This window comes from Arachis hypogaea, chromosome 8, assembly GCF_003086295.3.
Source record: "Arachis hypogaea cultivar Tifrunner chromosome 8, arahy.Tifrunner.gnm2.J5K5, whole genome shotgun sequence".
Lineage (NCBI taxonomy): Eukaryota > Viridiplantae > Streptophyta > Magnoliopsida > Fabales > Fabaceae > Arachis > Arachis hypogaea.
The window spans coordinates 16,891,222-17,035,400 of NC_092043.1; the positions used below are offsets into that span (position 1 = coordinate 16,891,222).

A 144,179-nucleotide genomic window follows, 5' to 3' on the forward strand; every position below is an offset into this window, starting at 1 on the left:
AATTATTTTATAAAAAATATCTTTAATATAATTATATTGTAATTAATATTTAATGAATAATATATAATTATACTAATTTAGAAACATATCTTTATTATAATTGTATCAAATCAAAATTTAATACATTATTAAAAAATTACCTTAATAATAGATAATTTACATATTTATTTTTGTTTTACTAAAGTCTATATATAATGTTTTTCTGTGGTACATGAATCTAAATTTGAGAGTCAATTCATCATTTTATATTTAGTGTTTTTTTTACTACTTCATAGAATAAGAATGTATTTTTCGTTTTTTATTGAAGTTGATCTTTTTAAGGTACAATTTATAATTTTTTATAATATTTTTTTATATACTCATTCTATTATATTATTCTTTTGATAATTTTTTATTTGTTGTTACTCTAAGTTATTCTTATCGTCTAATGTTCCAATTCGATTGTCTTTTGCCACAATCATTTACAATGCATCACATCCATGAAATACATCATTGAGTTGTCTTCACTGATTCGGATTCCAACTACATGGATGTAAGCGTTCAAAGAAGAGGCAATAGTCTCTACTTTATCGAAGAATGTAAGCATTCAGTTTTGCTAAACTCATGACAAATTCAGATATGCAATTTCAACGATTGGTAATATATTTAAATTTTTTTAGTTTAAGCTGTTCATGATTAGAATATTTTAACATATTTTGATTTTTTTCAGAAATTACCAGCTTTCTTTTGCATGTATGCAATGCCATTGAGAGGAATAAGAGTTAGTTTGGTTTCTCGGTGTGACAATTCTATACCTTACCGCATTGCATGGATAGCGGATGATGAAACTTATCTAACAAGAGGATGGTCTGATTTTGCACGAATTCTAAATATTAAAACTTACGATGTTATTTCAGTTGGTTGTCGTTACAAGAATGATTCTATACTATACGTGACTAAGGACTAGAATATGTTCAATATTGTTTAGGTAATTTGGTTTTACTATTAGTATTTGATTAAATTATAATTATAGAATTTTAAATTATTACCTCAATTTATATATTACGATTATTTTTTGTGGATGTGCTATTTTTAAATAATTTAATAAAATGAAGTAGTGTCAGATATTATTAAGTTTATTTTTATCCTTTATTTTTTTATTTGTATTTTCATTATATTTGACAAAAAATGAACCTACATATATTAAATCGTTGACCTAAAGACAATTTATTTGCCAATAAAAATAGATTTTATTTATAATTGGAATAAAATTTATTTTCCAACAATCGGTGGATAAAATTGAAATTACACCTGTGTCATATAATTATAATTGATTAATTGGTATAAAATGAAATTATACCCGTGCCATAAGTAATAATCTAAATAATTATATCTTAACAAAATATAATTTGAAATAATTTATAAACAATTATCTTAACAAAAATAATTATTTAATAATTAATTTAAAAATCAATGCAAAAAATAATTATTAATAATAGTATTATTAACTGGGTAAATAATATAATTTCAAATTATTACTTGAAATATAAACAATATATGAAAATCTATTGAGTAAATCAATAATTTTGCACCTTAATAATTTGACAATTATTACTCAATTAACCAGTTAATTGAATTAGTAATAACAATTTTCAATTTCAAATTTTATATATTAAGTAGTTATTAAAAACTGGGTAATAACGATTTACACGGAAAAATCATTGATAAATTCAATTAACCATATAGAAGATAATATACTAACAGTTTTAGTATATTATTTATGGCAAGCGAAATTATTTTCTCAGATTTTCTATTAAAATTGAAATTAGTAATAGTTTTAAAAAAGTTTATTAATAAAATTACTAATAGTCACATTTTTATACACAAGATATATGTTTTCTATATATTATTTAAAAAATATAATGAAACATGAATAGTGAATGAGTATGTTATTTCTTCGACTAGCTAATTAATACAAAATTGAGTATCTATTTTTTATTCGATTGAGGTCATATTCTGTTTGGTGAAAGTTTTAGTCACCTTAATTAAATCCTGTTTTTGTGCCTTAACTTATACAAGTAGTAATATGTTACATATTATTTGGTATATCTAAGTAGTTATTTCTCATAGTGGAAATGAAAAAAATCATATTAAGATTTATTGCCAAATAATTAGTGGATGAATAATAGTAGATTATATTATTTTGGAAAAGTATTTTCATTATAATTATATCAAATCAATATTTAATTATGATAAAATATGTCAATTATAATTATATCATAGAATTATAATAATTACGATATTTATGTTATATATTTTAATCATTTATGTACGTAAATAATTAGAAATCAATCAAATCAAATTATCGCAATAAATAATATGTTGTATATTATTACGGAAAATAATCCGTAGATAAAATTGAAATTACACCCGTGTCATATAATTATAATTGATTAATTGGTATAAAATGAAATTATACACGTGTCATGAGTAATAATCTAAATAATTATATCTTAACAAAATATAATTTGAAATAATTTATAAACAAGTATCTTAACAAAAATAATTATTTAATAATTGATTTAAAAATCAATGCAAAAAATAATTTTTAATAATAGTATTATTAACTGAATAAATAATATAATTTTAAATTATTACTTGAAATATAAATAATATATGAAAATCAATTGAATAAATCAATGATTTTGCACCTTAATAATTTGACAATTATTACTCAATTAACCAGTTAATTGAATTAGTAATAACAATTTCCAATTTCAAATTTTGTATATTAAGTAATTATTAAAAACTGGGTAATAACGATTTATACGGAAAAATCATTGATAAATTCAATTAACCATAAAGAAGATAATATACTAACAGTTTTAGTATATTATTTATGGCAAGGAAAATTATTTCTTCAAATTAAATTTTATATAATTATAGTAAGTCTCTATAATTAAAGCAATATAAAACTACTTCATATATAGTCATAATATTATACATATTTATATATCTCTTCTTTTATCTCTTTTTTTAAAATATTGACATATAATTAATGTGGAAAATATATAATATTAAACTGTTTTGTTATGCATATATATGAATTTGTATAATAACCCGTATAATTTATACGTATGGCATAATACATATGTCACAAAAAGATTCCATAATTTTTGAAAACCACTATTTTGTTATATGAAATTGAAATTGAAATTAAATAATTTCTATTTATATAATTTTTTCTATTAGTATCAAGTATTTTCATTAAAAATTTATATCGTTTGTAATTAGTGTGTGTATATATATAAGTCGTAATAGTCAATTGTTTCAATTATTTTGACGTTAATGCTCTTGCGAATGAACTAAGTGGGTATTTAGAAAGGCTAACTAATGAGCAAAAATTTGCATACGATCAAATAATTGGTGCTGTTAGCGGTAATATGGGTGGACTTTTCTTCTTATATGGTCAAGGTGGTTGTGGAAAAATATTCTTATGGTCAACTATATCATGCTCAATTAGGTTTAAAGGAGGTATATTTTAAATGTTGTTTCGAGTGGTATTGCTGCACTTTTGTTGCCTAATGGAAAAACTGCACATTCAAGGTTTAAAATTCCTTTGGTCATAAATGAGGATTCTTTGTGTAGCATTAAACAGGGAAGTCCTCTTGCAAGGTTAATATCCAAGGCCAAATTAATCACATGGGATGAAGCTCCAATGATAAGTAAGTATTGTTACGAAACTTTAGACAAATGCCACAGAGACATCTTAAGGTGCTTATATTCGTATAATGCTCATTTGCCATTTGGAGGTAAAGTTGTTGTTCTCGGAGGAGATTTTAGACAAATTTTACTTGTGATTCTCAGAGGCTCAAGGCAAGATATAATTCAGTATTCTATTAATTCTTCATATTTGTGGCATAACTGTAAGGTTTTGAAGCTTACAAAAAATATGAGATTGTCACTAGGTGAAAACAACAACATACAAGAACTCATAAATTTTGCAGAATGGCTACTCAAAATTGGTGATGGTTTGGCTGGTGATACAACAGATGGTGAATCAATCGTTCATATACCATCTGACATTTTGATTAATAACTGTGAGACAGCTTTGGATGACCTCATTGATTTCGTGTATCCAGATATGTTATCCAATTTATCTGTTGAAAATTATTTCAAGGATAGAGCAATTCTTGCACCAACTTTGGATTGTGTCGCTGATGTCAACAACAAGATGACTGCAGGGTTACCTGGACAAGAAAGAGTCTACTTAAGTTCAGACTCTGTGTGTGCTGAAGAGGGAAATATGGAATTTGAGTTAGATGCTTTTTCGCCGGAGATTCTAAATGGAATAAATTGTTCAGGTCTACCACCACAGAAGTTGGTTATGAAGGTTGGCGCTCCTGTTATGTTGCTGCGGAATATAGACCAAACTAATGGTTTGTGCAATGGAACGAGGATGCAAGTTAGAAGAATGGGAAATCATATGATAGAATGCAAGACTTTAACTGGTAACAAAGCTGAAAGTATTGTTCTTATCCCAAGACTGAATCTAATTCCAAATAATGAAACATTGTCGGTCAGGTTTCAAAGAAGACAATTCCCAATTATCATGTCATTTGCAATGAGAATAAATAATTTCCAGAGACAAACTCTTTCAAAAGTTAGAATTTACCTTCCAAGGCCAGTTTTCACCCATGATCAATTGTATGTTGCGTTATCAAGGATAACGAGTAAAGATGGTCTGCGAGTGCTATTGCAAGATCATGGACACTTGGAAGATAACTGCACGATGAATGTGTTATATAGAGAAGTTTTTGATAGTATATAATAAAAAGGTAATAACAAAATGTCTTACTAATCTATTTATTTATTAAAATTTATTACTATCACTTAAAAAAATTTAGAAATTCTAGGAACTAATAGATGAATTCTTATTGTACATTAATAGTTTGAGAATATTAAAATTATCATTAAAATTCGTATAATTTTATTCTCTCGACAAACAATTTTATAATTACGTTAGTCATATAATTTATATACAAACATTGATACGGTATTGTTTCATGTATATATTTTGCAGGTATCAAAGAATAGCATTGAATTGTTATTCAGTAGATTTAAATTATTTACTATTTATTACAAAACTTTCTGCATTAAAATTCTCTATTAATTTATTCTTCATTTTGAGCTGATTTTGATATTTTCTTACTTCACAGTAAACCAACATATAAAACTTTGTTGGTAGATTTAAGTATTCTAGATTATTTATGGTCATATTGAGTATATATGCCTTATTTATTGAAAAAAGTAGATTAAATAACTATTTTATAGTTAATACAATTAATACTATATTAAGAAAAGAAAAACAACGCATACAAGTTATTTTTTTATTAATTAAATTATTATAATTAAAATAAAATTTAACATAACAACTTAAAATTATAATTTTAATATTATTACGTGCATAGCACGGGTGATTAAACTTATTTAATTATAAAAATAACTTATTTGAGGGGTTTCAAACTCTAAATCATAATGGATTAAATTTTAAAGAGATTTTAAATCTGCTTATAGCAATAAAATAATGTCCAAATTCTATGATATTTATTATCAATTGAATAATATAACACATCCAAATTTTTTTATGATCAAAATCTAATCAAATTAAATAATAAAATTTAAAATAATATTAAATATAACTAATTTTTATTATGTTAGACCAATTTAATTAAATTTAACTTAGAAAAAAAAAACTTCAATGTGTACCATCATTCTTATCAATTATTCAATCCTAAGGGAAACTACTCTTTATTTATTTTATTTTATGATTGGCTTTTTTTATTTTTTTTATGATAAGGGAAATGAACTGGGCTTTTTTTTTGGTCGGACAAATTTTTGGCCTTTGTTATGCTCAACCCGAAGCCGGAGTATGTATCAACTGAAAGAATCATGGGCCTTCTTTTATTTTAGGGTCTCTAGGAAAACAGATGGAAGAAATTCTCAACGTAATAAATGGTCTAACCTCACTCTTACTTACTGTTTCAAGCTCTATCTTGGGCCCCAATACAATAGAAAAAAACACATCACAAACAAGACTCAATCCAAGTCCAAAACAAATAATAATAAAAAAAAGACTCAATAGTCAGTAGTCTTTCCCCCAAGAAAAAGCTTGAAATTGGTCGTCTAATGACTAATGCCTTATTTATTACAGGATTGGATTTACATGACACCATGCCATAGGCAAAGAAATGTTAACTAATGTTGAACTGTACAATAATCAAGAATAATTGAGGATAATAATCCAGCAGATTCAATATTACTTTTCATTTTCGTCTTCCAATCTCCATCACAATCCCCTTGAAATTATCTTCTTCTCAAGTTGCCTGCAAAAAGCACAATCTAGTTACAGTCGCAAACATGGAAATTGAAATTGAAATTAAGAACAATTAGCTAGATGAACGAAATATTTGAGATATTCACAGACACTTAGCAAGTTTGAATTAATAGAAGGATACAGAACAAAGAGCACAATATTATGTGTTGGCCTCTTTCAACAACTACCAAGCCTTCCCCCCTTGCTGCACACAAAAACGACATCATGCATCTCTTCATCAATCAATCAATTAATGAATGAAACCATTATCAATAACTATCTACAGAAAATAATTTAAGGCATACCACCACCACCAACATGTTAATTTTGCAATGGGAAACTAGTTGCATGCAGAGGCCAACCCGAGACAACAAATAATACTACTACAAATAATTCTACAACCACTTATTTTTATGGATTAGAGGCAAGAAAACCCATATGATCCACAAGTTTCTGCAAGTCTTCAGACCAATCACCAGTGTTTGTTGCAGCCAAATCTTCAAGATTTTGGTGTGGGTAATCACCAATGACAACTTCATCCTCCGGATTCCCACCAACTAAATCCTCACTAAGCAAATCTTCCCATATATTCTCACTGGTAGCAGCAGCAGCAGCAGCAGTAGGCTCCTTCATTTCACTGCTTGATTCATTATCGCAAGCACTTGACAAAAGTGTCTCTATCTCACACCCAATACTCGTCAATTCCTCTTGCTCTTCAACAGCAACAGGATCCTCTTGCAGATTCTCCACACTTGCGGTAGCAGTTATTCTCCTCTTCCTGCTCATCTCAAAACCCTGTAATTCTCTGTTCTGAAGAGAAAGGTTATGAATGAAAGACTGGTTGTGGAGTGCTTTGGCCAGGAAAGTCATCATCTGAGTTTGTTTCTTCTCTGTGACTTGCAACCTTGACTCCATTGAACAAATCCGCTCCCTTGAGTTGTGCTGTTGCTGCCTCAGCTTCACGATCTCCGCCATTAACACCGTCCTATCCCTTCTCAGCCTCTCTATCTCACCTTCCAAACCAAACTCACCTAACTCAACACAACTTCCTCCTCCTCCTCCTTCTCCATGCTGGATCGTGTTCGTTGACGACTGCGTCACATTCCTCCTCCTCTTTATCGTCCTCAACAAGTGCTTCTGCCCTGCCAAGAACCCCTCGTTCGCAAATTCCCATCGATCAGGATCCACTTTCCTAAACCCCTGCATCCATTAGAGTCAGACACACAAAACAAAAGAGAGAATCGCGGAATCGAAGAGAATAGAAGCTGAGTAACACGGGATGTATTAGAATATCATAATTAGAAATAAAATTAGTAAAATATCAAAGAAAATTAAAAAAAAATTAATATAATTTATTAAGATATTATTTCATAACGAACTCTCGATCTATATGTTGATAAAAAATCTTATAATCAAAAATAAAAAATATGAATAACAAAAATAATATTTTTTTAAATAATTTTTCATTTCTTTCCTAAATTTTTGGTATCATTATAACAAAGGAAAAGGGACTTACGTAAGTGTTGAGTTGGCGAACGAAGCTGGAGAAGTTGTTGTGCTTGAAGTAACGAGGCAAGATCGTGGTGGAGAATCTGTGCGAGTCCCACACAACGAAGCTGTTGCGAGCTCTGCTCCAAGAAACAATGGAGTCGGTGGAAGGATCCTCCACCACTTCGAAGGTCTTCGTCAGAAACGGTGGTGGTCCCACATCGTGCAACCCTTCCATGGGTTGCGGTGACACGCTTGATGAAGAAGATGAACCACCTGGTCCGCTCCCACACAAAACCACAGTCTCCTCTTCCTCCTTCACTCTCATTCTTCCCGCCATTTAATTTACCTGCTTCTGTAACTGTTTCTTGATTTATTTAAAGGTTGTTAGTGGGATTCAGTTCAGTTAGTGAATTCGTTGGGGTTTCTAGTTTGGCAAATAAGCTACTTAAGGCGGTGGACGAGGTAGGAAGATTCTAGAAAGGAAAGGGAACTAGGGAAGTTGGTAGTAGTGTTTAGTTTCTTCGGAAGATTGTAACTTGTAAGAACTTTCTGCCACGTGTCACTCTCCAGTGAGCAACAGATATTTAGCCAAAAGTTCTGGAAAGTTCTCAAGTAATTCGCACCCCCATCTACTCCAAATTTAAGAGTGACGCGTGTAACCAAATTTTGACTAGTTAGCGTTTTCGCTTTCTTGAATTTGGTTTTGGAATTTGTGACTTGTCAAGAATTTGGTCCACACAAGAAGAAAAATATCTTGGATCGCTTTAAACCTTTTTCGAGGTTCATGTACGACTCAAATATTTTAAGATACAGCATACATACGACTTTAACAAATCTAATCCGCTTCACAACATCTGTCCTTATAAAAGTGGAACACACGTCTCGCATAATTTGGTGTTCAATTTGTTAGCTCAAAAGGCAAAACACATGCCCATGTCTGTCTGAGAATGCTGAACACTAGATCAACCATAAAAATAGGAATTTTATTTTGTGCAAGAAAATTCACTTATGGCTTGTGAATGACTTGGTCCAACTTCCAACCGAGTGATAGGGTACATAGCTAGACTAGCCACTAACTTGAGAAGGGCTTACTTTGTAGTAAATACCCATTCTGTTTTTTTTTTTCTTAGAAATAAGATAAAAGAGTTGGATTTCATTACACAAAAGTCCAAGTACATGAAGCTAATAACTTGGCAAGACAGCAGTGCGCAAGAATTCAACAAATTAAGGTGGATGTTGCTTGGGGCTCTGCCGAAAAAGATCCTCGTGATCCTGATATGCTATCTCATTTTCCAAAAAAAAAAAAAACGTGTACTGATGTAATGATGTTTGACTTGTTAAAGGGATGTTTGGTTTTATGAATAATGGTTTAGAGGGTTAATAGTTAAATTAGTCTCTAAAGATGGAATATTTTTTAAATTTGTTTTTAAAATATTTTTTAATTAAATTGGTCTTTTAAAAATTACGAATTAATAATATTTGTCCTTTCACAATTCTATTAATAATTTTTGTTAATAATTAATGTGGTAGAATATTAATTGATAACATACATAATATCTAATATGTCAAATTGAATGCTGGTTAAATATGCTTATGAAAATATATCAATTTAGTCATTAAGTTATTGTTGGTCGAATATTTTTTTGACCGACTGAATTGATTAAATGATTGAATCGAGGATAGGAGAATCGATGACAAGGGTTTTGATTCATTCGAAGTTGTCGAAGGATGAAGTCAACAGATTGAAAGATCGATATCGAGGGCAAACTATGTGAAAGTGGCAGTTACTTAGGTCTGCATTTGGCGGGAACAATTACCCTGTGATTGTTTAGAAATGATATTTGGCAGCGTAGGAATGATCAAACTAACCTATAAATAGACAAGGCTTGGAAGGAATAAGGGTTGGAATTCTTCTTCAAAATACATTCTTGCATTCTCATATCCCCAGCAATTTTCTGAGTTTGCTTAGAGCTTCATTTTCTTTAGAGTTTCTTCCACATTTTTACATTTCTTTTACATTTTTCCTGCAAATTTACTTTTATTTCGCAAAGTTTTCTTTCTTTTTCTCTTTTAATGTTTCTGCATTATATTTAAATTCAAATTCCTTTGATCACGTCGAAGGCGTTTTATTGCTTGTTTTAAATTTAAAGTCATTTACCTTGTTTTCTATATTCTTTTCGTTCTAGAACCTTTTTAATTTTACTTTTCATTTTAAGTTTTTTTTTCCTTGTTTGTCCAAAAACCAAAATCTTTGGTACACAATTGAAAACTAGTACTCATAAAGAGGAGTAGGTTTCGCTCACAGATAGTAGATATCAAACCAACCACGATTTGCTAAAAATTGGCATAATAAAATGCTACGCCGATGAGACAGTTTTAAAAAAAGTGTGCCAAAAGATTTTTTTGTAATGATTAGTTTATACAACTTCGAAGTGAAAGGGTTATAAATATGGCCGATGAGATTTCGAATACTAATGTTGGGTCTTCTACAAATGATAACGTTCCTATAGTAGTTGCACAAACTTCTACATAATTGATGTCACATACAGAGGATAATATTCAGAACCCAGGTAATGGGTTTGGGGATAATACGACAGTTAATAATCCTCCTGTTGGGAATAATGGTCATACCCACGCCCACAAATTTCTTCAACGCAATCGCAACTGCCAGTAACTGCAGGTTGGCCTCCTTTTGGCCTTCCTCCTGGTTATACCCCACCTATGAGTGGTTTTGTGCCTCCAATTAGGTTTGGTAGTACACCAGGAGCGGTTAATAATCAACCACCTCTATACCATCCTGAGTTTGTTCGCGATTGTCAGGTGAGATCAACATCGAATAATCTTAGTTCGATGGCTGTATTTCGACAGCATATTGATGAGAGTTATCATGATCTAGTCAATTTGTTGACCCAACAGATGACAACAATTTATGATGGATGATTATGAGACAAAATTCAAGCGTTTGGCTAGACAAGTTGAACGAATTGCTCAGATTGTCGATTATGATGAAGGTGATAATCAAAATATAGAGGTAAACCCTGAAGATGTAAGAAATAATCCTAGAGATATGAATGATAATGTGAATCTCGATGAGAATATCCCTCATATAGTTCGACGCGATTAGAACATTGATGATGTGTTGGCTATGATCCGTGTTAATCAATGAGGTGAATGTTATCAAGTAACTAGGATCGTTGAAGACGTTCTTAATAGAGTCGGTATCAATGTGAGTTTTATGAATTCGACCATATTTTATTTCTGCATTCCCTGCTGTTGTGCATATGGCAGAGGTGCCAAAGAGTGTGAAAACTCCAAAATAATAACAAAATTTGTAGAAAAAATTGGAGAATCCATTACTGAGAATATTGCTCGATACATGATCGAGTTAAATAATTTAGCAAATAATGAAAATTTAAAAATAAATTTTTTTCCTTCTTCTTTAACGAAGAATACTTTTACTTGATTTTCAAATTTAAGACCTAATTCAATTGTTACTTGGGCACAGTTGGAAGGTGCTTTTCATGCTCAATTCTATAAGGGTGAATTGAATGTAACAATTACTGATCTTGTGGCTTTGAAGCATGATGATGGTGAGTCAATTAATGACTTCATGATTCGATTTAACAATGTTCGAAGTCGATGTTATATTTTCTCTTCTTGAAAGTGAGGTAGTAAAATTAGCAACTATATGAGATTAGAATTTTATATACGTCAAAAGTTACTAAATATACACATACCTGATCTAGCTCATTTAGCTGAAAGAGTTCAACAAGTAGAATTTCTTCAGAAAAAAAGAAGTGTTTAAAAGTGAAAGAAAGTATAAAAATAAACCTTTTGCTCGAAATGAAAACGTTTCATACATTGAAATGGGCCTTCAAGTGAAGAATTCGATTTTGAATTTTCTGAAGTTGATTTGGATTAATTAAAGAAAGGACCACCTTATGTTTGTTCTTTGCTTAAGAAAATTGTAAATGTTGATAAATCCAGTGATTCAAAATATAACAGTGAAAAAAGTATAGTTTTGAAATTTTAAAATTGGAACAGATATTTGATGTGTTACCTAAAGATAAACAATTGGTTTTACCAAAAGGCAAGACATTGCTTTCGATTAAAGATTTGAAAGGAAAACCTTATTACAAATTTCATCAAGCAATTAACCATCCGATTAATAATTGTGTCCGTTTTGGAGATTTGAACCAAGACGCCATTATCGAAGGAAGGCTAAAGTTCGATGATGGCAAAAAGGAGATGAAGTTTGATGATGACAAAAAGGAAATAAAGGTCGATACTGATTCCTTCGATGTTGGAGCAAATTTTGCTGAACCTTATTTTTTAGGCATAAACATGGCTGGCGTTACATCCTAAGAGTTTGATTCAGCTTAAGGGGATTTTAAAGGAAATGTTCAACTAGTGTACCTTGGGTTAGGCAAAGGATTGTTGGAATTTCAAATGCATCGTAAATTAAAAGATTGAGATGTATCCTTATGTCCTCAATGCAATGTTGTATTTGATGTTGAAGCTGCAACTATTTTTGAAAAGGAAAGAATGAAAAAAGAATTGGCACACAAAGAGGAGTAGGTTTATCAGAGGCATTCCTCTCGACGACAGAAGGGGCAAAGTTCTCGAAATCCTTAAGAGAATTTTTTCACCTTCCCTTTCTTGGTCGCAAGCATTAGGAGTCCAATGAATTAAGAATTGCCATGAGTTTTTTGATCGAGAAGTACAATAGTATCGACAATTCCAATCACAAAGAGGTTATCAAGGATTTAATCGGGGTCATTACCCGTATCCTAGAGGAAAGGCAAGAGAAAATCAAGGAGGAAGATATTTTCACCGAATGTCATCTGAGAAACCATCAATTTCTATGGATAAGGGGCCAACACTTTCTATCCACACAAGAGTGGTTTTTCCATCTGATGGAGAAACTTGTCCTAAGGGAATACCTCCTCCAACAAAGGTTGATAAAGGAAAAGCTGTTGAAGTTGCTCCTGTCAAATCTTATGAGAAGGATGCTGACCTCGATGAAGAGTATTTTGACGAGGGTAATGAGGAAACGGTTAGCACAATCTCCATTATTCTTACAAAGTATTTGGGAGAATATGAAGAAAATCCAAATAAGGATTATAACTTAGAAGATAAGAAAGCTTTTACTTTCATCTGTGAAGGCGAAGAGTTGGGTTGCTTTAAAAGGCCCACAGAAAAGCAAATGTCACACATTTAACCACTACATATTAGCACCCTTATGAGTGGCATATGTGTCAGTGAGGTGTTGGTCGACGGGGGTGCATCGATTAGTTTGTTGCCAAAAAAGATGCTGACCAAGGTGGGGAAGCATTACGATGATTTGATTTCCACTAATATCTTGGTAACAGATTATAGTGGTGTGTTGACACCTACAAAAGGTTGGTGACTCTCCAAGTCCAGGTTAGTTCTTCATCTCGAATAACGGTTTTTGTGGTAGTTTCTTCAAAGACTAGTTATAATGCCTTATTTGGCCGTGATTGGATCCATGGTGTTGGAGATGTACCTTCAACTATGCAACAAAGCATTCGTCTTTGGACTGATGAAGGAAAATCTGAAGTGATAAAGGCAGATGCAAGTCTTTATGTTGAGCAGATGCACGTCGATTTCAAAGTTTATAATGATAATCTGAAATCTCTTAATGTCGACAAGATGCTTAATTACTACAACTGTGAAGGCTGCTTTTTAACCTCAGAGGAATTTAATGTGAAGTTTCAACACCCAAAGCTCGACTATACTCCTACAGGGTGGGCGTAATTATTTTCATGCTAGGTAGTTCGATCATGTTTTGACATGGCTAATGATCAGGATGTGTCGAACTATTTAATTTCTTTAAAGAATTATCTAAGTAGTTTTGATTCTGCAGCATGTTTTTCTTTTTCTTGTAATGATTCTTCTAATAAAGTTGAGTCAAATAGGGATTTTAATTCTACAAGTTTATTCCTAGTGTAGTTTCGATTCCCAAAGTCAAATCTGGTAGTAGTTTATATTCTGCAACATGTATTTCCATTCCTAGAACTAGTGTTATTAGCTAGTCTTGCATCGATGTATTCTAAGATTCTTGATTTGTAAGTGACTTCATTGCTAATTTGGCTGATGATATTAATAAAGTTTATTTTTCTTCATCTGAATCAATTGATCTTTTCTTTTTTTTGTTGTATTTATGATCTCGAACCTTTGGAATTTGAAAAAACTTCAAAATGATTATCAGGTTAAAAAGGGATTCAAATCCCAAAATCCACTAGAAATTAACTTGGGACTGGATGGTGATTTCAAACCTACTTATATTTGTAAAAATATTAATGAGCAATTTTGAGCAAGTCTGATTAGTCTTTGTTTGGGATTATGACTGAATACAAAGATGTTTTGTTTGGGATTATGATAAAATGCTTGGTCTTAATCGTTCTTTGATGGAACATTAATTGTCACTAAAATCGTTTTCTCGACCAGTAAAACAGGCACCTCGACATTTTACTCTTGAAATCAATCTCAAAATTAAAGAAGAGATTAAAAGATCAATTAAAGAAAAGTTTATTCGAACAGTCCTTTATATTGATTGGGTGTCAAATATTGTGCCAGTAATGAAAAGAATGGGAAATTGCGTGTTTACATTGACTTTCGAGATTTGAATAATATTATTCATAAAGATGAATATTTCATGCATGTAGCAGACATGTTAATCGATTCTACAACTGGTAACGAGCTTCTAAGTTTCATTATTCTGGTTACAATAAGATTTTTATAGCTGAGGACGATGTATTGAAAGCAGCTTTTCTATGTCCAGGTGCCTTAGGAACTTACGAGTGGGTAATGATACCTTTTGGTTTAAAGAATGATGGGGCAACATACCAACGTGCTATGAATACTATTTTTCATGAACATATTGAAAATTTATGGAAGTATATATCAATGATGTGATGGTGAAATCACGTTTGATGGATCAACATCCTGATTATTTATGCCAGGATTTTAAGACAATGCGTGTAAAAGGTTTAAGATGAATCCTTTAAAATGTGCATTTGGAATTTCTGGAAGAAACTTTTTGAAATTTGTTGGTTAAAAGAAAGGAATTTCTATCGATCAAAATAAAGCGAAAGCAATTCTGGAACTACCACCTCCGATGTAAAAGAAAGAAGTTTAATTTTTTCTAGGAAAAGTTAATTTCTTACGATGGTTTATTTCGAATTTGTCTGGCCGAACTCGTGTCTTTTCTCCTTTGGTCAAACTTAAAGATGAGTCCCAATGTGTGTGGACAAGTGAACATCAAGTAGCATTTGATTCCATCAAAGAATATTTGTCGAAGGTTCCAGTAATGGCTATAGTCTGTCCTTTTGAACCTCTGAAATTATATGTTGTAGCCTCAATAAACACAATTGGGTATATGTTGGCTGAAGATGATGAAGAAGAACATGAAAGATCAATTTATTATCTAACTCGGGTGTTGTCTGATATCGAGACAAGATATTCTCTGATTGAAAAATTGTGTCTTTCTCTTTATTATGCTTGTACAAAGTTAAAGTGCTATATGATTGCAAACACTATAAAAGTAATTACACAAACTCACTTGGTAAAATATATATTATCTTATCTAATATTAAGGGGTCAATTAGGAAAATGGATGCTTGCCTTCATAGAGTTCGATTTACAGTATGTCCCAGTCAAAACCGTAAAAGGTCAGGTCATTGCAGATTTTTTAGTTGATTGACCAAATAATCTTAATGACCAAGGAGAAAATATTGTCGATATCAATGTTAAACCTTGGAAATTATATTTTGATGGGTCGAAACATAAAGATGGTGCTGATGTTAGCATTTTGATCATATCCCTAAATGGGATTCCATCAAAAGTTTTGTTTGAATTAAAATATTCATGTTTGAATAATGTAGCTAAATATGAGATTTTAATATTGGCATTGAAAATTTTAATTAATTAGGGGGCATTGAATGTCCAGATCTTGGGGATTTTCAAATGGTTTTAAAACAATTGTCGAAAGAGTTCAAGTGTACACAAACGAAAGACTGTAAAAGTATATGGTGTCACTTTAGTATTTGAAGTTGCTTCTTTGATGGATTTTTTGACCTATATCAGTGAAAAATAAGTTTCGAGAAAAAATTTATAATATAATATTTTTGTCGAAATAAAATGAAATTTCCATTATACCTCAATTTTTTGAGTTGATGAGCTCGAAGAATGCATAGAACTTGTAACAGTGTCGTATTTGAGGAAGTAGTCAAATTGTCTGATTTATTTGAAGAGATTCCCTGTATAAGGAAATGATTTTAAAAAAATATAACAAAATAAATAATAAATATAATACACCAATAAAACAATAAATTATATAAAGAAAGGAAGATAAAAGGAGAGTTATAAGTGTTACTTTGCTTGATCAATGGTGAAGACTTGCGTGACTTTTCTTCTGGTGTTGTGAGATTTCAGACTTCCTTTTGGGAGCTTTGGAAGTTGAGACGTCGAGAGGGTTTGTTGGTAGTTTGATAAGCCTTTAGAAAATATTTTCTAATGTTCGATCATAACAGGAATAATAGTCTCCCCACTAGAAGCTTCTCTTGTACAAAGATGTTATTATACTCTTCATTCAACTCCTACTCCTTTTACCTCATATATAAACTATTAACCACTTCCAAGCGCAGCTGATAATATTGGTGGACGAAATTGTGATTGCCCTCTTTGTATTTGCATGAGATTTATTTAATGGCTCTTTGGCATATGTGATCACAACTACGTTCAACTAACCAGCAAGTGTACTGAGTCATCCAAGTAATACCTTACGTGAGTAAGGGTCGATCCCACAGAGATTGTTGGTATGAAGCAAGCTATGGTTACCTTGTAAATCTCAGTTAGGCAGATAAAATTATGGAATTTGGAAAATCAAATATGTATAAATAAAAAGAAATAAAAGGGATAGAAATACTTATGTAAATTAATAGTGGGGATTTCAGATAAGTGTATGAAGATGCTGTGCTCCTCTTGAATCTCTACTTTCCTATTACATTCATCCAATCCTTCCTACTCCTTTCCATGGCAAGCTGTATGTAGGGCATCACCGTTGTCAATGGCTACATCCCGTCCTCTCAGTGAAAACGTTCCTATGCTCTGTCACAGCACGGCTAATCATCTGTCGGTTCTCAATCAGGTTGGAATAGAATCCCTTGATTCTTTTGCGTTTGTCATCACGCGCAGCCTTCAGGAGTTTGAAGCTCGTCACAGTCATTCAATCACAGAATCCTACTCGGAATACCATAGACAAGGTTTAGACTTTCCGGATCCTCATGAATGCCGCCATCTATCTAGCTTATACCACGAAGATTCTGTTGGGGAATCTAAGAGATATGCGCCCGGCCTAAAGTAGAACGGAAGTGGTTGTCAATCATGCGCGTTCATAGGTGAGAATGATGATGAGTGTCACGGATCATCACATTCATCAAAGTTAAGTATAACGTATATCTTGGAATAAGGATAGAAGAGAATTGAATAGAAAGTAATAATAATTGTATTGAAACTTGAGGTACAGCATAGCTCCACACCCTTAATCTATGGTGTGCAGAAACTCCACTGTTGAAAATACATAAGTAAAAGGTTCAGGCATGGCCGAATGGCCAGCCCTCTCCATGATCAAGAGACCGAATGATCAAAGACTACAAAGTCAAAAGATTAAACTGTCAAAAGATGTCTAATACAATAGTAACTTATCCTATTTATACTAGACTAGCTACTAGGCTTTACATGAGTAAGTAATTGATGCATAAATCCACTTCCGGGGCCCACTTGGTGTATGCTTGGGTTGAGCTTGATCTATCCACGAGTTGAGGCTTTTCTTGGAGTTGAACTTTCAAGTTATAATATGTTTTGGGCGTTCAACTCCGGATCATGACGTTTTTCTGGCGTTTAACTCCAGACAGCAGCATGTACTTGGCGTTCAACGCCAAGTTACATCATCAATTTCCGAATAAAGTATGGATTATTATATATTGCTGGAAAGCTCTGGATGTCTACTTTCCAACGCCGTTGAGAGCGTGCCGATTGGAGTTCTGTAGCTCCAGAAAATCCATTTCGAGTGCAGGGAGGTCAGATTCCAACAGCATCAGCAGTCCTTTTGTCAGCCTTTTTCAGAGTTTTGCTCAAATCCCTCAATTTCAGTCAGAAATTACCTGAAATCACAGAAAAACACACAAACTTATAGTAAAGTCCAGAAATGTGAATTTAACATAAAAACTAATGAAAACATCCCTAAAAGTAGCTTGAACTTACTAAAAACTACCTAAAAACAATGCCAAAAAGCGTATAAATTATCCGCTCATCAAATATTTAATCTGCCGCTCTAGCTCGCCTTTCCTAATAAAAATATTTTTAAACACCTTTGAATTAAAATATAAGAAATTTTTCTGTACTTCTGATAATTTGCTATGGATTTTCCTATTGCCAGACCCCCAAAAATTACTCACAATATCTCAATATCTAGGATGAGTGGCCCAAGCTGTAAGAAAAATGGTCTATTCTCTTTAGGCTGAGGACAACCTATATAGCGCATTAAAATAGGGCAATGATCTGATTGAAGTCTATTCAGAATTTTTGCATAAGCCTTCGAAAAAAGAGATAATCAATCACTATTTATACAAACTCGATCAAACTTTTTTGTCACTTCAAGATAATTTTTTACCTTCTAATATCAAGAGAACTTCCTTCCAATCAATTTTAGGTCAAAGAGTCCACAATCCCCTAAAGCAGTAACAAACTGATCTATTCTTAGACTAGAGAAATGACAACCCTTAACTTCACGAGAGAAGATGACTTCGTTAAAATTACCAAAAATAATCCAAGAACTCTGAAAAATCACAAACTGTGATATGAGATAATTCTAGAAGAGCAATCTTTTATTAAATTAGAAACTACCATAAATCCCACTGCACCGCCAAATCACATTATTCATTTGAACCTCATCAATTATAGCACATTGATCCATATTTTGAACTACTTTACAGCAAGCACCTTGCAAAAAAGATAAAAATCAAATACCTTTCTTGTGTCCCTTTCACAATCCTAAAAGAGTGATACACAAGTTGTTCCCAAAACAATTTCAAATGTTGAAAGGAAAAATAAATTTCAACCATAATAATAAAAATTTAATTTTTTTTTAACAAATTCTTTATAAATCACCGGATCCAACTTATTTGAAACACTTCTAATATTTCAAACTATCGAATTTAAGATATCCATAAACACAAGAATAGAATAAAACAAATTTGGGAAAGGATTTTGTTATCCATAAACACAAGAATAGAATAAAACAAATTTGGGAAAGGATTTTGTTAGGTAGACAATGACTTTTGTGAACAATGTGAACTTTGTTAACATAATCATTGTTAACTGTGCATGAGTAAATCGAATCAAAATGAATAACCACCATCCAACTAAGAATCAACATAATCATCTACATACCTATTAAATTGAACATCCAATATATTCATTAATAGTGTTTAGTATTCTCATTGTCTTTCTATACTTATTATTTGAGAAAAATCCTAAATCGAGGCACCTCAATTGCCATCGTGCCTCCATTCTTGTCAACCGGTGTGTTCTGTAAAGAGGAGGGTCTCGGTTATTAGACAAAGTACTAATTTATTCCTTAAAATTTGAATTAAATTCTAATTTCATTCTTAAGGTTTGAAATATTTATCTTTATTTTAAATATTTTTTGTAAATATATTTTAGTTATCTAATTAATAATATTTTTCTAAAAATACCATTTATTCCATTATATTTTTCTTTAAATAGACAAAAAAATTATAATTTTTAATAGTCATAATGATAGTAATAATAACTTAAAAGTAAAAATAACTGAAAAATAAAAAAAGAAAAGATAGGTAATAGAGAGAAATTTTTCTTTTACAAAAAAAGTAATTTTAATTAAAACAAAAAATAAAATAAAATATTTAAAATAAAATAAATATTTTAAATATTAAAAATAAAAATTAAGGCTTAAGTAAAATGTTAGAGATTATAAAATAATACTTTAAGCCTCTGTTATTTTATGGGGAGGCACTTGTCCACTACTCTGATCCATCCTCTACCATTCTCCACGTACCGTGCGGGGATCACGTCTTATGGCTTCTCACAAAGACACTGCTATTTTATATATAACATAATACGCAGTAGGTGATTCCTTTTCGATCCATTAAGCATGTAAAGCCACATGATACAAACACTCATTAATCATATTCTAGTGTTACTTCCGCTAATTCCATGCAGGAAATTAAATAACATTCTCTTGGACAATTATTAATTGACTATAATTGCCGCCGTTAGTGTTATTTTATAAGATGGTTACTTGCATAATAAGAGTTATTAGAAAAATTCTTATGTTAAAATTGTTAATGTTGTAAGTGTGAGAAGTGTTGAAGTTAGTTCCACATTAAAAAAAGTAATTCAAGTAAGGAAGAGTGAGGAGTCTATAAGATGAAAGACCCACTAACTTATTATTTTAAAGTTTTAAATTAAATGGGATGTTTTAGGTAACTCTAAAATGAACTCAACACTTATATATTTATTTTTAAATAATTAAATATGAAATATCTAAATATTTTTTATTTATTAAAATTAATTATTATACAATTTTTTTATAATATTAAAAAATTATATTAAATAATATTTTAAACTGTAACATAAAAATATAAAATAATTAAAATTTTTATTTATATTACTTGATAAATAATTAGATTATTATATTTAAAATTTATTAATTAACTATTTTTATTAAAGATATTATTATATAATATAATTTTTTATAAAAATATTTTTAAAATATAATTTACGTATATATAGGATTATATAATCTACCTATATATATATATATATATATATATATATATATATATATATATATATATATATATATATATATATATATATATATCATGTATTATATATAATATTTTAAATAAATTATATTTTAAAAATATTTTTATGAAAATTATATTATATAATAATATCTTTAATAAAAATAGTTAGTTAATAATTTTTGAATATAATAATTTAATTATTTGTCAAGTAATATAAAATAAAATTTTAATTATTTTATATTTTTATGTTATAATTTAAAATATTATTTTAATATAATTTTTTAATATTATAAAAAAATTTTATAATGATTAATTTTAATAAATAAAAAAATATTTAGATATTTTGTATTTATATATTTTATATGTTTTATATTTAATTATTTAAGAATAAAACATTCTGTTGCCATTTAAAGTATTGTGTATTAAAGTATTGTCATTTAAAGTATTTATTTATGTACTATGATATTCTGTATTTATTAGAGCACATCAATGTTCTTCCTTTATATTAGCCTTTGATTTTAATCTAATAAAATCTAATGATCTATATAAATGTGACACATTCAATAAGCACATAAATATTAAGCTCATTTTAGACATATTCTAATGTCTTGTCTTCTTATTTTATGTTCTTTCACTTTCACTTGATTCTTTCTCGAAATCTTCTTGATTATTGAAAACTCTACATAATTGGCCCAACAAAAACTATATTAGATTATTTAATATATTTAATTAAATTATTGAATATAATATATTTGTATCTTATTGAAACGAGTGGTGACATCGACTCAATGCACGGACACATAAATTTTATTCACTAAATTAGTTTTTAACATTTTATTTTATTAAATATATCAATTTTTAAGTTAATATTCAATTTAATCTTTAAAATTTAAGGTTAGACTTAAATTTATTACTAAAATTTTAATCAAATCAAATTAAACCTCTAAATTTACAATGATAACACATTAATTCCTGAGTTTATCTTCGTTAATAATATATTGGTTTGATACATTAATTTACTGTGTGCGGAATGATGAAATAAAATGATAGTTGTATATTGACATCTAATCTTTAACAAAATGACATCGTTGGAAAAAAAAAACTATCATACAGATGAATAATTTAATGTATAAATTAATTTGTCTAATAAAGAAAAGATTTGGTAAAAAAAAAAAAACTATCATATGGTTATCAATTATCATTGGAAAATAAAAATAATATGGTTATCATATTTTAAGGTTAAAATATCTCATTATATTACTGTTGCGCAATCGCATGCATGCTCCACGCGCTCTGCTGGTCGATTAGAATTTTCACTCTTGGTATAATATTCTTTGTTCATGGTCGTTAACAAATAAATGAATAATAATGTAGCCACCTTCGCGACTGCGATTGGAATCTTTGAAAGATTTCGTATCCAAGTATATATATCAACCAAAATTCATGTCTTGCGTTATATAATATAGTCTTAAAGACCAAAGATATATATGTCCACCAATAATATGCTTCTGCTATGCTTTTAAACTGTAAAAGGTTTGAAATTGATAAAATATACAATTAGTGCTTAGTGGGCATTTTAACATTAGATTAAAAAGGAAACAACTTAAGTTCTCAAAAGAAAAGCAGTTTAATTTATTCAAGGAATAATTTAATTAGAATTGACGTACTTAAACAATATTTACTTTATAAGAATCTAAAAGGAAAGAAGTAACTAAACAGTTATATCACTTATATGTCCACGCTAAGTATTAGCTTGTATTTCAATTAAGAGTGAATGACAAATAAATTTTAAAAAATTTATATTTTGAATAGATTAATTTTTTTAAAAAAATATTAATAAATTTTTTAAAATAATAAATGTGAACACAATATTTTTAAATTAATTTTTATGCTTAGAGTAAAAATTTTTAATTTGAATTAATTTATCTATATTTATTACTGTAAAAGATTTTTTTAGTATTTTTTCAGAAATTAATCTAATATCCAAAGTATAAATTTTTAAAAATATATTTGTCACTTTACTCTTCAATTTATTACATTTAAAATAGAATAAATAATAATAACAAAAGAGAATATTATTTTCTAACCCAATTGGCATAATGCATAAGGCTACATTTGGTTCTTAGAATAGAACAAAATAAGGTATTAAGAATAAGATATAAAAGACAAAGATATAAAAATTAGTGTTCTTATATTTTGTTTGGTAATAAATTAGAATAAATTATGAAAATTTAATTTATTTTAATTTTTTTATTTGAAAATTTGAGAAAAAATATATAATAATAAAAATATAATTACGAAAAATGAAAAAGAATAACAGAAGAAAAAATAAAAAATAAATTGTGTCTTTTGTTAATATTTTTATGTCTTTTCTATTAGAAAGGACATAAAATACACTAATTTAATATTTTTGCACACAATATCTCACTATAAGAGAAATAGAAAATTGCGGTGGTTTATTTAAGAATTTGCGACAATTTTAAACCGCCGCAAAATGAAATTCCAGCGATTTTAGAAACGTCGCCTATTAGAGAGTATTATCGAGTAGATTTTACCAAATTTTGTTCTTAGTGCATCGGTTTGTCTCAGAATCTCGCTAGAGTATAGAAGGTATGGTGATGATGCGCACACCGAATGAGTGATGGTTACTCTTCTCAAGGATGCATGTTGGCGTGCTGCCTAATTTTGCTTTGTGTTCTTCACCTCTTATATCGCTTTTCCATCTCTTTCTTCTACAATACCAAAACAATATAGAATATAGAGAAGTGGTAGGAACTAACAAGTTTTGTGATTTGTAATAATTAATTAATTATTATTAATATTTTTAATGGTATGAAATTAAATTTAATAATATAAAATTATTTTTTTTTTTTATAGTTGAGTGTTGATTAGATTTTAATAAAAGATAGCCACTCATATACACAAGCCATTAACGTCTTTTTTTACCAACGATAAAGTGAATAGGCTAGTTGACCGGCATGTATTCATTGTCCATTAATTAATTAGCCCATTCTCATCTCCTTTCTTCTCACATATTATTACTGTGATCTCGCCGCCATCACCGCCTCCTACACTATCGCCCTCATCACTATTTCCTAAAAAATTATATAAATATATAATTATATCTAAATATAAAATAGAATAGACTAAAACATAAATATTGTTAATATATTAAAGATTAAAATTTCAGCTTAATTCTTATTTCATTTTTTATTCAAGGTCATCCAAATTTACATCTCATGCATACCAAATTAAAAAAAATTACATATTCCTATAAAAAAGAATATATATATATATATATATAATTAATTACAAAAATCAAATATTTTATAAATATAAACACTATCGAACCTAACTTCGTCCACAATTATATATTTTTAATTTAGACTTGGTTTTGATTAAGATTTTTATCTCTTTATTTTTTTAAAAATAAATTACATTGTATTTTAAATTTTTTCCCTAAATAACAATAACTTTATTTATTTTATTAGAAGTTGAATGGATAATAGACTAGAACATAATAAATTTAGCATATTTTTTCTTTGGTTGAATTAATTTATTTTTTACTTTCATTTTATCTATTAATCTATGATACTTAATTAGTTAATTTACTATTTTAAAACTTCTAATTACGTTTAAAAATAAATTAAAAATACTAAAGGAACAGAAGAACTCAAATTATAAGAGTCCCAGTCCATTTTCAATTTAAATTTATTGTTTGGATATTATAAAGTCCAAAATTCAAAAGTAAATAAAAAAAGAAAGAAGCCCACAAAAATTAACCGGTTTACTCAATTTCGGTTATTTTTTGGTCAAATAAAAAAAAATTAGTTTACTTAAAATCACATATTTTTTATTAACCGATTCTCCTAAAATAACTTAGCCGCGGTATTAATTAATTGATGGACAGTGGAGGCATGCCAATCAACTAGCCTATCTACTTCATTGTCCGTAAAAAAGGATGTTTATGACGTGTGTATGGAAATGGCCGCCTTAATAAAAATGTTTTTCTTTTGAACATATGACTTGTCCTGTCAAAATTGCTTAAATCTGTTGGTGTAAATATATAGATGTTTTTCTGTAAAATTAGATTGTTTAAATTTCGAATTAAATGACAGGTTAAATGTATCAGTTTGCAAACTAAACAGAAAACTCGATTATTTTTTATTTTTGTATGTATTTCTAAAAGAATTAGCATTTTTTTCTCAATATTCTTTTGATCCGATAAAAAAATCTAATCCATTACCTAAAAAATACTGTTTATTTAAGAATTTTGATAAAAAAAAATTATAAACGAGTCAATCCGTTTAACTCATTATATTAATCTTAAAAATTATAGTACATAAATAAAATGGGTTCAACCAAACTAATCGTATAATCTATGAAGCTAAATGGGACAGACTTAATTAATCGAACTAGCCCATTTGACAAATAACCACCTATGATCCTCTTCATACCTTTTTTATCGTGGAAAAAGACTTAAATGCTTTGGCTTTTTTATTTTTGGCTTTAGCTCTTTTGTGTTTTATGGACATACTTTAAGAGGATAATAAATACCATAATGTCTTCAATAAAATTTTGCACACTAATAAAAATTCTTACAATATCAAGAACATATAAAATATTCAAGGTTAACATGTACCTTAAAGATATATGATAAACTTGTTATTAATAAAAAAATTTTATTAAAAAAAATCAAATTTTCAATATATTTATTTTGTCTTCATTAAATGAAAATATTTAAAAAATTTTATTAATAATAAATTTATCATATGTCATTAGGATACATATTAGTTAAATCCAAGATTCAATAATACAAACCAAATATGAGAAGAATAAGAGAAAGAAAAAGTATAGGTAACCAACAACATGTTCATTACTGCTGTAATATGAACTAGAGATCATATTTTGCTTATCATGAGTTAGATGATTGGAGGCAACAGAATGAGGATATATACCAAGCATTGCCATGAACCAAAGAGAGAGTGATAATAAGAGCTCGGGAATTATGAAAAGAGGCAGGCAGAGGAGTTAGCCCGGGTTTTTGCAAAGCAAAATATGGATTGTTGAAATAATGGTCAAATAGAAGATAGCATTGCTGAATCATAAAAACCATGCCCACCTCTGCCTCTTCTACCACTAAGGCCATGTCTAGAAAATCTTGAAGCATTGAAAAGGGTTGAGGACGAAGTTTAGTATGGGGTAACTTGAGAAAAGGGTTGAGCTTGTATGATATTAGGCTAGTCCAAAGGTGCTTTTTCCTTAACAAATTGATCATGCATCCGATCTTGGGCTATAAGGAATGCTTCTAACTCAACAATGGTCCATGGCTATTTTTTATTAAGAACAAAGGTCCTAAAAACTTTGTAATAAGAGTTTAGATCATCAAGAATGACATTAACATATTCATCATTAGTGGTTAGGGGAGAACTAACAGCCGCAAGAAGATTAATAATTTTCTTGATTTAAAAGAGATATCCTGGAGTATTGAGCAACAAATTAAGTAAGTATCAAGTTTCTTCCAAATTTGATATGCATGATTGCATCCAACTAGTGCGATTATCCAAATCAGGTTTAATTGTCATAATCTTATTAAACCCGGTCTTCGTAAGATTGGGATTTTTTTTTGAAGCAATTTTATCTGCATGAGACATACCAAGGTGGTGTCTTAACTGAATTCAAATGATCACTAAATTTTTGGGAAAGGATGGTGGAGAGGGCAATTTATCTCTATGGTAAACAAGAACTTTCAATGAGCCGGTCAGGATTAGAAATAATACTACAAGAAAAATACTGAGTATTGTCAAATTTATCGTCAGATAAAATCAGATGGTATAAATCTCGTTGGTAAATATTTTTCGTCTAACGGCAATTATTGTTGGATTTAGCAACGGAATATAATTAGCATGAAAACGAAATATGTTAGACGTTATTGTTGGAAATTTTCGACGATAATATTGGCGTCACATTATTATTCTCCCCCACCATATTACCGGCGGATTAAATTGACGGTAATGCTGACGGAAATGTTTAATTTTTTTTTTTAATTTGACTTGGCTGTTACCATTGGAATATTCTATCGATAATTTCGATGATAGCTTTTTTGTTTTTTTTTTTTAATTATCTTTTTTCATCCATCTCTAATGTACCCTGATAATTAATAACTAAAATAGTGTTTTAAATCTGATGTGAAGTACAAAAAATATAAATTATAAATACAGAATGATAGTAACTGAAATATCTAAAACAATACTAATTATATTACATTCACAGAGCTATATGTTTACATTCACTGAAATATATATTACAAATTAAATATGCAAAGTTTCTTAAAAAAAAAATACATATCACAAAATTATGTTTACATTAATTCTACTTAGATTTATCATCTTTTTTCTCTGGTTCACCATTCTCCTCTTTCGAGATAGTTTCCTGATTATCAGTGAACTTGTCTTCCTCTTCTTCGTTGCCGTCTTCTTCTTGAAGATCATCGTCCTCTAGTGAAAGTGCGTCGGCATCTAGTCAAAGGTCAATGATGTCATCATCCATAATAGACCTAAGGGTGATTGGCTTACCGATATCAACCACCATTTTCGAAGGAGTTGGATTCTCAATCTAGTAATGTTCCTGACCCTCTATCCTATCATCAGATTCGATGCGGACTTTTGGTTTAGTATTAACCACAACTATCTAACTAGACTTGCATGAACCCGAATAAAGTAAATAGTATACTATTATGCATTTTGAGGTAGCATAAAACAATTGTAGTACCTATATTTCTTGGTTACATTAATTTTAGTGATATCATAGCATATAACTCCCTAAAGAACTCACTCATTTCTGTGAGAAATTTTCAGATGTTGGTTGGAAGTTCTCTGAACACGACATGAAGCAAGAACTCCATGAAGATGTGATAATCATGACTTTTTAACCCAACAAGCTTACCCTGTGACACGTTTGCATACCTGTCCAAGTTAGAAACGTAACCATCAGAAAACCTTAATCCTTTAATTCACATACAAATATTTTATTTCTGCTCCTTCGTAGAGCGAATACCGCTTTTAGTTTAACCCACAGCTTGTTATCAAATTCTTTTAAATTCAGATCTGGCCGCCTACAAATGTCCATCAAGTCTAATCTAATTTTGTCGTTATCATTTGATCGCTCATCGTCCATTACTGTGTAAGCTAATTAATATATATGCTTCTATCAAATAGTTTATATTTATTTAATTTATTTTAATTTTAATTTTAATTGTAAACTCACTCTTTCTAAAATAACATTAGTTAAAATTATAAATTTTATTAAATATTTATAAATTAAAAAGATAAATATAAAATCTTTTATTGATCACAACTTATTTTTTTCTTTTCATGATTATATGATATCTATTAATTATTATTTTTTCAATAAATCTTACAATATATAGTAACATTTATAATAGCTATAAACTAATTAATAAATTATTAAAATCTAAAAATAATAGTTATTTTAATATAAAAATAAAATAAAAAAATATTTATAATAAAAAATTATATAATTATTTAATTATACCAGGTCAACCAGTTGAACTAGTGACTCAACAGTTGACTAAGTAATTCAACGACTCGGTACTTTGATCGAATTAATTACCGATTCGGTTTTGATAATTATTGTCACGATTTTAGACACACTTCAATACTATTATACTAACACTTAGACTTACTCAACTTCTTGAGTTAAAATCAGGTCAGTCTAATCTTTAATAATTAGTAAGAAAACTAAGAACACAAAAAAATACAAGAGAAAAAAAAATTCTGATAGAAAAAATACTTCACTAAATAAGTGATTGTTACAAATGATTTACATACACAATACTAAACACTCATTCCCTATTTATAGCCATCCACCTCCTTAAGATAGTTAGGATTTAATCTAATCAACAGTCTAGATTTTAATATCCAAAATCTTCGTTATAGATATCTTACCTATTACAATCTTTTAAACTCTTCTAGATTATTTTATACCGCTCTTCACACCTCTATATATCTCCGTACTCTTCTTCTAGAATGTACTTATACGATCTTTTATAATTTTCTAGAATATTTTAGGATTTTTCAGGACCTTCTGAAATTTTCTAGAAAATTTTAAAACTATCCAAAGTATTCTCAAACAGTCTAGAATACTAAAAAAAATACCCTTAAAAGTAACATTTTAAAATTTAGGAGTAAAGTATCGTTTTGATTCTCAACATTTGAGATAAGTCGCAAAATTGTCCCTAACGTTTAAATCGTCTTATTTAAGTTTCTAACATTTCAAAATGGTCTCAATATTATCCTGTCGTTAGTGGTCTGTTAACATAATTGACGGTGGAACAAATTAAAATCGATACGATTTTGAAACATTAGGAATTTAAATAGGACAAAAATGTTAGGGACAAAAACGATACATTATTCTTAGAAGAATTACCAAATCAAGTAAAATGATAGTAAATTTTAACAAAATAAATTGCATTACGAATTCAAGATTTTTACTCATACTTGTAGAATGACTAGTATATAAACTTTCGGAAAAAAAAAAGAGCATGTAGATATACAATAAAGTATAAATTATATATTTTTGTCTCTAATATACTAAACTTATTTAATGTTTAATTTAATTAAATTTTATTTTTAATTTTTTTTCAATAATTTCAATTTTTTATGACAAATAATTATTTAATTTATTTTTAATTTTTTCTTAATAAAAAATAAATTTACTTAAAATAAAGTAATGTGATTAAGAATAAAATTAAAAAATAAATTTATTTAGAATAAAAGTAATTTACTTAGATGCAATTAAAAAAATGATATTATTAAAGGATAAAATTAAAATTTATTTAAAATAAAAAATATTTAATTAAATTAAACATTAAATAATTTCGGTACATTAGAGACAAAAAGAATAATTTATACTTTATTGTATATGTACCATATTTTTTTCTTTTTCACATGTTTATGTAATAGTCATTCTACAAATATTTTATGATGAGTAAAAAATTTTAAGAGTACAATTTAAAAAAAATAAGTTTATTTAGAATGAAAATAACGTGATTAAGTGTAATTTACTTAGATGTGATTAAAAATAATTGAATAACTACGTACCGTAAAAAATTAATATTATTAAAGGATAAAATTAAAATTTATTTTTAGGTTAAAAATAAGATTTATTTAAATTAAATATTAAAAAAGTTTGATACAATAGAGACAAAAATGTATAATTATACTTTATTATATATATCATACTCATTTTTTTCCGACAGTGTATTACTAGCCATTCTATAAGTATTTTATGATGAGTAAAAATCTTGAATTCGTAATACATTCATTCCATTAAAATTTATTTTCTTTTTTCTTGATTTGATAATCCTTCTAAAAATAATGTATCATTTTTGTCTACAAAGTTTTCATCCTATTTATATCCCTAACATTTCAAAATTATCTCAATTTTGACATATCATAAACTCAATTAATAGATCCCTAACGACAAGACAACACATGAAGACAATTTTAAAATATATTAGAGATATAAACATTAATATTGCCTCATCATATCAATTTAAACTTTTGGAAGGAGTTGTTTCATAACATGGTATCAGAGCTCTATATTCGAAAAGTTAAGAGTTCGAACCTTGGTGAGTTCCAAAATTAAAAAATAACATAAGACAAATAAAAAAAGACAAAAAAGTCTAGCAAATCCGCAAATTCAAAAAGAAGCTCTTATTTGAGGGGAGTGTTAAAGATATAACCATTTATATTGTCTTCTCCTATCAACTTAAATTTTTGGGAGAAGTGATTTCATGACAAAATATTAAAAATTTAAATAAGACGATTTAAATATTATGAACAAATTTAAAACTTATCCCAAATATTAAAGATAAAAATGCTATAATTTATTCTAAAATTTAACGTGACATTATGCTTAATTTACTCATCCTAAAATGGAAATGGATCCTCTCAATTGTTAAAAAAGATTGAGGGAGTAAAATGTGATCTCTAACTCTTTATTGCTCTCTCTCTTATGTTTTTTTTGTCCACTTATAAAATTAATGGTAAAAGATTACACTTTACTTTTTTAATTGTTAAACAAATTTGAGATGATCAATTTATCCCTAAAATCAAGAAGGAGTAACCTAACAAGTATTAGAATAAGAGAAACAGTTACAATATAAAATGCATGTTAAAATATACAATATATACACATTAAAAAAAATTAAACAACACATATATTTATATATATACAAATATATATATATGATAATTAATTTTAGTATACATATAACATTTTTAGTTACAACGAATTTCATATCTCTAGCACAGATCCAATATCTTCTAAAAATTTGGCAAAATCGATACTACTTTTATTATTTCACAGTAATTATTTTAAGATAAAAACTTATATATAGTTATTTTTATGAGAAATTACTAATTAAAAATTATTAGATGATAATTTAGTGATATATGTCAAATCATTTAATAAATTTTAACTATTAACTTTACACAAATACATTTGTGGGTGAGGTTTTGCTTTATTTCAAAATAAAAATATATGAATTAAGAAAAACTAATAAAAATTCTAATAACAATGTGTCTATGTATATAGTCTCCACATCTATTATCTATTATATATTACTAATTTTACAACCAAAATTTATTACATATCATTTTTTTATTGCAATTGACATCAAATTTTTCTTTCTAAAATTAAAGAGTTTTTTCTTCCTCTCTCTCTCTCCATTTTTCTATCTCTTTCATTTCTTCACTCTCTGTATATCTCTTATATATCATTACCAATAACTAATTACAAATTTGACAATCAAAATATACAACATGATTTTCTAATTACATTCAAATTAAATTAAAATTAAAATTAAAATATAGCTATATTATATATTATATTATATTTATATATTACTAACTAATTTAATAACTAAAATGTGTCACATGACACTCTTTTATTAATTGATGCTGGACAAAATCTGGTATATATGAAGTTGGGTCAGGATACAAAATTGCTTATAAATTCTTTCATTCTCCTACTTCATTGAGGCCCCAGAACATACAGAACAAAAGAGTCTGGAATAGCATCTGGGAATTGAAATTACCTCATAAAATTAAGGTTTTCTATGAAAAAGTCTTCATGAAAAGCTTCCGGTGTTGCAACAAGTTCATAGCCGGTTCGCATCCACTCTTGCCACTTGTCCAAGATGCATGTTGAAGGCTGAATCAATTTTTCATGCTTTGTTCCAATGCCCCCTGTTTTCAATATGGAGCCTAAACTTAATAACCCCTTACCTATGGATGAGAGAAGAAGAGACCTTTTTCAATTGGTGGCAACAAGTCTTATCCTGGGCAGCGGCTCAATTCGACGGTAGACAAAAGACCCTCCTCATAGCGGCGCTGTGTTGGAGCACTTAGAAAGCGAGGAATCGGTTTGTTTTTGAGAATGTAATAAGCCCGGCACCAGAGATAGTGAAAGAAGCCAGCAATTTAGTGCGTGAACTCATGAACCATACCTGATAGATGCTGCTAATTTTCTTTACTCTTACTTTACTCTTTTCTAAACTCTTAGTCTTTCAGTCACAGTTGGTGATAAATGGGAATATCCAATTCTTTTGTATTTTCGTATGGAAACACTTTTATTTTATATTAATAAAATAACATTTATCTTTGAAAAAAAATTAACAAACTCCCTCTCTCATTCTTCTTCTTTATATATCTCTCTCTTTTCTCTTATTTTCTATTTTTTTTATTCTACAAAAATAAAATTAACAACATAATATAATTTAAATAAAAAATATTATTATATACATATTTTTTATTTATTTTTCAATTTTATTGCTTATCTTTTTAATTTATATTTTTACTTCTTTTATTTCAAATATTTATTACATATAATTTAGAAAAAATACTAATATCGTGATTAAAAGTTAGAATCTGGATTCAATTGTTTAAAAAAATAAATTTGAGTTAATTTTATAACTATCAATATAAATTTTTTATGTTAATATCTAATTATAATTTTGTATATATAGAGAAAAAATATATTATTTTTAAATAGCAAACATAAAAATTAATTATTTTTATTTGTGCAACAGATTTAACACCTAATTAAATATAAAAGTATACACGTTAATTTTTTTTAAAATTTTAGATAACGAATGTTAAGATTAATTATTAATAAAAAAATTAAACTCTTTCATATAAAAATAATAACTAAAAATTTATTGTTTAGTTTTTTTTATCTACAAAGATCCTAGTCTTCTTAGTCGACAAGGACTTTTGTCTCTTACAACTTTTTTGTAAAAATAGTTTAATACTATATATATTTTTTGTATCATAATTTATAATAATATTAAAAAATTTATATTTATATAATATTACTACGAATAAAAATACTAGTTTAATATGTTTTTCCTCTTCAAAATGTATAAATATATAGGTTTTTAAATAAATTGAAAACGTAGCAAAATTTTGAGAAGAGAGAGGAGTAAATAAGCAATGGAAGGGAAAATGAAAAAAAGAAAATAGTTAAACAAAAGAGAAAGCGCGCGTGGGTTAGGTCTCGAGAGAGAGTGAGAGGAAATGAAAGAGAGTAGGAAGTGACGTAAGCAAGCACTGTCCTCCTTGGGTGGAGTCAAGTTTGATAGTATAAATAAAGGTGGATACTACAATGAAGATGATATAATTGTCTTCATATGAGTATATTTTTTTTTGACCTTTGGATGATGGATTGTATGGTTAGATTTTGATATTTATAAAAATGTTGTTTTTGTTTAAAGTGTGGCTAAATAAATAAACTACACTTTTAACCAAAGCATCTTCATAAGAAGATATTTTTGCCATCTTATCCACCATAAATAAAAGTCCTCTTGCTACCTCCTCCTCCGATGCAAGTTCAAAACGACGTCGTCGTCCCGGTTCCCCTCCATCTTAGCACCATGTCTTGTCCTTCCTTGTCCATGGAGCTGGACGAATCCACCGAATCCCGAATCCAGCGCCTAATCACAGAGCACCCAGTCATCATCTTCACCCGCTCCTCCTGTTGCATGTGCCACGTCATGAAGAATCTCCTCGCCACCATCGGCGTCAACCCCACCGTCATCAACCTCGACGACGATGAGATCGACGCCCTCCCTTCCCCCTCCGCCCCCGCTGCCTTCATCGGCGGCACCTTCATAGGCGGCCTGGAGTCCCTGGTTGCACTCCACGTCAGCGGCCTCCTCGTCCCCAAGCTCGTCCAAGTCGGTGCTCTATCTCTGGGTATAGTATGATCCCATGCATCTCTATTTTCCTTCTAGTAATTGTACAATTTAGGATCCTCTCCATCTTTTGAATTGTACTACTATTTATATCAGATCTTATTTACTTTTATTTTCTTGTATGTTTTTCCATGTCATAAACAAAACTAAGTGAGATTAAGCAGAGATAAAAATGATGACTCGAGTTTAATTTGCAACTTGATTATTTTTAACACATGAACTTAATTAGTTCTCAAACTCAATCACGAATTCAACTTGTGAATGGATCTGGCAGCGTGAGTGTGGTATTGGTCTTCGTCGTGTTGATCGCCTATGATTTGGTTTTTAGGGTGGGATTGATCAGGTCCGTAGGTTGGGTCCCATTGCCAATTATGAAGCAATCAAGGCCGTAGGATACCACAGTAACTTTCTTGCTTTGCTTTGGGAATCGCTAAGCTTATCTCTTTCTTCTCTTATTCTCTAAATTTTACTACTACTAATAATATATATAATCCATGGATGTATTTGTGTTTACTTCTACTTATGAATAGTTTGATCGTCTTCTTCCATTTTTACTCTTGCTTTTGCTTCATTTTAAGAATGGCAATCTCAACTTGCTTGGGTGGGACCATTATTATTGCAGCCCTGGCCGTCCATATGACAAGAGGTGATCATTTTCCTTTTCTCTCTCAGTAAATTTTATTTTTTTGTTAAAATAATTATTTAAGGATTCGCTTCTTTTAAAATGTATTCTTATACTTTAAAAATAAATAATTTAACAAAAATATTATTTGTACACTAAAATTAGTTACTAAAATCAGTCATTAATGTATTTATGTATAAATTTAATTTATTTTTAATGTGTATTTATATTTCAATATATATTTTATACTAGTGACTGATTTTAATATATACGTAACATAACTCATAATTTAAACATTTAAGTTATTGGTGAAAAGATTAATAATTTCAAACAGAAAAATACTAGAAACCATTAAAATTTATTTATTTTGGTATTATTTAATCATTAGTTTTAATTTTTTAGTTTAATTTTTAAATAATATATTTTATTTTATACTTTTAAATATTAATTAATGACTAATTAATAACCAAAAATGATAAATTCTAATGTTTTTTTAACATTTCTACTAATATAACTACGTGCATGATTAATTAACAATCCAAAATTATTATTTTTTCATTCAACAATTTAGATATTAGATTTTATTTTCTAAAATATAATTGAAACTGTATATATAAAGGATAGTTTCATCATTTATATACCTCGTTATTGTGAACATTTAAAAGTAAAACTAATCTCCATTACTGGAAGATAGTTTAAGGGAATATAGAAATAATTAGCCAAATAATTAAAGCACCCTAAGCAATAATGTTTGGCATGCACCTCCAATATTATGGCATAAAAAATTAAAAATGATGTTTGCGTCATTTTTTATAATTTTTATACACTTTGAAACATTTTTTATTTTTTATTCAATTATTTTTAATACTAAAAAATATATAAAAGAAATGAAAAAGCATAAGAATCCATTTTTAAGTAGCTAATAATATTAACAAACATTTTTATTGTAAAATATTATTTTAATGCTAATTTTATGAAAAATGTAGAGTTAAGATTAAAATTTAAAATTTATAATTCAAAATAATTAGTTGATGTTAATTTAAGAAAAATTAACTTCTTAATTAAACTCAAAAGAGATAAAAATAATGTAAATAGTATTTGTTTTTGCTGAAATCCTTCTCCCGGCCCTTGGGATCTTCGCTGCCACTCATGCTCTTGTAATGCACTCGTCTACAAAGGCATTTAATATGAAAATGAATTAAAAATTGATTTGTCTGTGCAATAAAATTTTAAAAATATTTTGTATATTAATTTTTATGAGAATTAAAATATTGGCTTTTAAAATCTTGGGATTGATTCAAGTAATTACTCATATTAATATTACTTCTTTATCCACATTTATGCTGTAGCAAATTAATCATCGAGATGGAAGAAGTTGGAATTTTGAAACCTCTTGCTTCTTATCATATACATTATTCTCTTTTACATTGTCTTCTTTAATTTGACTGCATCACTATAAATTTCATCTCCTTTTGAGCATTTAAAGGGTATCAATTTTCATCATCATATATATTTATATTATAAAAGATCTATAAATAGTGTTTTCTTTGTTTTGTCAATCAATCTGTGTAGAAAGCAAGTATATATTCGCATGGGAGAAAAGTCATGCAAAGATATATATAGATATAGATATATATAAATCAGATACTTTAATTTTTACTATATTATCAATCATCATTCTATCATTCAATTCGCAAAAGCAAAAGAGCCCAGAAAGATTCAAAGCAAAAAACAAGGGGCAAGGACAACCTCAGAATAATCGCATGAAGAAAAATGTATCATGTTGATCGATGACGTCATGGCAAGAGACAACTTTGGTGAGGGAGTGCGTCACGGCATAGCATAGCATATATACAACATGCTCCCTCCATAATAAACCTCAATTCTGGTATCGACTCTCATATATTTCCCATCATTATTAATAAACAAGAATATAAATATAAATATCCACTTTCTTATTGCCCCATATGCCAAGCCACTTAGGAGGGTGCAAACAAAAAAGGTAATTTCGTGGTAATTCATTATTGAATGATAGCCAGAATAGATCGAGCATCTTTCCTTGTCTCGTTGGTTAAAAAAAAAGGTATTGAAAAAGTGAAGCTTATTAAGAAATTATATTTAAAATCTATGGTGCATGGACACGGACACGCGACACAACACACGAGAACACACGAATTTTAAAATCTTATAAGATACAGGGACACGGCATATATATAGAATATAAAGTATTTTTTAGATAAATTACAATGAATTTTTTATATTTTATTATTGTTAAAATATAAAATAATTTTTTAACTGTTTTTAATGTTTTTTTAACTATATAAAAGTATCTAAAATATTTTGTTTTAATAAATAATAATATATATTATTTCTAAACTCATTTCAACGATATATGTTAAGAATAAGGCTTGATATACGGAGTACGAACATGTGATGATATTTAGGTGTGTTCAAGTATGTCCGGAAATTTTTTTTTATTTTTTATTAAGACACGCCAGACATACGTGTCAGACGAATGTCGATGAGTGTCGTGTCCAAAATGTGTCCGATACGCAGACACATCAACTCAACGAAGTGTCCGTATCCGTACTTTATAGATTAAAATATAGTGATTATTTTAAGAATAATAATTAATTGATCGATATTCAATATATACCAGCAAGGTTTGCCATACATATGATAGACCTACGATTTTAGAAGAACTTAAATTTTACTTCTAGGAAACACGTCAGTTTAAAAAATAAGTATGAAACTAAATATAGCATATAGCATGATATAGGTTTTGTATATAGGCCTCAAATTATTACTTGAGAGTATGAAGTTAGGGAAGCAAATTAAAATTAGGAAGGGGATGAGAGGAACTTTTCCCCATTAAGGAAAACGAGGGGCGCATGATATTTATATAACTGAAGCCGAGGGTAAGAGTCCTAAGAAAACAATCCTAACCCCACTATGCCACCATGTGAACCAATAATTTCTCCTTTCAGTAGGGGAAAAGACAGAAGGAGGTGATGACATCAATGCCATCAACCACTGCAACTACAACTGATGATGATATAGAGAAAATAAAAAAAATTATATAAAATTAGTAGAGTAAATTAAAGGCTAATTTTTTTTTTACATAAAAAATATTAGTATTTTTATTGAAAATGAGATTATTTGGTGTAATTACTTGGGGTGAATTTTATAAGTGAAGAGTGAATAAGCAAGGTGCGTGTTCATTGGATGCGTGTCATCATCATCCTGGCAACAAGCGGAGTAGATATTGGACACGTGTCATTATTTTAGTTTTTTGCACTTTTTTTATAATACACTTAAAATATTAATGTTCAACCAAAATATCATCTTTATTTCTATATTAAAAATAATTTCTGTAAATTAAAAGCTAACTTTTTTTATATAAAAAAATACCATCTCTATTTTTATATTAAAAATAATGCCAATATTCATCACATATTTTTTTTTAATTAATTAATTCATTAAAAATCATAGTATCAAAAAATTTGAAGAATATTACGAAAACTATGGCAACAGCTACAATCCAAGGAAGGCAAGACTACGAGAGTACATGTTTAACTTTCCAAATTCTTGTGGTTTTCTTTAATTTAATACAAAATCTGACGTGGCAACCATGCCACGGCTCAATGGCTTTTGATTAATTTAAAAAAAAAAAAAAAAAAAAACAGTGGCGGATCAAAATAGAATCTTTACAGACTCACGTAAGAAGAATCACCTGATGATTCCATTTCCACACTGGAGCAATGCAAGGACAAGCTAAGCCACCTTCAACACACATTTATTTCTTTAAAAAATATAATTGCAATGTGTATATATAATAATAATGCATAATTAAATAAACAAAATTAGGCAGGTAGAAGAGCAAAAGTGGCATACTGGCATAGGTGCATAGCACCCTCAATCAATATCAAAGGTTCCTTAATGCTGGGGTCTTAGGTATTGCACTCTCGTCACAATACATATATAAAGTTCAACATCAAAAGGCTTCTTTGGTTATTTTATACATGGATGAATATCTTTTTATTTTTTTATTAAAAGGAGGGAATCTTTCCATTTTCTCTTTACTGGTTTATATGGAGTTCCCACTTCTCTTCTTTTTACTTTTTCTTCTCAACTAAGACTTTAAATAATTACAATGATCGAATTACGTGCTATATCCATAGAGAGAATGGATGATAATTAGTTTGGTGTTGGACATTATTCAACATGGGTTCATCAAAAGTTTTAGTTTTATTTATTTCTTTTTTCATGCTATATCTTTAACCCTTTAATTTTCGTACGCTAGAACTACAAACGGTGCTTTCCGTATAGTGCGTGGTATCTTTTTGCTCCTTTAACCTCATATGTCTTATGGAAAAGAAAATTTTTTTTCCAATTCTAAGAACAAAAGAGGGTTCTTCATAGTTCATATACATGTGTGTTTGCTTCCAAAAGATTTTTTGGCTGTTTGTCCGTATTTTTTTTTTCTCATCAATCATGATCATGCTACATTCATGTTTGCACTTCATCTTCGTAGTATGCTGTAAATTTGGCTTTATATACTCTTTTTGTTGCTGTGATGCATTTTTACGTCACTATTTAACTTTTGAGTTTTGTTATTGCCGTGTGACTTTGTCTTGCTATTTTAGAGAGGCATGTAATTCAGTGGCAAATTTTTTTTTTATTTGAAAAATTAAATTTGTTTGGTGTTTTGGCTAGAAATGACTCATTTGATATAATTGTAGATAGTTAAATGTTGTAGGTAGTAGGCCCAACATATAGGGTGAGTATTAGGTCAATATGTAGAAAACGTGTTGGATACGTGGCGAACAATAATTAGCCAACACATAAATAAAAGTGTTGGATATGTATCACGTGTTGATTTGATGTGATTTTAACACACGACTTATATGATAAGAGAGTTATTTTAGTGTGTTGTTGGTATGATGAAAGATTTTTACTATAAATATAATAGTGTATCACAATGGTGAGATGATATAAAATACACATGAGATACGTAATTCAGTGGCTCATTTTTTTATGTATGAAAAATTTTGGTATTTTGACTAGAAATGGATTAATTTGGTGTAATTATAAATGGGTGGAGCAGACTCAACACGCAGAAAACTTGCTGAGTTAATATGCAGGAGTGTGTTGGACACATGGCAAACAGCCAAACATGCAGAGAGCGTGATAGATCAATGAGTGACAAATTTTATTGTAAGTGTTACTTATCCTGAGAAAAAAAATTTAAGATCAGAATAAAATACTATTCTAAAAAGTCAATCGTCGTGGCAATTAGAAGGTACACTATCTCTAGAGGAATTGATTATACTGTTTATGAATCTGAGGCACAAATGTTCTATGCAAATGTAAGACGTATGGTCATGGGTGCGATTTACTTGTTCAAGTCAGCTGGATACGGAAAAAAGGTTGTTGGGAGATAGGAAGATATAACGGGAGGCACACGTGCACCATGGGAATGATTTCACAGAATTGTTTCAAATTGAACTCAGACACAGTTGCTGATGCTATAACCTATAAGGCCATTGATTGAAACCGATTCATCTCTAAAGGTGAAATCTATAATTGTAGAAGTCCAATTCAAGTTTAACTATACCATCAGTTACTGAAAAATTTAGTTGACAAAGCAGAAGTCGATCAAAAAGTTTTCGTGGTTGGGAAGAATCTTAATTATCAAGCCTTGCCATTATGATGCACCGTAATGATTCAAAAAATACATGCATGGTACAGTTGTCCAAATAAAAATACTACTCTTGTATAACGGGAGTGAAGAGGTGGACGGTGTTAGGATACTTCACTGGATATTTTGGAGTTTCATTAATCCATGTCTTAGAGCGTTTTGGCATTGCAAGCCTTTGGTTCAAGTTGACGGCATACACCTTTATAAAAAATACAAATGTGTCTTTTTCGTTGTAATTGCACAATATAAAACTAAAATATTGTGCTGATTGCTTTTGTCGTGAAGAAAAGTATTATTAGGAAAGACGGTACGGGGTAATCTCTTATCGAACCCATGCTAGATTTATGTAACATTTGGAGGAACTATTCACATTAGATTTATTGGCAAAAATTGTCATACTCTGATTGATCAAGAAGTCATGACTGTTGCCTGTCAACCTGGTCATAATCTCTCCATCAATCTGAAGGCCATATATATGTGCCACATCTTTAAGTGTAACGGACAATATGAAAATATGAGTCTCCGACTTCCACTTTTCGACAAGAGCAACTAGCTAGTAACGAGACAGGTCATTTGATCTCTCCAATTCTCGAGACGTCGTAGAACCCTATTATCCGTAAGGCGTTATCTACCATCAGATTCCACATTGTGTTAGGCTAGTACATAAAAAATATATTTATTAATTACACAAATATTAAAACTAAATCTATTTTAAAAAATATTGGAATTAAATATATTTATTAATTATTATAATATTCATTTTTATTTATTCAATAATTATTCATTAAAATAAAATATTATTTTTTCAGAAAAGAAAATAATAATCTTATAATAGAGAATTAGGAAAAAATATTTATTAATATTTATATTATTTATAATTTTAATAATTATAAATTAAAATAACATATTATTTTAATAACCAAATTTTTTTATTAATATTTATATTGTTTATTAATTATAAATTAAAATAAAATAATATTATTTCCAAAAAAATACTATTATAACAGAAAATCAAAAAATTATTTGTTAATTTTAATAATTATAAATTAAAATAAAATATTATTATTACTGAAAATAATACTTTTATTACAGGAATTTCTAAAAAAAATTATTTACTAATATTTATATTATTTATTAATTTCTATAATTACAAATTAAAATAAAATAATATTATAATAAAAATAATAACATTATAATAGAAAATCTAAAAAAATTATTTATTAATATTTATATTATTTATTTAGTTTCAATAATTATAAATTAAAATAAACTAATATCTTAATAGAAAAATAATCATATTATGACAAAAAATTCTAAACAATTTATTTATTAATATTTATATTATTTATCAATTTTAGTCATTACAAATTAATGAATATTCAAATAATGTTATAACAAAAAAAAATAATTACAAAATAAACGATAACAAACTAAGCAAAAAGAATAAAATTACATAATTAGCGTGTCTCCTACATAGGGGTATGCTGAAAAAGTAGTCAACACGTTCTTCACGTGTTGTTGTCGTTGTGTCACATGGACAGAGATGTTAAGAATTTTTGCGAAAAATTGCAAAACATCTTTGAGGAATCTCTGCAAAAACAGTCAACATGCCTCCTGCGTGTTGCTCCGGTGGCGTCATGTATCCAAAATTGTGACGAATCTCTGAAAAATTATGAAGAATATCTAATGCAGAGACAACACGTTCCATCAGAAAACTATGCACATCCACAATACTTCAAAATACCCAAAATGTTAATATTATATAAAAGCACCACTACTTTTTCTATATAAAAAAAAATAATTTTCATAATTTAGTATGGCTAATTTTTTTTAATATGGAAAAAAATTTAGAGTTACACATTAAAATGGATATGCATGAAGCAATTACAATGGTATGATGTCAGAGCAAAACTCAAGTAACAATTTGTGTAAACTAGAATTTTTTAATTTTTTTTTTACCTGTGAAATGCATGTTAAGATTTAACTTGTTATTTTCTTTTTAATTTAAAACCTGCAAAACATAGGTTGCGATTTAATTTTTTATTTTTTTAATTTAGAACATGCAAAATATAGGTTATGTTTTAACTTTTCTTTTCTAATTTCGAAGCCTTCAAAATGCAGATTATGTTTTAGAGGCTTTTTATGATTTTTATGCAGTTTATACAATGCATGTTGTGTTTTTTTTTCTAATTATAAAACGTAAGTTGCATTTTGTATAAGCCTATAAATATCATTGTCATTTATCTCTTTCATGCTTGTGATTTTTTTTGACAACTAGTAGTATAAAAAAATTTGGATAAGGTGAGGTTAAAGCTATGAAAAATATTGTAAATTTACGAGTGTATTATAACTGTGAGATCATACCACACACACATGAGGGAGTGATTTTTGTGTGTGAATCTCCATTTTCTTTTGCTATTCTATACACCATGAGTTTTGCAAAATTATAAAATGGTTTTTGTGATAACAAAGTTACATTCAAAGAAGGTGAATAACATTTTATACAGAAATTTTGTTATCGTATTTGATAGGCTAATACAATTTCAAATAATGCCCATTACTGATGACGCATATATGCAATAGATGTTTTATATTTATCAATGTTGAGTCTGCAGCGAAATTTGGACTTCTAATAGATACAAAGTAATATGAAATTAAACACTACCCACAATAATGCACTAACTATAACAAAAACAATATGAGAAAATATTATGTGAATTAATTTTATTTTTTATTTTTGATGATGTTTCAATTACAATACTACAGAAATATATATAGTATCATTTATGCTATAATTTCAATGATCAAGAATAAAACCCTCCTATGAAAATTTTCTACAAGTTTTCTCCTATTAAAACTCCTTGCAAACCTTATTTTACTCCCTAAGTTTGCTCTTAGCCTTCCTGTATTCTCACAATTCTCCACCTCGGTCACAATTTGAAAAAACTAACTCAAATTTTGAACAAACAAATTGTAGTACTCGTATCTAGTTGCATCATCTTGACAACGACTACCTACGTACCCTTTACCAGTATCAAACGAAATGTAGTTCTTTTATTTGCCATGTAATACTTAACATGGAATAATGTTGAGCAAATTCAAGCAATGCTGGAATTTGTTTCGTGACACTACTTTAGTCAACATGCCTGCGAGATTTTCATCTGTGTGTACTTTTACAAGAGAATGTTGCCTTTCTCTATAACATCACGCACGAAGTGATATCTTACATTAATATGCTTGGTACGAGCATGATGAACCTGATTTTTTGCCAAATGAATTTCACTTTGACTATCACAACTCATACTCACGCAATCTTGCTGAAACCCCAAATCATCTAGAAGACCCCTTAGCCACAATGTTTCTTTCACCCCTTCTGCTACTGCCATGTACTCAGCCTCTATAGTAGATAGTGCCACTGTAGTTTGTAATATCGATCGTCAACTAACTGGAGCACCTTGTATTTTATATACATAACCGGTTGTAGAACATCTTCTATCTAGATCACCAGCATAATCAGAATCAACAAAACCGTTGATTTAACATGATTTTCCACTAAAGCATAAACCTATGTCAATGGTACCCTTCAAGTACTTTAATATGCACTTGACTGCTTCCCAATGTGTCTTACTCAGATTTGCCATGAACCTGTTAACAATACTGACTGCCTGTGAAATATCTGGGCGTGTACACACCATAGCATACATCAGGCTACCAACTGCACTAGCATAAGGTACATTTTTCATGTAAGCCTTATCTTCTGCTATTGTGGGAGATTGTTTACTAGAGAGCTTGAAATGTGGAGCCAACGGTGTTACTACAGGCTTAGCATTTTTCATTTCAAACCTTTCAATAACGCGCTCAATATACCTTTTCTGGCTCAAGAACAATTGTTGGCTTGATCTCTCTGTTTTAATTTTCATGGCTAATATTTTTCGTGCAACACCCAAATCTTTTTTTTCAAATTCTTTACCAAGTTGAACCTTTAACCTGTCTATCTACACCTTGCTCTTAGAAGCAATAAGCATGTCATCCACATATAATAGAAGATAGATGTAATCATTTTCAGAAAGCTTATTAATGTATACACAACAATCATAATTACTTCTGGAAAAACCTTGTTTTAACATAAAGGAGTCAAATCACTTATACCATTGTCGAGGAGATTGATCAATCCGTATAGCGATTTCTTTAAGCGACATACCTGATTTTCTTTACCTTCAACCTTAAAACCCTCAGGTTGATACATGTAAATTTCTTCCTCTAAGTCACCATGCAAGAAAGCTGTCTTTACATCTAGCTGTTCCAACTCAAGATCACCCTGAGCAACAAGACTCAAAAGTACCCTTATGGAAGTATGCTTTACCACAGGAGAAAATATCTCGTTGTAATCAACACCTTCTTTTTGTATAAATCCCTTTGATACTAACCTAGCTTTGAATCTTGTACCATCTGACTTAGTAGGATCTTCTTTTCTTTTATACACCCATTTACAACCAATTGCAGTCTTTTCCATAGGCAATGGGACCACCTCCCATGTCTTGTTCTTATGGAGAGATTGCATCTCTTCTTCCATGGCAACCAACCAACTTTCTCTATCTTTATTTTTGATAGCAAGTTTGAAGGTGACTGGCTCATCATCCTCCACCGAGAGTGCATAATCTACCAAGTTTATCTGCCCATAATGTCTCAAAGGCTTCTTTGACCCAAACTTCTGGACGAATTTACAATTTTTCTTTGGCCTAGTGGATGCCAAAGAATCCTGCTGCTGTTGTTGTAATGCATGTGCATTTTCTCGCTGAATCTCCTCGTGATCAAGTTCATCCTCTGCATCATATCGAGTAGCATTAGGATGCTCCACCTGAACATTATTAGAATCTGTTTGTTAGTATTTAGAATCTATCTCCACCACTTGAGTGTTTGAAGTTTTTCCAACATCACCATCATCTGGCATCGTATCTTTAGACAGAGCTACCATAGATCGTTCATCAAAGGTAACATCCCTACTAATTACAAATTTAGAATCATTTATGCTCTAAAGACGATACCCTTGAACTCCTCTTGGATACCCCAAAAAGATTGCCTTTTTAGCTCTATCATCAAGCTTATTATATTTGACATGATAATAGGTTGTGCATCCAAAAACTCCGAGTTTCTTGTAATCTGCATGTTCCCCTGACCACACCTTATAAGGTGTGTTTCCATCTAGGGAAGAATGTGGGGATCAGTTCACTATCTAGCATGCTATAGCAACCGACTCCGCCCACCACTCTCTGCCTAACCCAGAATTAGAGCGCATACACCGTGCCTTCTCAAGTAGCGTACGATTCAGTCATTCAGCAACTCCATTCTATTGTGGTGTTTCTCTAACTGTCCAGTGTCTCATAATGCCTTTTCAACCACAGAACTCCTTGAAAGCCCCATCCGTGTACTCTGTGCCATTATCTGATCGTAGAGTTTTTAACTTCTTACCTGTTCAGTTTTCGACCATTGCTCTCCATCGCTTAAAAGTGTCGAATACCTCATTCTTATGCTTGAGGAAGTAAACCCAAACATACGTGAAATAATCATCAACAAAAGTAACAAAATACTTGGAACCACCTTTGGAAGTAACTTTAGATAGGCCCAAATATCAGTATGCACGTAGTCTAACAACCCTCTACTTTTGTGCTTGCTTGTAGAAAATTTCACCCTGTGTGCCTTTTCATACACGCAATGCTCACAAAATTTCATTTGTGGTTTCTTCATATTCTTCAGCAAACCTTGTCCACAAAGCAATGATAGACCTTTCTCTGACATATGTCCAAGTCGCATGTGCCATATTCTTGTGCAATTTGTTTGATCTCTACTTCCACAGATTCCAACTGCTAAGTCACCTATGACTGTTGTCCCCAAAAGAGAATAAAGATTACTGTGACGAACTCCCTTCATCATTACCAAAGAACCACGAACAACTTTTAGTACCCTATTTTTCGCAACTATTTTACAACCATTTTTCTCCAACAAACCTATGGAGATAAGATTTTTCTGCAAGTCTGGAATATGTCTCACCTCCTTTAAGATTCTTACTATTCCATCATAAATCTTGATTCTTATAGTACACAACCCCACAGTTTTCCAAGCATGATCATTGCTCATTAAAATTGTGCCACCATTTATGCTTTGATAGGTAGTAAACTACTTCCTATTTGAGCACATATGGTGAGATGCTCCTGAATCAAGAATCCACTTATTGAAAGTTTCATAAGATTGTTCTGTCACAGAGTAATAGTCCTCCTCATCATTTGAGACGTAGCTTGCTTCTAGCTTTTTTTTTGGGTTGTAATTGTTCTATTTCTTGAAAGTTATCTTCTTATTTGGACAATTTGCTTTAAAATGTCCAAGCTCCCCACATTTAAAGCATGTTCTCTCCGCGTGAGGTCTAGATTTTGGCCTAGACTTTCCACGCTTATTACCTTTTCCTCTTTCATTAGTCATTCCTCTAGCTGCGAACAATCCTTGTGCTTGATCATTATACTCTCATTCATTTGGAGATGACATTACACTTGTAGCAACCTTACGTAGATCATCCGCTAAAAGTGACGCTCTCGTCTCATCCATGGTCAGAGTGTCACCCACCAGCATCAATGTCTGCACCAGATTTTCATAGGACTTCGGTAAAGAAAGTAACAATATGAGTACCTGATCTTCATCATCAATCTTCACATCTATATCCTTTAAGTTTGATATAATCCTATCAAACTTATTGATATATTCTCGAATTGAGGTATTCTTCCATCTTGCATGTATACAATTTGGATTTTAAGTAGATCTTGTTAGTTAGAGTCTTCGTCGTGAAGTTACTTTCCAACTTTACCCATACGCCTGCTGCAGTTATTTCTTCATTTACCAAAAAGCAACATCTCTCTCAAGGCATAAGATTATTGCAGCCCACACCTCAAGATCTAATTCTTTCCAATCCCTATCTTTCATTTCCTCCGGCTTTTTCTCTTTTCCTGTTAGTGCCTTGTGTAATTTTTGTGATATAAGCAGATTTTTCATCTGCATCCTCCAATAGAAAAAATTACTTTTTCCATCGCTATTAGGTCGTTGGTTGAAATACATCCATCGCTAAAAGTAAAATCTATTATTGCAGAAATTTAATTTAAATTCAACTATACTGTAAGTTACAGCAAGACTTGGTTGGCTAACCAAAAGTTCGTTGCAAAAATTTTCGATGATTAGAAAGTTTCTTATCAGATTATGTCAATATGGTACAAAGCAATGTGTGCCAAAATGCAAAAGTCATGTGTTCAAATAAAAACGGTCAAAATCAAATATCTCAAATTATTTAACTATTCGTAAATATCAATTTAACATAAAAACTTTATATAAATTTCTGCTATTTTACTATGATAAATTTAATTATTCTAGTAGTTAATTATTTAGTTAAAAATGTGTAAATATATATAAATGTATATAAACACATAATAATTACTGATTTTTTAAGGATATGTTATGCTAGTTTTTCATAGCCTTTAGGGGATTCTTGTCTGCTTTGGGTTCACACTTGTGCTCTGTAGCAGCACGAGACAACGGTGTGGCAGTAGGGTCCTCACTTGTAGAAACTTGAAACATTGAAAACAGAACCAGAAAAATAACAAGTACATATATTTAAAGTTTAAACAGAAAAAGGGCAAGCGCTTTTCTTTTCTTTCTTGCCAATCACAACTCCTCGTCATATCTCTTATAATTGAAAAAATATACAAAGGAAAAATTGGTATATCAGAGCCATATGAGCAACATGGCATTGTTGTTGGAATGCCAGTGAAGAATGAAGACACATCATAACAAATGAACTGTAATTGAGCTCACTTGAACTTTACAAAAATTAATCCTAATCCTCATTTTAAGTGTATACCAAATTTGATGCAATGATGTAATTAGTCCTAGGTGTCAATGAAATCAATGAACGTTGGTAAGTTGGTGGTGTTACAATCTCCCCCAATTCATGAATTTCTTAACCTCATCATACAAGACTAAGATAGCTGCAGCACCTGTGCTTCTAAACACATTTGAAACCGTGCCGCGGTAGAATGAAGCCAACCCCTCTGTCCTATAGATCTTCCTCCAGCAATCCAGGGTGCTGTGGTACACCGGCCGTTCCATCCCCGACTGCATCATCATCCTCCTGCGAACCGTGTCTAATGGGTAAGATATCAACCCTGCCGAGGTTGTGACTGCCTGAGCTACCAACCAGCGCTTCCACAGAGCAATCTCCGGCTTGGATTCTTCTTCGGATAGAATCTCTTTTATTGTATCAAAGCCTCCAAAGTAAAGGCCCCTGTGGACTACCATTCCTTGTAGGGATGCAGGAAGGCCCCTGTAAATCCCCCGGATCCCGTCCTTTTCGAATATGGTAGCCAGGAAATGGTAGATGCCGCGAAACTGACGTGCATCTTTCCTTCCGATGTCAGCAGCAAGGCGGGTATGTGCAATGTCAAGGGGGTAGACTAAGATAAGTGCTGTACAACCGGCCGCAGCACCAGCGACAAAATTGGCAGATGCACCGGAGAAGAGAGTACTGTCATGAGAGTTTCCACCTCTTAACATGCACCTGTATAGATCCTGTTGAAGAAACAATTTATCAAGATTCTTACATTAACTATAACATTCTATACACTATGCTATACACTATCTTCTTTAATATTGCATATTATACTTCAATAAGGGCAAAGACAGGTAAGTTGGTGTGAATTTTATTTTCCAAAAATACCATCTATCATCTCACGACAAGAAATCCTCATTATTTTACAATTTACACGGAAAATATGGTCTGGCACCAAGCTGTGATCACCTTTGTCTGAATCACTCATGGTTAAAAAAGAACAAGAAGGAAAAGGAAACAGGGAATAGCAAAGCAACACAACCAAAAGTAGATTTCAAGGGTTCTTATGATTGCTTTTTGGCAATTTATTAACTAACCTTGGGGTCACTGTTCAAGTGTGGAATAGCTGGATTAGCAACTTTAGACTTAATTATCTTCCAAATAATCATGTCATGTCTTAGGTTAGGTCACTAAATACACAATAATAATGGCTGCATGAGTCGCATCTTATGCGAGGAACTTTGTTGTACGTATGTCGCATCTTTACTAAAGCATCAGCTTAAATGAGAATAAATGCTTAAATCCTTTCTGTTCTTTTTGTGGTAAAGATACTGCTGTTATTATACTATAGACCACTATCAGCAAAGTGCATTTGGCCAGAAAGAATTCCCATATTCTTCAGTCAGCAACTTCAATGAAACTTCACATAAAATCCTCCAGAGAGAAGATATTTTCCTTCCGAACAATGAAATCAGATGCCCAGCTCAGAATTCATCAGTTCCATTCACTCCCTTTAATTGTGATCTATAAATCTATAGATGTTTTGGAATCTAAAATGATGCTCCTATTTGCATCTGTTAGATTTTTTGTGGTGATGGTTGATGGGGAGAAAGAAAAAGCAGAGTGACGAATCAAATTACTTTCATCTTAAAAAAGTAACTGGTGATCCTGAAACAATCTACTTAACTAATCTCGAATTATGCTGAAACACTATATTGACTATGCTGGAGCTAAATAATAATTGGAAGGGAAAAAAAAGTTGCAGATAATTTGATAATTGAAAGCACACAAATTATCCTTCTCCAAAAGGAAATTCTCTTACGGTGCCGAAATGAATAATGAATCAATCCGTGTGTATCTAAGTTATGTAAGTCCCTAACTCCTATACTTAGCATCAAGACCTAACTCCTATTGCAAAACGTGCTGATCAATATATTGTTCTATTGAAAAATATTAACTGTAGTTATCTTATTTTGCCGAAACATGTTCTTTGTGGTTTTCATAATTTGATGCTTTTACAAACTTGCACTTGCACTCACTCACACCCATGCCCATAGATGAATTTGTCAACTGGTATTACTCTTAGTCCCAGCAGAAACAAACAAATTTTCTGGTCGTTGAGTACTTGCAGCTGTCTCAGTACTGGTCTCAATAACATGAAGGCAGCAAGGAATGCAGAAACATCTATCTGATATCATGCATTTCAAGAAAAATCTAACCTAAAGGACTGGAAAATGGAAACATCTAATAAAGTTAGGGAAAGAAAGAGGCATTTAATTAGAACTAGTAATCCTTGATAGCACCACAAAGACGGGAGGTGCAAAAATGTTGGGAACATGGAACAAACACCATCATGGAATACAAGTTCCAAATAATCATACAACAGATTCATTCACAGGGCATCTACAAGATGACATCATCCACCATTCTTCATTTTGTTTTCAAACATAACATAAACCTTTAAAGTAGTCTCTCACGCGACCAAAATAGTATGTCAACAAAAATGCAAATGATATATGACTGCAAATACTTCAACTCTTCAAGGACCATTTAACATTGAAGTAATCAGAGACTCACTGCAATGGTACATAATATCAATCAAACTCTCTATGTTTTCTAATAATATCACTCAAACTCTCCATGTTATATGCATAGTGTGTTAAGTTTCTTGGCTCAATTGATGGGGAATCTAATGCCTAAATATGGAAGATTGCCAATAAATTCTTTGGGGGGAAAAGAAAAAGAATGAATTTAAGGAAAGAATACAAACCTTGAGAGAGAAATTGAGTGCAACGGAAGGATAATAGCGAAGAACACTGCTGCCATTACCACGCCACAAAGAGAGAACGCCTTCTTCTCTAACAGTGCGGAGTATGCAATCAAACATGCCCTTGAATCTTCGACGCCCGCTCGAAACAATAGCCAAATTGCTCTCTTGCGTCTGCAGAAGAAGCTTGGCCCTCTCAATAGGGGCCACAATGGTGTGAACCACCCCACCCATCACCGCCCCAGCCATGAGATCACGGTGAAAGTTCACCAGCTTTGAATTCAACGACGATCTTTCTTGTTCTCTTCTTAATCTCAATCTTGCTCTTTCTGGGTCATCATCCTCACCGCTCATCCTTCAAAATTTCCCCCTTTTGCGTTCCTTCACCACAATACGTTCCTCTTCTCCAAGTTAAAAACTTTGCACAAAATTGCAAATACCCATTATTGGTTTTCCTTTAATAAAGAAACAAGGGTGCCCGGAGCACACCGCCTATGTGATTTCGTAGTTCTTCAAAGCAAGTTTGATTTTTTTTTCTTTTTTATAATTTTTTTAATACCTTTATCAATATCAAGAATCAGGAAAAGGAGGGAATCGTAAAAACGTGATGGGCTTCTATTTTCTAATGGTGATAGAGTAAATGGTTAAAGAGTGGAATGGGTTTCTTTTCTTTATCTTGTTTGTTCCATTTTGACTTTCCGGTCACGGCAGCCATGGATAAACCGATAGAGATAGTTTTGTTTCATTTTCATTTGTTACTGATTCTCTCTCTCTCTACTCTCTCTGACTGCGTGGATTATTCCACGTGTAGTGATCTACTGCTATGTTGGGAAGTTTTCAAATGGAAGGGAATGAAACCAAGAAAGCAAAGAGAATTGAATCCAGATTGTGAACCATCACAAGGCATAACAACTACTGCTACGTGTTTCATTTTCCGATCTTATCTCCATCAATAATATTTAGTTTGGGAATTTGAGTTTATCCAAGAATGGATATCAATAGTGATTTTTCCCTTTCTTTTCTTTAGGATTTTTTTAAAATAAAATAAAAAAATTATTTAATTTCTCAAACAAGGTATTTGAGCTTTATTTTTTAAAATATGCTTTTTTTTAATTAAAATAACTTTGCTGCACTCCCAATAAAATCTATATAAATTATGGAGTTTGCCGCACCTCCGACAAACTTTAAGGTGAGTTTGGCATACTGTATATACCTGATGGGACAATTTTCTTTTGTCTCTTTCTTTTCCAATCTCTCCTTCAATTTACTTTGTTCCTCTGTTCTGTCTTTTCGACGTCCGTAAAGTTTGTTGTAGACGACATTCTCAGTTTCAGATCAGTAAATAATAAGTTTGTTAGAGTTATTTTTTTTAATTTAATTAGAGTTATTGTTTACATGTTAGATAAAATTACTAGTTATAGGTTACATGTTAATTAGAGTTACAGATTTACTGTTTATATGTTAGTTAGACTTATTATTAACTGTTTACATGTTAGTTATATTTTTTATGTTATTGTTTTTAAGTATAGTTATTGTTTATTACCTATAACATGTTAATTAGTATAACAGAGTAAATTGTTAGTTAGTTTAGTCAGAATAATTAGTTTAAGTTGTGAATTAGAAGGTAATTAGTGAAATAATTAATTAGGTTAAGTTAGATTAGAAAGAAACATGATTAGTAAAATTTAGGGTTTAGTTAGTTATTAATTAGGATGTTAGTTGACGGCGTCAGTTAGTTGGGTTAAATTTAAATTAGTAATTTTATAAGCTATTATAGATTTAAATATATTTTTTAATAATTTAATTAACGTAAAAAGAACTGAATTCGGTGTATCTGATTTCATTTTACTAGAATGTGTTTAGATGGAGCAGTAGTTATTAGGCTATGAGGATACTATGTACAGATTGGATCATGCTGAGCACATTGCTGGCAGGCTTGACCGAATGGTACACTTTTTTCATTGTTGTTTATTTTAGTGTAATTAATAAACAGTGAACTTGTTATTTTATGTGTTCACCGTCCTTATTTTGTTAATTTTTTGTTTTCGTTTGGCAGGCACCTCAGATCTTGCGCACCAGGCGGAATTTGATGACACAGCCGCTGGAGCAGATTATGTCATATCTCAGATGAACCGAGTTTGAGTATGTGGCCTATATGGTCGAGTTCGAGCACAACTGGCCACTTGCGTCGGCGTTGATTGAAAGGTGGAGGCCTGAGTCCCACATGTTTCATCTACCATGCGGGGAGATGACTATCACCCTATAGGACGTGGCCTATCAGCTGGGACTCAAGATTGACGGTGATCCTGTGAGTGAATGCATTGGTGGGTGGGAGCAGTACCATTAGGGACGGACCATTGAGGAGTTATGTAAGTAAATTTTGGGTGTTGTTCCCGACCTAAAGGACAACCTATGATGGTCTTGACCCATCGATGTTTGCAATCAAGTATGAGGACCAGTGTATCTTCTAACCTCCCACTTTTCTTGCTTTCGGCGATATGTTATGAGTATGCTCCAATTACAACCGGTTCCGAACTGGATACACTGTGCATTGTACCTCAACTGGTCACTTTCTACTACTGTTGATGTTGTACTACTCAACTACCAATATGACTTTTTTCTTGTTCTTAAATTGTTGTCCAACCTCAAACTCGTTGTTTGGATCCTCTTTGAGGCCTCCCTGGGTAAATGACCAATCGGAAGTCAGTGTATCTAGATTCAACCTCGTGAAATGATTCAGCCGGTCATATAGTCGAGAAATGACAGGCTGTGTAGAGCGATTTGTGTTTCACCATAGTAGTTCATCTCTTCTTCCTTGTCACCATCATCAGGAATTTCGGGTGGTTCTTCGTCAACGTCGTCTCCGTCATCGGGGTTAATTTCATACTGATCCATCATCGGATCCCTGATAGTAGAACCATCATGACTTTTAACACCATCATCCATTAAGTCAACATCACAAACTTCAACATTAGACCCCTCTTGACTACCTTCAGGTGGCATATTTAGATCCACCATCGTCCTTCTGATAGTTCATCTAACAGCTCCACTCAACGGACTATCATCGACAGTATCTGCAGATGATCCTCGACCACCCAACTCAAGGAGAAACACGAATAATTCCAACAAATGAACATTTGTCCATCGGTTGTGCCATGACCTTATAAGTCATACGTCCTTGTCGTCACGTAGACGATACCTAATTTAAAACAATAGAAATATTTCTCATAACCTTGGCCTGATAAATATACTAGCAACAAAGAGAAGACAACTGTAACATACCTTTTATAAAACAATCTGCCATCTACTTTGGTCGGATATCTATAGTAAATTTTTTTTTATCCTTTTTGCCTCTTGTTGCCCGACGGAATTCAATATCAAATTCTTTAACGCTGTTAGATTGTTGACTTTTGGTGTCATATAGGTAATTATCGGTTGCCCCAATCTAAAAATGATAGAACCTTCTTCATCATACACTATTTCACCATCATAATGAATGGATAACAATGGATTCCTTGACATTGTAGAGAAAAATGTCAACAGTGAGAATGAAAGTGGACAATAAAATTGTGGCTCTTTGATCTGCTCTCCAACAGGCATACTTTTATTTTGGAAACGTAACATAGAGTTCACCCGAGAGTGCGACAAACTCTATATAAATCATATAGTTCGCCGGGGGTGCGGTGAACTCTATATAAATTATAGAGTTCGTCGAGAGATGCGGCAAACTCCATAATTTATATAGAATTCGTCAGAGGTGCAGTGAATTTGCCTTAATTACTAAAAAAAATTATATTATGAGAAATAAAGTTTAAATATCTTGTTTAAGAAATTAGATAATTTTTTATTTTATTTAAGAAAAAAAATCCCTTTTCTTTATCCTCAAATGAATTATTGCTATAATGATGAAGTATGAGGCTAACTTTTTTTAAGCCAAGGAATTGAGAAAGATGGTAAATAATGTGGTGTAATGGGTAGATGGTGTATATTTTTTAATATATTTTTTAATTTTAATTAATAAATTAGATTTTTAAAATGGACAAATAATAAAATTTGTAAGCAAAATCGACTGTTATATTTTATAGATATATTTACGTGAAGATGTCTTTATATAAAGTATTATTATAAATTATTAGATGGTTCAGTTAAATATATTCGGTCAATTATATTAAATTATCTAACGATTTATAATATTATATTTATATGAAGATGTTATCATGTAAAAATATCATCATAAAAGTATTTATCTATATTTTATGATACATAAATTATAACATCTGATTTGTATTGAAGTAACTTTTTTATTTTACTAAAATAAATTCGAGAGTCTGATCAACATATTTATAAAAAAATTAAATACTAAAATGACAAATTTGAGGGGTCTATTTTGTATGTTTAAAAATATTTAAAATTAAAATTAACAAATCTGATATTTAAATTTACATATTCTACATCATAGTAAAACACATCAAGTTTCAATAATGCTAGAAAATACTATTGGAAGGCGAATATCAAAATTAAAAAGTGAAAATATAAGTATAGTATAAAAATAATTAAAAAAATATTTTATATTATAAAAGTAGTATAAATATCAAATATTCAATATCGCAAAACTAATGATATAAGTAAAAGTGTTTTTATAACTAAGTCCAATTAAATTAGTATAAATCCAATAAAAAACAAAACCCCGTGCATGTGTTGTGGCATCTCTTTGTCTATTTTTAATACAAAAATTTTGGTTGAAGAACACAAAAAATTATTGACATAGCATAAAAAATTATATATATAGATATAAATTTTTATACATAACACAAATTTATCGATATAGCATAACAAATTTTATACATAGTATAAAATTTTTTATCTATAATATAAAAATTTTTGCTACGAATATATTTTGTTGGTTAAGTTGTGGTCCTTTAAAAATTTACGTGTTCTACATAAAAAAATTTGATACTATGCACTAAAATTTCTATATAATGCACCTAAATTTTTGTGTTATATATATTTTATTAGTTGAATATTAACGTTCTAAATATATGATTATTTAAAAATTTTTGTGCTTTAATTTTTTGAACATATATAAGAAGGAGAAGAAGATGAAGACTTCGATGACAAAAATAATAAATGAAGATGAAAAGACAAAAGAAAAAAAAAAGATCGAACTAGAGAAGAAGTTAAAGTTGACCAAAAAGAAGAAAAATACATCATCATTAAAAAAGTGCATATAACAAACGGACTTGGTTTGGAAATCTTGTGGCCACCTATATTTATTGATATCATAACTACTAAACCCTGCTAACAAGTTTTATAGCTCATATTTTTCACGTGTCCAATCTCAGCTTCCTTCATGCACCAGGCATTCAATTTTGAGATTAGTATACTCATTGTTCCATTGTTAAACACATAGAGATGTGCCTCATTGCCAGTAGCTAGCTTTGGATAAACTCTACTACTGATACAAACTCTTCCTCCTTCCCCAAAACTCTCAATAATAGAGTGGTCAATCTGCACAATAACAACAAGTATTATATCAGATTAACAAGATGAAACAAGGACGAAGTTAATCACAAGGAACCCACATACCAAGCTTCTAAGTGAAATTGTTCTGACATTAGAATCTACATCAAAGAAAGTTCCATATGTTGTTTTATCAAGGCCATTCTGCAGTGAGGACCTGTGAAGTTGTAAACCACAAAACTCCTTAATGAATTTCAATCCTAAAATATATTATATGAACCAAAAATATTCTCAAAGAAGCAACCTAACCTGCTTTGATCACTGCACATTAGGCCTACAAATTTATTGGATGTTTTGTATACTCTAAAAGAAATTGCAGTATGCTCTCTTAGGTCTTTTGAAGCTAAAGCTAATAAACCAAATGGCCCTATTATGCCACTCCTTGGAGCATTACTACAGAGTAGTTGAGGATCAACATCACTGAGATCAAAGGATTCAGCATTTTCTAGTTCAGGAATCTCAAACAATACCTCTATATCAGCCTGGTTAACACACAACTTTGGTAGTCACTTGAATATCTCTTGAGGAAAATCTGAGAAGAAAACACACTTTCATTTTAAATTTTTCACTTACCTGTGATGCAGTGATACCTGATACTTCAAGTATTGATCCACCTCTGAGTTTCTCTCCATTAATACTGATGTTCTTGCTTCGCAGTTTTTCGACTTCTTCGATTGGCCACTGTACTAATCGGTTCCCACTTTTGTTATCAAGCCAAACTTGTCTTGGAATTGACTGCATACATGATACATCAAACTATGATCCTCCATATCTTAATGACTTTAAAACAATGTTCAATGATGCTGTTTCATTAGGAGCAAGAGCAAAATGCATATCATGGAAAAGGATACCTGTACACCAGCCCAGCCTTTCTCAATATCATCTTTTTCGCTGTCGGATTCATTTACCCAACCCCACAATATTCTCCTGTTTTTAGCATAGTCAAAGAATGATTTGGAAGCATAGAATTTACCATAGTCATACCTCAAGTCCAAACTAGTTCCTGTAAATTTAGCATCAGCAATAAACCTCTCTTCATCAGAGAGATATTTTCCTACAAAATAGTAGTCATGTGCCATTCTGAGGTAGCCTACCTTGGCGACATGCCTAACACTCGAACTTTCGACAGATGAATCAACCCCATTAGTCCCATTGATGGACACTGGATAAAAATCCGGGCATTCACATACTCCAGTATTATCTGTTGCATAAAAAGGATTAGCATCTTCTAATTTCCAATTAACAAAATCCTCACTTTGGTACAAAATTGCCCTCCCCTGATCACCCTTTTGAGCACCAATGATTATTCTCCATTTACCATCCTTTCCATGCCAAGCAGTTGATGGATCTCTAAAATTGTCCACTTCAGCAACCTCACTAGGAATTATCACAGGGTTCTGAGTGTGTTTCACCCACTCCCTTAAAAAAGGGTCTGATAAGTTCTTTGGCATAGCCAAATTCTGAACTTGGTGCCTGTTATGATCAATACCAGTATACATGATAACAGGTTTTCCATCTAAGAGGATTGTGGCTGAACCAGACCAACAACTAATGATATCATATGCCTCACTTGGTTCAATAGCATTGTTTAGGTGAATCCAATTGATGAGATCATAGGACACTGAATGGCCCCATACTATTCCATCACCAAAAGTTGCTGCAGTAGGGTTATGTTGGTAGAAAAGGTGGTAAACTCCTTTGTAATACATTGGTCCTGTCACAGATAGATCAAAATAAGTCACCTGATCATACTTTTTGGATCTCATTGAAACAAGTAGTTCTTATTAAACTACTCTTCTACCTTAACCCATGATAACAATAAAGAAGTCTCGTGACCCACAAATTCAGCCTAACAATGTTCTATTTATATTTAGTTTTACCCTCATAGTTTACAATATACTTCAATTCAATTCAATCAATCAACAATCAATAAAAGTTCGCATTCTTTTCTTTTCTTATTCTTTCACAATTTTATCAGTTCTAAAGCTGTAGTTCACATTCCACTGAAACAATAGTTGTATAGCTTTATTTCATATTATGGGTCATTAGCAAAATCTCAAATTGAAGGACAATCTTGACAAAAGGCAAAATATCCTTATCCTAAAACAAAATTTGCCAAATTTTTTCTCCATCCATACTTTAGAGATAACAGAACAAGGACAAACACAATTTTATTATCTTATCTTTGTATCATATTTCTATATTTTCTACACTAAACATACTAACTAAAACATAGCCTTTTATATATTCAGAGGCTTACCATTAGGATCTGCATCATGAAGACATCCATGACCAAACTTTCTTCAGTGAAACTTGAAAAACCATATAGGAAAAGGATTAGTCAATGAAACAGAAAATAAATAATTAACAGAGATACATGTTTCTAAGCTTAATGGGGGTGTATAATACCGTTCATCCAATTTTGTGGAGGCTGAAAGTGATAAGAAGTTCGATAAGGCGGGTTTTCAGGTACCCTGTACTTGAAAGGATTGATAGTGTTAGTTTGTGGCCATGAATCAAATCCATTAGCAACGTTTTGCAGAAAAGTAAATAAGGCAAGTAACACTAATACTAGTGTTGCAGATATCTCCATGATGATAATTAGGGACTGAAGGGAAAAGTTAAGAGGATTACAGGAACCAAATGAACTGTGACAATAATCTTTTCTTTTTTTTTTTTTTTTTTTTAGATTTTCTCCTTCTTGTATTGGTGCTTATAACAGATATTTAATTTAGAATTGTTTGACTCAAGTTGTGTTCTTGAATCTTGACTATATAATAATCTAATGTATAATTGATTAAGGATAATGATTAAAAATTAGAAGTGAGGCCTACGCTAAACCAATCCGATTATTGAAGTGATGATATTGATAGCAAACCCTTCATTTGTTTATTTGTTTAATAATTCAGTTCTGTCTAATAATAGAGGGAGATAGTATAATATACTTAATCTCTTCAATAGTGGATTAAATTAATTGATTAATTATTAACATTTGTTTTTAGTCACACATGCTCATCACATAAACATAAAAAAGAAGAATTTTTTTTAGATAACTCTTAAATTTCTCAAATTTAGCTGAATTTTAAACTAAACTATATTTATTTATTTTTTTCTAAAGTTAGAAATAAGACTTAAATTTATGACCTTTAGATAAATATTGGGAGACTATACTATTTAAATTATAGCTCGTTGGCAAGTCAACTATATTTATTTATTGATAGTTATTTTTATAAAAATATCTTTATATGAAGATAATATTATAAATTATTAAATAATTCTTCGTATAAAGATATTTTGATGAAAACAGTCACCTTAGACCTTGTTCATTTTGAAGTAGATGTAGAAAAGTCAATTAGCAAATTAGCATTTTTTTTTTGTTTACCAAAACGGTATTTCCCAAATTCGACAGGTTAAGGACTAATCTGTCACGAATCTGAGCTCCATTTAAGGGTTTGTTGCTGATCAATAAGTTGGTGCATGCACAAAGTGGAGTTCGAACTCTCGACACTTGTTTAAGCGGACGAGTGAACTGATCATTCGACCAACCCAAGTTGGTTCAAATCAACATCTATACTCTATAGTGCCTCTATCCCTTACAGGGCATAGGCCCAAAATGGGTATTTACTAAAACGATACCATGAAAATTGTTTTAGTCGATGGGCTTGAAATTCAATTGGGTCCAACCCAAATATAGTATTGAAATTAAATTTTGTTTTAGATGAATGCAAAATATTGTCAATTTGTGATGATATTTTGATCCGGTCGGATTTATCATGATGAGTAAGGGTTCAAATTAAAGAGAGTTCACAACTTCATATGGCCTTTCCTTCTAAGGCTTTCGGTGCCTGAGGACCCCATTACCCCTTATAATAAAGTGGATAAATTATTGTATTGGCTTCATTTATATAATATAATTATTGAGATTGATGTAGATAGACAGTTAGTCTTTATATTTTATTGTCTCTCTCAATTAATCATATCCCACTATATATGTTTCCTATATAATTATTTTTGAGCTACGATCATCTATCTTTGATTGCTTATTGCCATGCAAGTAAAAGTAGTACCTAAGGATTTTTAGTTATTCTAATAAAGTGAAAATTCAGGTTTAATCGATTTCACGTGATATTAATAGTTGAGAATTGTTAAATAAAAATTAATCGAATCAATTAAATTATCTAACAACTCTTAATTATAAACTCCACGTGAAATTAACTATACCTGAATTTTCACCATTTAATAATGTATATCCACTGTCTAATTTCTATGGGATTATTATTCTGTGGCATGTACACATTTCTGACATCTCACTTTGAGACAGGTAAGTAGTTAAAGTTAACAAATAATTTAAAAAATTATAATAAATTTATAGATTCTTGAAAAATATATTAAATAAATTCACGATGAATTGAAATACTTGACTTATAAATATCTGATAATTTGTAATATCGGATATATGATTCATCCATTTATAGTAAAAAAAAATTAATACTTATTTGACACTATTTTCTTTAAAGGCCTATGCGTCACAAAATTTCTCAAAGATTTACATGTTTGATTACTGTTTAATTATTAAGAACTACTTAATTGTATGTATGTCTCACCCTTTATTTAGCTTATGCATGCAAGCCAAGATACTGCTTTCCTATGTCCAAGTTAGTATAGTTTGAAGTCGAGTTAATATTTATATTAGTATTTAAAGTTATATTCATGTCTCAATTTAATTTTTAAAATTTTAATTTATTTAATTTAGTTATGTAATTTATATTTGTAATTTATGTTGATTTTTTACCCTTTTTTGGGTTACAAAACTGTTAATGGTATATTGAGATGGATCGATGATTATTATACTAAATTTTTTAATGACTATCTGATGTAATAAATAATTTTTTTTATCTTACTCTTCTTATAAAATCTTTAAAATTATAATCCTAATTTTAGTTAAGGATTTAAAAAAAATTTTAGGAAAAAATTTTTAAATGGTACATCAAAAAATTGTTTCAGAGTTTAATGTAATAGTCATTAGTCTATTGTAAAATATTTTTTATAATAAAAATAAGATTAAAAATTAACATAAATCATAAATACTAAATTGAATAAATTAAAATTTTAAGTATCAAATTAAAACACAAATATAATTTCAGACAATAATCTAAGTAGTATTAACTCATTGAATTCTTATACTTGTGGAATCTTGATATAGGTATCGTCCAATCCCTTTACATTATTATATATGACTGAAATGTATATAAAGGAAAATCAAATAAAAGTTATACTCTTTGAAGTTGTATAACGAAAAATCAAATAAAAACTGAGACGATTTATATATAAGTATAATTTCCTTACCCATGTGTGGTAAGAATCATGATGATGAGAAACTAATTAAACTACTCTTGGAAGTGTGAGTGCATAAGAGGAAAAGCAGGTTTGCTTTTAAGTTTTACCCTACAACATATGCTGTTAATTAAAAGTTTATAATCAACATCTCATCATAATCTCGTGTTTACTACTTAGCTTTATCTCTACTTTTTAGGAGCAGAGAATGTTGGCCCGACGGCAAATTAAATCAATCACTATCACTCCAATATACACATATGTATAGTTCGAAGGGGAAAATTAAAATCATAGTGTCATAATGTAACGCAATTATTAAGGAGAAGAATTTTAGACAAGGGCCAGCATTTATTAATAAAAATTAATTAGTTAGAAATTCAGGTGCAATCAATTTCATCTAAAGTTGATATATAGTTGAGAGCGATTAGATGATTTGACTAATTTGACTAATTTTTTATCTAACGATTCTTAACTATCAACTTCACGTAAAATCGACTGCAGTTGAGTTTTCACCGATTAATTAAAGAGCTAGGAACAAAGGAAAAGACAGAAATTGCACGTCTTTTGGCTTTGATGGGTTTGGTTTTTGGTTTTGGTTTGGGTTTTGTATGGGTGCGAGCTTCAACCACGTCCCTTTCTCACCCTTCTCTTATCATCTCTTTCTTTCTATTCCCTCTTCATCACCTTCACACACGCAATTACATCTCTCTCTCTCTCTCTCTCTAGCAAGATTATTACTTCTTGTTCATCAAGACCCGGATCTGAAAGCAATTAAGCTTACGTTCATGGAACTTAAAGCATAGAAAAGAAAGCGTTACAAACTGAAGTGGGATCTTCTCATAATATAATTTTGTTTCCCGTTATTAGTACCTAGGTTTTATTACTTTGTGCTACAATAATATAATATCTTTCTAACATGACATCTGCATCAAGTGAGATAAGTGCCTCTACTTCGCTACCAATAAAGAAGAAGAGAAATCTCCCAGGCCACCCAGGTACTTATTAGAATCGTTGATAGTTGAAAATCGTTAAATAATTTGACTGATTTGACTATATGGTTATTGTTAGACCCTGATGCTGAAGTGATAGCCTTATCACCAAAGAGCCTGTTGGCAACAAACCGGTTCGTTTGTGATGTTTGCAACAAAGGGTTTCAAAGAGACCAGAATCTGCAGCTTCATAGAAGGGGCCACAATCTGCCATGGAAGCTAAAGCAAAGAAGTAACAAAGAGATAATAAGGAAGAAGGTGTACGTTTGTCCAGAGCCAACTTGCGTTCACCATGACCCCTCAAGGGCACTCGGCGACCTCACCGGAATCAAGAAGCACTTCTGCAGAAAGCACGGCGAGAAGAAGTGGAAGTGTGACAGGTGCTCCAAGCGCTACGCCGTTCATTCAGATTGGAAAGCTCACTCCAAAATATGTGGCACCCGAGAGTACAAATGTGACTGCGGAACCATTTTTTCCAGGTACCATTAAAACTATACTTATTATTACATTTTGGTTTTTCACAATATCTTCTGAACCAGCACGAGTTTTATTTAACAATTTATCATTGGTCAATAGCATGCTACATACAGAAACATTTACTTAAACTAATTAATAAGCTAACCAATTTAAATTGGTTATACCTGTTATTACTTTAAATATACACCTGATTAATGATTTAATGTATGTAGTAGCTAATAGTGCTCACATGTTCTAATGGTAAATTGAAAAGTGGTTGTAATATAAACCTTCCATTGTTACTTATCTTATCCTATATGTCTCCGAGTAAAACAAAGAAATGTGCTAAAAAGATGACAAAAAGAGTGTATGCGTCAAAAGAGCACTTAAATATGGTTTATCATTATTTATGCAATATTGTGAATAATTATATGTTGAAGGTTATTATTATTATTATTTATGATAAAAACTCCAGTGCAGCCGAGTTCACGTGAAGCTAAGTCGAGAGTCGTTAAATAAAAATTTAGTCAAATCAGTCAAATCATCTAACGACTCTCAGTTATTAACTTTATATGAAGTCAACTACACCTGATTTTACACCTAAATATACGCTTCTCTGTGTGTTTTTTTGTTTTTTCTGCTTTCCCTTTTTTTGTATGGTTGTAGGAGGGATAGTTTCATCGCTCACAGGGCATTCTGTGATGCTCTAGCACAAGAGAGTACGAAAGCAATCACAACCTTGTTGAACCCATCATCATCAGTGAAGAAGGAATTGCAAGAAGTTAATTTCAGATCAGAAAATGGTCCATCATGGTTGTCTTACTCAACGTCGGTAGGAGGAGAAGGAAGCCATGGAAGAGTAGTTCATAACAATAATAATAATAATAATCCAACATTATTATTCTCGTCGCCGCCGCCGTCCACGTCGCCGCTCTCTACAATGATCCACCATGAAAACCCTAACCCTAATATTACTATGTTGCCACCTAATAATAATGCTTTATTATTTGAAGGCATGGCTTCTTCTTATTCTTCTTCTTCTTCTCATAATCTCATGTCTGCTACTGCATTGTTACAAAAGGCATCAGAAATAGGTGCAACGGTGTCGCTGGGTAAACCCTATCTACACGCTCATCATCACCATCGGGGTCACGTGCCTGAAAGCACCACCACGGGGTATGGCACCTTGTCGTCAATGGCCACATCTTCCTCATCTGTTTCTGGATTATTGGACATGGATTCACGTGAAGAGATAGGGACAGGGATGATGTTTGCTCGTCATCATCATGGCTTCTTGGCATCTTATGACAGTCACGCAAAAGAAGCTTCTCTTCTTGTTCATAATGATATGATGGATGGTACTAGTACCTTTGAGGAGGCTCTAATGAGAGGAATCATGAATCATCCTACGAGAGAAGATGCTGATAATAATAATAGTAATAACTTTGATGAACTTGTTTCAAGATCCGCGGGATCCCGCGGCGGTGGCGGTGGTGTCAACGATGAGACTAGAGATTTTTTGGGGATTGGGGTGTTTTCTCAGAGAGATATTTTCAATATATCTGGTCTTCATCATCATCATTTGGATTCTTCTTCGTATGGCAACCAAAATCAAAAGCAACCACCCTGGCAAGGGTAATATATATTGTATGGAAAATATACTTTAATTTGTATATTCATTAAATATTCTGTTTAGTATATTGTCTTGAATACAAATTCTTCTCATACCGGATGAAATATAAGACAATATGAAATAAGTTTCGTTATAAGTTGCTCTCATCTTCATACCCTAATTGTTTTTAGATTTTACTAGGTGCTAATTGGAAGACACCCTCTTTTATTTTGAAAAAATATTTAAAATTCAGTAAAATTTTGGCTAACAATCTAATTAATTGTTGACTGAAAATAATAAATTATACTAGTTTTTTCTAGCATTTTTTGTTTTTTTTTTAAATGTACAAATTAGATATTAAATTTAATATTAAATTAATTCTAAGTATAAAATAGTTTTATGTGTATATTTATTATATAATATTATATTAACAAAAATAATTATCTTTTATATTAATTACATAAATAGTCATTTAAAAGAAAAAATATAATTAGACAACTATAATAAAATATTAATTTTACATTATATTATCAATGTATAATTTTTAGCGACTATTTATTTTACTTTTAACTACAATAAAAAAACTGATATTAATATATTTATCAAAAACTAGACATAAGACTCTTATATTTTGTCGTCAAAATTTTTAACGACAATTATATAATTTTCGATTAAAATCTTTTTAATAATTACAAAATATATAATAATAATAATAATAATAATAATAATAATAATAATTATTATTATTATTATTATTATTATTATTATTATTATTATTATTATTATTATTATTATTATTATAACGATAAATATATAACCATTACAAATTACAAGTTAAATTAAGACGTTGTCGTCGTTACCTTATTTTCACTAAATATTTGTCATTAAAAATTATTTTTATTACGGTGCAAATTTAACTCTTAGATGTTATATCACTCTATTTAGAGTATATGAATGGCATATATTAAGATATAATATTATATATATAATGATTTTTTATTTAATGCAATTAAATAATTTGTATTTTAATTAATTTTACTTTAGCTATTATTACTTGTTATTAGAAAGTCTGTGTTTATTATTATTATGCATTGTAGACATAAAATATACTAATGACATAATGAGGATTTATGAATGTGGATACACTTGGTAGATTAAAAATAAATTTTAAAATATGTTAAACTTTTTGCAAGTTCTTTTTATTTCGTTAGGGTAGATTGAAATATTGTTGCATAGTATTAAGACAAATAAAAACTTTATTCGTTGCATAGATTAACAATTAAGAATATATTAATTATGCTAGACTAATTTTTTATGATAAATCTCATTTTCGAATTAGAAGTGTGTTTTTACTTGGATTCCAAAATATAATAAATGGGGCTGTTTTTGATATTTAAGATTACATAAATTATAGGGTAGTTATTATGTTCAATAGGTATTTGAGGGAAGTATACGCAGTATCTATAATAAAATCAGTCACTAAAATTAACTACTAGTATAAAATATATATTAGAATATAGAATATATATTAAAAATAAATTAAATAATATATATTTATACATAAATAAATAATAACAAATTTTAATAATTAATTTTAATGTATAAATAATATTTTTATTGAAAAAAATATACAATAGAAATTTATTCGATGAATTTGATAAAATTTATATGTATGTTAATTTTAGTTAGTTTTAATTTATTTAGTTTAAATAATTTACGTTAGCACGGATGATTTTTATGTGAATGTGATTTTAGTTTTTTTTTTTAATTTATATAATATATTGTTTATTTAATTTTCAACGAAATCAAAGGGTCTTATATTTTCAAGGAAAAATAGGAATTTGTTTATAGCAGTGACTACTTGATGCATTATTGCCTTATTCGAAGGAGCTGAGATAGATTTCCACCATGTTAGAGAGGCCCTAAAATACACATTTTTCACATAACAAGATAGAGATGAGTTCACAATCATCTATTAGGACATACATCGCATATTATCTACAATCTATCCAGGAATGGAGAGCCAGTTGGCAAACTGCAATCGAGATTTTCATGCCCCAAAATTTTTATAAAATAATTTGTAATAATTTGTAACACTTCTTTATTGAATATGTACAATGCTGATCCATTTAATTTGGAGTTAATAATACTCAATGTAGTTTCTAAAATTTGAGTTCAAATTAAAATTGATCGTTAAAATAAGATACGTTTTAATTTTCATTCTTATGAAATGACATCATTTAGTTAAAGATTGAGTGTTAATATAAAACGAAAAAATTCTAACGTAAATCTCACGAAAAAATCAATTTTTTTCATTTTCTTCAATCTATAATGGACCCTGCAAGTTAATAATCAATAATCAATTCCCAATAAATAAAATATAACTTCCAATAAGTAAAGTATGAATTAGTAATTCACCTAAAAAAGTGATTTATATATGAGGTGAAAGATCAAACATATAAAATAAAAACACGAAAGAAATAAAAAAATACATAAGATAGAATTAAGGTTAACGTGCGTTGTAATTATATGATCTGACTAAAATAAGGTTTAAACATACAACAAGCTAGTTAAACTATATTTAGGTAAACCTTATTCAGATTCATCATCTTCTTCCTCTGGTTCATTATCCTCCTCTTCTAAGGTAATTTCCCTATCATCAAACTCTTCTTCTTCTTCTTCTTCTTCTTCTTCTTCTTCTTCTTCTTCTTCTTCTTCTTCTTCTTCTTCTTCTTCTTGAAGATCGTCGTCCTCTAGAGGTAGTGTGTCCTCGTCTACCCTAAGGTCAATAATGTCATCTTTCATAACAGCCGACCTAAGGGTGATCGGATCACTGGTGTCAACCATCATTTTCAAAGGAATTAGGTCATCAATTCGGTAAGGTTACTGACCCTTTGTCCCATCAGACTTGATGCAATCTCTTGACATAATCTTAACCACAACAACCCAACTAGACTTGCATAACTTCGGATAAGGCAAATCGTATATCTGTCGTGCATTTTGAGGTAGAATAAAAGGATCGTAGTGCCTATATTTTCTGGTTACATTTATTTCAGAGATATTGTAGTCCTTGTTTTTTTGTGTTTCATGTCATGAACTTGGATCATATTATTCACATTTAAACATACACACCTTGTTTGTAGTGCAATAAAAATACCTTAATTGAATTATATTGTATAACATATATATACCATACCAATCAGAATGATCACTGCCTGTATTCTCACAAATCCAGACTCCGGTGTTATCTGTTTTCTTTCCTATCAGCCAAGTGAAAATTTATATCCGCCGCTAAATCTGTCAGTAATTAACGACGGACGAAAAAAGCTGCCGATAAATAGTTATCCACGAGGTTTATACCATCGAATTTATTTCGCCGCTAAATCCAACGGTAAACATATTACCATCGGATTTTCTTGATAAATTTGCCGGTGAATCCGACAGTATCCGACGATTTTCTTGTAGTGCTGGCTCTTTCAATTTTTGTGGCAATTTTCTTTGAATGATAGCACTGCATTCTTTGGTGAGAATCACTGTCTTATCTTCTTTTAGAGTCCTCTTCTTAGCAAAAATTCCTTCATGAACTTTGCATAAAGGGACATTTACTCCAAGGCTTCTGCGAACGGGATGTTAATTTGTAGTTTCTTGAACACTTCCAGAAATTTGAAGAATTGTTGTTGTTAACTCTCCTTTTGCAACCTTTATAGGAATGGAATCCTGGGTGTATATGTCTTTTCCCTTGCATCTTCTTTTGGTACTACGGATGGTCGTGTATGAATGTATTGTGTTTGCTTTTTATTCTCCTATGAGGGCTTCTCACATTCTTTGCTTATTGTGGGTTCTTTGCCACCACCTTTTCGTTTCTTAGATTAATGGCATTGTATTCTTCTCTAGGATTAGGTACTATGTCACTTGGAAAGGAGTTTGTGGATTTTTCTTTTAATTTCTTAGTAATTTGACCCATTTGAATTTTTAAATTCCTGATAGAGGTTTCCTGATTCTTAAAGCTTGCTCTCATCTCTTGCATGAAGCTTTCGGTTTGTTGTAAAAATGTAGAGGTTGACTGAGACAAGCAATCTCAAGGGAGGAAGGCTTTTGAATATTTTATGGTTGTACTGGAGGTGCTGATGTTGGGATGGGGTATTAAAAGTCCTCTGTCCTTGATTTTTCAACCAAAATTAAAATGGTTCCTCCATCCGAAATTGTATGTCTTTAAGAATAGATCATTTTGTGGATTTCTCGAAGGATTTTCCATATGTTTTACTTGCTCAGTAGAGGGTTAATTGCCCTTGAATAGTTCACAATCTTCATCCTTATGAGCTCCTGCACACAAATCACATGTTGCGACTTGTGTTCCTATGGCCGAGACTTGCATGTGCCACCACTTGTTTAGTGAGTGAGTTGAATTGTTGGGACATGGCTTTGTTTTGTGCCAAAAGTGTATCCAGTGTATCTAGTTCTACTACTCTTCTTCTCATTATTCTTTCGTTTGGGTACATATAGTGATTGTTAGCCACTATTTCTATCAACTCTAGAGGTTCTTCAGGTGTCTTTCAATGTAAGGATCCTCCAGCTGATGAGTCAATTAAGGTCTTGGAGCCATGGGATATTCCATCATAAAAGGTCTAAATTTGCAGCCACTCAGGGAATGCATGATGAGGGCATTTTGTCATCATCTTTTTGTACCTCTCCCAGGTTTCATAGAGTGATTCTCCATCTTTCTAGGCAAAGGTATGAATATCATTCTTCAACCGTGCCAACTTTTGTGGTAGGAAGTATTTGGTTAGAAATTCGTTAACCAAATCATCCCACGTTATTATATTGTCTAAGGGTTGAGTATGTAGCCATTGTTTGGCTATATCCCTTAGAGAGAACGAAAACAACCTCAATCTTATGGCTTTTGGGGAGACTCCATTGCTCTTAACTGTGTCACATATCTGTAGAAAGCTAGATATGTGCATGTTTGGATCTTCTTGAGAATTGCCGCTAAATTGATCCTGCTATGCCAATTTGATGAGTGAAGGCTTCAACTTAAAATTCTTGACAAGGATGTTAGGTCTCATTATGCTGCTACCACAACTGTCAGTGGTGGGTGTGGTGAAGTCCCCAGGGTTTTTCTTTCATTGTTTTATTCCTCGGCCATTCTTTCCTCTTTCCTTGATTTATTTCTCAATCGAAATAAAGTTCGCTCTATTTCAGGATCGTACTGGAGAGATGTGAGATCTTTACTCTCTTGCATGCACAGAGAAACAAATCAAAGGCACGTGTGGTGTATAAAGAAAGATAAAGAAACGAAAGCAGAATAATAACAAGAAAGTAAAAAAGAGAAAAATAAAGTAGAATAAAACAAAGATTTAATTTAGTGATTCAACCGGACTTATGTTGTGAATCTCAATTAATCTCCGGTAACGGCACCAAAAATGTGATGAGCGAAACTAGTGCTCACAAATACTGGCAAGTGTACCAAATCATTCAAGTAATACCACGGTGAGTGAATATCGTTTTCACAAGGATTAAGGGATTGAGCAAGCAAATATCGAATTGAATCACTAATTAAATCAATTGAACCTGGATTATTAAAAGGTGAAACCGTGTCTTGCTTGAAACTTTGAATGCTTGAATGATTATGGAAGCAATGATGAACGTGTAATTAATTGTGAGAAAACAATGATTGAGAATGTCAAAGGTTTTGGAGGTGTTTATTTTCCAAGAAGTTAAACCTTATGTTTATATATTTTTATGCATGCAAAGATTTTTTCATGGCAAATCATAAATAATTAAATTCTAATTCCTTGGCAATTCAATTTTTCTTTAACTAATCAATCGCCAATTCCTTAGTCAACCGATTAAGAAAAGAGGTTTAGCACAATTCTGATTTATTTTCAAATAAGATTCAAAAGTAGTTATAGTTCAAATTATATGTCATATATTCAAAACTAGTCCTGAACAATTGAGAATTATGAGAAACAAATGTCGCACCCTCTTTAGAATACCATTCCTAGTCAAATAAAAAAGTCATGAGAAAGAATTTTCAAGTTTAATTTTGATATTAAATTTCCCAAAGTAATAACAGAATTCAAAATAGAATTAGAATATTTTTCAATACTTCTAATCTTTAAAGAATGAAGAACAAAAACTCAATCTTGAAAATAGATCAATACATAACCTCAAAATAAAATAAAACTTAGATTAAGAATCCATGAAAAGTAAACAGAGCTCCTAACTGTTAACAAAAGGAATTAGTTACTCATGGAGAAGGATGAAAATAATGCTGAAAGGATTCGGCTAGAGTTCTGAACTCCTCCTCTGTGAACCATGTTCACTTATTTATATCCTAGGTTTACCTAAAATTCAAATTCAAACTAAATCTTTATTTTATATTTTAAGAAGAATAAGATAATTAATAACAATAATTCAAATCCTAATTAAAACTAATTCAAATCAAATCCTATCTTAATAGAATCTTCCAAAACCTTGAGCTAACTTTCATCTTTGGAAGAGTGGGCCTTGATTGGCAGTACACTTGGGCTTGTGGCATGGCACGCCAACTTATTGTGGGGTTTAAGACATTGCATGCCTGGGCTTGGCGTGGCACGCCAATTCTTGCAAAGCTTCTAGGACTTGAAGGCGTTACACGCCCTTGAAGTGGCGTTACATGCCAACTTATTGGCGCTCGAACGTGTTGCATGCCCTTGGTGGCATTACACGCCACTTTGTCTTGGCTTGGAGAGCGTTGCACGCCCTTGGTGTGGCATTGCATGGCACTTACTTTGACTTGGAGGGTGTTGCACGCCAGTCTCTCTGCATGGCTTCATGGATTTAAATGCCATGTGCTTGGTGTTGTATGTCACTCCCTTTGCTTGCCTTTGAATGGTGCTTCTTTTACTTTTTGGTTTTTTTTTTCTACTTACCTATATTTCTTTCAAAGTACTTAGAAAATATATTAGCAACAAAAAATACCTCAAATTAGTCAGTATAGATGAAAGAAAATGTAATTATCTTTAAGAAAATATGAAAAGAATGCAAGAAAAACTACTAATGATGCAGACGCATCACAGCTTCTCCGAACAAGTGAAGAAATTCGAGAAATTATTAACAATTTGCTCATCTCTCACAGCAAGCTCACTGACTACAAGAAAGACATGACAGAGATCAAGATAAAATATGCACAACTTGAAGTTTCATATGCATCATCACAAAAAACTTATCATAAATATGAAACAAATGTTGCTCTAACCAATACTCTCAAACAACTAGTTTGACGAAGAGAAGAACTTGAAAAAGAACTTGCTCAAGTTTACGCAGATGAAGCTCTACTACGAGGTCCTTTTTCTCAAAGTTGATAAGAAAAAAGACATTAATTGAGAACTATGCGAAATGAAAAGCACTCGAGCTGAGATCAAAATAAAATACGAGAATTTACAACTCGAAGAACATAAAGAGATTCTTGTTTATAGCTCAATTGATGAAGAAAGAATACGTCTCAGATTCAACTTGGAAGAGCCTTTGGAGCCATATATATGAAAAAGTCATATCAAATTTCTTTGTATTTATTTTTTACTTACACTTTTGTTATCTTCATGCTATCGATATTTTGTCTTTTATTTCAAATATTATCTTCTAAACATTGATACTGTTTTAAATATTTCCCCTAATAATGTTTTAAATATTTCAAATAATTGATTTTATAAGCATTTTCTGAATACAACTTGATCACTTGATAAGGTCCCTCCCAATTAAGGGACCACTTTCCATAAACTCTCGATTTCTTATCTAATGGTAAAATAACCTTTAAAACTAATTCACCAATATTAAAAAAAAAAACTTTTTCTTTCACTTGTCGATTATAAACATGAGCTATACACTCTTTTTTACGGATAAGATTATCGAGTGCTAAGATACGCTCACTATTTAAATCATTTAATTCGTCAAACATTACATTCTAATAGTCTTTAATTGGCAAATCATCTTATCTCATCATTCGCATAGTGTTAAGATTAATTTTCAAAGCCAACATGGCGTCATGGCCATAGACCAATTTATAAGGAGACGTATTTGTCGATCCTCTCGGTGAATTCCGATAAGCCCATAAAACTTGACTCAATGTCTCATGCCAAGTATGTAGTTTCTTTACCAATTTGCTTTTTTATTAAATTAATCAAAATTTTATTGCAGTCTCAACTTGACCATTTGCTTGTACGTAATAAGGAGTTGAAGTTATCATTGTTATATTCCTCGATGCTGTAAAATTTTTAATACGTTGGCCAGTAACACATGGTACCTCTATCAGTACTTAGAGTTTGAGGAATCCTAAAACAATAGATTATATGTTCCTCAATGAAATCAATAATTTCATTTGACCAGCTTCTACTAAAGGAACAACTTCTACTCACTTTGTAAAATAATCAATTGCTACCAAGATAAACTTATGATTCTTCGATGATGGGGGATGAATCATATCAATCAAATCTAAAGCCCAACCTCTAAATGGCCAAGGTTTGACGATCGAATGCAGTTCAGAAGCAAATATTTGTTATATTACACCATGTTTTTGACATTCTTGATATGCTTTTGCATACTCAATGAAATCTTTAATCATAGTCGGTCAAAACATTAATCATGCCGTAACACCCATTTCATTCTTTCTCTTACTTGATGTGCTCCACAAATACCTTCATGAACTTCACCAAGAGCAATCACTACTTTGGATTTGCTTAAACATCTCATGAGGCTTCCTTCGATACCTTTTTTATACAATTCATCACCTACTACTACAAAGTTCATTGCTCTTAATCTTGTTTTTAGATCAACTTGAACATTAGGAGTTTCTAGATACTCAGTAATTGGTTTCCTCCAATCATTATCATCCCACTTATTGATCACCAAAATTTCTCGCTCTTCGATGGGCACGAGGATTTGTTGCACTTTCACCAACTTTTCTAAAGTTCCAGGAGAAACTTTGTATCTCGAAGCAATTTGAGCTAACTCATTTGCTACCTCATTTCAAACTCTTGAAATATGTATCAATGATACTTTTTGGAATGATACCAATAATTTCCATGCTATTCATAAATACTTTTGTAGTATCTCACTTATACATTTAAACTCTTTCGATAACTGTTTTAAAACTAGCTGGGAGTCTCCTAAAATTTGAACATCTAATGCCCCTTTGTCAATCAATATTTTCAATCCTAATATCAAAGCCTTATACTCAGCCACGTTATTTAAACATAGATATTTTAATTCGAACAAAAAATTTTATGGGAATCCTTTTGAGGATATAACCAAAATACCAATACCAGCACCATCTTTATGCTTTGATCCATTAAAGTACAATTTCTAAGGTTCAAATTCGACAATATTTTCTCCTTGGTCATTAAGATTATCCAGTTGATCGACCGAAAAATCTGCAATGACTTGTCCTTTAACTACCTTAGCTGGGACACATTGTAAATCAAATTCTGTCAAAGCAAGCATTAAATTTGCCAATTCGACCCCACAGAACTAGATAGAATAACATGTATTTAACAGGATCCATTTTTGCAATCACTTAGTTTTTGCAATCATGTAATATTTAAGCTTTGTACAAGCGTAATAAAGGGAAAGGCATAAATTTTTGATAGGAGAATATCTCATCTCGATATCGGACAAAACCCTACTCAAATAATAAATGGCTATTTCATTCCCTGCTTTGTTGTCCTGTGCTAACATACACCCTATTGTGTTTGTCGAAGCTGCAACATACAATTTCAATGGCTCTAAAGGACAAACGGTAGCCATATGATAGGTGCATTGAAAAGATAATATTTGATTGAATCGAATGCCTCTTGATGTGCCTTAGTCCATTCATACTATGAATCATTTTTAAATTTGACTAAGGAATAAAAAATTCAAGCTCGACCAGATAGATTCGAAATAAACCGTCGCAAGAAGTTTACTTTTTCTAAAAAAGATTGAACTTCCTTTTTCAACGTCGGAGATGATAATTCCAATATTACTTTAGCCTTATTTTGATCAATTGCAATCTTTTCTTCTGAACTATAAATCCTAAAAAATTTCCTACAGAGACACCAAATGCACATTTCAAAGGATTCATTGTTAATCTTTTTCGATGCATTATATCAAAGGCTTTGAGCAAATAATCGAGATGTTGATCTATTGAACTTGATTTAACCATCACATCATCGATGTAAACTTTCATAAACATTCTAATATACTCATGAAAAATGGCATTCATAGCACGTTGATATATTGCCCTCGGCATTCTTTATACTCATTTATAAATACCTAAGGCACCAAGACATCGAAAAGCCATTTTTGACATATCATCCTCAGCAATAAAAATTTGATTATAACCAAAATATCCATCCATATAACTTAGAATTTCATTACCAGCCGCAGAATCGAGTAACATATCTGCCACAAGCATGAAATACTCATCCTTAGGAGTTGCATTGTTTAAATCTCGAATAAATTTATCTTTGATTAATCGCTCGATCTCCTCCTTTATTTTTAAATTTACTTCAAGAGCAAAATGCCGAGGATCTTGTTTTACTGATCGAGAGAATGACTTTGCTCAGCTAAAGATCAATCAAGACCAGGCATTTCATCATAGTCCAGGCAAAACAATCGTTGTATTCAGTCAACAGTTTAACCAATGCTGTTTGAAATTCCTCATTAATGTGTTTGTTAATATAAGTGGCCTTTATAGCACCGTCGACTCCTAAGTTGATTTCATCAAGCAGATCCTGTGATTCAAATCTTTTATTGATATGATCATCATCAACTGAAGTCTTTTCAAAACCTAAAGGTAGGTTCGAGGTCACATATACAATCAAAAGATAAATTCACTAAGTCACGTGAGGAAACATAAACTTTGTTGAAATCATCAGCCAAATCTGCTGTTGAGTCTTTTACAATACAAATATTTGGGGATACATCAATATTTGAATGACTGACAATGTTGCCAACACTAGCCCTAGAAGGCAAAATACATACTGCATGAGATAAGATACTACTAGCTTTGACTTTAGGAATCGAAACTGTCCTAGAAATTGAAATATGTTTTGCTGATATAAAATTCCTACTTGATTTGACTTCATCAGAATAATCATTACTAGAAAAGGAAAAACATGCTGCAGAAGAAAAACTATCCACATAATTTAATTTTTTAAAGATACTAAATAATTTGACATATCTTATTTGTTAGTCATCTCAAAACGTCAGTTGTTGAATTATTATTTTCTTTAAAAATGCAAACTTACTCCCAGACAAGTGGAGTATACTCTGGTATCGGAAGCTTAAATTTTATGTTGAGACCTTCCTTAGTCAAGAAACACCATTTGCAATTAGAAGTAGTTAGATTTCTATCAACATTCAAAGATTTCAGCTTGTCATTGTAGACTTGGAAATTGACATGCATCTGCTCAACATAAAGACTATCATCAGCCTCTACCACTTCAGTCTTCCCCTCATTAGTTCAAAGGAGGAGTTTCTGGTGCACTGTCGAAGGTATCGTTTCGACACCATGAATCTAATCTTGACCTAATAGGCCATTATAACTCACCTTCGAAGTTACTACCACGAAGACAGTTGTTCGTGTTGAAGAACCAACTTGAATTTTGAGGGTAACTAACCCTTTTGCTGGTGTTAAAATTCCTCTAAAGTCAGTAACAGAAATATTGGTTGGGACCAGATTGTGAATATGTTTTCCCACCTTAACCAACATTCTTTCCCAAGAAGACTGATTGTTGTATTACCATCAATCAGCACTTTGTTTACAACAATGGCACTCATCATGGCCTTAATATGCAGTGGGCGCAGATGTGTGTTTTGTATATTAGTAGGCTTATTGAAACAACCCACTTCTTCATGATTGTAAACAAAAGCAAAGGCATCTTCATCTTCAAATTCAACTTCATAATCTCCACTGAGACTCCCTTCATAACGCTCCAAAAATTTTGATGAGATAATTAAGATTGTACTAACCATCTCTTCATCCTCCTCTTCAAAATACTCCTCATTGAGGTCAGCATCGTTCTCATTAGGCTTGGCAGAAACAACTTCTACTGCTTTGCCTTTACTCACCAGACTTGAAGATTTTGTTCTCTTCGGATAAGATTCACCATCAGATGGAAAGATCACTCGAGTCAAAGCAGAAGGTTTTGTCCCTTTGTCTGCAGAGGGTGAAGGCATTTCAGTCACAACTCAATGAAAATGTCTTCTGCCTTGATTACCCCTTGCCCTTCCTCGAGAATAATGATATCGACCACGACTATACCTTCGATGACCTCTTCGAGCTTGATGCTATTGATACTCTCGAAATTCATGAAATCTTAGTAATTCTTTATCCATTAAACACTAATAGCCTGAGATTGGTAAAACAATGGGGAATAGTTTTCTTGAGGATTTTGGGAACTCTAACCTTCTTGACGTCAAGTAAGATGCCTCTAACAAACTTGCTCTTCTTTATAAGCCAGTTCTTTTTTCATTCTCTCTTTTTCAAAAATTGTTGTAGTTTCAAACTCAAAGAAAGTAAAACCAGCCATATTAACCCTAAAGAAATGAGGCTCAACAAAGTTTGTAGCTGCGTCAAATGGATCGATGTCAACCTTTCATATCTTTCTTTCCTTCATCGAACTTTAACCTCCCTTCCATGATAGCTTCATAAATCAAATCCCTGAAATGAACACAACTATTAGTCTAATGGCTGGTTACTTGATAAAACTTACAAAAAAGTTTTCCTTTTAAATCTTTAATCGAGGGTAAAGTTTTTCCCTCAGGCAAAACCAATTGTTTATCTTTGAGTAATGCATCGAATATCTGTTCCGATTTTGAAATATCAAAACTATATTTTTTACCAGCCTTATGTTTTGTTTCACTAACTTTCTCAACATTTGAAACTTTTTTCAATGATGTACATACATAAGGTGGCCCTTTCTTTAGTCCATCCAAATTGACTTCAAAATATTCGTTCTCAAAATCTTCACTCGAAGTTTTCATTTCGACATATAAAACCTTTTCCTTTCGAGCAATAGATTTAAAATTCTAGATTTTTCTCACTTTTAAACGCCTCTTTTTCTTTCTTGAGTAATCCAACCTATACAACCCTTTTAAACCAAATGAGCTAAATCAGGAATATGAACATTCAATAATTTTCAACGCATATAAAACTCTAATCTCATAGTTGTTATCTTAACTACCTCACTTTCAGGAAGTGACACATAACATCTATTGCTTGCATTTTTTAATCGAATCATACAATCATCTATCAATTCACCAACAACATGCTTTATTGCAACCAAATCTGTTATAGTAACATTTATCTCTCCCCTATAGAACTGGGTATGAAAAGCATTTTCTAACTATTCCCAGGTTAGAATCGAATTAGATCTCAAATTTTAAAACTAAGTAAAAGTATTTATTATTAAAGAGGAAGAAAAGAACTTCATTTTCAAATTCTCATCATTTGCCAAATTCCCTAATTTGACCATATATCGAGCAATATGCTCGATAGTTAATTCTCCCGCTTCCCCTACAAACTTAGTGATGATCTTAGGATTCTTTATACCTCTTATGGCTTCAGCCATTTGCACTTCATCAAGAAAAACTAACACAAAATAGGGTTGATTAATGAACCATGGAAAAACTACCAAAAATACCCATGAAGTTTACGAACGCTGACAAAAATACCCATAAACTAAGGAAATTAATGATGTACCCATGGAAGATGAGTTCCGTATGACAAAAGTATCCAAATCCTAATTTTTTGTTTATAAAATTTTCAAACTATCCCCACCCTCAACCTCAACTCACTTTTTTAATCTTCCATAACTCAATATGCACCTTTAAAACTTGCCATGGAGTCCAAAACTACTCCTACAACAGATGAAATGAACCTTTTATGGTGAAAATTTTGGATAATAATGCAACAGATGATTGCAGCGCCGAGATTAACAAAAGAATCAATCAATACTGATGAAGAATTAGAGAAAGAATCATAAAGGAACATTTTTTAATCGTTGCATTTGTTTTTTTTCCTTTTTTTCTTAATTTGAGGGCTTTCTTTGTGTGAAGGGATTGGCGAAAAAAATGGAAAAGAGTTCACCACACTAAATTTATCTGCTAGGAATCGGTCGAAGTCCTCTACCACCACCACCATCATTGATTTTGGCCTAGTCTATTATAGGAGTATTTTTAGACTCCATGACAAAGGTTTTAAAGGTACAAGTTGGGTTATGGAAGGTTGAAAAAGCGAGTTGAGGTTGAGAGTAAGGGTAGTTTGGGAATTTTATTAAAAAATTAACAAAAAAATTAGGATTTAAATACTTTTGTCATACAAAACCCATCTTCCATGGGTACATCATTAATTTCCTTAGTTTATGGGTACTTTTGTCAGCGTTCGTAAACTTCATAGGTACTTTTGGTAGTTTTTCCAATGAACCATGCATTAATACCTACTCAATTGAGCATATTTTCGACAATCCTAGTCATTTGATAATGATCCCACATTGATTAGCGCGAACTCTGTTCAAAACTTCATCATCATTCTGATTGTGTCAAATCATATGAGCCATATGATCATCTTCATTGGGATTGACATGTAAATTTCCTTGATTAAGACTCAAATTTTTTGGGATTCATCCCAAAATTTTGATTATGAGGTTGACCGTCATCATAATCGATGATTCGAGCAATCCATTCGACTTGTCTAGCAAACGCCCATACTTAGTTTCATCATTGGTCATTATTGGATTTAGAATGGTAGTCATTTGTTGAGTTTGCAAATTAACTAAGTCATGATGCCTCTCATCAATGTGTTGTTAAAAAGCAGCCATAGACTTCGAATTATTTGAAGTTGAACCAATATGATACTCTCGAGTCATTTCGAATGAGAAGTACTATGATGATTATAAACTGCATTTGACATATTCCCAAATCAAAATGGGGGTGCAAAATCACCCAAAATGGAGTAGCCTAGTGGAAGACCAAAAGAAGGCCAACCTACGGTTACTGGTGGTTGCACTGGGGTTGGAGAAACTCGAGGACGTGGCTACGCCCATTACCTCTGGCAGTTGCATTATTAACTGCAACATTTTTTTTCAGAACTAGGATTTTGAATAACTCCTTCTGCATGGGATGTTAAACTTGCAAAAGTTTGTGCTGTAACACCCTTACTACCAGAATGTGACGCTTCCGACTACGCCACTCTGATAACGAGGATATTACAGTGACTTCCATATAGTTAATAATAAAATAGGAGCCTTTTTAACTCAAAATTGTGTCGATATTTTCTATGAAAAATCGGAAATACTTTTTCTTGAAAACATATATACATACAAACTAATCACAACACTTCAAATATATATATTTTATATAAAGAACTCATATATATATATATATAAGAGTTTTTTATATAAATAACTTACAAACATTACAATCATGACTCCTATTCCTCTTTACAAAAGTATAATATTAATGGCAAGAAAAAATAATAATTAAGCTAATACAACAATATCGTATAAGCAAAAACGCAATAAACTCTTCATAAGCTTCTTCGTCCGTTTCCTAAAAAGATAAGGTTATAGGGACTGAGAACCTAACCATACGGTCTCACCAGAGAAGTTTTAGAATTGTCATAAAAAGATACATATAAAAGAAAGATGTTTTCAACCGCAGTAATAATTGCTTGCTCGTCTTATGAACCTTTTTGAAAACCAACAGTTAATTATCCAAAATTCAAAACTTCTTTTAAAAAAATCTTAAAAGTTACCTAGAGTGTATGAATGACCAACCTGTTACAAGCATAGGTTCATTAAATCTATGCTGAACCAGCTTGATTTTTCACACTTTGCTAAACCTCAAACACAAACCAATCACGGCCTCTGGCTCATCATATATTCAACCACGGCCTCCGGCCCAAGCAACTCAATCAACACCCAATTCACCACAATCCAACCAATCAGTCATAATCACAAGTACTGGAGTTCAAACACAATCAAGAGCAATTACATCAAGTATAGTAATTAGCAGTTAAACAGAATTATTCGTATAGGCAATCCAAGTACAATATGCACACCCAAACAATGTCACATAGATGCAGATAATGCATGCCTATCCTAATGGTCATGAGCTCACGTGTCGGCATAACTGACATAACCCGACACATCCGGTGGCTAACCTAGATATTGTCTCTCTATCGTGCATCTCTTTGAGGAATATAATAATCTCAACTTCATCAAAAGCCAGCCTGAAAGGGTAGTGCCCGCCCTTGCACCTATCACCGGAGGCAGCGCTATCCAGGATGCGTGCTTGGCCACGCTTACAACCAGAGAGAATTACGAACAAGTGGGATTAACCAAACAGCCCTTTTTCGAGTTGTCATACATATCCAGGAGGAACCAGGAAGGGGATTCTAACTTTCCACCATCTCTCTAGAGGTGATCTTACATTCCTAGGAGGAACAAAGAAGGGAATCTTCTCCTTCCATCATCTTATTGGGGTCGCACTCTGACATATACAACTAGGATATAGTGTCTATGCACACTCTTGGGATATAGTGCCCAACGCACTTTTCAATCTCAATCAAACTCAATTCATAATCATAATCAAACATAAGTCTTTGTACTCATCTTTATCCCAGTTCAAAATCATTCTTGGCCTATTCACTTTGAATAAGAAAATACATTTAATTCACATAATGCCAAGAATCCCCTCTTTCTTAAATCGTTTTCTTTTAAAACCAATACCACTTTTGTAACATTTTCCAAAACCTCTAAAACAACTTCACTTAAAACAAGTTCTTCTTAAAAAAAACTCAATTCTCACTTAACCAAAAATTTTCAAACTACTTCAAAACCATTTCAAATTTAAACCTCTTTCAAAAGACAGAAGAAAATTATTTATTAATCAATCCCTTCTGCAAGACCTCTAGATTTTAGGGGAGCAACAATGACCCTCATCTTTTTAACCAAAATTACAAAACTTTCCCAAAATATAAAAATTTCAATTTAAAGTATCCCACGGTCTTCAACCGTCATCTCAAAATTAAATGAGTGAAATTATAAACCAATTACTCAAATTAACAAAATCATAGCTTCTTAATTTAAATCAATCAAATGAACTCGCTTTCAATTTAACCAAGTTTCCCCAAAATAGTTTTCAGCTTTACTCTTAAGTTTAAGACATTTTCAAAAAGTCTTGAAATCCATTTCATTTTTACCAAATCAAGTTCATATACTTTAACTCCTCTAAAACTACTCAAAACAGAACGCTTCAATCAAATTAACCAACTCCAACTTCTTTTCAAATACAAAAGCTTTTCTTAAAAATTCAAAAATTGTTTAATCTTAAATACCTGTATTCATTACATCATTTTTTGCTTAGCCCCAAAAAATATAATTCTTTTCATAAATCATTAAACCTAAAATAAGTTAATTCTTGTTGCTAAATTTTACTTAAACACTTAAAAAAAATTTCGGCAGCACCTCTCTTAAAACTCGGATTTTACAACCCTTACGGTTCCTTCGAAAACACATTTCTCAAAACCCTTTTTCCAATAGTTTTCAAAACCAAATTATTCCTCAATATAAATATATAAATAGAATTTCCAAAATAGAACCATTTCTCATCGACAACCCCACGCCAACTCAAGCAATCAATAATTCAATCACATCCATTCAAAATAAATCAGTTTAATCCATAAGACTCACATAATCACAAAAATATATTTTTCACATTAGTATCTATTTATAACAACTCTGTGATATAAAATAAGTTTTAAGAAAATCCTTACCTCGAATAGTCGAAACCCAAAAGCTATAAAACACGTCAAAATCCCTCTTTCTCCCGGCCTGCAATAGCGTCAGCCGTAACCTCAACTCCACTCCACTTTCACAGTAACCGTAGCAACTTTAATCGCACATGCAAGAACCAAAACTCAACCCTATGGAAATAACACCGCAAAAACCTCAGCAACATATAACAGAAACTGTGATTAAAGGGATTTTCAGAGCAAAGATAACTTACTATACCAAAAGGAACTAAGTTCAGCGCAACCGCAGCTCTAGCGGTTGACTCCGGCGACCTCCAACAGTAGCGGCTTCAACTAGCAGTAGAAAAATTCATTGTGACAACATCATCCAACATATACGACTTAAGCGACAACCCTCACGGTAATCACGACTTTGGCATCACAGAAAGGAAATTAAAAATAGGGGGTAGAGCTTACCTAGAAGGTGGCGGCTCCAATAGCGGTTTCCGATGGCCAGAACGGTGGCGTGGAGCTTCAGCGACGGCGACAGAAGCTTCATCGATGGCGACGCAGCAGCGGTGACAGAAACAGCCCTCCCTTCACGGCATAGCTTCACGCGTCTCTCTCTCTCTCTCTCTCTCTCTCTCTCTCTCCCTCCCTCCCTCCCTCCCTCCCTCCCCCTCTCTCTCTCTCTCTCTCTCTCTCTCTCTCTCTCTCTCTCTCTCTCTCTCTCTCTCTCTCTCTCTCTCTCTCCGCGAGTTCTCCAACGTCCCTCTAAGTGACGGCAGCTGATTTGATGGCAACAGAGGCACAAACGGTGGTGACGGGCTTTCTCTTGGCGACAGCAGCGGGCACGACGATGGCACGGGCTAGTAGCAGCAGTCTTCAAGCTCTCCCTGTCTCTCCTTAATCGCGTATCTCCCTCTCTCTGCGAACTCTCTTCCCGGTCACACAGTGGCAATGACGGTGCAGTGACTCCCATTAGCGCCGTCTCCCTCTCCTTCCTCTTCTCCCTTTTTTCTTCTTCTCCCTCGGTTCACTCTCTTATCTTTCTTTTCGTGTGTGTGCGCTTGAGAGGGTGAAAGGGGGTAGTGGGTGGCGGCTGGTGAAAGGGAGTGAGGAGAGTGAGTGTTAGGTCAAATTAGGGTTGTGTTGTGTAATGAAATTGAGGATTTTAGGATTAAGGTAGTGTAGTAATTTTAATAAAAAAAATAAAAGGATAGAGTAATAATTTAAAATCAAATTAAATATAAAATAATTATCTTTAAAATATTATTTTATTATCAACTTGCAAATTATTTTCAAATAAATACTAATTCAATAAAAATTGAAGATAATTAAATTAATTTCTTTTACTTATAAAATAAGGTTCAAAAGTTTAATATTCAAATTAGAGCACATAAAATTCTCATTATTTTTCAATTATTAAAACTCTAAATTATAAATAAGAAATTGTCCAATATATATATAGATAAATCTCTGAAAATATAATCTTAAATAAATATAATAAATTGTAAATAATTTATTATTTAATTTTCAAAAATTCGGAGTTTTAAGTGTACCACAATAACATAAAGATTATTATTTGAAGATTCCAAATTATTGTTCGAAGTTTCTTCAGCCATATTAATAATTCTTCTACTTCGAAGTTGTATGCACTAAAACAAGACCATAAAAAAAAATCTTTGACACAATTTCATAAAAAATTGTCTCAGCGGACATACTAATTTGTTATGCAGATTTTTCGCATATTTGAATTAAAGAATTTATTCGCTGCAAGAAAGAATTTTAGTTGGTTTGAAATCTAATATTTGGGAGCTAAATCTACTCCTCTTTTATAGATACCAGTTTTAAAAATTACACCAAACACTCTATTTTGAACAAGTAAAAGAGAGGAATATACAAAATGTAAATTGCAATTGAATTACTTGAATTTGAAATTACAAAAAACAAAGTAAATGACTTCAAATTTAAAGAAAGTAGTAAAATGTCTCGAACCTAGTTGAAAGACTTTAAATTTAAAATGAAAGTGCAGAACTTTAAAGAAAAACGGAAAAGAACTTGCAAAGGAAAAGTAAATTGCAGGAAATAAAATTACATAAAATTTAAAAGAAATAAAAAGATATGAAAACAATTCTAAAGAAAATAAACTTTTGACAAATTCAGAAGGTCGCTTTAATATGAATGTGTGAAAGTGTTTTTTGAAGACGAATTCCAATCTCTTATTTTTTCTAAATTTTGCTTATTTATATACCTGCCAAATGCTATCTCTAAACAGCCATAAAATAACTATTTTTGCCAAATACAGAATCAAATAACTATCCTTATGATGTATTGTCGATCTCGACACATTGTCCATCGATCCTCATTTTTGATAAATCATAGTAGATAATTTTTTTATATATTTTTTTTAAATTACAATCTTTGCAAATATCGTGGAATACCATTTCGATTTACGAAATTCTTGACTAACACTTCTATGACAATAGAATGTAGCATAAACAAACTTGTCATCATTATTTAAAAAATTTTATATTGGACACTTTTATTATCGTAAAAAAAATTAGATACATTTTTATGTTCTTAATTTCGAATTATCCTTATATTTATGAGAGTAAAATTTTTAAGATATTTATCAAAATTTGAATTTGAAAGGGTAAAAAATTAATAATATTACAATAAGAATAATTGAATAAATGATTAGAAATCAAAATCTAAGTATTAATATTCAATCACTTTTTCCCGTTATCTTTACCTATTTCACAACCATTGTCTAAAAAATAGAAAAAAATCATCATCTTTCTCTATTTCACTTGTTCTAATTACGAAATTTTATAAACAATTTCTTTCTTATTTTCATTGAAAGTGCCTGCAAAATTATCATTATAATAGAAAATATTGGTCTTCTAATTCCACATTCATTGCATGCAAAATTGTAGTTTATTAAAGCTATAATGAGTAACTTTGCTGTAACTACATGAGAAATTACTTTGTACCCTAATGTTGTAGTCAGGGCTTGCGAAATAATACAAAAGAATATAATTTCTATTATTCCTAACTAAATTAAAAAATAAATAATTTTTTATTAAAATAAAAAAGCCGTTAGGAAAAATAAAAAAATCTAAATATTATATCGGATGCAAGAAAGGGCAAAGATGACATTTTGTAAGAACGCCTAAAATTGATTAGCTGATTAGCTCGGAGGTAAAGACCAAAAGAGACACAGTCCAGAGAAGAAGAAGAAGAAGAAAAAAAAAAAAAAACTGGAGAGAAGAAGAACGACCACAAGACTAGTGCGTTCATGGCGTGGAGGCATTTGATAACTCAGGTAATTTGTTTCCTAATAAAAGAACTTGCACACCGTCAATTTTTACCCAACGTCAACTTGTTTCCCTGTTGCTCTTTTTCTGAGTCATTATTCCGAGAACCCTAATTCTGTTAACGTTGATTATTGATTCATTATTATGATCTCCTGAATGTATTATTATTAAAAAGTTTGAATCTTGAAGCGGATTCCGTGATTCGGTATTGGAGGGGTAGTATGGAAATGAAATGATTTATTGGGAACCGTTGTCTTGGCATTGAGGGTTTCTGTTATCTCTCGTGAGATGCTTGGTAAAGGGTGGAGGGTGGAAAATCACCCTTTAAGCTGTCTTTTTGCACTTTCAATTCAACCATCCCACAATTTTTTCTACCCTGCTCAGACACGCTTAACCTTACTGTTGGCCAAGTTACAAAATGGGAAGATTGTTAAGAGTTTGTTTTGTTTGCATCTATGGACACGCTTAACCATCATGAGATTTTGATATGCTATGGTTTATATGTAATTGATGCCAATTGAATAATTGATATCTGTTATATGTGTGTTGCATTTTAATCTGTCAGCTAATTTTTAATTTCTTTTACAGATAGCAAAGAATCAACCAGAATTGAGACTGGCAAAAAATTTGTTGGCTAGGAGTTATTTATCAATTGTAAAGTTTGAAGGCCGTGCAGGTTTGAATTCGTTGACCCTGTATCAGTCATATATTTCAGTTCATGTTCTTTGCTCTTATAGAGTATCTATTTTATGCCTGACCTATATTACTTTTTGGTTAATTGGTTTAACCTTCAAAATTGTTTTTCTCTCTGTAATTCTTTAGTTTTCTTCTGTTTTAGCTGTAAAATTAATTATGCTAGGTTTAAAGTATCTGGAAAATATGTTACTTTTGGTATGGAGCTTTCTGTTTTTTGTTGAACATAGTTTCAAATTTTTGTAGGGAATAGGCTTTTTGGTGTCCAAGAGAGATTCCAGTCCAGCTATGTTGGCAATCTGGCTCGCCGAGTACGTGAGGCAGATGAAGCCAGTGAAGTTGCTCATCTTAAAAAACTTTATCGTCGCAATGATCCCGAAGCTGTGATTAGAGCATTTGAAAGTCAACCATCTCTGCAGACTAATCCAGAGGCACTTTCCGAATACATTAAAGCATTAGTCAAAGTTGATCGGCTTGATGAAAGTGAATTACTGAAGACCTTACGCAGAGGTGCCTAATTGGCTAGAACTGCTTCTTCTTCTTGCCACATATCTCATCAATAGTTTCTTCTTGTCACATATCTCATCAATTCTTCTTCTTCTTCCTGTCACATCTCATCAATAGTTTCTTCTTGTCACATATCTCATCAATAGTGGTTTGATGACATGTTATACCTTGATAAAGGAGTTTTTCCCCTCCAAGCAAGCAGTTAAACTTGTGCCCATGAAGTATTGAAATTTTGATCATAATGGAGTGGTAAAAGGAGATCTACATGTCATAAGTTTCACTTTAGACATGATACATGATAGGATGAACTGACGTCGTTTGATCCATGTAGCCGACCTCATCTAGTGGGATAAGGCTTTGTTGTTGTTGTTGTTATAATGCATGGGTAGTGACTATTCTACAGAAAAGGAGTACGTTTTTTTCCTGGTTGTCTCCTAAGGAAGATTTATCGAAGGCATGGGATGTGTTTTGTTTACAATTCATCTTCCATTGAAATTTAGAACTCATTTGTAGTATTTCAGTGCTTGTTCTAGTTTTTCTATTGGAACAGTTATAACTGTATATATGTAATACTTGAGTCAATAAGTAAGCATTTTCTCCCTTAAATGAGGCTGTCTATATAGATTAAGTGATGCCTTTTTGTAATTCTTAAAAATTATGTGACTAGAAATAGGTTGTTGGGGATTATTAAGCTCAATTAATGTCTTCCTCTATTAATCAAACAACTATATGATATTAGAGTCTGCCTTTTATTTGTGATTTAATGCTGCAAACCTGCAGTCACTACTTCTGTATACATTGTATATAGTGCCAGGAAGGAGAATGATGGGTTAAGACTGTGAGTCAAATGAGTTATGAAAATGATAGAAGATTACAAACAAAGGCTACTTTTGATTTTTCCAATATATTAACATTTCAATGGCATACATATCTAAAATGTGTTTTTTCTCTTCTTACTTCATTAGAGTTTCAACATTTGTTTCTTTAGCTGATTTTAGAGATTAGTAGTTGTAACTGAGGTATGTGTGTGAACTTTCAGGTATGTCTAGTTCATTGAGGGAAGAAGAAAGTATAGGAGGTTTTTCTGCTCTTAGAAATGTGGGAAAACCTACAAAAGATGGCATTCTTGGAACTGCAAGTGCCCCAATTCATATGGTGGCAGCAGAAGGTGCAAATTTCAAAGAGCAGCTGTGGCGCACAATTCGGTCCCTTTTAGTGGTCTTTCTCTTGATCTCTGGTGCAGGAGCACTCATCGAGGATAAAGGAATTAGCAAAGGTATTGCCTTATCATTGTTGATTATCAGTTGATCAGACCAATTTAATATTGAATCTGAATTTGCCTAGTGGCTTCTTTGATTTGCTTTCACTTTTATAGGACTTGGCATGAGTGAAGAAGTCCAACCCAGTGTGGAGTCAAGTACTAAGTTTACTGATGTAAAAGGTGTTGATGAGGCAAAGGCTGAACTGGAAGAAATTGTGCACTACCTCCGAGATCCTAAGGTTGACTTTCTGCCTTTAACATTTTAAAAACTTTTATGTGAAGAAACATATGCTGCTGATACTGACTTATGTCCAATTTTCTGGTAATTGTGAAAATAGTTTAATCATTAATATTGTTGATGAGAAGATGTACCCATGTTGAACAGAAACTAGGTAAATATTGTAAAGGAATCAGATTTATTGCCTTGGATAATGATATCTAAATATTTTGGATGCAGTAAGCATTAGGTTTCCTATTTGATGCTCCTTTGACTTTATTCGTTAAGTACCTTGGTACTGTAGTTTTCACTCTGTCAAAGGTTAAAATGGTTGTATCTGCTAGTGCTGTTTCATAGTAAACATCTACGTGACACTTTGTGATGGAGGAAACAGGAAAGTGGTTTCAGCACATACTGTAATAAGTCTCCCATTTTGTTTTTACTACCTCCATAATTAATGAATAAACAAACAAATAAATACAGTTGGGTAATATGTTGACATGAGTGCTTATAAAGGTGTATTAAGAACCTTAATTCTGTTTGACTCTTATTGTGTGACTTTATTCTCTAAGTTGTATTTTATCTACTTCATTCCTGACCACACATGATGGTATTTTTCCTGGATTATATTTAGACAAATTGTTTCAATTGTGACAGCGCTTTACTCGTCTTGGCGGCAAGCTCCCAAAAGGCGTTTTGCTTGTTGGCCCACCTGGCACTGGTAAAACGATGTTGGCACGAGCTATTGCTGGAGAGGCTGGGGTTCCTTTCTTCTCATGCAGTGGAAGTGAATTTGAAGAGATGTTTGTTGGTGTTGGTGCAAGAAGGGTGAGGGATCTTTTTGCTGCTGCAAAAAAGCGATCACCTTGTATAATCTTCATAGATGAGATTGATGCTATAGGAGGAAGCCGAAACCCAAAGGATCAAATGTACATGAAGATGACTTTAAATCAGTTACTTGTTGAGTTAGATGGATTCAAGCAAAATGAAGGCATAATTGTGATTGCAGCTACGAATTTTCCACAGTCATTAGATAAGGCATTGGTGAGGCCTGGGCGGTTTGATCGTCATGTTGTTGTCCCCAATCCAGATGTAGAAGGAAGGCGACAGATTTTGGAATCTCACATGTCAAAGGTAAATATATTTCTCCTAACTTATTTTGTGAGATGTGATAGTGATTGTTTTATGAATGTCAAAATATAAATTGCAAGATTTTTAAGATCATCACATGATCTAATGCTCTTGCATGGTACCTTAAATTCCAGTTGTTCACTGATGATCAGATTTGTCTGATCATGTTGATTTTGCCAACATGAATTGCAAACCTGTGAAAATTGCAATCGTGGATCCATGAATAATCCAAAGCATTTCTACTTTGCTTCAACATTTACATGCTCCTTTTGACCTCCTGCACTCTGTTTTATGGTTTATATTCACTGCTGATGTGATCAAACATTGTATATGCTGATTTTTTCTCTCCAATTTAAAACAGGTTCTGAAGGCTGATGATGTCGATCTAATGATCATTGCTCGTGGAACACCTGGGTTCTCCGGTGCTGACCTTGCAAACTTGGTTAATGTTGCTGCTCTCAAGGCTGCCATGGATGGTGCTAAAGCTGTAACCATGAATGATTTAGAGTTTGCAAAGGACAAGATTATGATGGGAAGTGAACGCAAGTCAGCTGTTATATCCAAGGAGTCAAGAAAGATGACTGCTTTCCATGAGGGTGGTCACGCCTTAGTGGCAATTCATACAGATGGAGCACTTCCTGTTCACAAGGCAACTATAGTTCCTCGTGGGATGGCTCTTGGTATGGTTCATCAATTGCCTGACAAGGATCAGACCAGTATCTCACGAAAACAGATGCTTGCCCGACTTGATGTTTGCATGGGAGGTCGGGTTGCTGAGGAGCTTATTTTTGGAGAAAGCGAAGTTACTTCTGGTGCATCCTCAGATCTTTCTCAGGCAACTAAGTTGGCCAGGGCAATGGTTACCAAATATGGTATGAGTAGTGAAGTCGGACTCGTTACCCACAACTACAATGATGATGGGAGAAGCATGAGCTCGGAAACTAGGTTGCTTATTGAGAAAGAGGTGAAGAACTTGCTGGAGACGGCTTACAACAATGCAAAAACTATTCTAACCACCCACAATAAGGAGCTTCATGCGCTTGCAAATGCTCTTCTGGAGCATGAGACACTCACGGGGAATCAGATAAAGGCTTTGCTTGAAAATGTTAACTCCCATCAGCAACAGCAAGCACAAACAGTTGAAAACCAAGGCAGTTCACGGTCTAATCCAGCTGCTGCGGCTGCTGCAGCCGCTGCAGCCGCTGCGGCAGCGACTGCGGCCAAGGCTCAAGGTGTTGCCCCAGTGGGATCTTAGCAGGAAGAGGCCGGAGTAAGACATGCACCAAAATAATTATTACCAGATTTACATGTGCATATTGTAGTTTATTCTGTTACCCAGGGTTGATTGATTTTCGTCCGCTTCAGCCTCTGGATTGAACTCGTAATCTGGGTCAAGTTGATTCCATATTGTAGCGAGTCAAAGCTAGCGTAGAATGCTGTCATTGATATAGTGCCCGTTTGTTTTCCATTTCTTACCAACCTAATCACCTTTTTCAGTGGGAAAAATAAAAAACACGTTTTGTATCGGTGACTGTGTTTGGGTAAGATTCTTCTTATAATGAGAATCCAAGGAGAAAAAGAAGCTAAATTCACCGCTTCTCTTGAAGTTGTGATTAGTTGCTTCTTAAAACTGGAACTAAGGTCTCTTGATAAAACTGAAAACACGAAAAATCTTTCCTACACAAATGCCTTTTACTTGGTAAATGACAACATCCACCCCTCACTCTTTTCACTGTCCCCTTCCTTTTAGCGTTTTCTCCTCCTCAGGAGTGCTCCCAAATTCCAGCCGTTCGATCGACCGTAGGTTGCATGGAAAATATGTAATCATATGGTTCATAATGGAACTTGTATCGGATGATTGGAAGGATTTAAAAGGGAAGAAATTTAAGACGACCAATAGTTAATACACATCACATTGTTATCTTGATGTCTTTTGAAACTAGAATGGTAGTTTAATGTTTGGTACCAAAAAAAATTAATCAAAATCAGTCAGAATTTGTTTTATTTAGCATTTATTAATTACTGTAATAATTAATGAATGCTAAATATAACAAGTTTTGATTGTTTTTTTTTTTTTGTCTTCCTAGCATTACCGGTGTTTCAATTAGCAAGGAATGAATCAGAATTTAGACAGGTCAGATGGTCAGACTATTATTAGGTAGGAGTTATTTATCAGTGAATAAGTTTGATATCATGATCCTGACTCGTGTAACACCTGGGTTCTCTGGTGCTGACCTTGCAAACTTGGTTGATGTTGCTGCTGTCAAGCCTGCCATGGATGAGTAGTGAAGTTCGACTTGCTACTCACTACTACAATGGTACTATGAGCTCCGAAACTACGATACTTATTGACAAAAAATTTGCTCTGGTAGGATCTTAGCCGGAAAAGTGATTCATGCAGCAAAATTACCATTACCGGATTGAAACATGCAGATTGTAGCTTATTCAATTTTTCAGGGCTGATGCTGTTCCTTCAACTTCAGCCACTGGAACTAATTTACTTCAAGTTGACTCCGTATTGCAGTGAGTCAAATTAAAGGTCGTGTAGGATGATACCATTGTTTTTGTTTCTAATAATTTGTTCAGTTTATGTCGCATTTAAATTATTCATGAAATTCATTTTTGTTTTACTGTCATAGACAAGTAATACATGGTTATAGTGTGATAAATTTTATAGTATAGTGTTAAATACACATTACAAAAGTTCAATTTGTATATGTGTATTAAATCAAATTTATCAAACCAAGGAAGAGTGGAAAGAATATTAAGCTGAGGTTCAGACAAATGATGGGCCTATATATAACAATGTTAGATATTTCCAGTGTAATGTGTGGCTGAAGCATCTCTATGTGGCATCTTCTGAAAGCTTGAATTAGATAAATGTAATACGGTTCATTTTTTATTGGCTGAGGTTCATTTTTTACCTCCATTCCATTGTGGCGAAACTTCCTTGCTTTTCAGGTGACACCTTATTACATTTATTGGCTATGCTACACAACATACAAAATAACATTTCTCTTTTAATGAAATTCTTAAGTACTATTGGTTGGAATCATTTTGAGGAGTGGTAGCTGGCACTTTTCATTGCATTCCCACCTCTCTTGTATTCTCTATTCTATCCAATCCAAACTCCAATCCTGGTTGGCTACATAGCATTCATAATCATACACAAACACACACACACACACACATTACGAATGGCTGGTGAGGTAAAATCCACCAGAAAGTGCAGCATTTCACTTGAAGAACTCAGCAAACACAACAAGATAGAGGATCTTTGGATCTCAATCCATGGAAAGATCTACAATGTAACCAACTGGGCCAAACACCACCCTGGAGGTGACCTTCCATTGCTTAACCTCGCCGGCCAAGACGCCACAGACGCGTTCCTTGCCTACCATCCCCTTGCAGCCTCCCAACACCTTCACAACTTCTTCACAGGGTACTATCTCCAAGACTACGCCGTCTCCCAGGTCTCTGGAGACTATAGGAAGCTCTTGTCCCACTTCACAGCAATGGGGATGTTTGATACCAAGGGACACACTGTCTTCTTCACAATGCTGCTCATGGCAGTGCTATTCTGTTCCAGTGTCTATGGCGTGTTCTGTTCTAGCAGCCCTTTGGTGCATGTCTGTTGTGGTGGCCTAATGGGATTCTTTTGGATTCAGAGTGGTTGGATTGGACATGATTCCGGCCACTACCAGGTCATGACGACGCAGCGTTTCAACCGTTTCGCGCAAATTCTCTCCGGGAATTGCCTTGCTGGGATTAGTATTGGGTGGTGGAAGTGGAACCACAATGCTCACCACATTGCTTGCAATAGCCTTGATCATGATCCGGATCTTCAGCACATTCCTTTCTTTGTGGTATCTTCCAAGTTCTTCAATTCCATTACTTCTTGCTTCTATGATAGGAAATTGAACTTTGATTGTGTTGCTAGGTTCTTGGTGAGCTATCAGCACTTCACATTTTACCCTGTAATGTGCTTTGCTAGGCTCAATTTGTTTGCACAATCTTTCTTCTTGTTGTTTTCCAATAGGAAGGTACCAAACAGGGTTCAAGAGATTTTAGGGATGCTTGTTTTCTGGATTTGGTACCCTCTTTTGGTTTCATTCTTACCAAATTGGGGAGAAAGAATAGTGTTTGTGATTGCAAGTTTTGCTGTGACTGGGATACAGCATGTTCAGTTCTGTTTGAACCATTTCTCTTCAAGTGTGTATGTTGGGCCACCAAGAAGCAGTGATTGGTTTGAGAAGCAGACAATTGGGACACTCAATGTGGATTGCTCTCCTTGGATGGACTGGTTCCATGGTGGACTGCAGTTCCAGGTGGAGCACCACCTGTTTCCGCGGCTGCCGCGGTGCCATCTGAGGAGCATTTCACCTCTTGTGAAGGAACTTTGCAAGAAGCATGGATTGCCTTACAACCATGTCTCATTTTGGAAAGCCAATGTGCTAACACTTAACACACTCAAGGATGCAGCATTGCAGGCTAGAAACCTTTCCAATCCCATTCCCAAGAACTTGGTTTGGGAAGCCGTTAACACTCATGGATGAATGGAAAAATTCTTCTACACATTGTTTTGTTAAGTTTCAGTTGTTAATTATTGGTATTTTGTATTTCCAATTAAGTTTCCTTTAATCCCTTTAGACAATGAAATGCTGAATACTACTACTCATCATTCATTGTCTAGTTTAGTTTGTTGGATCCAATTTACTATGTGATCCATTAATAATTACATTTTCCTCTAAATTGATTCTGGGTCCCTTTTTGTCTTATAGCAAATCATGTGTGGGTGAGTTAAGTATTAAGTAGTTTCCTACGTAGTTTCGGAGATTATGTGTTTTTTTGGAGGGTGCCAATTCATTTATAGATACAAATACTATTATAGCTAATGCTAGGAAAACAAAAGAAAAAACAGCTAGAGTCTTATTTAACATTCATTAATTGTCGTAACAATTATGTTAATTTTCGTACTTATATTGTTTTACACCCAACACTTGATGGATGGTGTAATTTAATTCACAATGAATACAACGGTTACATTTCAATATGAATAGAGCTAACTGAACCCAACTACTAATTCTTTACACCCAACTACTAATTCTAATAAGCAGCAATTAAGACCAATATGAATTATGCAATCCATTATTTCATAGATATATAGCCGTTTAGCACTCTCCTTGAAAACAAAGGCCCAAACTATAGATATAGACTTGGTTTACCCGGAGAAAAAAAAAATACACTCGGCTCTTCATAAAGCTAAATCATCCCTGACCAAAAAAAAAAGGCTCAATCATGATTTATGAATTCCTTAGATCCGATCCAGACATGCTTATAATCAACTATTAATAATTGGCTCATAATGGAATTTTTGGTTAGTATAGATTAAAAAAGAATAACTTAGAACTTAGCAGTATCAGAAGACTTTCAATTTAGGGAGAGTAAAAACACGTTTAAATTTAAGATGGTTAATTCTGGGAAGACATCTTCACGTGAAGATGATAGTGTGAACGGTTAGATATGTTTGATTGAATATATTTAACTAATTCATCTAATTATTTATAATATTATCTCTATATAAAAATGTCTTCATGAAAATAGTTATCTAAATTTAAAAGCTAGAGAAGCTTTTAATTAATATTTTGCTAATAAAGTTACTTATGTTAAGAAAATTTAATCATTTTATACAACATGTTTTGAAATTTTTAGTCTTCTAATACAAAATTTATACATTTAACATCTTAACAAATACATTAGCCAGATCTTTTAGTTAAAAACTATTTTAATTTTGATCATCTCAAACAATCGAATTTGAATCTTTTAAATTTTAAATTTATACTTTAGAGAGTAAAATGTGATCTTCTACTCTTGATTAATTTCTCTCTCATATTTATTTTTGGTCCTACCTATAAAATAAATGATGAGAGATCACATTTTACTCTCTAAAATAAAATTCAAACGGCAGAGAATCCAAATCCCAAACAACCACCTCTTATCTAGAAGTGTTTAATATTTTGCATTGAATCCTACTAATGTTCAAAAAAAGACTTAAATTGAGTGGTAAGTTATTGTAGATTACCGTAGCTTAAGTCAGATTCTGAAACAAATAAAGCTCCATAGATCTAGGACCACAACAAAAATCCCATTTACACCTACTGCACTGTTTTAACCCCCATTAAAATATATTGAATTTATGATCTGAGTGCTTGAATGCTTGATTAAGGAATAAACTAATTAAGCCAAAGAAAAGTACTTATAAACAAAGGTCCTAGAGCTGGCAATGAAAACAACACTAGCAATATAGTAAGTTGATTGAGACAGTCCAGCCAATAATTGAAGGGCGTCATGTTCATGTTTCTTTGATCACAATACAAACGTTATTACTTTGCTTCTTCAATAATAATAATGCATCCGAAACAAAATTCTTTCAATCATTTAATTGACTGTGTAGTAGCAGCGGCAAATGATTTGCATGGACCATCACATTACAAGAGCCACAACCAACTTGGTTCGTTCTCCCCTTGCTTTTAGGGTCACAATCATCCAGACCCATTTAATTTCTCCCTCTCCCACGTAATTAACAACTAAAAATAATTGTAGGTTTATACAAAAAATAAATATTTTATATTTTCGGTGACAAAAAGAGATCACAAAGCTATCTTTTTATTTCTAATGATGGAAATTATACAATACATATAGGCTGGCTGGTTTGTTCTGAGAACAGAATTTGACAAAACAATAAAAATAAGGAAAAGTATAAGGAACCAAAAATTTATCAGCCAAAAACTAAACAAAACTATATTAATTTATATCAATAATTAATTAATTTTTAAATTTTTAAATTTTTAAATTCAAAATTAAAAAAATTTTAAATTGATTAAGTAAACCTAATTAAAACCTATAAAAACATTCCTCTTTTTTTTCACATTAATCTATCCACTTCTAACAATCACAAATTCGAAAAATATATAAAAGAACATCCATTTAATATGAAAAAGGAACATTCTAATACTTAGTAGAAGAAACATCCATATATATTAACTCGTAAAAATTTTGAATTCATCCAAAGGTATTTGGCTGGGTTTTGGCTGATATGCTTTTGGTTCCCTAGCTTTACTCTAAAAATAAAATATAAGGTAGTGTTAAGTTAACATTCATGTTTGGTGAAATATAAATTTTTGAAGGACACGGAAAGACATAGATGGACACAAAAATATTAAATTTGTGTACCTCTAATTTAGTGAGATACCAAGACATAATTTGTGAGACATTAATTTTTTACTCTTTTACTATTATTCCATTTTTAAAATTTATCCTCTTATCTTCCTAAACTTTTCTTTTTCATCTTCTTTTTTTAAATTTTACAATTAAATTTATCTTTCTATTTTCTTTAAAAAAAATATTATACATTTAATTTTTTTTTTATTTAAATTTTGAGTTTTAATTTTCTATTTTTTTAAAGAAAATTATATATTTAATATTTAAATGATTATTTAAGATGATATTAGAAGAAATAAAAATTTAATAGTGATGATATGCAGTGTTTAAGGTAATGGATGTATAATGATGGTAGTAAAATTTGGAATTGAATAAATAATAATTCAGTCTTTTTAAATATGTGCGTCTTATTTTTTATTTTTGCCAAACATAATACATAAACATATATTTTATGTTCATGTCTTTGATGTATGTGTCTTTATGTCTATATTTCATTGTATACATCAACTAAACAGAATCTTAAAAGACAGAGATACAAAATTTAATATTCTTATATTCTAGACATAATATTTTTATTCATATCTCATCTGTTAAACACGTCTTTATTTATTCCACTGTCCTGTCCGTAAACAAACTTATAGAATAGGAATTTGAAAGTGGAGACAACAAAATCTGGTATTCATCACTAATAAGATTCTAGATAGGTAATCGTGGGTGGGAAGAAAAAACGAAAAGAAAAGAAATGGAATTGGAGAAAGAGCATACTTGATAGAGGCAAGTGGGATCGGTGTAGCCATCGTAAGCACGTGCACCAAATTAAGACACCCCATCACTGTCATGCGCTTCATTTGATGCTGATAAATGATCAAATCACTTGCATACACTTATTATATGTTAGAATTTGGTTGAATTAGTCCCACATTGCTTAGTATAGCAAATGGAGTGGGTGGCCTAGGCTATAAATATGAGGCTAAGTTCTCCATTTGTTTTTGCACCAGTCGGAAACACTTTAAGCTTGTATCTGATTTTTCTTTTCCTCTGAACTCTTTGATTAGAGAGTGTTGTGAGGTGTAGTTAGATATTTGCTTTGAGAGAGTGTGGGTGTACTGGGGTGCCGGTGAGGAAAAGAAGTCTATGTGTTGTAACAATTTTCACATAGTGATATTCTCTGGTTGTCATTTGACAACGGCCGTGGTTTTTTCTCCGGTAATTGGAGTTTCCACGTTAAATTCTTGTGTTGTGATTGTGTCTATTTTATTTCTCTGTCAAAGGTGTTTTCTCAAGGGGGAATGGTGTCTTATTCCCAACAAGTGGTATCAGAGCTTCGGTTTGGTGGGATTTATTCTTAGTATGCTCTGTGGTTGCAGCCTAGTCTGACCTTCCACATCAGAAAAGAATTTTGTCCTGTGGCTTGAGGTTGATCTTTGGTTGCTGTTGTTGTTGTTGGAAGGCAGTGTGACACTGTGAGAGTGCAGTTTGGAAAGGTTCTGGCTAAAGAAAGACCTGGTATTTAAGTGTGTCCATTGTGACCCACCTCTCTTTCCTGGAGATCCTTCCTAGTGCACGGTCTACAGTTGAGTTATACTATTCCAGTATACGGTTGCAACAATGTCAGGGTATTCAAGTGCTGTGAAGCTTGAAATAGAGAAATTTGATGGAAGAATCAATTTTGGCTTGTGGCAAGTACAAGTCAAGGATGTGTTGATACAATCAGGTTTGCACAAGGCGTTGAAAGAGAAGATCTCTGGTTGCTCTCTCTATGAGAGAAGATGATGTTCTCTAGAAGACAAGAAGGATCCTCATGGTATTACCGCACTGTCATGGATAAGGATGAGTTGTGGCAATTGGGTCCACAATTGCACACGGGCATTGGTTGGCGTTGAGATGCAAGGTGTGTGGCGGAGTTAGGTCGATGGCTGAAGAACTTCCAGGAAAAGCCAATTTGGAAGTTGCACCATGAATTTTCAGCAAGGTTTCGATCTGTACCAAGGCGAAATGCTTGGAGTGGTCTAATTCCAAGTGAGTATACTTTCATGGTGGAGTATGATAGTTCTCTGAACTATGATTGTCGGTATAGACAATGGCAGCAAAGAATTGTCGGTGTTGACAATAGAAGCTGAAGATGTGTGACTATTTCAATCAAGGTGAAGATTGTTAGAATTTGGTTGAATTAGTCCCACATTGCTTAGTATAGCAAATGGAGTGGGTGGCCTAGGCTATAAATATGAGGCTAAGTTCTCCATTTGTTTTTGCACCAGTCGGAAACACTTTAAGCTTGTATCTGATTTTTCTTTTCCTCTGAACTCTTTGATTAGAGAGTGTTGTGAGGTGTAGTTAGATATTTGCTTTGAGAGAGTGTGGGTGTACTGGGGTGCCGGTGAGGAAAAGAAGTCTATGTGTTGTAACAATTTTCACATAGTGATATTCTCTGGTTGTCATTTGACAACGGCCGTGGTTTTTTCTCCGGTAATTGGAGTTTCCACGTTAAATTCTTGTGTTGTGATTGTGTCTATTTTATTTCTCTGTCAAAGGTGTTTTCTCAAGGGAGAATGGTGTCTTATTCCCAACATTATAGTTGTTGTGTGCTACCTTTGTTTAAAATTTCTGATTTCCAATGTTGAAATGGAATTAATATCTGTTGATTTCGACCCGCGACTGTTCAATTTCTGTGTAGCTCGTTTTTATTGCCATTGTGTTTGGTTAAATTAAATGTGATCAGGATCAAGAGTGTTAACATATGATGTGTGGAGCAGGGTAGGGACAGGGGATTTTTTTCTTTTTTTTTTTGGCAATTGGAATTCTACAAATCATCTAACAATTCTAATGCAAGGTTCTGTGTAGATTTGGACGAACTCTAGAAATTATTTGTGAAAATTTATAGATCTTGTGAAATAATATTTAAATAATATTGAACACTGGATAAAAGTTTAAAAATTATTTCGTATACCCGAATTGTAGAAAAACTTTTGATTAGCACGACTAATATAAGGTGAAAATTTAGGTGCAGCTGTGAAATTGATAGTTGAGAGCCGTTAGATGAAAATTTAGTCAAATAAGTCAAATCATCTAACGATTCTCAATTATCAACTCCACGTGAAGTCGACTGTACCTGAGTTTTTACCCTAATATAAACTTGAGTAAAGTATCGTTTTTGTCACCAACGTTTGGGATAAATCCTATTTGTGTCCCTAACATTTAAATCATCCTATTTGTATCCAAACGTTTGTAAAAGTGATTCAATGTTATCCTGCCGTCAATTACACATCATGAACGCTTTAGTTTGAGTTTTAAAAATCTCTTTTTGAAGTTAAAATACAAATGTCTAGGATAGAATCGATGATCCATTCCGAAAAATAACTCATCAAAAGTTGAAACTAATTCCTATAACATTTACATAATTCACTTTTCTAGGACATAATTGAATCTAAACACAAATAGTGAGTATAATATTAAAATCGAACACATCCAAGTGAGACCTAATTGAGAATGAATACATCCAAGTGAGAATAATTGAAAAATATAATCTAATTTGTTAGTATAATTGATAGTAGAATAACATTGAATCACTTTTATAAACATTAGAAATACAAATAGGACGATTTAAACATTAAAGACACAAATAAGACTTACCTTAAACGTTGGGGACAAAAATAATACTTTACTCTATAAACTTCCATAGAAACATCATTCGGTCAAGGGAATTGTGCACTTGGTTATCAGAATTGCATTTTATAAGGATTTAGCTAAAAATACATATTATGTATTTTATATTTTTAATTTATAGTAAAAATTATAACCCTAAACACATATAATTATAAACTTTATATTTGTTAAATATATGATAGTATATCAATTTTTATTTTTGTCGTATCAAAATTGTAATATCTTTGTTTATTTTATTGTGAATTGAATGCATTGAACTAAAATATAATAAAATTTAGGTTTAATTATTTTGTTGTTAGTTCTTATAATTTTACTAAATTTTTAATTAGATTTTTATATATTTTTAAATTAAATTTTTATACTGTTTTTAATTTTATAATTAAATTATTTTCATGTAAAAAAAAAAACATTAAAATTAACAGAATATTTTTTCTAAAATACATACGATCAAAGATCTAATTAAGTTTTTAATTATAAATATTTTTTATTTGTGAAGAAATATTCAGTTAATTTTAATATTTTTTACACTAAGAAAGACCTAAATATAAAAATAAAAGTAATGTAGGGATCTAATTAAAAAAATTATATAAATTATAATTAAATTTAATAAAATTATAAAAATTAATAAAATATTTTGATATATAATTTCATAACAATTTTTTTACATCTGATTTTATTGGAAGATATAAACTACATAATAAATAGTTTATTTTATATATATATATATATATATATATATATATATATTATGTTGATGTTATTTGAAATAATTAGTGAGTTTAAATCAATTTGTGTATTTTGATGAGTCATACTTCAGTTTTATAGATAGACTTAATTGTTAATAAGCTAATTTAAATTTGGTGTGACTCAACTTTTCTCATTTTTCACTTCTAAGAGTTGATCTATCTATTTGTCTATCAATTTATAATATATTAAAATAGAGTTTAACATTTTAATATGATGTTATGTCAACTTAAATAAATAATTGTCACAATTTACTTATTACTATTATTTTTTAATTCTTTTATTTCCAATTGAATTACTTTTTAATCATTTTGCTTATACTTCTCATATGTTTCGTTATTATGACTTAAGATTTTTTTTTTCATTCTCATGGTATATATTTTTTTAGGTTACTCTCTAAATTTTATATTCTGTTACTCTTTATATTTATATAAGACATTATATGCTTTTAATATTAATATTATTTTTCTTTAATAGATATAAATATAATTTATCATCTACTCATTCTTTCTTATATTTACTATATAGAATTATAACTTAAAATTCATCTTTATTTTATTTTTCATTCTTATAGTATTTATTTTTCATTAAATTACTCTATATTTTTTATATTCTCTCACTCTTTACTTATATAAGATACTATATGATTTCAATATCAATAATGTTATTTTTTTAATAAATATAAATTAAATAATAAAAACACATAATTCATCCTATTTTTCATACTCATTCCTTCTTATATTTTCTATATAAATTAACATTCACTTTACAATTATTCTTTATCTTCTCTTTTCTATCTATAATGTTTCTAAAAATATTTACAATTGTATTAATTTTTCTCACTAATTATAATCACTAACTCTCACTCGTTACTATGTTAACTATACACAATATATTCTCTCTCATTCACTCATTCTCAAATCATAATCATAAAATTTATTCTTTTATTTTTGTACTCATTTTTACTCATATTTACTATTTAAATTAACATATACTTCACACCTTTTTCTTGAATCTTTTTTATATAATCATATGTCTTATTCTATAAAATATTATTGCTAATATTTTACATAATTATTTTTATATTTAAAATATTTTTTATTTTGTTAAATAATTGACTCATTGTGTATTAAAAAATAAATTTTCTAGAATAGTTAAATATATATTTTTACAATTTTTTTTATCATTTCAACCTTTTATGTTTTTGAATATTATTTATTTATAATAACAATGTTGAAAATACACAATGTCGTAATTTATGAAAAATAAAATTAAAAAACTGCTGGTTATTTTCAGTTATTGAAATATTATATACTTATTTCTATTGTATCTATAAGTATTATCGTATAAATTCATACAAAATACAATGTAAAAAATATATATATATAACATATAATAATATCAAAAATAGATTTAACATTATTTTTTAATTTATATATCCATTTAAATTTTACTCAACGGACAGGCTTAAATCTAATTAGGACCAAAACTGAAAAATATAGAAACCATTAAAAGACGCATACTGCAGGCCACGACCCATTGCCCTCAGATCAAAGAGCACATTTTTTGGGATCTCTGCTTTGGCCCCAAACCCCTAAAATTAAAATATTTGACCATGCCACTAGACAAAAGAAAAAGACACTATTGTTTCTTACTTTCTTAATACTTTTTAATTTTAGTAAAAATTTGAGTGAAGTCGACTTCACCCATAAAAATTTAGTCAAATCAGTTAAATCATTTAACGACTCTCATCTATCAACTTTACATGAAGTCGATTCCACCTGAATTTTTATCTTTAATTTTCTTCTCACATTTGTTTTTGTGGAAACAGTTTCAATCCTCTGATTACAATGTGAAATTGAGAAATTGCAATGGCACTGTAGTGTTTTTGTTGTTATAGAACAGCAATGTAACAGAGCAGAAAAAGAGAGAATCAAATCCAATTTGGGACAACGAGATTGCACGTGGCACTTAGTGTGGGACAGGTTGCTGAATTTCACAAGAAGGATGGAACAGCACCTGATCTCATCATCTAAACCCCAGTTTACAACAATTTCAGTACACTCTGTATTCTGCTCTGCTTGGAAGATCGAAAAATTCTCACAGCAAAATCTAATACAATACAGTCACTGACATCACCTCCATAAGAGTCCTCTCTTCTATATTTCCATCTTTGTTGAGGTCAAAATGTGAGTTAGACTCATCAGTGTTTCACTGTATTACTATTAAGAACTGTATTCTTTTAAATTCTTCTTTAATATCAAATAATAACACTAATGGATTTCCATTACAAAATAGAGACATGGAAATAACTGCTCACTTAACAAGCAAAGCAAGATTCATTGCTTGTGGCTTTCATTTTTTTCTCAATTCATCCATTTTCTTTCTTTCTTTTTTTAGTACTATTCCAACTCATTCAAGACTATAAATAAGTAATTGAGGATTTTCATCATTTCTACAAACTAAAGTGATAAATATAAGGAACAATCACTCCTAAATCAGTAAATTTTAGACAAGACAGGTTGAGTCACAGGTCTCACTAAATAATTCAAGGGTTTAGATTTTTTTTTTTTTAAGAAAAATAAGAGAGGCATTTAGATTTCAAAACCCAGATATAATTTCAAGTTGTATTACTCTGAGGCAAATTACAGCAACAAACTACAATGGCATTAAGGGGGAAAATTTTCTAAATTTAGGACTTGCTTTGCCCTAAATCTCATATAACAAGCTCAAATTTCAACTTTTTCTTGGTTTCATTACAGATTAAGCTTTTTCAATTCTCAAAGCATGATATATTCCCTCATCATAATCAACCCATTAACCCCTCTCTATTAAAAAAAAAAAAAAAGCAATTATGACAACAAAAAGAATAATTTTAAAATTATAAAAGAAAAATAGGGACATTGATGATTGGATTGATTACTCATAACAACGAATCACCAATAATAATGAAACCAATCAAATTAAACACTTGGTTTTTTTTAGTTTATAAAAATTTGAAGGAAAACTAAAAAGAGAACTTCCAGATCTTGATTCTGAGATCAACCTTACACTGGGAGTCGATGACGGAAGCAACAGCCGGCGACTTGCCGGCGGGGACGGTGCCCCTGATCCCATCGCAGGTGACTCTGATGCCAACCTTCTTGCTCTTGAGCCACTCCATTCTCATCTTCACCTTGGTGTCCATCTGAATCACCACCGGGAACCCCTTCTTCTTCTTCAGTGCCGATCTCATGGTGCTCAGCGACTCCGTGTCCAGATCCTGTGACCCCGACACCACCGCCCTCAAGCTCGTCTGGTTGTTCTTGTCGGACTCAAACGCTGTTAGCGACCCGTTCCCAATGAAAACGGAATCTGACAGCGCCGTCACGGTGAACGGATCGTAGAAGAACACAAGGTGGTTGTTAGGGTTCTTTGCGATGAGAGTGAGGTTGAAGAGTGTGGTCAGGTGTGACGGCGAGTCAGTGGAGGTTGTTAGGTTCATCCTCGCAATGCGGAGGTTGGTGATGGAGAATTGCGGCTGGTGTGGCCGGTAAAGAACGTAGAGTGCGGCGCCTACGATTGCGGCGAGGAGTGCGGCGGCGAGGATGATGAGGATTGTCCAGAAGCAGCAGCAGCAGCAGATGCTGCGACCGGAGCGGTGCCGGCGGTGGTAGTGCGACTGTGGGCGATAGACTTGGCGGTTGGGGTTGTAGAGCTGGGATTTGACTGGGCCTTGGTTGCCGTTAACCGCTGGGGCTGCGGCGGTTCCGTTAATTGCGCCGTTTCCGTTGGGTTTGGAAGCCGGTTCCGTCATTCTTTGACCGAGGGAAAATGTGAGTGAGAGAGATGAAGGAGTTGTGAGTTGTAATGGGGTTTGAAAGAAAAGAAGCAAGCTTTGTAGAGAGAAAAAGGAGGAATGGAATGGAATGGAAGCCAAGGAGAAGAAGAGTGAAGAGGTGGAGATAGGTACCCAGAACCAAAAGAGGATGCTTCCACCTCACCAATTATGGAATCTTTTTCCCTTTTTTTATTCTCTCTTGTTTATACTTAATTGTCTAATATTTCATGTTAGCCTTCGTTTTAGTGTGGAGGAGAGGGTAATTAATTGATGGGAGAAACTCGTTATTGAGACCACTTAAATGATTTGATTGATTTGATTAAATTTTTATTTAATAGCTTTCAGGTATTAACTTCACGTAAAGTCAATTTCACTTGAATTTTTACTTTAATTGATAGTAAAAATTCTGGTGCAGTCGATTTTATGTGAAATTTATTTAGATGATTTGACTAATTTAACTAAATTTTTATTTAACGACTCTGAGATATAACATAAAATCGATTTCATTTGAGTTTTTATCTTAATTGATAGTAGTAATAATGAATTAATTAATAATAATAAAACTTGGATCGGAAGTCAGGATTTGTGTTGTGTTAAAATTGAGAGCCGCACACACACACGTCGGTTGCTGGCTTGCTGCCTTTTTAACATAACATGTGATTGAGTGAATTCTCAGGAACCTTGGGTCCACCTCCATTAAGGATTCACTCCCTAATAATTCATGTTTATTAGCTCTCAATTAATGAGTTAATAACATAACATATGGTCCAACTTGAAAGTGAAAAACTTGGGATATGCAAAATAATTACAAGCCCTAATCCAATCTCTTGTGGCCACACGTTTTTCCACCATATATACATATATATATATATATATATATATATATATATATATATATATATATATGTCAATTTTTTCTTCCCAGGCTTTGGCTTTTGAGCAAACGTACAACCATGTCTCATAACGCAGTACTTTACATGTATTGACACATCGTATCATTGTCCACTTACTATTGTAAGATATTACTAATTTTAACTTTAGCTAAATTATATTTTTTCCTCCTTAACGATTACGATTTTTTTAATATTTTTAATATTTGATTTTAATTTTAATATTTTTTATTTATATCAAAATTATATCTAAAAAAATTTTAATTTAGTTTCTAATATTTTATATAAAATTAATGTTTAGAGATAATGTTAATACAAATAAAAAAAATTAAAAACAAAATTACAAATATTCAAAACAAAAATGTTACTTTATCTTTAACTTTTAATACTACTATTGTTAGTGTATTTTTTACTGTTGTTCAATTATTTATTTCTATTAATAGGATTTTTAAATTAAATGGTGCTATTAATATTGTGTCATGTGTGTATTGTCCAATTAACTATATATCATATACTAGTTATATATCATCAAGAAAAATATTAAATTTAAAAAGATTTTAATTAACATATAAATTACTATTAATAAAAATTTTAATATTTTATTTTAATATATATAAAACAAATACATTAAAACTTAAATTTTATATTTTTTTAATTAATAATTTTATTGTATATATCTTGACACCAGTCCTAACACCTACACATATTAGCTAATAAACCCAAATATAAACATGCACATTTTTATTATAGCTTTAATTATCACAGTGCATGTTCAGCAGGTATAACCTTCAAAATTCAATCCGAAGTCATAAGAAAAAAAAACATGAGCAACAAAAATTAAGTTAAAATATGAAAACAATTTTAGTATTAAATAGGAAAGTTTTGAGTAAATGTATGATGCATCATCCGTAGCAAAATCGAAAGTTCCTTAAACAATGAACTGTACACTATCTTTTGTTATCAAGTCATTATTTTCGAATTCGAAAAGTTTAAGCGGTCAATTTTATATGCAGCTAACCGGTATGTCTAAAACGAGCATAATAATAATAATAATGTGTTTATTGGATACGTTATATTTATATAAATCATTATATTTAATTAGATAAAAATTAAAGATTAATATAAAAGAAAAGTATTGATAAATTTTAATAAATACAGAATATTCTAGTATATAAATAAAGAGGTCTGTTACACATACAAATGCTTACAAGTTTTATAAGTTGGTACAAGTTTAATAAAAAACACGTATTACACTCCTACATTTAAGAGTAAATAAACGCACGTTATTCAACCACTTCCTGTTTCTAAAGTGCGCTACTCACCATGCATTATAAACTACTCTTCTTCTTCTTCTTCCTCCATGAAAACGAGTTTCTTGCCAAATTTGAAGATAATGGAACTTCAGAAATACACTCAAACGATTACAGAAATATACCCAAGGGATTACAGAAATACACCCAAAAGATTACAAAAATTACACCCAAAGGATTTAAGAAATACACCCAAAATTCATTGAAGTACACCTTATGTATAATTCAGAACTCTTTCTCTTTCTCCTCCTCATCTTCTGCTGCTTCTTCTTCTTCAAAAATGATTCAGAGTTTGATGTTAAAAAATAATGAAAATCGAGAATAACAAAGAAAGAAAATAGAGAGAAAAGCACGTAAATGAAGAATGAGAAAAAGAAAACAAGAAACGAAAGAAGAACATGCACAAGAAGAAGAAGAAGAAGAAGGTGCAGTGAGTAACGGTTGAAGAAGGAGAAAGAGAAGGCAAGAAACGACAAAAAAAAAGAAGAAGAACGTGCAGCAAGAAGAAGAAGGTGCAGTAAAAACGTGCAGTAATGGTTGAAGAAGGAGAAAGAGAAGGCAAGAAACGAAAGAAAAAAAATAAGAAGAAGAGGAAGAGGAAGAAGAACGTGCGCAAGAAGAAGAAAAATGTGCACTTGTAAAGACTTGTATAAAAAAACGCTTGTATGTGGAGAATTTCTCATAAATAAATACTTTAAATGACAATACTTTAAAGGATAACAGAATCTTTTATTCTTACATAATTAAATATAAAACATATAAATAAAAAAATATTAGTATTCTTTATTCAATAAAATTAATTATTATGCAAAATTTTTTTATGATATTAAAAAATTATATTAAAATAAAATTTTAAACTGTAGCATAAGAATATAAAATAATTAAAATTTTATTTTATATTACTTGACAAATAATTAAGTTATTATATTTAAAATTTATTAACTAACTAATTTTATTAAAGGTATTATTATATAATATAATTTTTCATCAAAATATTTTAAAATTATAATTTAGTTAAAATACTATATATAATACATGAAAATATTAACTTTTTTATTTTTTTAATTTTTTTAGAAAAATAGAATAAATAATATAATTTTATAAACATGCCTATTATATTACATATTTTTTTATATTAATAAGACCTAAATTAATCAAGTTTACGTAATTAAAAATATAAAACATATAAATGCAAAAAAATAAAAATATTTTAAAAATATTATGACATTTACACTAATTTTTCACACACACATATATATATAAATTTGGTTGAGTTAGAGAATAAAAAATTTAACTAAAACAATAAAAAATACTTAGAAATAATAAAAATAAAAAATGATCTTATTATAAATATATAATTTTAAATATTATATTTATGAAACTTTAAATGTTAATTTTAATAAATAAAAAATATTTATTTTTTTGTATTTATATATTTTATATTTTTAATTACATAAGTTTGATTAGTTTAGGTCTTATTAATATAAGTAAATATATAATGTGATTGGGATGTATTTAAAATTATATTATTTTTATTCCATTTTTTTAAAAAAATTGAAAAAAAAGGTTAATATTTTTATGTATTATATATAATATTTTAAATAAATTATATTTTAAAAATATTTTGATGAAAAAATATTTTATATAATAATATCTTTAATAAAATTAGTTAATTAATAAATTTTTTAATATAATAATTTAATTATTTGTCAAATAACATAAAATAAAATTTTAATTATTTTATATTTTTATGTTATAATTTAAATTTTTATTTTAATATAATTTTTTAATATTATAAAATTTATTGTATAATAATTAATTTTATTGAATAAAAAATACTCATATTTTTTATTTATATATTTTATATTTAATTATTTAAGAATAAAAGATTCTGTTGTCATTTAAAGTATTGCGTATTAAAGTATTGTCATTTAAAGCATTTATTTATATACTAAAATATTCTGTATTTATTAGAGTCCATGAATGCTCTTTTTTTATATTAGCCTTTGATTTTCATCTAATTAAATCTAATTGTCTATATAAATGTAACGTATCCAATAAACACATAATTGTTGTACTCATTTTAAACATACCCCAGCTAAGCAATTAATTTTATAAAAAAATTTGATATAGTTTTATGCTTAAAAAATAGGCATCTTATTATTTTTTTTACTTCTTTTTTTTCTCTTTTTTTGCGCTTTTTTTTTTCCACGATCTCTCTCTATATAATATATATGCTACTTTTCTCTTTACATTTCTCTTCTTCGAATTATTTTTAAAAATTTTTGTATAATAATTTTAAATATTTATTTTTATTAATGTTTTAAATGTTTGTTTTTGTTAAATTTTAAATATTTTTTATAATAATTTTTAATATTTTTTATTTAATTTTAAATATTTTTTATTATATTTTAATTTTTTTTTAAATAAAAAATATTCAAAAAATCAAAATATAACAATCATTAATATCTAAAAATTCTAAAAAAATATCATTCCAAATAATAAACAAAGCAACATCCCAAAATTCTAAAAATTTTAAACCTCTTTCTTTTAATCTCTTTCTTTTTAAATACTCAAATAAAAAATCTAAGAAAAAAGATTCGCGATAGATTGTAGACCTTAAAATTTTATAGTAACAATGAAGTAATGACAACGTATTTTTTTGCGACGTGCTTAAGATTCTGTCGCCAATAATTATGTGTAAAGAAAAATGAGCACAATAGAGAAGTTGACCACGTCAAAGAGAGGCACACGGAAAAGGAACTTCAGCACGGTGGAGCGAAATAAAGGACCGGCAAAGAGAAGCGAACGTACAGCAGAGAGAAAACAAAGGCACCAGGGTGGAGCTTAATTGAGATAAATGGAGCCATGACCCCAAATTTTTTATAAAAAAAAAAGTAGTATTTTTTCAAAAAATAAAAAATAGTTTTGTTGGATCAAATGCTTTACTATAACTTAAAGTATTCAAGTTCAAATCTTTATCTCTTACTTTTATTGCACAATAATTTTTAGTTTTAAACATTCAAAACATGTTGGATTTGGAACACTTCCTCTACATTTGAGTTTAAATATAAAAAATTAGGTATTTTTTATTTAATTTAATATTATTTTATATTTTATTATTTATTTAATTAAATTTTTTATATGATAAAAAATATTAGAATATTCAATAGGTATTGATATTATTGTATTTGTATAAATTGATAAAAGAAATTCAATAAATATTATAAATTTTAATATTTGTCTTTCTAACTTTTTTTTTTTACATATTTTACAGGATATATATTCAAATTTTTATATAAAATAATCATGAAAAATAAAAAAATTGATGAATTTTTAAGAGAAAGGCTAATATTTAAGAAGGAGAACATATAACTTTTACAATATCAATACCTATAAATAGCTCTTCTACTTTAATGAATCATAAAGAAAGTGAGATATAACTTTCAAAAATTCAAAAACTTGCATTTGATGATTTTGACCTTAATTCTTTGGAATGAAATCTTGAAAAATAGCTTCAAATTTGACAATATCATCCAAATAAAAAAGATGAGGTAAGACAAACTTATCTTAAATGAGGTCCATGTAAAAAATATCTTAACAATTATCCTCTGTTTGGTCCCTCTAAAATTTTGTTTCAAGTTTTACCACCGAAAAGTACAATAGAAAAAAATACACACGGCAAAAATAAGTACATGCATAATGCAAAGAGAAGCAACGCGAAACGAGACTTTATTTTGGGGAGATGTAAAAAAGAGAGTGAAGTAATTAAAATTTCATATAGTTTTTATGTTTTTATTGTAGTAATAAAATTAACTTTTTAGAATGAATTATATGTTATTTTTGATAATTTTTAAAATTTTTTACATCCTAACTAATAATTAATTATATGGAAAGAGAAGCACTGCAAAAAGAGACTTTATTTTGGGGGTGTAAAAAAAGAAAGTGAAATAATTAAAATTTTATATAGTTTTTATTTTTTTATTGTGGTAATAAAATTAATTTTTTAGAATGAATTATATGTTATTTTTGGTAATTTTTAAAATTTTTTACATTCCAATTAATAATTAATTGTAGTTGATTAGTATCATAATTAGTTATCTAATAAGATTGTTTGAAATTATGAACAGACAAAGCAATTATTATTATTATTATTATTATTATTATTATTATTATTATTATTATTATTATTATTATAACATCGTGTTTGGTTGTATCGAGAAATGTTGTGTTATTTTTACGTACACTCACTCTTAACTTTTTTATTTCATATTTAAAATGATTAATAAAAAGATAACATAAATATAATTTCTGTTATGTATTTATGTAATATACAGTATAAAATTTATGCTTAGCCCACTTAAAAAAAAAAAAAATCCACTTTTCATTGGTCAAAATCAACTGGTGGTTTATATTTTATAGGAATTCCCAAAAAGAATGCAGTAGCGCCAACTTGCTATCAGTAGCGTAAGGTTCCATATATTATGCTGTTTTTTTTTTTTCACAATAACTATTTGTTTTTCAGAGAATTTTTTCTTTTTTGTCTTTAATCTTTGAAAGAAAAAGAAAACTTATTATTTATCTAATTTAGAAAAATAAATTTAAGGAGCACACCTACTAATATCAATGTTCCAATATGTCCAATTCCAAACATTAAAATCTTGTCAGACTTTTTATAGAACTCGTGAATTGAATTGGAAACTCATAATCACTTCAAAAATACTATAATGGTTTTTATCTCAGGCTAGTGACAAACTCTTAAATGGAGCTTAAATTTGTGACAGATTAATTTTTGACTTGTTAGATTAAGAGATACGGTGAACAAAAAAATTATATTATAGTTACATCTATCTATTATTATTTAACCAATAATATTGCATGTTGTGGTTTTATATATAAGTTCATCTCGAAACTGTAAAATCTGAGTCAGTGCTGATTATATTAGAGATTGACAATTGACCCTGTAACCCTAAGTTTAGTTTAGTAATCGCATTCATTCATTGTTGCATATGCGTAACTCCAAAGCCAATTATTACCTTTGCTTCCCAACCCACTTGGTGGTCCACTTCTCACTTGGATATTTACCTTTTTAATTCATTTATCGTCTCCTCCTCGAGTACTTTCTTTGTTGCTAAATTAAATTGATCATTATATAGTGTATATATTATTTAAAGAGCATGATGACAAGTATTTTGTTACTATTTTGTATAGATAGAGTGAGGGATATCCAAACTCTACGCTTTTATGGTACACTGCCGACACTTGGATTTACATTATTTCAAATTTTAAGTGGGGCCCTTTTTTTCTTTTTGTACAAAATGGCGTGCATACTTTTTACTATGACCAACTATACCAACCCCCACAATAAACATATGTGTGTGCTCTTGGTTTAGTTACATATATACTGTGCTTGAGTTGTTTAGTTTACATCAAAGTCGGTGCATACAGGTTGGAGGCTTGGTTCTAGTAGAGCATATTATAACAAAGTCTCCTAAATAATCACATTTGGGTTCAAATTCTATTAGTCAAAAAAAAAAAAAAACTATTAGTGTGGGTGACTGTGTTGTATGGGTATATTGTATTGTAATGACCAAAAAAAAAAATCCGTGTATATACCAAAATCAACTATCGATAACTTTAATTTTTTATGTGTACATATCTTCTTATACTACATTACATATAATTTCTCTTTTTTTTTAGTTACACATGGTATTTTTTAATTTGTCAAATAAAAAACTAATTGATTGAGGATTTGAGTCTTATTTAAAAGTTTGTCACTGATTAATAGATTGCTATATGCAAAAGATAGAATTTAAACCTCTAACATTTCTTTAAATAGAAAGTGAGTTGATATCAACAAATTGAGTGCAGCTACATATATAGTATTACAGTGTGTGCCTGATTTGCACATGACGAACATATACCTAATTAATTTTAATTAAAAGTTAGAAATAAAATAATTTATATTTTAAAATTAATTTTAACAAATTAAATAGTATACCGATAACGCTGACTAAATTCTTTTACAATATATAATTATGAAAACGGCAGAAAATTTTTTTGTTGTACTTACTTTCTTTTACTTAATTTTGGATAGGGTAGAGTGCAATGAACTCTGCCATTTTTTTTTTTTTGGTCAGGAAGTCTACCAATTTAAACACATCTATAAACCAATTTTGTGAAACGTGATAATTTGTTGTAAATGCAGGGAGTATAAATTTATCGTTGCAAAAATTGGCATGTTTAAGTAAGGGTGGCAATATATACTTTATTTGTGGGTACCCAATCTAACTCCACCCGGCCGGATAGGGTTGCCAACTCGATTCGCAGCGGATAGGGTAGGGTGCGGGTAAGATTTTTGTGCGGGTTGAGTCTCAACCCTACCCGATTAACCCGCACTCTCTATATGTATATGTTATATTTATATAAAAATATGTTTTAAGTAAATGTTGAACCAAAGATCTCTCATTAAATGCAAAAAGATTCTTAGCCACTAAAAAAGAATCATTAATTGATAATTGAATTTTTTTTTACATAAAAATCAGTTCTATTTTGAATTATCATCAAATTATATAATAATAATGTATCTTTTCAGTAATCGCGGGTTAAAAGCGGGTAGAGTTAGGGTTGAAATATTCTCAACCTGTGAATAGGATTGGGTTGGATCCAAACCCTACCCATTGCCACCCTTATGTTTAAGAGCCTGAAAATTTTGGAAATAAGATTTTAGGGATGCAGTAAAGATTCAACAAAAACTTTTATGTGGTGACAAATTGGCAAACTTCCATTTTTATTTTGTTTATCCAAGGAGTCATCTTTTACTTTTAATTTGCTGATATCAGTCACTCTTGTAATCAGAAGCAACCTTTTCTTTGGAGACTTCAAAATAGAGACAGTATATTTTGAAAAAATTGATCACCTTAGCAAGATGGAGAAGGAAAGAGACCCCCAAGGGTGTATTTGCGAATTGTGAGGAAAAGGAAAGGAAATGTTATGGAAGGGGAAAAAAAGAAAATAGAAGAGATGATTTAAGATTTTTAAATTTTTTCTTATCCATGAGTTTAAAATAGATAAAGAGGAATTTTGAAAGCCGATGTTCTCAAACTTGTGAACCCACCTAAAGAAACCAAAGATCACCGAATGTAATACAAATAAATTATTGTGTATAATGTATATGCTGGTACAGCCACATGATTGTGAATAATATTAGGAGCCATCAAATAAGAACACACAAAAGGCTATTCAAAAGGACAAAGCAACGGCATGTGAAGCAAGCATATCTTTCCAAAGCACCTCAAGTCCCTACACGTGCTACAACCTTTGTTAGCGTTAAGCCTTTGATGCCACCCTCTTGGATTTATCGATCATCAAATGGTCACAAGAAAACATACAAGATCACAGGCTTATGTCAATCACAACGCATCAGAAACATTTACAGCCATCTTTCCTAATGAATTGTACCCAAATACGCATTAAATATACTCTAAGAACATACAAGTAAATCTTCGTTCTTCTCTCTATGTTAGTTACTCTCTCACTTCCAACAAGAAAACGAATGAGTAAAAATGAGACCAATAATAATAAGGAGTAATTGTCCTTTTCGATCCCTAACCATTTGTTCGAAAGACAAAGCACCTCTCCACAATTCGAAAATCTCTAACCAGTCCCAAACCATCCAAGTAATTGGTCTACGCACCCCTGTTATTGGATTAAGCAGTCCCTAACATATCTGTAGGTCACCGTTCACACGGCCACTTAGACGAATTACTTCGGGATAATGGTTAAGGATCGGAAAAGACATTTACTCTAATAATAAGACTAGAATACAAAGTCTCCAATGCCTCACAATCAACTGTTCCAAGACTGACAAGGGCAATGATCTCAACGACAAAAAGAAAAACAACGCGTGTCAGACACACACTTGTTTGTCACCTAAGGACCTCTATCATGTCGTAGAATGCACGAGCTCTCCCATCCATCATCCATATGGCCAACAATTAATGCAGGTAAGTGTCAACTATGATTCCTTTTCTCACAGAAAACAAAGGAATTTGACACTACTAGACAGTTAAAATTGTTAGTTTTTCAAAGTTATGGAAGAGAGTTTCATCTAGTTTGTTTTGACTTGCTCAGTGTGCTGTAAAGTCTCAGCCATATATAGCTCAGTTGAAAAATCATCATTCACTCCTCTTTGATGTCGATCTTTAAGATCAACTAACCTGTCATCAAGCCAACAGATTATTATAGAACAAGAGTTTTTCTCTATGTGAAATCAGAAGAGTTACAAGGCATTTTGATCAAAAACCTTTGAAACTTAGATTCCCTGTAGATGAGCATTATGCTGAGCACAATTGGGATCAACGATAAGCATAAGTGTTCCAAAGAATGCCCGCTGATAATGTAGTTATTTGCATGGTAAAGTTTCTTGTCAGTAGCGCCTTCAAATTTTGCTAGCAGATAAATACCTGTGCCAAAACATTTCAAGCTTCAAAGCTTACCACAAAAATGAATGGTATATATGGGTATTAGTAATAGCCTATTACTCAAGGTCATGACCAAGATTTAAGTTCCTGAACTTGTATGTTAACAGCTGTCTTGTTTTCCTTAAAATTTACATCATTCATGGACAGTGTAACAGAAAGGAATATATTGCTTATAGGGGGCAGCGGGTCACAACACAACTGAAGAATGTTTCATGGGACAAATAAGGGGAAAAGAAATTATAATACAAAATGCAACAAGGGGTTAAAAAAACAATCAAGCTAGCTCTCATTCAGACATTAAGACACAAGTATGCCCTCAAAATCAGAGAAAAAAATATATAATGAGTGATCCTTCCTGAGGGTTAGTATAAACTCAAAACACAGAAACTTGTCCTAAAAGCTACAGAACCAGGCATAGCGGTAGTATAGCAAAGGCAAACCCTGAAATCAAACTCATTTTAGGGGACTATAGTCTTATATGCACTAGAATTCATCACAACTATGATAACCCCAATATTATTGACTTCCTCTTGATTAGTGCATCTTTGATGAGAGTTATATTTTTCTTTTCATAATCAAACAGAATATCTTAATACTTGACCCTTTATCTTATCCCTATCCCTATCAAACTGGCTACATCATTACATGAAATCCACCCTGTTATAAGAAAATACCACTAGTTTCCATTCAAATGAAGAAGTCCATAAGCGCCCACTATATAGGGCATTAGCAGTGTGACCAACAAGTGGAGTGACATCTTCCTTTCCCATATATTCAATTATACAGTTTATGTAAGGTACCCACCAAAGTTCATTTGGTAGAAAATATAAAGCTGCGAATGGTACAAGAGTTTACTTCTTTTCTTAGAGTTTCCTATTCCTGTTACTACTGCCATTTCATCAAGGCAATGATGGCAGTCGACAGAGTTAGCAAACACTAAACAAAGCAAATTAAAACCACAGCATTACAAACGTCTATGAGATTACCTGTAGCCAGAAACCAATATCTTGAGTGAGTGTACTTGGAGCTATACATAAATGCTATTACTGGAATAGCTAGAGGAAGAGTCAACTGGAATATCATGCAGAACCGAATGTCATTATAATTTCTGCAACCAACTAGAAGACAGAATTCAGACGAAAACTGGGATACTGTTTCAGCACCTTGACTTGAAGAATGAATTCAAAGACAGAAACAGCAATTTTAAAGTATGTAAGGAAAAGAAGAACTAACCGTTCATAAACTACACAAAGAACGGCAGCAAAAATGAGTGCAAACAGGCAGAACAACCCGATCCTCTGGCCGAATCTCTCAACAACCAATGCGGAAAAAAGCGAAGAAAATGCCACCATCATCTGGCATTGATAAAACCAGTGAACGTTTGAGTGAAAATAGATGCGAGAATAGCAGTTCCCAGACATCATTGCAACTTTGTAAAGTAAAAAAAAAAAAATGCATTTAGACAGAGTTACTGGAAAACTAGTACAAGAACAAGTATGAAATTTGTTAATTTCCATAGCTAAATTACGAGTATTCCTTTAGAGAGAATTCGGTGAGTGGTATATGGAACTGAAAATTCGTTACACCATCAAAAGTATCTACTGTTAATGTGTTAGTTTAATCAGAAAGCCTCTCATCAAAACGAATACATCATGCAGTTGGAAAATGTCTTCTATTTACTACTTAAACTCAAACACCACAGAGTATATAAAAAAAAGGGATAAGAATCAGAGAATAAACGTCGAATACTTGGTCTGCAATACCAACCGGTAAAGTGTCCCACAACACACGGTGGTTGTCAGGCTTCAAATGGTAATAAGCAGAACCAAAAGCCACGCCTACTATTCCAGCATAGAATACTACCCAAGCATAGACTTCTCCTTGAGAACTGAAAAAAAAAGGACTGCTATCATCTGAAGACAGCGATTGTAGCAATTTTAGTTAAAATGGCGAGAAGAATAGTGGAAAACCTTATGTAGAAGACAGCTCCATCGAGGGCTAGAACAAAGCCCAGAACACCAACAATTAAGAAAGGGAAATTTGTGATGACATTGATGGTGTTGGGAACTCCTGCAAAAGAGCGAGAAGATGAAACGATGAGAAGAAGGAAAACAAAAACAAGAGAAGTGATTAATATGGTTGAAGATTGAAGCGAGCGTGGTTACCGAGAAGATTGCGCATGTCAACGAAATGGTGGTGGTTGTGGGAGCGAGGGATAGTGGGAGTGAAGAAGAGGATGCAAAGAGAGAAGAGAAATGCAGGTAGCCATATACGACTTGCGTTGAATCTTGGTACCCAAGCCATGGGTGAAAATGAAATTTGGTGTGAGGTTTTGGGTTTTGGGGGTTTGATTTGACTATGGAGTATGGGGGTTCCTTCGAATGAGAGGAAAAGGAAAAGAAAGAAAAATAGTTAGGTCAGGTGGTGGTTCGAATGTTGGAATGAGAAGGACCCCAGGGTCCAAAGGTAGACCAGAGACCCCACGTGGGACCCCTTTTAACGTTATGTAGTAAGGTAACGGTGCCTACTGCATGCTCATTTTCAGTTTCATCCATCATCCTTCCTATGCGTAACAACAATGTTAAATAATTAATTATGACCTGAATTTTGGATTTTGATTTTCATGAATTTTTTTTTACCCATTTACTAGTTGTAGGACTGAAAGTGAGTCAAGCTGGCTCAAATTCGATTCATTAATAGTTTGATAAGCTAAACTCGTGAGTTGATGGGTTGAGTTTGAACTTAAATTTGAGCTCATAAATTAAATAAGTCAAGTTTTAATTTGGATAAACTCAGCTCATTAGCTCGTAAGCTAACTCTATTATATATATAATAATATTAAAAATATAGATTAAATACATATAAGATATGCGTATTAATAATTTAATATATACATATAATAGTAATATATAATTTTACATATATATAAATGTTTTTAATTATTTAAAATTTTATAGTCATTTTTTATATATATATTTTATGTAAGACATAAATAAAAAATTTATAATTGATAGATAAATGATATATTAAATTTATTTTTTTAATATTTTTTAATATATATAAATTATAATTTATTGATATAGAATTATAGATTATGTTCTTATTATTTGAGCAGCTCGCAAGCTCGAGTCAATTCGTGAGTTTTCGTTGAGCCGATCTTGAGCTTACAAAATAGGCTCGATTGTTAATGAATCAAGTCGTGAGACAAACTTAATTTTCGTGAGTCGAGCCTTAATTTAATCTAATTCGACTCAACTCATCTCACTTCCAATCCTACTTGTCATACTAATATATAAAAAATTAATTGTTAACGTATCAAATATATATATATAAAAAAATAAAGGATGAAGCTTTTTTTAATTTAGTTCGACCAAATCAAATTTATATTTTTATTTATGTTTTATTTTTTTTCTTTTTCCTTCTCTTCACTTTTATCATAATCATCCTCATCATCTCTTTCTTTTTCATAACCTTGATTCTTTTTCTTCTTAATTTAATATCAAATGATTAATTTAAGGATAACAAAAGTGATATAAAAATTTTAGATTAATAATATAAAAAATTTGTTAAAAATAACACCAAATTTTTTTATAAATGACACAAAAAAATTTTAAAGAATCAGAAATTTAAAATTTTAACTCACTCAACTAATAAAATACACTCAAATATATTTTAGAACAAAAAATACAACAATTTATTACAAATGACACAGAAATAATTAGACATGCTATATATGAGTTTAATACCATAGTTCAATAATAAAAAAATTTGGTTAAAAATTTTTATGTTAAGAAGTTGTGTTACGGTTAAAAAATTTCAATGTCAAAATTAAAAAACTTTATGTGTCGTAATTAAAAATTTTTGGTATTATTTTTCTAATAAATTCTACACAATTTAAAACTCTCAATCCTTTGTCTCTTCTTGTTCATTGTTTTTTTTTCTTCTTATTTCACTCTCTTTAACAAAAACTTGTGTCACGGTTAAAAAAATTCATTACTATTCTAATAAATTATGCCCAATTTTTTCTTCATCATCATCATCTTATTTCATATTCTTATAATTTTTTTATTTCACTCTCTTAACAAGAATTTGTGTTACGGTTAAAAAATTTCGGTGTCAAAATTAAGAAACTTCTTATGTCACAATTAAAATATTTTGGTGCTATTTTTTTGGATAAAATTCTACACAATTCAAAACTTTCCAACCTCTTCTTGTTCTTCTTCTTTTACCTACTCATAATTCTTCTTGTTTCACCTTCTTAATAAGAATAAAAAACAAGAAGAAGACGAAGAAACAACTAGAAAAAGGAGAAGGCATTGCAAGAAATTCTTTAAGTACCGTCGAATTTAGCGTCAGACTCAAATTCAATGATAAACTCCTTGTCAATAACTAATTACCATCGGATTCTAAAATTCGACGGTAATTTTTGGTAAAATTAGCGACTAGTTCCATTAAATAATTGACAAAAATATGGAGGTGATTACCGTCAAACAAATTCCAACGATAAGTTTGGCGCCATGTGCTATGGTTTTGCGCCACATTACCTTCAGATTAATCAATAGTAAACTTGATGATAACAATAATTTTTTGTATTTATTAGAACCTATAATCAACAATTAATAGTCAAATCTCAATTAATAAAAATCAAGGAGTATTTTTAATGAAAATAGTCAACTATATATAAGGTAAATATTAGGTGTACAGAATAAAAATTCAAAGAAATAAAATATTTTCAAACAAAGCATAACAAACCCTAATCACTACGAGTCTTGATAGGTATCATCATTGACATCTCCTTGGTCCTGCAAAGGTGGCAGTCTACCTAAAACAAGAGTGAAAATAGTTATGTGGCTAGCGTACAATATAATTATATAATAATCTAATTAAAGTTTAAAGATATAACAAGCTAGTTAAACTATACTTAGGTTACTGTTATTCGGATTCATCATCTTCTTTCTCTGGTTCATCCTCCTCTTTTGAGGTAACTTCTTAATTATCGAACTCGTCTTCTTCTTTTTTATCTCCATCTACCTCCTTTTTTTTCTTAATCATCATCGTCCTCTATTAATAGCATGTCATCATCTACTCTAAGGTTAATGATGTCATTATCCATAATAGTCGACCTAAGAATAACCTAATCCACTTACAAATATTTTGTCTTTGACCCATCGTTCGAGCGAATACAACTTTTGGTTTAGACTATTGATCATTGTCAAGTTTCTTTAAGTTCAGATCTGACCGCCTACAAGTGTCCATCAAATCTAACCTAACCTTATTGCTATCCTTGGTTCACTCGTCGTCTACTACCGTGTGTACGATATTATCAAACATATTTTTTTAATATGGGTCACATCAAGATAATGATAAACCAATTTCTCTTTTCAATAAGGCAACTTCCAAAATATGCTTTATTTTGTCAAATTATGCTTCCTGTCATATCCCAAATGCCCTACTCCGTTCTCGACGATCTTAAGGATACTACTGACTCGATGTAACACTTCTAAACCACTCAATCTAACGGGTTCCTCTTCTAGTTCAGTTTCAATCTTCCTAAATGAATTTTTGTTGCACAAAAAAGGATGGTCAAACTCGAAGAATCTTTAACGACCATCGAACCACAAATTCTTACCCTTATTCTTCAATCAAAATGACTTTGTATCCTCTATACAAATGGGACACAATATTCTACCTTGAGTAGACCAACCAAACATCTCATACATAGAAAAGTCGTTAATGGTCTACATCAATGCAGCATACATTTGAAAGTTTGTTTTAGTTAAAATATCATATATCTCTACACCATCAATTCACAACTCATTCAACTTATCCACCGAGGATTGCAAGAACATATCAATTTTGGCCTTTGAATTGCTCAGACCAAGTATGATGCAAGTTAAGAATATGTATGACTCTTTCATGCTCATTTTGAGATGTAGGTTATAAAGAGTCCCCACAATAGGCTAACAAAAATACGTGTTACTGAAATTAAAGTTTTGTGCAAATCCATCAGAGCACAAAGCTAATCTAACATTTATAGATTCTCTCACAAATATAGAATGGACCTGATCAAAGTACTTTCAAGACTCTTCTTATGACATGTGCATCATAAAACTATTGTCTCTCTTGTAGTTACTATGTCATGTCATGTGAGAGGCCGAACTCATTAAAGCATATAATTTTTTTAACTTAGAGATTAGGGATAAGTAGTGCATCCTTTTGTTTGAAATTCTATTTAACCTTCATTTACCAATCTATTTTCTATCTACTTAATACCTCGGTGCATTACAAAATTTACAAGTAGTAAGGTCTATATCCCTTTGTAATACAGCAAACAATCCCTTTGAAGCTAGTTTCTTTGCTTCATAATGGCTTTGAGAGATGTCAGTAGTCCTAGCTGGTAATAATTTTTTATCAAGGGCGGATCACTTAGCAAAAGACTCTCATGTGTGATTTGACTCAAACTTACTATTCATCATTGTAATCTAGATAAATAATTTCGAATGAATATACCCCTCAAACAACGGTTGTGTGGCATATTTTAACAAATCATAAAATCTTTTGTCTTTGGGTTAGACTCTTATTCAACATCTTTTATATTATTAACACTGATTGCATCAAATACTATCTCGTTGCATCTCTCTTAGTTACCTTCCAATTCACCTCTTCCAAATTCATCTCTCTAATGACTCGACCCCTCCTTGATCGACCAGACCTATTGAAATTTGGTGCAGATCAATTGATTCTCTGTTCATCAACTTCTCTATGTTCAGTCCATACCCAATATCCACTCTTAATCCCATTACGGTAAAGGTGAAGGTTATATCCGAAGGTCCAAAAAACTTAGTCAGTCGACACTTATAACACGGGCACCTAGTTATCCCTTGAAACCTAGAAGATTCTCTATTGAAGACATACGCAACAAACTAATCAACCCCCTCAAAGAACCTAGGTTTTAAACTCCCTATTTGACCGTTATTCCTATCATATATCCACAAACGATAATTTAAAATCATTTTGAAACAAATAACCTAAAATTCAACCAAGAACACAACTTTTTAAATTTTTTAGAATTTTGATAGTGTTTATTTTATAATTAGAATTCTCTACCAAATATATGTTTTATTTTTTCATAAACCAAACATATTTTTAAATAATTTTAATGAAAATTTGGTAGAATTTTTCACTAAAAATTTTATCAATTTTTAAGAGAAAACAATTGTAGGCATAAACTAAAACAAACACGCATTCAATAAAAAATCAAATCTTGGTTCTTCTAGTGTGTAATCCCTTATTACTTTGCAATTTTTCAACAAGAAAGCGCCACTAGATAATCTTTTCATACTTTTTTCCTAAAACTGTATCTTAGGAAAAGTAAGTATAGTATAAAACTTAAATAATTTAACACGTTTAGAGATAGCACGAACAATTCACGTATATATTAGCACGAATAACCCATGATTAACACCATACGACATTCAAACAAAAAAAATCCTAAAATAGAATAAAGTTAGTGAAATCTAAAAATTAATAACATTTGTAAAAATAATTAATCTGATTTCAAATCTTAATTAATAATAAAATTAACTTAATTAATTTAAATTCAAGTCTAAATTAGTCTAACTTCAATCCTAAAGTAAATCCTAAATTAATTTATCTAACTAACTATTCTAATTAATTATAAACTAACTTAATTAATCAACTTAAAGAAACTAGAGCAAATGATTCATCAAAAGCTATTTTTTTTCTCTTGATTATATCATTGTGCAACAAGCTTTGCTTAGTTTCTCACAATCTTGCTATCTTATCCAAGTTTATTTCTAAATATTCATTTTATTCCTGTGACTTCTTGTCATTCGAATCTGGAACCAAAGTCCATACCTTATTCTTTTTAAATTTTTTTAGTTCATCTTTCATAGCTTTAAACCAAGACGAATCTTCAATAACCTCTTCCATGTTTTGAGGTTCTATTGTTGAGATAAGGACAAAATTGTTTGATTCTAACCTTCTTATAGATGATCTTATTGTAATTCCATGTGAAGGATCACCTATGATGAATTGATTAAGATAATTCTGTATAAATTCTATTCTCTCAATTTGAAAACATTTGGAGCAAGGTTCAAGTATTGATTCTGCAGTTTCTAAATTTTTTGCAGTCGTATTGTCTCCTAAAGAATCAAAAGATAATTTTATTTTGTCTCCAGAATCTTCATTTGCAGCAACATCTGCAGAATCTAGGGACAACACCTTGTCCAGAGCCATTTTTAACTTCTTTATCATCTGTAATCATCTATATAAATACTAAAAATATCATTAATCTCAAAAAATGTGACATGTATAATTTTCTCAACAGTTTTAGAGTTTTTAATATAAATTCTATAGGCTTTACTAATTGTGTAATAATTAATGAACATTCTTCCACAGCTCTTTGGATAAAATTACCAAAGTTTTCTTTTGTTCAGAATAAAGTATTTCCATTTAAAGATATGAAAGTATTTTATAATTGGAGGAGTTCCTTTCCATAGTTTATAGGGGATTTTCTTTAAAAACTTACGAATGATAGTTCGATTTAAAATATAGCATGCAATGTTTACTTCATCAACCTAAAAAAAATTTAGAATATCACTTTCACATAACATTGCTCTAGCCATCTCTTGAAGGCTTCTATTCTTTCTTTTCACTACACTATTTTGTTGAGGTGTTCTTGGACAAGAGGAGTTATGTGTAATGACATTTTCATCACAAAAAAAAAAATTCAAAAAATAATTTTAATTTTTTTTTATGATCACTTCTTTTACAAACAATTTTTAAATATTTTTTATTTTGAACATTCCTGTTGAATTTTTGAAAATCTTGAAAGTATCATTCTTATGAACAAATAAAATTACCTTATCATATCTAGAATAGTCATCCACTATAACTATATCATAACTTTTACCTTTAAATTTTTGAGTTCTAGTAGGACCAAAGAGATCAATATTTAAAAGCTCTAAAAGACATTTAATAAAGACGTCTTCCTTATATTTAAAAAAATTTTAGTTTGTTTGCCCATTTGACAAGTATCACAAATGATATCTTTATCAAACTTTATATTATGAAGACCTCTCACTAAATTATTTTTAACTAGTTTAGAGATTTGGAACATGCTTGTATACCCTAGTCTCTTTATGTCAAATTTATTTTTCAAAATCAATTGAAAAAAGGTATTTTGTATTTTGATTTTTTAGTTCATTTAGTGTTAAACCATAAACATTGTCATACTTTTTGGCCATGAATAAAATAGAATTAGAAATTTCATCAATCACCTTGCATTTGATTTTTCTAAAGATGAACATATAATCATTATCACATAATTGACTTATGCTAATAAGATTATCCGTTAATCCTTCAATGAGTAATGCATTGTTAATGCAAGATGAAAAGTCCTTACCTACTTTTCTAATGGTTGTGATTTTTTCTTTAACATCATCTCTAAAAGTCACAAATTCACTATCATATTCACTTAGCTTGATGAAAAATATGAATTTTTCATCTGCTATCAAGATTTCACATGTCTTTGCTCTTCTTGAATACAAGACAAATTTACAAAATTTTCATAAAATTTTAGGTATTCAAACTAATTTAGATTCTTTGATAATTCTTTTTTATTGCTCAAAAACATTATAATCACAAACAATATTATAAACATAATTATCAGTTTTCTTTTTGTGAATGAAACATTGAGGAAAAGAATGTCCATCTCTATTACAATTAGAATAAATGTTGCTTCTTTTTGAAAAATTTTGAATGATAAAGAATTTTCTTATTTTAAAAGAGGTGGCCTTGTGATTTTTATTAGAAACATATTGAACCATTTTTATTTTTGAGGAAGAGGCTTCAAAATTATTTTTTAAAATTGGTTTTCTCTCTTTCACAAAACCAAGATCAGATTTTATAAAAAAGGACTTTTGATTAGCTAGCTAGAATTTTGTCCAAATTTTCAAAACCTTGAACAAACTTTGTTAAATCAATGTTTAAATTCTTGATAATCTCTTATAATTTCTCATTTTCAGCAAGAACATCATTTGATGCATCAGCTGAATTCTTCATTTTTAGATCCTTAATTTTTCAATTTTCAAAAGCTCATTTTCTTGTTTTAAAACATAAGAGAATTCTGTCATGCTTAATTGTTCTTTGAGCTTGGCATTTTTCAATTTCAAAACATCATTTTTCTTTTTACATTTGCTATATTTATTGAAAAGTTTAGCAGAATTTTTAGTTAAATCATCAATAATAAGATACAATGATTCATTTATCCAGTAAGAAGCTTAGTAAAGTCTACCTTATCATAATTAGTTTGATTAGTTATGAGACAAATATGATATTCATGATCAAAATCTTTATCATCAGTGTCATTTTCAAGATGTTCCATGATGTTATAAGAACCTTCTTCTTCTATCTTTTGTAAAGTAAATAGATATTTTTTTACCATGAAAAATTTGAATACGGAAGAACTAAATAAATTTTATACCTATGAAAGATAAATTATCTTTGACAAAAATATTCAATCGTTAAATTTTTATTAACTCCAACATTAAATTCTAAAATTACCTTACCACTAATCATCTTCAACTTTGAACCTCTTTTCATGCCTCCTTCTTCATTTCTTTTTCTTTCTCTTCTTCCATTACAGAAACAAAATGAAAAACTAAAGAACTCTAAGCCCTATTCCTACTCGCCATGTAGCTACACCTTCAATGACACCAAATTCAAAGACCAACATAACCCACTTCCATTTTAGCAAGTTCTCTTCCTTTAAGCCTCCAAAATGCTCCTTTTTAATAGTTTTAGAAGTAGCTCATTTTTGAATTGAGCATTCAAAACTAGAAGAAGTCCTTTTCCATAAATGTTTCTAGAACCATCATGGAGCTTGCCAGTGTGGTAACTTTCTTTGCTTTAACCAAAGAGGTTTATGAGGGTTCTTCTTTTTCTTTGGCCATTGGCATCAAGTTCACCGTTAACCCTCGTGAAGGCACTTTTTTCTTTTTCTTAAGTCCCACTTTTTCCTTCTCTCCTCAAACCCATTCTTTTCTCTATGTTCATGTACTATTGCTAATGCTAAAGCTTCTCTGTTTATTTATCATGATTTTAAATTATGTTTTTCATAATCAATTAAGTTGTAATTACTATGAATGATTCCAAAAAATAAAAAGACAAAAAAAAGAGTAAGATAGACAGATTTGAAAAAAAAGATAGATTTAAGTTTAGGATTTTTTTGTTTTTCATTTTGTTTTTAGAATGGAAGAAGAAATGAAGGAGGCATAATGGGAGGTTGAATGTTGAAAATGATTGGTGGTAGAGTTAATTTTGGAATTTAATATGTTAATGAAGTTAATAAAAATTTAATGATTGGATATTTTTGTTGAACATAATTTATCTTTCACGGGTATAAAGTTCATTTAGTTCTTTTGTGGTCAATTTTGTCAGCGTTTAAATCTTTCATGGTCAGAAATAGTTATTTACTCTTTTTTGTTATTGTTCTTCTTCTTCTTTTGTGGACAGTCTTATCTATAATGGCCAAATTCTTTATAGTGATGACAGATAACCTTGCTTTGATCCCTTTTGAAGTCCTTTGAAAAATATCATTTTTTCTTTCCACTTTATCTCATCATTCTCCTAAGCCTTCTAGCGAAGAAGACGAGCTCATCATCAAAGAGATTATCTTCTGATTCTTCATATTTGGAGGAGATATTGGATTTTAACGCACGATCTTTATTCTTTGGTTCATGAAGAGTTATTTTATAAGCTAGCAGATTTTCTCTTTTCGTCGTAGGAGATTTTTTTTAGATTGTTCCTTTCAGCAATTGCTATGCTCTTGGTTTTCCATTTTTTTATGAGACTTCTTAGAATTTTTTTCACAAGCTCTTTTCAGTGTGTTTTTTCACGAGAGCATCAAGATTGTTAATGATTATGAAAAATCTTTCAAACATTTCGTCCATGCTTTTACATTCTTTCATCAGAAATATTTCGTACTCTTTTATAAGCATACCAATACAACTTTTTTAAACTTGTTTGGTACCTTTATGAGTGAACAATAGCTTGTCTCGTATCTCCTTTGGGGTTTTATACCTTGAAACTTTTCTAAATTTTTCGAAACTAATTGCACAATGTATCATGTTGATAGCTTTGTCTTTTAACTCTACTTTCTTCTTGTATTCATCATTCCATTTATTATCCTTTTTTAGAACAATATTTTCTTTCGTATTGACATTGGTAGGAATGTCTAGTCTATTGAGAATAATCTTCTAGACATTACAATCGATATATTTCATGATGATCATCATCCTTTCTTTTTAATAGGCATATTTAGTGTCATTGAAGTATGGTGGCTTATTGTTGGATTATTCTCCTATTAGAGCGTATGCAACAATATTAATTGCCATAGATCGTTAACTCCAAATTGTTAAGTTAGTCCCTTGAGTCGAAAATCTTATGTCAATTGAAAATTTTTAAGTAAGTTGAGAAGGGAGGATTAAATCAAGAAACTATTTTTGAAAGTTAATAAAATTGATTGTGCATAAATCATGAAATAAGAGATTATTTTGCTTTTCGCATATCTCAAAGTAAAAGAATAGAAAATGATAGTACAGAGATGAGAGTTAGAGAATAAGTGACAACGCGATATATCTTGGTTCGACTATAAAGTGTAATGTGGCCAATATTCAGTTTCTATTATAAACAATAGTGGAATTTTTACTATAATAAAAAAAATTACAAACACCAATTCAAAAGATTCATATTTTTGTAACTCACCTGAATTAACCCAACCTTAATAATTTCTAAGTACTAACTCAACTTAGATAATTTATAGTTATTTTTTAAAATTTATAATTAAATTTTTTTTGTTAAATATGGCTTATTTCGGTGTACCTATGTATTTTTAGAGACAATAACAATGATTGCCATTGTTAAATATGTCTTATTTTTTTAATTTATAATTAAAAAAAATCCTTAAAGAAGCCATACTTGTTGTCTGTATATTTTTTGTGTATTCTTATAAATTGTTTGTAGATCTATATAGTATTTTCTACACAATGATATGGATTAAAAGTGCGTTTTTTAAAAAACTTGAGCGGAATTCGCTGGGTTAAACGAATTTGTCAATTTTTATAGAGTTCGTCAGAGGGTATAGCAAACTTGCTTAAATTAAAAAAAATCGTATTTTAAAAATGAAAGTCCAAAAATTATATTCGAAGAAATATGAATTTTCTTATTTTATTATTGAAAAAATCCCGCAAAAGCTGTGCGTATATTATCTGAATTAGCTCAAATTAGTTACCTTATTCCGTGGACAAATCATGATATATAAAGCTTGTTGATCTCTTCTTCAATGTAAGAAAATTTTTCTTTTTGATCCAAGTAGCCCTTGCACAAATCAATGTTATAACCGTTAGTATTGGAAAGGGAATCATTCCTTCTTTATTCTTTGATCACAAGTGCAACAGCTTCTTATTCTAGAATGACATGATCTTTGGAGTATATAGCTCAATCATGCACTTTTTAATTTTTATATGGATCAAAGGGGTGTGTTTTACCGGGTTATGGGAACGCGCGGGGGGGGGGGGGGGGAAGGAGGGTGAACAAGGATGTGGTGTCTAAGTGTTGAAGAAATCGGACCGTGCGACAAAGGTTCTGCAAAACCGAGGGTCTGATTTGGTGTAACGAAAACGGATAGTCTGTTTTGTTGCATGGTGGCCACGCGTCGAGCAATTGTATTTCCCCAAACGGTGTCCCACAGACCAAAATGATGGATGCATTAAAGAGTCTCACCCACCATCCGAGTTATTTCATTCAGCCTTCGTTTTCAACCTCAAAACTCCATAGTTGTACTTCCTTTCTCTGCTGTTGGTGGGTTTGCATGGTGAAGAAGATAAGAAAATGCAAAAAAAAAATAAATCTAAAGATGTTGATCGCTTTGAGTTTCATATAATACACTATCTTAGTCATTCTGATTATGTAAGTTTATTTTAATTTTTTTTTTATTTTTATTATTATAATTATTATTGTTGAAACTTAGTTGTTGTTATTATTATTGTTAAGATCTAAACTTAGAATTAGGCATAGAATGGTTAGGACTATTTTTAATATTTTTCGTTAAATTTTTCACGATTTCTGGATAAAAATAATTATTGTTAGTGCGTTAGTTATTATTATTGTTAGTTTGTTAATGGTATAAACATTGTTGGACTATGTTGCAGTTTAAAAGAAAAACGCAATAGTTTTTTTAATTTTTTTAATATTTTTTATTATAATTATTATAATGTTGGAAGAAGGGAAAATATGAAAATATGTAGAAAATAAATTAAAAAATGTTAACCGAATTGTTATTAATTTTTGGATAGAAAGTTTTTTTTTGAAAAGTTTTATAAATATTTAATTATTTATAATTATTAGAACATTAAATATTATTGTGGCCTTGCACACAGGAATAAATAAATAAAAATCAAATGGTTATTATTAATTTTTAAAAGTGTGTTACTTTATTCGTAGTTAATTGTAATTATGATTCTTAGAAAGTTAATTATTATTGTTATTAGAAAATAAATTTAAGAAGAAAATGACAGAAATTATTAATATTTTTTAAAATTTAGAAATTATGTATGTAATTTTACCTAACTTATAGTTATAGTTAATAAATAATTAATATTACAAATAATAGTAATGTTAAGATTTGATTAGGAAATTCTTTTTCATATCGCAAATAAATAAACAAACAATATCTCTCAAGTTTACTAATTTTCTTAAGATTTGATTAGGAATGTATATATATGTATGTATTATGAATCTATTTATATCTACTCATTAGTTAATTTTATTAATAATGAGTTGACTGAAGCACTAATTATTTGTTTTAGTCGAATTAAGTTAAAAATTTTATGACACAAGTTTCAAGTAATATTTGTTATTGAGTTAGTTGTGCAAATTTTGTTAATGAGTGGCTATAGCTTAAAAAATCTTGTCCTCTAGTAGTAAGTAATATAATAATAATAGTTAATGAGTTGACTAATAATTTATTATGTTTCTTGCAGAAATTAAGAATATTGACCTGTGATCATCCAGTTCCGCCGGATCGGTACAACGATCGAGTGGAGGAGCATTTACGAGTTACTGAATTTTATCATGCATCTCAAATTGGTGTCGTACAAAATCAAAAAGCACTCGTGAATGCTCTAATCGAACGCTGGCACCCTGATACACATACGTTTCACCTTCCAATTGGTGAATGTGCCGTAAAGTCTTGAAGATGTTGCTCTAATTCTTGGTCTTCCGACGGATGGTCTTTCAGTTACTGAGATGACAATGAGTAGTTTTCCAGCGTTGGAGGCGGATTGTTTGCATTAGTTTGGAGTTGCACCGTGTAAGTCGGACTGTAGAGGATGCTGCATAAAACTAACTTGGCTGCGGGATCTAAAGAAAACATTCAGTTGACTGATGAAATAAGTATACAAAGGTATGTGAAGTGTCACATTATGTTGCTGATCGGGACGATCTTGTTTGGGGATAAATCTGGGGTAGGTGTGCACTGGAAGTATCTACCCTTGCTTCGTGATTTTGCCAGTATTGGACAGTATAGTTGGGGATCAGCATGCCTAGCACACCTCTACAGGGCATTATGCAGGGAATCTCGTTATAACTGTAAGGAAATGGATGGTCCAATAACACTTATGCTCGGTTGGGCTTGGATCCGAATGCCATACCTATCGCCGCTTCCTAGGGAACCCCACAGTTTTCCACTAGCCAACAGGTAATATTACGTTACAATCTACCTGTAACTTTATATTTAAAATCCAGTTTAGCTAATTGAATATATGATATTAGGTGGCGTAACTGGGAGCGTGGTGACAGACGATATAGATATCTTAATCTAGCTCACTTTAGGAAGGCCTTTGATGACCTCCAGGAAGGCCAGGTGTGTTTTAATTAAAGAATTCTTAGTTTCGGTTTTGGTGTCCTGAGGCATAATTATGAAGTTCTCTTGCATTGTTGTTGTTATTGATATTCTGGGTTGTAATCAGTAGTTTCTTTTTTCTTTATTCCCAGTTTGTGTGGGTTGCATATGATGTGGATCGCGTGGATCCAAATATCATTCCTGCTGAAATCTATATGCAGTTGGTTTTGTGGACCGCTACTATTCCGTTGGTGTCATTTGAATGTCTCGAGTGGCATGCTACCGATAGGTTTAGGCGACAGTTCGGTTTCGTACAGGGAGTACCTCCTGAAAAGCGGAGTCTGGACAAGGCCCATGGAGAAGTCCTGACTGGTCCTAAGAATCTTAACTGGGCCACAACACCGAGTCATTCAAGTTGGGTTATGTATTGGACAAACAGGTATAACTACGTTCTTTCTGAGCTTCCCATGAATTCACCGCATCCATTGGAAACTTACATGTTGTGGTACCGGTCAAAATATGGGGACCGGTTGAACTTGTCGAATCTTGTGGGTCAAGACAGTGATGAGGATAATCAGGACATGGATGAGGGTAATGAGGGTATGGATGAGGATAATGAGGGCATGGATGATGACAATGAGGAACTGGATCCACAGTTGCCGCAAACATCTATTCTGATTCCACTTCCACAAGAACAACCTCAGTTCTCAAGCTAGTACGTACCTCAGACATAGTTCACCCCGTCATTTCCAATGCATCAACAATATTGGGGTATGTCATAGTTTGATCCTGGAGAAGGAGGTTCTTTTAGCCAATTGCTTGGGTTCATGGCTGCAGATGCCGGACAATCACAGTATGGCAATCAAGCTGAGTTCCTGGCGGGTAGATATTCATTGGATGCGAGGCTCCCTTGCCATACCTCATCGGTCGCTTCTGGAGGGTTCGTATCTGTTGACTCTAGTAGAAGTGAAGGTAGACGCGGAGTACTTAATAGTGAAAATCCTAACCGTGTCTCCATGGGACCTGTTCAAGAAGATGCTAACACACCCGAGCAAGACACGAATGCGTACATAGTAGATGAACCGGATGAGGACGACGATGATGAGGAGGATGAAATAGAGGAGTTCGATGAGGATGAGGAATCCCGCAATGATGGTATTATGTTTTGTCTTGTGCTTTACATGCTTGATTAGCAATGAGAATTTGTCTTATTAAATGGTAGATTTGTGTAGTTTTGTTAAATGAAATGTTGTATCCATATTGGTTTGACTACCTAATGTCACAAAATTTAATTGTTTTTATTATTGTGTATACAGGTCAGGCACACACTCCAGATGACAAAGGCAAAGGTTACAATCTGAGGATTGATCCGCCACGTCGCAGCGCTAATCGATACACTCCATATGTGTTCAAAAAAGCCGCAAAGAGATGCAAGAACTTCGTCAATGATGTCAAGTGGGCAATGAGAAAGTAGTTCTGGTGTAATACTCTTATTTTTGTCTTAAAAATTTGGACTATGATTAGGGTACTTTGCATGTGTTGGACATTATGTATTAATGACTTGGACTACTGTATTCATAATGATGTGGACTATGGTATGTTTAAAGATTTTATGTATCAATAATGTGAACTATGGTATCAATAATGTGTAGTATGATATGTTTAGAGATTTTATGTATCAATAATTGATGTCATATTATGAAATGGTTCACATGGAGGTTCTTTCATATGAGAATTGATGTCATATTATAAAATGTTACATATATCATACATTGTTAACTCAAATAAATAGCTCCTAACAAAAGGAATAATGCGACATATATAATATCATCTCAAAATAAGAATCTACTGGCGATCTCTGTCAGCATTTGCCCCACCTGGCTGACGGCATCTGCTGCGGCTGTGTCCCTCAGCTCCGCATAGCGTACATCGCCTGGCCGACGTAACATTCGCGTGTCCATCTCATTCAAGAAACGCGTCATTTTGGGGCGACCTTTTGTGATGCGTCTCAGGAACGGATTCGGGATAAACCGAGGTCCATTGTAAGCAGGCCATGTGGTGGGGTTACCAAGTGGCCTAAACCTTGCTCGGTACACCCGACGAACTTGGTCCATCTTATACAAATCATGAACATACACTTGCCAATCCAGTCTCTGGTTGGCACAACATGCAAACACATGTCGACAGGGGATCCGGTCAACCTGAAGCTCACCACAGTCACATCGAAGGCCACGTAGGTCCACTGCAAACTCTAGTCCACTTGGCATCTCACGCACCTCAAAGACCTCATTCTGCCGGTCAAAGCAACTAATCTGAATGTTTCCTGATGCAAGTTGGTTTGCATGCAACTTTGAGGTCACGACATCAGAAAGCACATAGCCATCATTAATCCGGACTTCCGCCTCCGCTCTTTTTCGTGTAAACAACTCGTTAAGCCTGTAGAATGTGGCCTTCACAAGAGCAGTCACGGGGAGATTGCGTGCACCCTTCAATACTGAATTGATGAATTCCACTAGATTTGTCGTCATCTGACCCCATCGATATCCACCGTCAAAAGCCAACGCATACTGTTCTCGGGGGATTCGGTTTAACCAGTCAGTGTAGGCCTCGCCTCGTTCTCGTAAACGCTAGTAACGCACCTCGTACTCCCGCACCGTCCTCGAATATCCTGAAGGATCAAAAGAAAAATTTGAAACAAAAAAGGTCAACACACTTATTGAAGGGAACTCTGTTACAAAATTAATTAGCTATAGTGAGCGGTACCTATGTTGATGACCAGTTTCTGCAAGTACGGCGCCTTGAATTTTCTCAGAAAGTTCGACTCTATATGCCTGATGCAAAACATATGAAAAGCTCTAGGAGGTGACCAAGCCCCGTTACTCCTTTCCACAGCTGCATTTATGGATTCGTGACGGTCGGATATCAGTCCCACACCATCCCGAGTGACAACATGCTGACGAAGGTTACTTAGAAAAAAGTGCCACGCATCTGAAGTCTCTCCCTCCACAATCGCAAACGCAATTGGGACGATATTGTTGTTGCCATCCTGTGACACTGCCACTAGTAGACAACCCTTGTACTTTCCGTACAAGTGAGTCCCATCCACCTGGACAACTGGCTTACAATGTCTGAATGCTCTAATGCAGGGGTAATAACTCCAAAAGACACGATGCAACACTCGAATATCAGTCGCCAAGTCATCGCCTTGATATGCAGGCATAGTCTCAAATTGAACAACAGCTGACGGCTCCTTGTGACACATGGCCTCAAACCAAATAGGCAACGCTTCGTACGATGCTTCCCAGCCTCCAAATATTTTTTCCACTACCTTTTGCTTTGCCAACCATGCTTTCCGATAACTAACAGTGTAGTTGAACTTCGATTGCACCTCTGCTATAACTGATTTTATCTTTAAGGCGGGGTCAGCCTCAACCAACGGCTTAATTGCTTCTGCAATTGTGGTCGAATCCAGCTTCGAATGATCCTGAGAAATTGTTGCTCTGGTACATGTGTGACTGCCATTATACCTCCTTATAACCCAACAGTACTTCCGGCTGATCATGCTAACCCGGATAAGCCAATCACACCCTGACCCATACTGTGTACATTTCGCATAAAATGTCAACGGCTCAGATTCATACACCCGGTAGTCTACGCTTCTTCGAATAGTATACTCGTTTATCGCTTTAATAACAGCTTCCTTGAAACTGAATTCCATCTCAACGGCAAATTCACCATCTGCGATAAAAGGAATTTCTGCCACCAGGACAACCATACAACCAATTTTAAAAAACACAAATATTTAAACATTCGAAAATTAAGGTAAAACATTCTTTACTGCATCAATTATTATAAAAACCTCCAAAATAATTATATTTAACTAATTTAGTAAATAAATACTAATTTATATTCAACTAACCGGCTAACACATACTAAATTTAATTTAACTAATTTGCTAGTTTACCATTCTATACTAATAAATACTAATTTATATTAATATAATTTACAAATTTACTAATAAATATTAGTAAATACCAATTTATATTTACTTAATTTACAAAATTACCTCATAAGTACTAACAGATATTTAATTAATTAACTTCATAACGAATAAATTTTAATTTATACTCAACTAATACAATAACTCCTAAATAAATTTTCTATCTTAAAGTTAAATACACAAACAGGTAAACAAAAATAAATACTTATCGAGTATATTTTCACACATCTTACTACGCTACTTGGTCCAACTATCAAGATATATTAATAAATAATTTCAATCCTTCTTATGAGTTCGGAGAATTACGTACCTGCACTGATATAATCCGGAAACTCCGGAACATGCATGGCTTCCAAATCCAAAATTCGCATGAATGATGGCTCCTCAAACGGCACATCGTTTGCCAGTGCAGTTGCCACGTCAGACACATCCGGAGCTATAGCTCCCTCACCTGCAACCCCATCTCCATCTGGACCAACAAATTCGTAGTTGCTTTCGAACTCTTCTTCACTGTCACTATTGTAATCTTCCCGTAAAATATTCTGGTCGGCCTCAGATTGCTCAAACTCAACATACAACTCGATGAACAAGAGTTGACTCCGATTTTCAATATACATGGAAAACATATCTTGCATGCTCGCTTCGTCCGTTACATATTTCGTTTGAAACTGGACGAATCCACCAAACACTTGTATAGGATATCTATACAGAATACAAGATATTCTTCTTGCCCTCTGAGAATTAATCTGTTCACAGATCACACCTTTGAGCTCTTCAAATGAGATTGTGAAAGGAATCACAACATCTAACGGATTTTCACAAACAAATCTGACTCCTTCAGATGTTTGTAACAAAATCTGACCAAAATAATACACCTTCAATAATACTATGTCACTCATTTCTCTCAATCACATTAACAAACTCATAAACTTTGGTTTTGGATTTCTAACTATCATGCGAAACTAGTAAAGAAGACAGGAACTAAAAACCAGAGTAAAGAGCCATTGAAGAAGGAGAAGAAGAGGATGCGAGTTGTTGTTAGGCTCAGATCCAGTTTTACCAACTTTTATTTAAAGCACGAACCAAATCGGACTATGCGATTACGTTTAGTGAATTCAAAAAATTAATAAAAAAATCATATCGGACCCTCCGATTTCATAAGCCAACACAAAAAAGAAATATTCACCTCTATCAAGTCGGACGGTACGATTTACATCATTTGGATTTACAATAGCTCTTCATCTACAAATCGGACCTACCGATTTGCTTTGCAAAAAATGAAACTCAAACAACTCGCACGGTCCGAGTTGTTGGGCCTAACAGTAATAAAAAACTGCCTCACATCTTTGTATTGCACCCCATGACTCCATATTCAGATAACACACACAAAGCCTTCATATCAAAAAAATTGAGCCCTCAATCATGTGTTGTTTTGCTTAAATCATAAATTGTTAATTTTGATTCTTTGATTTCTTTTATTAATATCTACGATGTTCATAAAAATAATAAATTAAAAAATAATAAATATCAATTATGTTTGTCATACAAGAGTTAAGATGTAAATCTTGATTCAACAAATTATATAACACTGACTTTAGCTAAAATAATATTAACTAAAAAAACACTTTTTTTCTTGATGCAAGAACCACGCTTACTCTTCAAATCAAATCAAAATTAAATTTCATAGAGTAAAATTGAAATGAGAAAAGTGATTAAAAATTACATAAAAAATATTGAATAATGATGTATTAAAATAAAATATGTCATATTATACTTTTATATTTTAATTAATTTTTTTATATTATACGATATTATTTTTGTTTTAAGACAATTTATCTTAATATAAATATAGTGTAATATTTGTTAAATTTAATTTTTAAAAATAATATTTTATTATTTGATATATAAAATTTATAAATTTATATATACTAATTTTATTTCATATCGATAAAATTTAATCTAATTTATTTTAAATCACTTTTGAATTAAGTTAAAATAAATCCAACATCTTTTTAAATTTGGGCCTAATTAAACTCGGCCCAGCCCAGCCATGGACATTCGTATTAGCAATGAAAAATGCAAGAAAACACAAAAGCGTCATGTTCAAGTGGAAAAACTAAAATTGAAAATAAATAGAAATGTTAGAAAGTAAAACATGTTAGACGTTTCCTATTATTATTTAACACAACACTTCATAAGTGAATTCTATTTTATATTTCTTTTTTATTTTTTAAATTAAATTATATAATTAATTAATAAGAATTATATTTTTATACATATGTTTATAATATTTAATGTATAAATAATACTAGAATAATAACTTTTTTTTATTAAAAATATTTGACAACAAAAAATGCTACGTGTTTTTTTAAAATTTAATTTTTAATTAATTTTCTAAAAAATTTATTATTATTTAATTAATTTAAATATTTACTTTTATATATTAGTATTTATTTTTTATTTTTTTAAATTAAATAAAAACAATATTTAAAAGAGATCTAATTCTAATGGTGCTATCTACAATTTGACAATAATAAACTGCGAGGCTGGTTGTGCGGTGGATGTAATGAAAAGAATTTAGTAATTCGTAAATTGAATATTTAAATAGGTGCAGCGTGTTGGTGTTTCCAGATATAAAAGAGAGAGAGAGAGGAGATGTGATGAAAGAATGTCGACACTATCGCGCTCATTTCCTTGCAAACAGTCAGCAGCCGAAGGAACCCCCTCCTACTCTCTCCCCTCTCAACACCCTCACTATGACGACACCCTCTCTCTTACCCAATTCTCTTCCCTTCTTCATGTTCCTCCTTCTCCCTTTCATCTTCATCTCATTATTAATATTTCAGATTCCTCGGCATCCAACTATTCTACTATAACCCCCCCAACCCATACGCACTCTCCCAAATATCCCTCTAGTGCTATCATCATCCCATGTTTCTGATTGAGGTTTCTTCCCTTCTCCCTTTCGTTCCTTTTTCCCTTTTTTTTTTCTCTTTATTCTCCACTTTCTCTAGATGAATAATGATCATTCTTTTTCAATTGTTTTATTCACAGGATATCTGGCCACCACTCCAGCAATTCCTATCGAATACTCGTCTTCATTCAGGTACGTGACTAACCGCGCTCCACCAATCTACAATTTCATAATTACAAATAGGGTGCTTCGTAGATCCGAAGGAATCTTTTCTAATATTGCACAAATTCACACTAGTTAATTTTTGTAAAGGGAGTTTCTAAATTCTTCCACACCGGTGCTTTTGTTTCCCCAAAGCATCGATTTTCCAGCAACTGCCGGAATTCATGGCGGCCTCCACATGCGGCGACCGGGATGCCGAGCTCTGCCGTGATGACTCGGCCGCCTTCGTTCTCAAGTTCGTGGCCATCGCCTCCATCCTCCTCGCCGGAATGGCTGGGATCGCCATTCCGCTCATCGGAAAACACCGCAGATTCCTCCGAACAGACGGAAACCTATTCGTCGCCGCGAAGGCCTTTGCGGCGGGTGTCATACTCGCCACCGGGTTCGTCCATATGCTATCAGACGCTACTGATGCGCTGAACAACCCGTGCTTACCAACGTCACCGTGGCACAAGTTTCCGTTCACCGGGTTCTTCGCAATGATGGCGGCTCTCTTTACGCTGCTGCTTGATTTCGTGGGGACTCAGTACTACGAGCGGAAGCAAGGGGTGAACCGTGCGGTGGAGGAGCAGGCGCGAGTCGGAACTTCGGAATCCGGCGTAGAAGACGGGATCGTGGAGGCGAAGGATTGGAGTGGGAAGGTTTTTGGAGAAGAAGAGAAGGGTGGAATGCACATCGTGGGAATGCACGCGCACGCTGCTCACCATAGACATAACCACCCCCATGGCCAGGACGCTTGCCATGGCATTGGTGGCGGCGTCAGGCCCCACGACCACGGCCATGTCCACGGCACGCATGAGGAGGAGGATAGTGACGTCCGCCACGTGGTTGTTTCTCAGGTAGCTTTTTTAGTAACAAAATAGAACAAAAATGAAATGCTTTTAACACTTGATGATCATGATTGTGACTTGTGATTATATTGCAGGTGCTGGAGCTTGGGATAGTGTCGCACTCAGTGATAATTGGGTTGTCTCTGGGGGTTTCACAGAGCCCATGCACCATAAGGCCCTTAATTGCAGCATTGTCTTTTCATCAATTCTTTGAAGGGTTTGCACTGGGAGGGTGCATCTCCCAGGCACAATTCAAGACCTCATCCGCAACAATAATGGCTTGTTTCTTTGCACTAACCACACCCACCGGTGTTGGGATCGGAACCGCAATCGCGTCGGTGTATAACCCTCACAGTGCGGGTGCACTGGTCACTGAGGGCATACTGGACTCTTTGTCAGCAGGGATTTTGGTGTACATGGCGTTAGTGGACTTGATAGCGGCAGATTTTCTTAGCAAAAGAATGAGTTGTAATTTTAGGCTGCAGATAGTATCTTACTGTATGCTTTTTCTTGGGGCTGGATTGATGTCTTCGCTCGCAATCTGGGCTTGACAATGATTCAATCTGATCCTTCTTCCGTTATACCTGTAAACTAGTAGTTATACCTGTAAACTAGTAGTACGTCGATCAATAACTCATATCACACCACTTTTTTGTTTTCCTTTCTGTGTTACTTTGGTTTCTCTTTACCTTCTCTGCCTTTACGTACAAACTGAAAAACGTGTAACCACTGTAACACGGAAACTAAAGATAAATACTGTAGTCCGGTTGTTGGACTGAAGAATTCACAAATCTGTGCATTAGTGTTTTGAGTTCTATCTATTCTATATAAAACGGAATATTTTCTTATTCGTTTAGCCAAGTAGGCAGGCAGGCAGCAATGTGTTATTAAATGTTTTAGATGTTAGTTTAGTGTTTTCTTAAGTTAGTGATATATTGTAAATTTATAATTGATTTTATTTTAGTATATATTCTTGAATGTCTGGTAATTACGTAAGACTTTAAACGTGTTGCTAGCGATGAAAATGGGTCGGAGAGTGTGTTAGGAGCTTGCAGTGTGGGCCTGTGTTTGATCTTTGTCATAAAATACTTTCAGACTGATTTTAAAATCTAATTTTATTAATAGGTCACAAATTAGTCTAAACAGATTTCATGCCTAAATCTATTAAAATATATATAATAATGAGAAAAGCTCTGCATACAAGACATTAGGGTTTGTATGCTTTACAAGTTCATTAAGCAATAAACCCAAAAAACGCGCTGCTACACATACGTCCAATACACGCGCTATATAAAGATTATGCGTATATATTACTACCAAATTTAAAAGATTTGTTTCCTTCTTCCTTCTCCTTATTTTCAGATTTGCTCGTTCTTCTTCTCGCGTGTCTTCCCTCCTTCTTCTCGATCGTTCTTTTTCTCTCTTTTCTCACTTGTATGTTTTTTGTCATTTACGTTAGTTCCTCTTTCTGCAACTCCAGCTTCGTTTTCTATTCGATTTCTGAAATCAAAGTTTGAATTCGTTTTTGAAGATTATAGATGATTCAACCTCAGATTGTCAACTGAATCAGGGCGAAGTGGATTATGAATTTGAATCTAACGAAGTTCCTGAAGTTTGATTTTACATATGATTACTCTGAATTTTGTTGTAGTCATTTGAATAGCATTGTGTAGCTGAATAATTCGTGAACATTGGACTGTGAAAATAACACGTTAACATGAATCTGTGTTAGTTTTGATTAATTATCTGGAATTTATAGCAGACGTTCGTGTGTAGATCAAAACTTTTTTGGGTGTATTTTTGTGGGAAGTGTGGGTGTATTTACAGTATACTACTTTTTCTGTTATTTTAGCTGAATTGTTGTCGTTCGGGTGTATTATATCAGATATGATTGGGTGCATTTTTAGTTTTTGTCATGGTGTATTCTGCAGCTTGTGTATTTACAGTTTATGGCTTTTATTGTCATTTTAGTTGAGTTGTTGCCGTTCGGGTGTATTATATTAGCAATGATTGGGTGTATTTATAGTTTTTGACATGGTGTATTCTGCAGCCTCTCTCTGTTGTTGATGACCAGTTTGTTCCGAAGGTTGGAATGACCTTTACCACCCTTGAAGATGCTGGAAAATTTTATAGGAACTATGCCAAGGCTGCAGGTTTCTCTACAAGAGTTCGGAGTATAAATAGGAAGGGAAACGAGATTAAGAATCAATTGATTACATGTAGCAGAGAGGGAAAATGGAAATCTAAAATATCTCCGACCGAGAAGGCCAATCCGACAGCCGGTTTAAACTGTCCTGCAAGAATTTATATACACACATTGAAGGATGTCGGTGCTTGGATCATTTCAAAGGTTGTGCTGGATCATTCACACCCCTGCAAATACCACAAAGAAGAAGAAAACAAAAGGTTTAAGCGAGGTAAAAGTAATGTTCTTTAAATTTGTGGTGATTGAGTTTATTTTTCTCATTAATAGTTTAGCTAATATGTGAGTTTCTTATATTCAGATAAACTTGTTTGATGCTGCATCAGTGGTGCATTCAAATTTCAGCCAATATCAAGGACATGTTATGAATTATCAGTTCAGGGTACCAGCAGTAGGGGATAACTCTTTGGGTGTATAGTTACAGAATATGGGTGTAAAAGCATGATGCACGAGCATCTTATCTATCTTTTCCTAGTGAATTTGCATCTAAATTGTTGAGTTTAATTGAGAATTAATTATATTTTAGCCACTATGGATGCTATTTTGAGTTTTGTGCAATTTTATTTATTTTAGGTAGCATTCGGATGGATTTGATGAAGTTTCTGCAGAAAAGAAGAAGAAACCTAAGAGATGCCCAGCGAAGACCGACGCAGACGCATGGCTCACGCGACCGCGTAGAATGGAGAAATTGCAATGACGCGATCGCGTGCCTGACGCGAACGCGTGAACTGGAATATGCACAAATGACGCGAGCGCGTGGACGACACGAACGCGTCACATGCGCGATCTGCAAAATTACAAATGACGCTGGTTACAAATTTTGGGCTGTTTTGACTCACTTTCCAGCCCAGAAAACACAGATTAGAAGCTGTAGAATGGACAAAGCAAGTGTCCCCAACCATCAACTGAAAATCTGTTAATTAATTCGAATTTAAATTCAAATCTTATCTTTTAGGAAAAGATATTATTTTTAATTTTTTAAAACCTATTAGGATTAGTAATAAATAGAAACTCGGTACATTTAGACAGGCACCATTTTTTACCAATTTGTTACGAGAACCCTTATTTTTCTTCTCTGAACCATGAACAACTAATCCTCCATTGTTAAGGTTAGGAGCTCTGTCTATTTGTAATGGATTAATTCGTTTGATCTTTCTAATTTATTCCATGCTTTGATTTATATTTCAATCATTGTTTTCGCTCTTTATTTTATGAATATGGGTGGAACGGAAGTATGACCCATGTTCTAATTGAGTTCTTGTAAAACTTGGAAAAGTTCTTTACTTGAACAACAGCTTGAAAACATATTATCCTAAATTTTAATTATTTGGATTTAATGGGATACGTGACATATAATCCCTTATTTTTGCGTAATTAGAATTTTTATGGCATATAAACTGAAAATTGATTTTTACCCTCTAATTGGAATTAACTGACCAAGGAATTGGCAGTTAATTAATTTTAGAGGAGACTAGGAAGGTCTAAGAAATTAGGGCCTAGTCACATATAGTTTGCCATGAATTTAATCTTGCATGATTAAATTAGTTAGTAATAAAAAATTTAATTCGAAAAAATAGATAACTCTGAAACCTTAACTATCTTCTCGTTATATTATTCCCAACTTATTTATTTATCTGTGTTTAATGCTCTTTGAATACTAAAACACACTTTTCTGCTTGCCTAACTAATCTTATCAAATACTATTGTTGCTTAATCCATCAATCCTCGTGGGATCGACTCTTACTCACGTAAGGTATTACTTGGTATGACCCGGTGCACTTGCCGGTTAGTAAGTGTGGGTTATAAATTCCACACCAAGTTTTTGGCGCCGTTGCCGGTAATTGACTGTGATTAACAACTATTAATTGTTTGATTGTTTAGATTAGGCGTTTTAATTTCAATTTTAATTAAAAATTATTTTATTATTTAAAAAAAAAAACAAATATTTTAAAAATTTCCTTGTCTTTCGTTAGCACCCGTATCCCCCATTTTAATTTTTTTCATTTAACGTTTGAATTTTGTTTTTAAAACCTGCGTCCATTTTTTTATTTTTCTTTTTATTTTTATTTTCTTTTATTTTCATTCTGTTTCTTTTCGTTATTTTTTTATATTTTATTAGTTTTATTTTATTTCTATTTTTAACCTTCAAAAAAAAATTTTAAAATTTTTTAAAATAAATAAATAGGACCAATATTTCTCTTAATTTCT

General features: G+C 31.5%; 10 protein-coding genes, 1 long non-coding RNA gene and 2 other non-coding genes across 20 annotated transcripts; 8 read left to right on the forward strand and 5 right to left on the reverse strand.

The window, feature by feature from the left end:
• The first annotated feature begins 3,931 nt into the window (after positions 1-3,931).
• On the forward strand, positions 3,932-6,222 carry LOC140174672 (uncharacterized). The gene is made up of 2 exons (XM_072200161.1): positions 3,932-4,802; positions 6,194-6,222. Exons 1-2 carry the CDS (start codon positions 3,932-3,934, stop codon positions 6,220-6,222), a joined length of 900 nt encoding a protein of 299 aa, XP_072056262.1.
• LOC112706363 (heat stress transcription factor A-2) lies at positions 5,989-8,527 on the reverse strand. Of its 2 annotated transcripts, none has more exons than XR_003155730.3 (3): positions 7,872-8,527; positions 6,661-7,555; positions 5,989-6,560 (listed from the first exon to the last, which is right to left on the reverse strand). XR_003155730.3 is itself a non-coding variant. In XM_025757629.3 (3 exons), exons 1-3 carry the CDS (start codon positions 8,181-8,183, stop codon positions 6,346-6,348), a joined length of 1,056 nt encoding a protein of 351 aa, XP_025613414.1. In that variant the 5' UTR covers positions 8,184-8,527; the 3' UTR covers positions 5,989-6,345. The 2 variants fall into 2 exon arrangements, 1 of the variants encoding a protein (XP_025613414.1); XM_025757629.3 differs by having other exon boundaries at positions 5,989-6,365; positions 6,832-7,555.
• A 24,700-nt stretch (positions 8,528-33,227) lies between these two features.
• Positions 33,228-36,568, forward strand: LOC112706364 (uncharacterized). Of its 2 annotated transcripts, XR_011864609.1 has the most exons (3): positions 33,228-34,001; positions 34,329-34,401; positions 34,579-36,568. It is a non-coding gene; the product is annotated as an uncharacterized protein (transcript). The 2 variants fall into 2 exon arrangements; XR_011864608.1 differs by lacking the exon at positions 34,579-36,568 and having other exon boundaries at positions 34,329-34,548.
• Positions 36,569-47,951: 11,383 nt separating this feature from the next.
• Positions 47,952-51,941, reverse strand: LOC112706365 (probable ADP,ATP carrier protein At5g56450). The gene is made up of 2 exons (XM_025757633.3): positions 50,958-51,941; positions 47,952-48,927 (listed from the first exon to the last, which is right to left on the reverse strand). Exons 1-2 carry the CDS (start codon positions 51,306-51,308, stop codon positions 48,292-48,294), a joined length of 987 nt encoding a protein of 328 aa, XP_025613418.1. The 5' UTR covers positions 51,309-51,941; the 3' UTR covers positions 47,952-48,291.
• A 4,196-nt stretch (positions 51,942-56,137) lies between these two features.
• LOC112706366 (beta-fructofuranosidase, insoluble isoenzyme CWINV3) lies at positions 56,138-59,256 on the reverse strand. Of its 3 annotated transcripts, none has more exons than XM_025757636.3 (7): positions 58,884-59,256; positions 58,735-58,775; positions 57,326-58,188; positions 57,048-57,209; positions 56,724-56,956; positions 56,541-56,631; positions 56,138-56,462 (listed from the first exon to the last, which is right to left on the reverse strand). In XM_025757636.3, the coding sequence occupies exons 3-7, from the start codon at positions 58,181-58,183 to the stop codon at positions 56,253-56,255; spliced, it is 1,554 nt and encodes a 517-aa protein (XP_025613421.1). In that variant the 5' UTR covers positions 58,184-58,188; positions 58,735-58,775; positions 58,884-59,256; the 3' UTR covers positions 56,138-56,252. The 3 variants fall into 3 exon arrangements, with proteins under 3 accessions (XP_025613421.1, XP_025613419.1, XP_025613420.1); XM_025757634.3 differs by having other exon boundaries at positions 58,735-58,743; positions 58,884-59,200; XM_025757635.3 differs by having other exon boundaries at positions 58,735-58,786; positions 58,884-59,011.
• Positions 59,257-62,356: 3,100 nt separating this feature from the next.
• On the forward strand, positions 62,357-65,022 carry LOC112706368 (protein indeterminate-domain 7). Its single transcript, XM_025757637.3, has 3 exons — positions 62,357-62,803; positions 62,877-63,276; positions 63,920-65,022. Exons 1-3 carry the CDS (start codon positions 62,725-62,727, stop codon positions 64,890-64,892), a joined length of 1,452 nt encoding a protein of 483 aa, XP_025613422.1. The 5' UTR covers positions 62,357-62,724; the 3' UTR covers positions 64,893-65,022.
• Positions 65,023-69,512: 4,490 nt separating this feature from the next.
• On the forward strand, positions 69,513-69,620 carry LOC112708636 (small nucleolar RNA R71). The gene has a single exon (XR_003156481.1). It is a non-coding gene; the product is annotated as a small nucleolar RNA R71 (small nucleolar RNA).
• A 16,138-nt stretch (positions 69,621-85,758) lies between these two features.
• On the forward strand, positions 85,759-94,498 carry LOC112706369 (ATP-dependent zinc metalloprotease FTSH 4, mitochondrial). Its single transcript, XM_025757639.3, has 7 exons — positions 85,759-85,945; positions 86,526-86,613; positions 86,877-87,140; positions 88,177-88,413; positions 88,513-88,637; positions 89,273-89,749; positions 90,108-94,498. Exons 1-7 carry the CDS (start codon positions 85,919-85,921, stop codon positions 90,999-91,001), a joined length of 2,112 nt encoding a protein of 703 aa, XP_025613424.1. The 5' UTR covers positions 85,759-85,918; the 3' UTR covers positions 91,002-94,498.
• LOC112706370 (delta(8)-fatty-acid desaturase 1) lies at positions 92,944-94,498 on the forward strand. Its single transcript, XM_025757641.3, has one exon. The coding sequence runs from the start codon at positions 92,944-92,946 to the stop codon at positions 94,300-94,302; it is 1,359 nt and encodes a 452-aa protein (XP_025613426.1). The 3' UTR covers positions 94,303-94,498.
• Positions 94,499-104,056: 9,558 nt separating this feature from the next.
• Positions 104,057-105,421, reverse strand: LOC112706371 (NDR1/HIN1-like protein 13). The gene has a single exon (XM_025757642.3). The coding sequence runs from the start codon at positions 105,168-105,170 to the stop codon at positions 104,382-104,384; it is 789 nt and encodes a 262-aa protein (XP_025613427.1). The 5' UTR covers positions 105,171-105,421; the 3' UTR covers positions 104,057-104,381.
• Positions 105,422-114,527: 9,106 nt separating this feature from the next.
• LOC112706372 (uncharacterized) lies at positions 114,528-118,314 on the reverse strand. 2 transcript variants are annotated; one of them, XM_025757646.3, is made up of 7 exons: positions 118,043-118,314; positions 117,848-117,947; positions 117,645-117,765; positions 117,111-117,232; positions 116,864-116,985; positions 115,700-115,859; positions 114,528-115,613 (listed from the first exon to the last, which is right to left on the reverse strand). In XM_025757646.3, the coding sequence occupies exons 1-7, from the start codon at positions 118,179-118,181 to the stop codon at positions 115,505-115,507; spliced, it is 873 nt and encodes a 290-aa protein (XP_025613431.1). In that variant the 5' UTR covers positions 118,182-118,314; the 3' UTR covers positions 114,528-115,504. The 2 variants fall into 2 exon arrangements, with proteins under 2 accessions (XP_025613431.1, XP_025613429.1); XM_025757644.3 differs by having other exon boundaries at positions 117,627-117,765; positions 118,043-118,312.
• Positions 118,315-138,317: 20,003 nt separating this feature from the next.
• On the forward strand, positions 138,318-140,616 carry LOC112706373 (zinc transporter 4, chloroplastic). Of its 3 annotated transcripts, none has more exons than XM_025757647.3 (4): positions 138,318-138,748; positions 138,857-138,908; positions 139,074-139,777; positions 139,864-140,616. In XM_025757647.3, exons 1-4 carry the CDS (start codon positions 138,734-138,736, stop codon positions 140,317-140,319), a joined length of 1,227 nt encoding a protein of 408 aa, XP_025613432.1. In that variant the 5' UTR covers positions 138,318-138,733; the 3' UTR covers positions 140,320-140,616. The 3 variants fall into 3 exon arrangements, with proteins under 3 accessions (XP_025613432.1, XP_029144197.1, XP_072056893.1); XM_029288364.2 differs by having other exon boundaries at positions 138,366-138,748; positions 139,029-139,777; XM_072200792.1 differs by having other exon boundaries at positions 138,465-138,748; positions 139,033-139,777.
• A 1,202-nt stretch (positions 140,617-141,818) lies between these two features.
• On the forward strand, positions 141,819-143,159 carry LOC140174809 (uncharacterized). The gene is made up of 2 exons (XR_011864612.1): positions 141,819-142,185; positions 142,273-143,159. It is a non-coding gene; the product is annotated as an uncharacterized lncRNA (long non-coding RNA).
• Positions 143,160-144,179: the final 1,020 nt, after the last annotated feature.

What these genes read in the sequence shown, in the direction of transcription:
- LOC140174672 (XM_072200161.1), top strand. Translation starts at nt 3,932, where the DNA reads ATGAGATTGTCACTAGGTGAAAACAACAACATACAAGAACTCATAAAT. An exon ending in ATATAGAGAAGTTTTTGATA is followed by an intron (nt 4,803 to 6,193) that starts GTATATAATAAA and finishes TATTTATTACAG; the next exon opens with GATTGGATTTACATGACACC.
- LOC112706363 (XM_025757629.3), bottom strand. Translation starts at nt 8,183, where the DNA reads ATGGCGGGAAGAATGAGAGTGAAGGAGGAAGAGGAGACTGTGGTTTTG. An exon ending in TTCGCCAACTCAACACTTAC is followed by an intron (nt 7,556 to 7,871) that starts GTAAGTCCCTTT and finishes TAATGGATGCAG; the next exon opens with GGGTTTAGGAAAGTGGATCC. An exon ending in TTTGGCTGCAACAAACACTG is followed by an intron (nt 6,366 to 6,831) that starts GTGATTGGTCTG and finishes TGCTTTTTGCAG; the next exon opens with GCAACTTGAGAAGAAGATAA.
- LOC112706365 (XM_025757633.3), bottom strand. Translation starts at nt 51,308, where the DNA reads ATGAGCGGTGAGGATGATGACCCAGAAAGAGCAAGATTGAGATTAAGA. An exon ending in CACTCAATTTCTCTCTCAAG is followed by an intron (nt 48,928 to 50,957) that starts GTTTGTATTCTT and finishes TTTCTTCAACAG; the next exon opens with GATCTATACAGGTGCATGTT.
- LOC112706366 (XM_025757634.3), bottom strand. Translation starts at nt 59,067, where the DNA reads ATGGAGATATCTGCAACACTAGTATTAGTGTTACTTGCCTTATTTACT. An exon ending in AAGGCTGGGCTGGTGTACAG is followed by an intron (nt 57,210 to 57,325) that starts GTATCCTTTTCC and finishes TCATGTATGCAG; the next exon opens with TCAATTCCAAGACAAGTTTG. An exon ending in CAATTTCACTTAGAAGCTTG is followed by an intron (nt 56,463 to 56,540) that starts GTATGTGGGTTC and finishes GTTATTGTGCAG; the next exon opens with ATTGACCACTCTATTATTGA.
- LOC112706368 (XM_025757637.3), top strand. Translation starts at nt 62,725, where the DNA reads ATGACATCTGCATCAAGTGAGATAAGTGCCTCTACTTCGCTACCAATA. An exon ending in AAATCTCCCAGGCCACCCAG is followed by an intron (nt 62,804 to 62,876) that starts GTACTTATTAGA and finishes GGTTATTGTTAG; the next exon opens with ACCCTGATGCTGAAGTGATA. An exon ending in TGCGGAACCATTTTTTCCAG is followed by an intron (nt 63,277 to 63,919) that starts GTACCATTAAAA and finishes GTATGGTTGTAG; the next exon opens with GAGGGATAGTTTCATCGCTC.
- LOC112706369 (XM_025757639.3), top strand. Translation starts at nt 85,919, where the DNA reads ATGGCGTGGAGGCATTTGATAACTCAG. An exon ending in AAAGTTTGAAGGCCGTGCAG is followed by an intron (nt 86,614 to 86,876) that starts GTTTGAATTCGT and finishes AAATTTTTGTAG; the next exon opens with GGAATAGGCTTTTTGGTGTC. An exon ending in ACTGAAGACCTTACGCAGAG is followed by an intron (nt 87,141 to 88,176) that starts GTGCCTAATTGG and finishes GTGAACTTTCAG; the next exon opens with GTATGTCTAGTTCATTGAGG.
- LOC112706370 (XM_025757641.3), top strand. Translation starts at nt 92,944, where the DNA reads ATGGCTGGTGAGGTAAAATCCACCAGAAAGTGCAGCATTTCACTTGAA.
- LOC112706371 (XM_025757642.3), bottom strand. Translation starts at nt 105,170, where the DNA reads ATGACGGAACCGGCTTCCAAACCCAACGGAAACGGCGCAATTAACGGA.
- LOC112706372 (XM_025757644.3), bottom strand. Translation starts at nt 118,181, where the DNA reads ATGGCTTGGGTACCAAGATTCAACGCAAGTCGTATATGGCTACCTGCA. An exon ending in GGAGCTGTCTTCTACATAAG is followed by an intron (nt 117,766 to 117,847) that starts GTTTTCCACTAT and finishes TTTTTTTTTCAG; the next exon opens with TTCTCAAGGAGAAGTCTATG. An exon ending in CTTTGTGTAGTTTATGAACG is followed by an intron (nt 116,986 to 117,110) that starts GTTAGTTCTTCT and finishes AGTTGGTTGCAG; the next exon opens with AAATTATAATGACATTCGGT.
- LOC112706373 (XM_025757647.3), top strand. An exon ending in GAATACTCGTCTTCATTCAG is followed by an intron (nt 138,909 to 139,073) that starts GTACGTGACTAA and finishes GTTTCCCCAAAG; the next exon opens with CATCGATTTTCCAGCAACTG. An exon ending in GCCACGTGGTTGTTTCTCAG is followed by an intron (nt 139,778 to 139,863) that starts GTAGCTTTTTTA and finishes ATTATATTGCAG; the next exon opens with GTGCTGGAGCTTGGGATAGT.